Genomic DNA, 144,179 nt, shown 5'->3' on the forward strand with positions numbered 1-144,179 from the left:
CACGGCGGTGAAGACCCCTCGGGCGGCCACGGCGGTGAAGACCCCTCGGGCCGCCACGGCGGCGAAGACCCCTCGGGCGGCCAAGGCGGCGAAGACCCCTCGGGCGGCCACGACGGCGAAGACCCCTCGGGCGGCCACGACGGCGAAGACCCCTCGGGCGGCCACGGCGGCGAAGATCCCTCGGGCAGCCACGGCGGCGAAGACCCCTCGGGCGGCCAGGGCGGCGAAGACTCCGGCTCGGGAACAGCAGACACCGGCTCGGGAACAGCAGACACCGGCTCGGGAACAGCAGACACCGGCTCGGGAACAGCAGACACCGGCTCCGGAACAGACTACACATACCCTGGCTCGGGCTCAAGAACAGACAACACACACACTGGCTCGGGAACATACAACACACTCACTGGCTCGGGAACAGACAACACACTCACTGGCTCGGGAACAGACAACACACTTACTCGCTCGGGAACAGACAACACATACCCTGGCTCGGGCTCAAGAAAATACAACACACACACTGGCTCGGGAACAGACAACACACTCACTGGCTCGGGAACAGGGGGGAGGGATGGGGGGCCAGGTCCATTAAAGGAAACAGAGACAGGGGGTGATGGTTTAGCCGGCGGCCAGGGCGAAGCAGACAGTCCATCGGGCGGCCAGGACGAAGCAGACAGTCCATCGGGCGGCCAGGGCGAAGCAGACAATCCATCGGGCGGCCAGGGCGAAGCAGACAGTCCATCGGGCGGCCAGGGCGAAGCAGACGACCCATCGGGCAGCCAGGGCGAAGCAGACGACCCATCGGGCGGCCAGGGCGAAGCAGACGACCCATCGGGCGGCCAGGGCAGTGAAGACCCCTCGGGCTGCCAGGGTGGTGAAAACCCCTCGGGCAGTCAGGGCGGTGAAGACCCCTCGGGCGGCCAGGGCGGTGAAGACCCCTCGGGCGGCCAGGGCGGTGAAGACCCCTCGGGCGGCCAGGGCGGTGATGACCAGGGCGAAGACGACCACTCGGGCAGCCAGGGCGGTGCAGACCCCTCGGGTGGCCATGGCGGTGACGACCAGGGCGAAGACGACCACTCGGGCGGCCATGGCGGTGGTGACCAGGGCGAAGACGACCACTCGGGCGGCCATGGCGGTGACGACCAGGGCGAAGACGACCACTCGGGCGGCCATGGCGGTGACGACCAGGGCGAAGACGACCCCTCGGGCGGCCAGGGCGTTGAAGACCCCTCGGGCGGCCAGGGCGGTGAAGACCCCTCGGGCGGCCAGGGCGGTGACGACCAGGGCGGAGACGACCACTCGGGCGGCCATGGCGGTGACGACCAGGGCAAAGACGACCCCTCGGTCAGCCAGGGCGGTGCAGACCCCTCGGGTGGCCATGGCGGTGACGAGCAGGGCGAAGACGACCACTCGGGCGGCCAGGGTGGTGGTGACCAGTGCGAAGACGACCACTCGGGCGGCCATGGCGGTGACGACCAGGGCCAAGACGACCACTCGGGCGGCCATGGCGGTGACGACCAGGGCGAAGACGACCCCTCGGGCAGCCAGGGCGGTGCAGACCCCTCGGGTGTCCATGGCGGTGACGACCAGGAACAGCAGACACTGGCTCCGGCTCAGGAACAACAGGCATTGGTTCCGGCTCAGGAACAACAGAACCTGGGTCCGGCTCTGGAACAGGCACTGGCTCCGGCTCAGGAACAGCAGACACTGGCTCCGGCTCAGGAACAGCAGACACTGGCTCCGGCTCAGGAACAGCAGACACTGGCTCCGGCTCAGGAACAGCAGACACTGGCTCCGGCTCAGGAACAGCAGACACTGGCTCTGGCTCTGGAACAGCAGACACTGGCTCCGGCTCTGGAACAGGCACTGGCTCTGGTTCCGGATCTGGAACAGCAGACACTGGCTCCGGCTCTGGCTCTGGAACAGCAGACACTGGCTCCGGCTCTGGCTCTGGAACAGCAGACACGGGCATGTCCAGAATCCGAGCCAGATCCTCCAGATAGTCCAGATCCAAGAAGGCAGACGGCACTGGCTCTCCCTCCGACTCTGGAACGGGTACTGGCTCTGACTCCGGCTCTGGAACAGGCAATGGCTCTGCCTCCGGCTCTCGAACGGGCACTGGCTCTGGAACGGGCACTGGCTCTGCCTCCGGCTCTGGAACAGCAGACACTGGTTCCGGCTCTGGAACAGCAGACACAGGCATGTCCAGGATCCGAGCCAGACGCTCCAGATAGTCCAGGTCCAGGAAGGCAGACGGAACGTGAACAGTCTCTGACTGGGCAAACGGAACGGGAACAGTCTCTGACTGGGCAGACGGAACGTGAACAGTCTCTGACTGGGCAGACGGAGGTATCCTTCTCCTCCTCCTCCGTCCCTTCAGACGGATTTCTGTCGCCTTTGAACTGGACGAAACCCTCGACAAAGTCCCTGCGCTCGATGAGACCCGTGGTGAAGCTTCAGCTGTCCTGATCTCCTCATTGTGCACATCTAGAAAAATACTCTAGTAAAGAGATCCCATTCTCTCTCTCAGCAGGAGTTCAAAAAGAAGAAACAAAACATGAACAGACAAGAAACCAACCATAAAGTGTGAAGGACATCTAACAACGACTCCGTGACATGGACTGACACAGACAGGGTATTTATACACAGAACTTAACAATGTAATAAGAAACAGCTGCGTGCAATGATGAGTGATGAGAACAGACAAAGGATCGTGGGAAATGCAGTTCGAGAATGAATGGTGACAGTAAGGGAAAGAGACCTCTAGTGGACACCCGGGGAAACACAAACCAACACTGTGACAGAAACAAAGATGAAGTTCTCAAGGTGAATAAATACCTTCACTCTTGGGGACAAACAACTAAAAATCAAGTCAGGAATCTTGGTGTGACTCTACAGTCAGACCTTAGTGTCAGTAGTCATGTCAAAGCAATAACTAAATCAGCATACGATCATCTGAAAAATATTGCAAGAATTAGATGCTTTGTTTCCAGTCAAGACTTAGAAGAAACTTGTGCATGCTTTCATCAACAGCAGGGTGGATTATTGTAATGGACTCCTCACTAGCTTTTCCAAAAAGACCATAAGACAGTTGCAGCTCATACAGAACGCTGCTGCCAGGATTCTGAGCAGAACCAGAAAATATGAACATATCACACCAGTCCTCAGGTCTTTACACTGGCTGCCAGTTACATATGGGATTGATTTTAAAGTATTATTACTGGTATATAAATCATTCAATGGCCTAGGACCTCAATACATTACAGATATGCTCACTGAATATAAACCCAACAGATCACTCAGATCATTAGCATCACATCAGCCAGAAATACCAAGGGTTCACTCATAGCATGGCGAGTCCGCTTTTTGCTACTATGCCAGCCGCAGCTGGAACCAGCTTCCAGAAGAGATCAGATGTGCTCCTACAGTAGTCACATTGAAATCCAGACTCAAATCCAGTTTAGCTGTGCATTTACTGAATGAGCACTGTGCCACTGTTCCTCTGACTGTTTGTACTGTATTTTATTTAATTTTTTATTCTAAACTGTTTTAATTATTCTGATTTCTTTTGATTATTTTAATTTCTTCTATGTAAAGCACTTTGAATTACCATTGTGAATGAAATGTACAATATAAATAAACTTGCCTTGCCTTGCCTTTCTGAAGCGGGTTGTTTTACAACTCTGCGGCAAAAAGCGTGTCACTCGCTAAAGCGGAGAACCTTCAGCCTGCCACACATTCAGCTAGCCAAACTCTACTTATCTCATCTCAATGCTGTAACAGGTGCCTCCTCATATGGGCACAAAGCAACTTGCACTCGCTGAGAGCAGTGCATGTGCCGGGCAGACTGAACCAGGGAGTAGACATGTACCGGGGACAACGTGTCATGTCCCGACGCTGGTCATGTGGGTGATGCGTGTGACGTACAACAACAGATCATACACTGTTAAACTAGTAACCTGACTCGAGGCCAAGAGAGAAGGAAATGAATAGTTGAAATAAAGTTGTTATTTTTGTTTTGTTTTTGCGCACAAAAAGTGTTCTCGTCGTTTGATAAACTTAAGATTGAGCCACTGTAGTCACTTGGACTATTATAACGATGTCTTTAATAAGTTTTCGAGGCCGGCAAGTTCAATCCCTCAAGAAGCCTATGGACTAGTATGGAGGAGTGATCCAGCTCTCAGATTTCATCAAAAATATCTTAATTCGTGTTCCGAAGATGAACAAAGGTATTATGGGGTTGGAACAACATGAGGGTGAGTAAATACTGACAGAAGTTTCATTTTTGGGTGAACTATCCCTTTAACTGGGTCCAGAATATGCAACCATATCACTCCGGTTTTGGAATCCTTGCATTGGCTCCCAGTTAGGTTCCGAGTTGATTTTAAGATTATGATGCTCACATACAAATCTTTGCACAGTCTGGCTCCAAATTATTTAGCTGAACTGTTACACCCCTACACTCCGAATCGCAGATTGCGCTCCTCACAATCAAGCATGCTGGTTGTTCCTAAAACTCGCTTAAAGTCTATGGGTGAAATGGCTTTTTCCTTCTATGCACCTGTCCTTTGGAATTATCTGCCTCTTGAACTTAGGGAAGCCCAGACTTACTTTTTAAAGGTCAACTTAAGACATAAACTTGCATTTACCTATTGATGTGTTTTTTTTTTTAAATTTTTTTTTTGATGTGATGTGATGTATTCGCTTTTAACAATTGTCTATTGTGTGTACAGCGCTTTGAGAAGCTGCTTTTAAAGGCGCTTTATAAAATAAAGGTTATTATTATTATAAGGTTATTATTCCTTCAGGTGTTAATCCGAGTTGATTCAGCTGCTAGCAGCAGCCCCATTGCCAATTCTCCTGAGGAAAGACCTCCTTTCCCAGGAAAACAGGACAAGAATCCCTAGCCCGTGCTGTGGGCCCTCCACATATGGGCCCTCAATGGGAACTTACGGACCTCCCAGCGAGAGTCCTAAATACTCCATCCACAAGGTGTCTCTGTGCTCTTAGGTGGTCTGTTTTCTCTGACTGGTGCTCAGTCCGAAACCAAGAGCCTATTCCATGTGAAGTACCGCTGGTTCCTTTCTACAAGAGCTAATGGACTCAGGTCACACCCCCTCCACGCTCAAAGTCTATGTGGCTGCCATAGCAGCATACCATTCTCCTGTGACCGGCCAATCGCTGGGAAGAAGCAACCTGGTTGTTTGCTTCTTGAAAGGCAAGGCAAGGCAAGGCAAGGCAAGTTTATTTATATAGCACATTTCATACACAATGGTAATTCAAAGTGCTTTACATAGAAGAAATTAAAATAATCTAAAGAAATCAATCAATTTCTAGCCGATGTGATCCTAATGATCTGAGTGATCTGTTGGGTTTATATTCACTGAGCATATCTGCAATGTATTGAGGTCCTAGGCCATTGAATGATTTATATACCAGTAATAATACTTTAAAATCAATCCTAAATGTAACTGGCAGCCAGTGTAAAGACCTGAGGACTGGTGTGATGTGTTCATATTTTCTGGTTCTGCTCAGAATCCTAGCAGCAGCGTTCTGTATGAGCTGCAACTGTCTTATGGTCTTTTTGGGAAGGCCAGTGAGAAGTCCATTACAATAATCCACCCTACTGGTGATGAAAGCATGCACAAGTTTTTCTAAGTCTTGACTGGAAACAAAGCATCTAATTCTTGCAATATTTTTCAGGTGATAGTATGCTGATTTAGTTATTGCTTTGACATGACTACTGAAACTAAGGTCTGACTCCAGAGACACACCCAGATTCCTGACTTGATTTTTAGTTGTTTGACCCCTAGACTGAAGGTATGCGTTCACCTTGAGAACTTCATCTTTGTTTCCAAACGCAATGACTTCAGTTTTGTCTTTGTTTAACTGAAGAAAGTTTTGGCACATCCAATTGTTTACTTCATCAATGCATTGGCAAAGGGAGTCAATGGGGCTGTAATCGTTAGGCGATAGGGATAAGTAGAGCTGTGTGTCGTCTGCATAGCTACGGTAAGCGATTTGGTTCTTTCTCATTATTTGGCTCATTGGGAGCATGTACAGGTTGAATAGGAGTGGCGCAAGAATTGAGCCTCGAGGGACTCCGCATGTCATGGATGTCCACTCAGACTTATGGTCTCCTATACTCACATAATAACCTCTGCCTCCTAAGTATGACCTGAACCATTTTAGGACTATCCCAGAAAGCCCGACCCAGTTTTCCAGCCTGTCAAGAAGTATTTTGTGATCGACAGTGTCAAATGCAGCACTGAGGTCGAGTAGTACCAGCACTGATAATTTGCCTGTATCAGTATTTAAGTTAATATAATTTATTATCTTTATGAGCGCGGTCTCTGTACTGTGGTGCGGTCGGAAACCAGATTGAAAATGGTCAAAGTATCCATTCGAGCTTAAGAATTTGTTCAGCTGATTGAAGACAACTTTTTCAATGATCTTGCCTATGAAAGGAAGATTTGAGATCGGTCTATAGTTGTTTAATATGGTCTTATCCAGATTGCTCTTTTTCAGGAGGGGCTTGACAACAGCAGTTTTCAGGGAGGTCGGAAAACTCCCAGAGAGAAGTGAGGCATTTACCACTTCTAGGAGATCTGCTTCTAAGCTGTGTAACACATTTTTGAAAAAAGATGTGGGAAGTGCATCAAGGGCGCAGGTTGATGTTTTTAGTTGCTGTACGGTTTCTTCCAAAATTTTGCCATCAATTTCTTCGAAATCAGACATAGTGGCTACTTTCTCGTGCTGTTGTCTGATCTGCCTGACACCAGCGCAACTCAAGGATGAGCTGATCACCTTTCTGATATTATTGATTTTCTCAGAGAAGAAAGAAGCAAACTCACTGCACTTTCTCACTGAGAGCATTTCACTGGGAATCTGGCTTGGGGGGTTTGTCAGTCTCTCTACAGTAGCAAAAAGAGTGCGCGTGTTGTTTATATTGCTGTTTATAATATTCGAGAAAAAAGTCTGTCTAGCTTTGCTTAGTTCCTTATTGAAAGCATGGATGCTGTCTTTGTAGATGTTATAATGGACTACAAGTTTTGTCTTCCGCCACATGCGCTCTGCTTTTCTGCATTGTCTTTTCATATTTTGCACTGCTGTTGAGTTTCTCCAAGGTGCTTTTTGTCTGCCACTCTTCTTCCTGAATTTCACAGGAGCAATATCATCAATTACACTCTTAACTTTTGAGTTAAAAGAATCAAGGAGAAAATCAACAGAGTCAGCAGATATGCTTGGTGTTAAAGATATAGCCTTCATAAATAGTACACTAGTGTTCTCATTTAAGCATCTCTTCTTGACAGACACAGATCTAGCTTCAATGGCAGGAGAGATCAATATATCAAAGAAAATACAAAAATGATCAGACAGTGCTACATCCTTAATAACAATTGATGAAATGTTTAGACCCTTACTGATAAGTAAATCTAGAGTGTGTCCACGATTATGTGTGGCTCCATGTACATGCTGAGTCAGATCAAAAGTTTTTAAAACAGTTTTGATTTCTTTTGCCATATTGTTTTCTGCATTATCTATGTGAATGTTAAAATCTCCAGCAATGGCAAAGCAGTCAAACTCTGAGGAAATTGTTGATAACAGTTCTGTTAAGTTCTCAGCAAAAGCTGGAGAGTATTTTGGAGGCCTGTAAACAATGATAAGTAAAATGCGTGGAGCACCTTTTAACACAATACCCAGATATTCGAAAGACGGGTAATTCCCAAATGATATTTGCTTACATTGATAGACATCTTTATAAAGAGCAGCTAAACCTCCGCCTCTTCTGACAGCTCTGCAGACACTCATAAAAGTAAAGTTAGGAGGGGCTGTTTCATTGAGGACTGTTGCACTGCAACTTTCTTCTAGCCAAGTTTCATTTAGCAACATAAAATCCAGGTTGTATGTGGTTATTAAGTCGTTGACTAAAAGTGATTTATTTTTAAGTGAGCGGATGTTTAAAAGTGCTAACTTAACAGTCTTACTTTTTGTCCCCACAGCAATCTTGGTATGTCGTGTAATAGGCACCAGATTAGATGGGTTTGCTGTACGGCTTTTGAAGGCCTTAGACTTTCTATCATGTAATCGAACAGCAATAGAAAAAGATACAGGCACACTGGGTTCCCGCTTGTTCTGTAAACATTTGAGAAAGTTATTGTTATCATAGCGGGGACCCGACACATATCACTGAGAGCTGGTATCAGTTGTTTTTGGTTCACCTCGAGCCGCTGGAGGAGGGTGTGGGCCCTGGCACTGTGGCAGAGGCCGAAGAGCTCTCACAGGAGGAGGGGGAGGGCGAGCTGGGCCCGTAGGCTTTGGTGGTTGTGGGGCCTGGCGTTTTTTGGTTGGTATCTGGGGGCTCGCAGCAAAAGAGTGGGATAGTCTAGTTCCAGCATGCACCAGTTGTTCCATTTTCTCTGAGAAGCACAGAAGTGGAGATGCTGGAGAGAGTGATAATGTTTCCGGTGAGAGTGATTTTTGCTCTGGTGTTATTGGAGGCTGTAATATGCTGTCTTGGTTTCCCTGGCTGTTTTCCAGAAAGTCGTCCTTGGGTGCTGTATATTGGAGAATTGCTGGTATGTCACAGTCTGTCTGTGGTGAGCTCTGTGGGCAGGGCTCAGCTGAGATTGTGTCCGTGAGCAGAGGTTGTTGTGGCTGAGTGGTGTTATCACTGTCCTTGTGTGATGTGTCAACCGCATGTCCATTCAGGGGCTGAAGTGAAATCCTGTGGTCATTCATACTGTATCCAGGTGTGTGTGTGCCATTCAGGTTGAGTGGATTGGCACACATTGCAGAAGGATGACGGAGGGAGAAGTAGATATTGTCCTTTAGCACTCTTGAACCAAGTTTGTTTGGGTGGTGGCCATCCTGTTGAAACAGTTGCCTCTGACTCCAGAAAAGATTGAAGTTGTCAATAAAGTTCACTCCTTTTATATTGCAGGTTTTTTGCAGCCATGTATTAAGCCCAAGCAACCGTGAAAACCTGTTTGTTCCTCTTGCTGGGAGTGGTCCACTGATGAATGTTTGAACTTTCATTCGTTTAAGTGTTTCAAAAAGTTCATTGAAATCCTTTTTAAGAAGTTCCGACTGCTCTTTATGAATATCATTCTTCCCCACATGAATGATGAGTCGATTTGCAGTCTTATGTTTCATCAGAATGTTCTGAAGTTCCCTGTTTACATCAGATGTTGTTGCTTGTGGAAGGCAGCACGTTGTTGTATCCCTGCTATTAATGTTTCTGATTACGGAGTCGCCCACTATCAGAGTCCTGGGCTCGGCTGCACTGTGAGCTGAGTGCCGCTGTCTGCTCGACCTTGAGCCCCAGTTAGCATCAGTGTTAGCTACTGGCTGATTCTGTCTGTGTGTGATCACATTCATCAAATTTGGGGATTCCTCATTCATTAATACTTCAAATCTGTTCTCAAGATGTATAGGCGGTGGTAGGAGACCAGTGTTTGCAGTCCTTGTCAGAGCCGTATCTGGGGTAGAGGATGCTACTGCAGTAATATGTGATGCTCGTGACAATCTGATGTCTCGAGTGCCTTTGGGTCTCGCACCCTGTTTGTGCCATCGATTAGTAAAACGATCGGCTTGTTTCTCTACACTCAGTATGGCCTGTCGAGAAGCACTAGATTCATGGGACTCACCGGCTGTATGCTGAGGACGTCCATGACTAAGCTCTGTTGTGTATTCCGTCTGGTTTGGTGGTCCCGCAATTAACTTTGTTTCAAGAATTGCAATCCTTTGTAAAAGTCTGTGGCAGTTGGAGCAGCAAGTAGATTCCAGAGGAGGCATTTTCTTATCCTTATGAATGTAGGCAGTTTTGTTTTCTCTTCCCCGGAATGTAAGCTTTCAGTGGGAGGCTGGTTGAATAAAATAATTCTGCTGTTTTTTGTAGTACTCCAAACGTTTGAGCACTGTGCTAATTTGCTGAAGTTAAAATTAGGTGATAAAAGGAGATAAAATATAGAAATATAAAAGCGATAGAGCAAAGCGCGGAGCAGTAAGCGAGAGCGTCCGAGCAGTAGCTGAGCAGGAAGAGGAAGCAAAGGATGCCTTGCCAAGGGGCAAGGATGCTGAACCCGTATCCACTAACCATTCAGAAGTGTCTAGAAGTTGAACCTCTTCCTGAGTCTCTCCATAACTCTGGTTATTTCTGAGATTTTGGATGAGATTATTCACGTTTTGATATTGTATCTAAAGCTTGTGTAAAGGATCGGCCCTTTTCTGAACGAAGACGGAGCAGAAGCTCATTTGGATTTAAAGGGACACACTCAAAAAGGGGCAAATTTGACAAGCTATAATAAATGATCAGGGGGGTATTTTGAACTGAAATTTCACAGACACACTCTGGGGACACCATAGATTTATATTAATTCTTGTGAAAAGGGGCATAATATGTCACCTTTAAAGTAGACACTTTACTTGCATTTAACAGGGTTTTTATGTATATAAAATGACTTTTGTAAATTTAATTTGATGCGGACACAATGGTGACGTCTCGTCTTTGACCCATATACAGATTGGTCATATATATAGATTGGTCTTAAATAAGGCGCTATATAAATAAAGATGACTTGTCTTGACTTTTGAAACGAAGCAAATGTGTCTGTGATGACTTGATGACTTCTTTCCAGTCCTGCAGTCTCTCATGTTCTTGCTCAGAAGAGGACAGGCTCTGAGTTTCTGTCAGGTTGGTGTTGGACTTCAGGCTTCGGGTCAAGTCTCGAGCTCAGAGCTCTCAGCAAGTATGTTATTTCCTATCCAATACAAAGATTATATGAACAAGTCAACTCATGAATGATTTTTTAGAGCTAGAACAGAACTGAATTCTGTTTGCATCACTGATTCTTTTATTTTTCTGTTTACTACAGTGAAGCCGCTTTAAAACAATCTGTATAGTATCAAGCACTATATAAGTGAAGGTGACTTGACTATAACAAGAACATTACAATGAACACAAATTTGAAAATCTCACTACAAATAATGCCGAATTTAAGACAAAATATAATAATCCTACTCTGTTACACTTCCTCACACCTGAAACTGATCGAGTGAATCTCCTGAACTTCTCCAATCTACTGTAGATCATTACTAATCCATTTATGTTGTAACATCTGCTCTAACGTGGGGCGTTTAGTTGGATTCCGGGCTAGACACTGGCTAATCAGATCCCTGCATTCTGAAAACATTTTAATAAGGAGAGAGCTGGTTAGTCATGACCATGTGATAGCATCTAAGAAAACAGCATTTAAAACATGATTAATATACTGTAAAATGTTCCTTATCTTTAGTTTAAAAGTGAAGCATGTCGTTTCTGTGACACTAGTGGCAGCGAGTGAAATAAATGACTAAATAAAGCATATATTCAAAAAACCTTGCAAAGGCCCCTTACGTGCATCACGCACGTGCTTCCCCGACTTAAACACCTCAAACACAGCTCTTACTGGTTCTTGTGAAGGCATGTTTCAGGTCCAACATATTAGTAATACTTTTAGCTGTGTTGCATTTGTCTTTATGAAAATGTGCCTTTCTGCATCACAATGTTCTGTTCACTTTGACGTGTTCATGACCTGTTTAATCTTTGAAGGTATAAATGCAGTGAATTTTGGCTTTCACTTCTGTAACTAAAGCTGCATTTCTTTTCCCATGGCTCTCGCCGCGAGAGCCATGGGAAAAGAAATGCAGCTTAGTCTCGCCCCAAACTCTCGCTATACGTTGAGCTGTATATAAAACATCTTACATACTTCACCTTTAATTGTTCCTGTACAAAGCCATTGCTTTATGTGTGTGTTTATCAATGTTATCAATATTAGTCACTCACTTTTGGATAAGTTGGAGTTCTGAAATGTAACTTTGGCTAGTGTGATTTCTCTTCGGTTTTGAGAGCATGCGTTCACCATCTGATACAACAACACTCCTAGAGCCCAGACATTTGCTGGGACGGCGTGAAATCGAGGTTCTGTCAAGACTTCAGGTGAGCAATAATCCGCTACTCCTGTAAGAAAGACATTTGCACATTGTTGAGCTTTTTTTTAAAGCAACAAATAAGTCACTACATCCAGGTTTCTACACTCCCAGAATGCTCACCGATGTATATTTTGCTCTCGTAGCCTTCGCTACTAAACAGCTGACCGCAGCCAAAGTCTATCAGCTTGAGCTGTACCGGGGTCTTCATAGCCTTCCAGAGCCTGAAGAAACAACCAGGTCTTTTCCTCTTCCTACATTATGTAGGTTTTTCTGAAATGAAGAAAAAACTTTTGGGAAAAATCTCTGATGTCAAATTAAGTAATGATATTATGACATAACTTACATTTTACTGTTAAATTCTTATCTGTAATGTAACAAATCTAAAGTAATGGGAATTTGTCACGCTATCCACCGGACTTCTGCTTAATGCATGCATAAATATCCCAACATCTTATTTTACAATATTAATAGTCATTTTATTTCACTATTATCACGATTACGAGGGTGGAGCCTGGTGATTCCGTGTCAACGATAAAGTTACAGTATTTTTCTTATTTTATCTGCTCTTTTAATAAAAAGAAAACATACATTTCCAGGCTTCATTTGGCCAACTCTGGCACATGTGGCTTAGTTCTGGTAATGGCAAAGATCATAAGGCCATATCTTAAAATATATTTATATTATATTAAACATTGACTTTAATTAAATGCATAGCAATGTCTTATTTATGACATAACCGACTCTGTAAAACTCGGAACGACATCCATTTTGACAATTTGAATTGAATTATTTTCTGGATCGTATGCTGTCTGAGAAGCGGCTTTCTGTGCACGTGTTTCTGATGTGTGTCAGACAGCGCAAGTACCATCGAGTTCATGCCTTATTGAGAACGTTTTGCTAACAACATTCCCATTAAATTAAGAAAACAATATTTCTAAATGTTCCCTGAACGTTCAAAACGTCCAGTTTTTTCAACGTTTCAAAAATGTTTAATCTTGGTTAAAGGAACATTCTATTTTATAATTTTGCATTATGGGTATGTTACTTTTGAATGTTCTCGCAATTTTCTGAAAATGTTAGATGAACGTCCAATTAAAATATTTCTAAAAAAAATAGGGTTTACTTTATTTTGATGGTCTCTTTAACACATTATGTTGACTATAAGTAACGCTGCACATACATGTCTACTAACTCTCATTAGAGTATTAGTAGAGTATTAGTAGACTGCTAGGGTTAGAATAAGTTGACATGTTGTTGCAAAATTACTTATAGTCAGTAGAGTGTCTGTTGGAGGAGCATCAAGAGTTTGCAGATATTAATCAGACAGTCTACGATACTCTAAAAGGGACCATCAAAATAAAGTGTTACCAAAAAATAAAATACAAAATAAATCAGAAAGAAAATTTCAGCGAAATTTTGCTGAGCTACAGTAAACGTGACCGGACATTAACATGTTAAAAACTTGACTCAGTTATGCATGAAATAGCAAAATCTCTATCTGTAGACTTTACACTGCCCAGCCTTATTTCAGTCTCACCTGTTGAGCTCTTGTTCACTGGAGAAGCCTCCACGGCACCCTGAGCAGTTTGGCCAGTTGAAGTCTCTGTTGGCTCGACAGGAACTTGACCCGGCAGCGGAGGACTCAGAAACCCTTCGAGGCTGTCGGACTTGGACAAACCCTGTTGGTTTGGGCTCTCCAATCTATTGCCACTCCACCTCCACTCAACGCTGTACAAGCCTCGGCTGCTCAGACTCAGCGACTCTCTACACCTCCTCTCGACATGGACCTCAGAGAGGGACAAAGCTGAGGATGAGGTGATGCCCGGAAAAGAATCTGTGGATGCAGTTCTCCAGGATCTGGAGCAGCCTGAGGATGGAACATTTCAGACAACAAAAACTGTTTTTTTTTAACATATTTTTTATATTATTAATAATCAATGTCAGTGATCACATCAAATTGTTACTTTGGTTTCACTTTATTTTGGTCCCTTTAAGACATTCGGTTGACTACAAGTAACGCTGCACCTACATGTCTACTAAATCTCATAGAGTATTAGTAGACTGGTAGGGTTGGAATAAGTTGACATGTATAGTTGACAAGTTACTTATAGTCAGCAGAGTGTCTGTTGAAGGAGCATCACAATAAAGAGTTAACAGATATTAAGCAGAGAGTCTACTGATACTCTAAGGAGAGTTAGTCGACATGTAGTTGCAAAGTTACTTATAGTCAACAGAATGTTTTAAAGGGACCATCAAAATAAAGTGTTACTGTTACTTTAGTTGGTTCAGTTTTCTATTTTTAATGACAAATCAGCCATTGAAAATAGAAACTAAGCCATTACTTCTTTATTAAAAGCCTATTCTGACCTCTGCGAGAGTGTTTAGATGAAGGGGATGGACGTCCATCATCTGGGTTCTGCTTCGCCCTCTTCCCGTGAGCCTGACCTGTGGACACAGAAACAGAAAACTCAGAAGACAGAGATGTTAAATATCCGGGAAGATCCTGGCTCTGTGACTGGGTCGGGTCTGGCAGCGGATCCTGATTACGGTCATCAGAACCGGGTCTCCAAACTTCCTGAACAGCCGTCTGAGAGCGGAGCTTAGGTGGTTGCAGAACGATCCCTCTGGCCGCTTCCCTAACGTTAGTTTGCAAGTTTTGTTAGCTTGTTTTTTAACAATGACTGGAGAAAATCCGATTTTATCTTAATGTGCAAGGTCACTGACTGTCCAGGACCGCGATTGTTATTTGCAAAAGTTAATTTTAACAGACGGAACCAGATTGGCTGACCCGTACACGCTCAGGCAATGGATGGACGATCTGACAGGATTAATGTTAACGCTAGGCTCAGTCCTACACCTATCCGATGGAGAAACCGAGCGTAAAGACATACTGGGGTCATATAAATCTTTGGATGCCTATAACTATGTGATGAATGGTCATGTACAAGACTTGTGTGGTACGATCCGCAGTTCTGCCTAGCCAGCGCCAAGAAGACGTCAATGTAAAGAGTGACATTACGGTGCAATTTTAATGATGTGAATATTTTCTAGAAATAAAAATTCCAGATACAGCATATTAATTTTTCATTGATTCTTGCATCCAACAACACAACAAGATAACATTTAATAATAATAATAATAGTAATTTAAGCTCCTTATTATGTAGCCGAATCTGTGCTGGTTTGTATTGTCCGCCTGCAGTTTTCCCTTTGTTTTGCCTCCAGCTAGCGCCGTGACGTAATTGTGACGTCGGCTCGAAATTAACAACTTAAATTAGAATCACTCATATACGCGTGCATGCGCATATGAGCAGAGTGCGTGAGCACACACCGAATCTGACATTTTTTTAATATGAGATTTTTTCAGAACAGTTTTATTATTAAAATGCGTTCAAAATGCGTGCAAAAAGGCACAAGGGATACTAAATCGGACATCATCTTGTGAATTAAATTTGCCCTTTTCGCATATCTAACCATCCAGGCCAATCAGCTTTCAGTATCACTCATGCGTCATCAAACCGGTTAGTAGTAGTGTTGAAGAAATCCAATAATTTATTGTTGAATTCTCTATTAAAATTGTTCACAATTGCTACCCAGTTAACTAAAAAAATACTAAGTTTGATAATAGTTTCCCCCATGTGCTCCTTTTGTCATTAGTTTGAAGAGACAATCATGTGTTTTGGGACTGTGTGAATTGCAAAGTATTTTGGTTTGACTGTTCAAACTTTGTTAAAAGTAGATATATTCAAACATCTGTATAAGCCCAAAATACTCTCTGATATTAGACCCTTCTCATTTTAAATTTGTAATTAATTTTAATACTTTTTCTTGCCAAATGTTATATTCACAAATGTAAATTTTCATAGAAAAATCCTTCTTTTTATGTTTAAGAAAGAGTTTGAGGACATCTAAAATCTCTACTGTTGTAAGACTGTCATGGTGTAAAACATTCAATCTAATGTAATATTCTTTGTGGTTTTGTCTTATAACTCTCATTATTGCATGTATAGTAGGCCTATTGTTCATTACTGTTTTGTCTTTGTTTTTGTATTTGTTATTGTTGGATAATGATAAAAAATAAAAAATAAATCCAAATTAATAAAGGATCCCAAAACAAGACCAAATGAAAAAGCCCATTTATCATTTTTTTAAACGTTTATTAAAAATATGCAACATTTCAACAGATACAAATGTTTCACATATAATGCTCTAAAGAATTCCATAGCATCATAAAACATTAATAACATTTTTAACATCATATGATGAACGTTGAGGATAACATTCATATCAAAGAAAGGAAAAATACTTTTATTTAGCAAGGACGCATTACATTGATCAAAAGATTCTATTTCAAATAATTGCTGTTCTTCTGATCTTTCTATTCATCAAAGAATCCTGAAAAAAATGTATCACGGTTTCAAAAACAGGTTTCTTGTGTTGAAAGAGAGATAAAGGAGACAAAAACAGGAGAAATTAGACCCAGTAGTAGTATATAACACAGTTGTGGTATTTAGTATGATCCCCCATTTAGCCTATATGATTTATTTTTTAAAACTGCTTGCCTTTTTTAAACTTTTTTTTTATTTTTTATCTCACTTATAAACCTCCCTCTCCTTCACAGTGGCCAGAGGGATTTGAGCCGTTCCTCTTCCTGAACAGTGTTCAGGGGCCTCATTTATAACACTTTGCGTAGGATTTGCGTCAGAAGTGGCGTACGGATGAAACATAGGACGTGCGTACGCACAGAAATATTTAGATTTATAAAACCGTGCGCACGCACATCCTACGCATTTTTCCCTTAAAGGGTAACTAAAGACTAAAACAACTTTTTTTAGTTAATGATCTGTTAGAATGGAGCTTCATAAATGCTGTTAATTGATTCCAGTAAATGTTTTGACATTTGGGTTTAAAGTGTTTTAATTCTACAATATATGGTGTAAAAACGTCTGAGTGCTGCCCTCTTCAGGTTGAACGGTGGCTATTGCAGTTGTGTTTTCCTATTGGATGTTTGCGGTGGTTCATGACGCAGCGGTTGTTGGTTACGTAGGCAGGTTCCATACAAAGAGATGCATCTCGGGTGCACGCCCCCCTCCGCTGGGCTCTGCCCACATTTCCAGCATTTTTCAAATATTGCCAGTGGGTGGAGTCAGGCTCTGACCAGGGGTTTAGTTGCTCTTTAATAAATCACAATCAATTCTAAATGCAGCGCAGCTTTTGCGGCTTCATGTCACGCCCATAGTTGCCCATAAATAGTCCGTGAAACGCCCACAAGTTAATATTCATCGATTGCGAAATCATGGCAAACACAAAGAGGAAATCAAAAAAACGTAACTTCACTCAATGTGAAGTAGAAGTTATCGTTGGCGAGGTGGAAAAGAGGAGAAAATGTTGTTTGGAGGGCACAGTGTGGGCATTACTAATGCCAAAAAGGCACTTGAGTGGCAAAAGGTTGCAGACGCCGTAAATGCTGTAGCCTCACAACCTCGGACTGTGGCCGAAATAAAAAAGAAATGGTCGGACATTTGTCTTATTTGCCAGCAAGTCTTCTTGCTGTCTGAAGATGCGTTCACTCCGAATCCTTCCATTTTCCACATCTTCTAAGAGCGCAAGATCAGCCATTGTGCGTCATTACGCATTGTGATGGGGCATTTTATTTCCATCCATTTAATTGCATCTGACAAGCTACAGATGTCGGTTATAATCTACTTGGAAATGGGAAATAGTTCAGCGCACATGTAATTTCAAGCAGCTTTCTGAATGGTTGAGACATACGTCATATGTTATTTTATCTAAAATAAAACAAACTAAAGGCATATGCATGAATACCATGATTCCGTAGCTGATGAAGACATTTTACTATGAAAACAACTTTCCCCAGTGGACAAATAATACATCTATCTATCTATCTATCTATCTATCTATCTATCTATCTATCTATCTATCTATCTATCTATCTATCTATCTATCTATCTATCTCCCTAATTATCTATCTATCTGACTGACTATCTAATTGCATCTATATCTGCTCCGCCAGATCCCACATTGGCGAGAATATCAGTTTTGTACATTATTTCGTTCTGTTTACCATCTTATTTATGAGGATGAATTGTATAACATGCCAATATTATTGCAGAACATATTTCACTTTTCTTTATTCAAATTTGTTAATTTGCATTTCTGTTGCAGATCGATGAAACGGGTGTTCGTGTAGGCTGTTAATTGTAAGACTTGCTTTGTGAAGTCTTCGTGTTATTTATGAGAGGCAGTATTGCCATTTATTTTACACAACGGTCTACAGTTTCACACACTTTCACGTGTTTCTTCCATCTGCCGACGGTGTCGCCATTTCTCATTTCACCCGTTTTTGTGCGTACACCTGGGTCAGAGCTTGCGTGAAGGACCGCACATTTTACCGTCAAGTTTGCTTTTTATAAATACCAATAATTGCGTAGAGAGCGGCGTACGCCTTCTTTTGTGCGTACGCAACGTTTATAAATGAGGCCCCTGGTCACTATGTGATGCTGGTGGAGGAAAACACTTTCTGACTAAAATACTCCAAAGTGCCTCAATAACATCAGATCTGGTGACTGTGCAGTCCATTAGAAATGTTCAACTTCACTTTCATTTTCATCAAACCAATCTGCCACCAGTCTTGCTGTATGTATTGGTGCATTATCATGCTGATACATGGCGCCCCCTTCAGGGGGAATAAAGCTACACTAGAACACACCAAGAGAACTACAGCCGACTGTCAACTAGCACGTGAGTTCTGCGCCTGCGTGTAAATGAGACAACTGTCTATTTCTGCAGAAATTTATGCGTTGTGGCGCTCTTGTGAACTCACGTCAGAGGCCCACACAGCAGAAAATGAATAGTTGAATGAAGTAGTTTTTTTTTTTTTTTTTTTGTGCACAAAAAGTATTCTCATCGCTTGATAAACTTAAGGTTGAGCCACTGTAGTCACTTGGAATATATTAACAATGTCTTTACTAACATTTCTGGGCCGGCAGATTCAAATTAACAAGCAGCCTATGAAGGAGTGAGCCAGCTCTCAGATTTCATCAAAAATGTCTTACGGCATTGGAAAATAATAGGCGAAGGTAAAAGCCACGATGGCTGTCTTCCGGTGGCACAACCCGAATTGCTCTTTTGCTCAATAAAGAGGTTATTTCCTTGTCTAAAATCTGAACTGACTCCCCTTCTCCTATTGACATTAACACACTGTTGAAAAGCAGATGATAACCCTGTGATATTGTGGATAAAAGCCAAGGGTGTACTGCGCATGAGCAGTGAGCAACGAGCAGTCTGTTTCAGCTCTCGCTCACTGGTGGTGCGGCGTGCCACTGCCTGGATGCAACAATTTATATGTGTTTCACACACTGTTGACTATGCCAAACCTCCTCATCTCTCTTGCATAACCCCACGGATGGATAAGGGAGAAACAACATCGGGGGCACTGGGTGAACTGATGCTAAATCTCCAACCTGAGAACTGTTTTCCTCTGAACACTGAACTGTAGCTGTATTTGCTGGAGGGAGAGAACAAGACTTTTGTGTTATGAAGAGGGGTGCTACAGAGACTCTGTGAGTGCTGTAGCCTTTCCTTTGACTCATAAAAAGACCACTGGTGAGGACTTGCCTCCTTGACGGTTAGCTTGGCAATGTTTAGCACCATGCAGGGTTGGGGGGGCTGGGGTTTCAGGGCGTGTGGGCTGGGTGGGTCGAGCAGTGGGATTCCTGGGGAGGCAAGTTTCAAAAGCCTCTCCCTGTGGCCATGCTGCGGAACAGCCTCTCTGTCCTCTCCTTCTCCTGGCAGTGAAGGAGAGGCGGAGGATACGGCTTGAACTTGACGCACAATGTAATGACAAACGCGGTTTGAATCGCTTAACCGTTTGAACCATTACGTTGTGCGTCAAGTTCGAGTGTTACTCTTTTGGCTTAAATCGATGCGTACGGCCGTCTGACGGAATCTAGTTATTTTAGTCTACAAAGTTTTAAATATTGATATTTTTCTTACACAAACGCATTGCTTCACTTCAGAAGGCCTTTATTAACCCCCAGAGAGCCATGTCGAGCACTTTAATCATGAAAAGATGCACTTTAATGGACTTCCAAAGTCATCCAGCCATTCACTGCCATTATCAAGCTTGGAAGAGCCAGGATATTTTTTAATATAACTCCGATTGTATTCGTCTGAAAGAACAATGTTATATACACCTAGGATGACTTCAGGGTGAGTAAATCATAAACTAATTTTCATTTTTGGGTGAACTAATCCTTTAACACACATTCTGCGCTTGAGTCCTCTGTCATAGATCCGTGACAGTGACTCGCATTCTACGCTCTAATACCCTTAATGGGAAGAGAGAGCAGAGCGGGCAGAACTTTGGACTAACAAGCACGGCCTGCGCGTGTCTAACTCCTAGAGCAATGCAGAGGATGAGAGTCTTAGGAAGAAATCATTGACCCGCAAGCGCACGGGCAAGAGGGATCTTTACCCTTAGCTGGGCTGATGGCTGAGTTCAAGGTTGCCATAACAGAAATGCGAACAACGAGATATTAACTCCTTCACACCACTCATCGTGGGAAAAAAGGAAAACTGAGCTGTAACGGCTCGGGATAGGAAGAATGAGAACTCGCCTCGATGCGTTAGTTCCCACCAGAAAAGCCAGCAAGAGAAAAATATTCACTTTGACAGTAAATATTTCCTCTGAAGAATAAAAAATAGCCGCGTTCGGAGAACCTAAAAACACCGGTTCGTCAAGTGAACTATTAGCAGCCACTTCCTGCAAAGATTTGCTGAGGATAACTCCCCAATAAGGATCTTGATGGGGAAGAGGACGAGAATGAAGTGGGGACCGCTTACATCGATATTTATGAGGGAGGCTTGACTCCCGGCATCACTGTCGTGATTGGTCGGTCAACTGACAGACGTGGTGTAATTTGTGCTTCCACTATAAACTTTATCATATTGTTTATTACAATGCAATCATATTTTGTGTTGGCAATTAGCTTATATTGTTAAAATCCTAACAATGTTACTGCTTAATACCAATGAATATTGTGGTATTCCACCACGTTTCTCACTGACACACCCCCAACTCATATGATCAGGGCTTAAAGAAAATCCAGAGCGTCCCACTGGTATTAATGACTTTAAGATGCTGTTCATGTGTGTTTAACTCATAAATACAATCTTACAATCATTTGCTTGCTCCTTCATTGTCCAGCCCATGACATAGACACTGATAATCATGAAGAATCATTCTCTAAATGTCAAAATTGTGGGGATGGCCTCATAATGAGCAGTGTGAATGGTCACGTTTTTTTAAGCGTCAAGTAATTTGAGGAGTTTAAAGCTAACAAGATGAGATTTCCTAGGTTTTTACAAGGCCTTCAACACTGTAGAGCACAAGTTCCTTATAAGCTCTTTAGAGGTTTTGGGATTCCCATCCAATTTTATTAATGTTGTCCAAATGTTGTACAAAGATATTGATAGCTGTATAATTTTAAATGCACGAACGTCACCAAGGTTTCCTATTCTTCGCAGAATAAGACTGTAGAAACATTATCCATTGATATTTTGCGCAATGATAACTTTGTTGGTCTTAGTGTCTTTAACAGAGAGATTCAAGTCTCACAAATAGCAGATGATATTACTTTATTCGTAAAAGATAAAGAGCAGGTTTCTCCAGTCTTAAATACCATTAATGCTTTCTCTAATGCCTCTGGACTCAAACTTAATTTATCCAAGTGTGAAATTATTTGCTTATTTGACAATGTAGAAACTGAAATTGAAAATATACCAGTTAAAAATGAAGTGAAATATTTGGGGATTCATATAACGAAAAATGTAATTAGCAGACAGTTTCGGATTTTTTCTCCACGACTATCCAAAACAAAATATATTTTTAATAGCTGGCTACAAAGAGATCTGTCAATTTTAGGAGTATTTTTATCCAAAGCAGATGGAGTATCCAGATTTGTGTTCCCTTCCCTGTCTTTAGCTGTAGATAATCACACCTCCAAAAATAATGATTTTTCTTGATTTTATTTGGAATAATAAATCTCACAAGTTGAATAAACATATTATAGCAAACAAAAGAAGTGAGGGGGGTCTTGAAGTCCTGAATTTTGATGATACTAACAAGACATTCAAAATGGATTGGTTGAAGAGATGCTTGCTTGGGTCAGATTATGTGGTATCTCATCCCTAATAATATATTTAAAAGGGTAGGTGGCCTTTCGCTTTTGATGAAGTTTAATTACTCCACCGGTAAATTACTCATTAAATTGGATAGATTTCATCAACAAGCCTGGAAATTGGTTTACAACCACAACTTTTCCCCCCACAAAACCATCTTATTGAATAATTCAGATATCAAAATTAGAAATTGATCAATCTTTTTTAATAAATGGTTTAATAAAAACATAATTTTTATTGCTGATCTATTTAGGACGTCATATGTCTTTTTGAAAACCCAAAGGAATCTTTAGAATCTACTGTTAACGTCCTTATCCTTGTGGCAAAAGTTTTACTTAGGTTTCTTAAGAAAATTTTAAAGATTTCTTATGTGAAGTAAAATATTTAATCAAATTGCTAAGAATAATTGATAATAGAAAATTTACTTATTTTTTTGAAGAAATATGATGAGATCTTTCATGTACCATGATTAATATCTGTTTGCTGTTTATTTTGTTTTCTTTGCTTAGCTCTTTCCATTTTTGTCATATGATTGTGCACGAATGAGTTTCCTTGTTTAATATCTACATTGTTGGAAATGTTGTAGATTTCTAAAAGATGTGTTTGCACTATTGTAAATTTTTTCTTGAAAATTAAAAAAAAAATAACAATTTGTATTTACAATGTCTAAATGTTTATTTCTTCATTCAACAGAGTTATCATGGGTTTTAAATAGCAAAATTATCAAAACAAACAAGTAAATGAGCTATCGGCGGATGTAATGAGAACAGCTGTAAAAACCCAACCAATTCCAGCTTTCTGTCGAGACATTCCTTCATGCTAGACATAAGAAACGCAGGGATTTTCATCTGTGTCACTCATGATAAACTTTATATTTCATGTTCTTATAGTTTGTGAGTAGCACAAATTCATAATGCCCAATCAAGACAAGTGTTCAATGAAAATGACCCTTCTTTGGTTTTTAGGCCTACTGGTTTATGTCATGATCACTTATTTGACTTTTTTGGCATTAATATTTAAACAGAAATTTAAACTCACATTTTCCTTACAAAAATCAATTAATCTTTATTTACAAAAATCAAACTAGAGATGCATCGAAATTATTTTGTTCCAAAACACTGACACTGAAATTAAAGTTTTAAAACCAAAATTCAAATTTGTCTATTAGTCAATTAATTAATCAATCAAATGTACCAAACAATTAACACTCACATATAAACTGAGTTGTATATAAACATTTAAATTGCAGTTAGTCATGGCAGTTTTCAACTCTTTTATTGATATAATTAGTGTTTATAGCCTACTCCAATTCATTGTTAAAATATAAACATTTAAATGGTGGCTGTAATGAAAATATATCAGGTTAAGTAAAAATATAAAGAATATAAAATATAAAGAAGAATATGTAATATAGTAAATATATTTCTCAAAATGGTCCTAGAATTATTTTTAATTCTTTATCAATTAATTCATTGATTTATTCTTTATTTTTTTACTAAGTGACTATCGATTTTATGGTCATTGAATGGCTTTTCTGAGGTAAATGTGATGTTCCGTGACATAATGTTTACAAGCTGTTTTTTTGTTGTCTTTCTGCGGTTGAAACACTAATTGAGTGATTACATGAGACATGATTAAAGTTGGACTGTATCTTTCAACACTCCTTTATACACATTTATTTGGTGCTGCAACTAGTAGTAAAGAGGGAGAGATGATCGGTTCACGAGCCGCTTGAACTGATGCACTACAGAGATCTGTCACGTAACAGCACAAAGCTTACTGTGATTATTGGATGGGAGACGGGCAACAAATAATGTTTGGTGAAATTTTGTTCAAGGATCACCTGAAAACAGCAGTGTTCTCACATCTGACATGTTTAAAATTAATTTTCATCTAAATATTTTAGGTTGTCTAAATTTCGATGCATCACTACAATCTACACATTTAAAGTACATGAAAGGGTTTCCTATCAAAGTTGCATGTTATCAGTTATCTTCCAACTGCTAGTATATTCTAATTCACTATATAACACCAGAGACTGATATCTCTGTGTTTACAGTGTTAATAATCCTGAACATTCATTTTTTTCACAAAAATAGTTCATAGTTACACAATAAAACAAAAATATACTGTATATTACAAAGATAAATAAACTCTGATCTGAATGAGGCTGGAATACTGAATGCATCAGTTTGACTTAGTGAAGTTCAGTCTGACACTAGCTGCAGATCTGAGGTCAGTGTGTTGATCTGAGCCGGTGATGCTGATGTTAAATCATGAGGTGAGTCTGAATCGACCAATGAGGCTGCTGGATTCATTGCACATGACCTATCTGATTTGCCTAGGTCTGTATTTGTCCCTGGCATATGTGGCACAGCTGGAGCAGCAGAAACTGGAGTAATACTGGCTGGAGCACAGTCGCGCGTACACTATCAGCTTACAGTTCGCCAACTCAGGCTGATCCACACAGTCTGCTGCCAAGCCCTGACTCCCGTCCAAGTCTACAGAGAGAATGAGACACTAAATGTAACAAATTAAAATGCATTCACAAGTATAGGTGATCATTAAATGAGGATGTCCGCATAGCAACTGTGTATTATGGCTACTCTGCAAATGTGGAAAACTTGCAGAGAAGCTTTTCTTTAGCTGCGTTTCCATTACCCTTCAAATTGCTAAACTGAGAATTGAAAATACGCCCAATGGAAACACGTCAGTTACACAAAAATTCCCATGTATCGCAAACAAGTTTTTACGCTCGCATAAAGTGGTTTTTCAGGCAATTCGGATTTAGGAATATTTCGCAAAACTGCAATAGAAAAAAAGTTTGGGGGCATTTACAGGTAACCTGATGTACGTAAAAGTCAATCACTCTTCACAGAATGTGTGGCGTGTTTGGACAAAAGACGGGACAGAGTTCTTTATTAAACTCATAAGAGACAAAAGTATCATGGGAATACTGGATTCTAAGCAACAAAGAAATGCCATAATTTATCAAGACCTTGAAGCAGATATGAGGGAGAAACACCCAGAAACTCCTCATATGTGCCACTCACAAGTATAAGGGGCTTTCCTTGCCATTAAAGGGTTAGTTCTCCCAAAAATGAAAATTCTGTCACTATTTACTCACCCTCATGTTGTTCCAGCCCCGTAAGACCTTCATTCATCTTCGGAACATGAATTAAGATATTTTTGATGAAATCTGAGAGCTGGATCACTCCTCCATAGGCTTCTTCAGGGATTGAACTTGCCGGCCTCGAAAAGTTATTAAAGACATCATTAAAATAGTCCAAGTGACTACAGTGGCTCAATCTTAAGTTTATCAAGCGACGAGAATACTTTTTGTGCGCAAAAACAAACAAAAATAACGACTTTCTCTGTTGGCCCTTTAGTCAGTTAAACTAGTGTAATAGCGTTGAGCTACGTCACATGTAGGCTCACTATTCGCCGACGCTGGTCATGTGGGTGATGTGTGTGACGTACAACAACAGAAGCTCTACGCTTTTACACTAGTGAACTCACTCGAGGCCCACAGAGAAGGACATGAATAGTTGAAATTAAGTCGTTATTTTTGTTTTTTTGCGCACAAAAAGTATTCTAGTCATTTGATAAACTTAAGATTGAGCCACTGTAGTCACTTGGACTATTTTAACGATGTCTGTAATAACTTTTCGAGGCCGGCAAGTTCAATCCCTCAAGAAGCCTATGGAGGAGTGATCCAGCTCTCAGATTTCATCAAAAATATCTTAATTCGTGTTCCGAAGATGAACGAAGGTCTTACGGGGTTGGAACAACATGAGGGTGAGTAAATACTGACAGAATTTTTATTTTTGGGTGAACTAACCCTTTAATGCTGTGATAATACGCCTACGTCTCCTTCCGTTAAAAATAATGGCTTGTAGCATCTGGACCGATCAGACGCACACAAATTATTCATTGTATTAAATGAATTATCCAGCAAACTCACTCTCCCAACAAAGGTCTATGAAGCTTCCCCCAAAACTAGCATCACAAATGAAGCTAACACACTGGCAGAAGCCGGTGTCCTGTTACAGGACACATTAAGACTGATAAGACTTTTTACAACCCCAAAAAGGAATTTGCAGAGGGCTGTGACTCCCACTTAATTCTTGCTGAGAAGGATAAATAAACCCTTCTATTCTATATATAACCACGTCAGAATATGTATAAAGTGTATCTAATATTCGCATCTCATGATTTTCCTTTTATGTGGTCTGGCCTATGTACTCTTGTAAACTCTTATGGATTAATGTTTCAGACTAGCATACTATGGTTAACCAAAATCATATGTCTGGGATGTTTAGTCTCTATAAACTCCAATCTTCGTTCCCCATTTGTTAATTTACATTAAGCTAACTTTGTGACGCATGGGTATATAAAGAATCTTGAAGATTCCTTTTCTTAAACACCCAATCAAATTATATATTCAAATGCCTTGCTCGAACACAAAGGGTCGTAAAATCTCCCTCTAAAGGGACAACTTCTTATTGGCTCACTCACCCTTTACACTTTAAAAATCACTGATCACAAGATCAGCTCTCTTAGTCTTTTAGTCCCTTTCTGAAATCCTATTGAAGATTATGCTGAACTAGAAGTTTTCGAAGGACCCCCAAGCTTGTGCCAGGCTGTGGCCTTGTCTTTCCATTCACCAAAGACCCTCTGACTCCCACTGGTTCTCTCTCATCAAGACCACGTCAGCAAAGATCAAGTGGAGCCTCAACAAATTGCATCAGGACAGTTTAATTTAAATGGGCGAGACATGCAAGCATCAAACTTAGTCAGATACATTAAGTATCCTTACCCCTTTTTAAGAAGGGCGTGCTAGAACTAAACTGATGGTTTGCTCAAGGCTGTTGATCTGATGCATTTCAAACAATGCTATCATTTCTTGCTTTCCTGTATTCTGCTTCAGCTCTCTTTCCCTTGGAAAAATGTATGCATGTATTAGAGTAGTTTAAGTGTTTAGTCCAGTTAATAAAATCTTGTTCATGTCACACGTAATGTTGTCTGTGTCTCAAGCTCATATACTGGAGTCGCTAATCACAGATTTTGACTACTTTCTCTTAGTAGTACTGTAAAGTAAGAAAGACATCTCCCATGCCCCGGAAATGTACATTTCTTAAAATTAATAAACAATTAACACTGAGTGTTCACGGGACAAACAGGTTAATTGATTGTAATATTCATTTACAACATTAAGTTAATTCTATTAACTGATCCAAATATTCATAATCAATTATAACGACTTATTGATTATTAATATTTCTTAGAGCGAATTTGCTACAGGCTAGTGTGGTGGCTGAGATATACATAAACCCACCAACATCCGTTGCCATAATTTTTGGAATGACTTATCGTGAGAGGAAAAAATGACGTTTAGTCGCATAACATCGGTTAATAGAAATGCCATCATTTCGCAATAGTTTTTTATCGACATTTAGAAAATATCGCAAAAAGTATTGCGCAAATCTGTAATGGAAACACGGCTTATATCATCTCTCGTTCTCCTCACTTCACAGACCTTGTTGAGGTGATTTGGCCAGTCGTACTTCAGCCGCTGCACTGACAGAGTACGTCCCAGTGTAAGCATTGCAGGTATATGTACCCTCATCTATTGACTGGACATTATTTAGTATGAGCGCCCCGTCTGCCGACACATGCACACGAAGCCCGTCGGGTCGCACTGGCACACCATTCCTGTCCAGAGAGATGAGGCACTGTCATGTTAGATGTACAATGTAGGCTTTATTCACACTTAAATACAAACCATGTTCTCTGAACTGACCTTGACCAGCCAACATTCACATTTTCTCCTGTTACTACACAGGGCAGTTGAGCAGTGGTGCCCTGCGGCACATCGATGTCTGTGGGGGCTTTAGTGATCCTGAGGTCCCCTAAAGAAACAGGAAAACATTAAAAGCATACTGCAAAGACCAGAAATTGAGAGTATGTTGAAGGGCTGCGTCATTAATCAAAATAGTATCAAACTCTTGATATGTTTTAGTGCATTTATTAAATCGTAGAGGTTGTGATCTAATTGAATAAATATATGCACTGCATGTTTCAGAGTGAAGTGCAGCACACACATTTACACACAAGCAGCTCATGATCCTATGTTTTCTTTTGAGTCACAGTTTGAGTCGGTTTAATGTGCATTTGGGAACAAACATTACATACTTGTAATGAGAAGCGCTTATCAACAAAAGAGAAGCTTTAAGGGCTCCTGCGGTTAAGTTTAATGGTTTAATGTTTGAAAACGTAGAAATTAAGACTTGTAATTTTACATTTGTAAAGTAAAATAAAATTATTTATATTAGTTTTCTTAAATATTAAAAGTAATAATAATAATAACAACAAAATAATAACATAAATAATAACAATAACAATATAATAACAAAAAAAATGTTTTAATGATAATAATTATTATTACATTATAGCCAGGTTGACATAACACCATACAATTTTGGCCCAGCAAACAATCACAACAAACTTAAAAAAAAAAATTTTTTAATCATATTTTAAATCAAAATTGCAATTAGATTTTCCTCCAAATCATGCAGCCCTAATATGGTGCTTATTATTCAAATACACACCAAAAACCTTGAGCTGGATTTGACGTTCTTCAAACTGTTGGGTGTCCGTGACTGTGCAGGTATAAACCCCTGAATCATCTGACGTCAGCTGGTTAATCATTAACGTGCCATCAGAGTGTTGAGAATGCCTGTGTTAGGAGACAACATTCAACGTCTCATTAGATGTCACAGAAAAATAAGAGACCACAGAGAAGGAAATTCCAGAATGCACTACAGTGAAAAAGTTGATAATGCATTTCCTTGAATTCCACAAATTATCAGGGTTATTATCTTTAACTAAAACTAAACCCTTAACAAACATTTTTATTAACATTACCTGAAATAAAATCCAAAATAAAAATGTAAAATTACTTTATTTTAGTAAGATGCTAAGGCAACATTTCTCATTTTCGTTTAAAGTTGATAATTAAATAATTAAAACTAAGCTAACTAAAACTAAATAAAACTATAGTTTGAATAAAAAAATACTAAAAATGACAAGACAACAAAATTACTAAAAAAAGTTACTAAATTGAAAAGAGAACAGAAAATATAAATTCAATTCATTAATTAAATTAATCAATTAACTAATTAAAGGTATTAACAAAAACTCTAAGAGTATATTAATGGCACTAATTAAAATGCAAATTATTAAAGTGTTGTTTTATTTTTTGTATTAAAAAATTATCTTTGTAGTTTTTAGGCTAATTAATATTAATATAAATTTTAGCGTTCTAAATCATTCACTTGTAAGGTTCCAAGGAGGGTAGGATGCTGCTTTAGAAGTGTTATGGTATGTGGGGAGATGAACCCAATCGCAGACAGTATGCAATTAACACGGTTTTATTCAGACAAAACAGGGAAAACAAAACCCACGATGGGGCAAAACAAGGCTGGTGGGCAAAAACAAAAACTAACAACACTAGACTAAGACTTGACAGATAACTAGACAAATAACTAACAACAGCAACAAGATCAGGATTTTACAAGACAGAGTTCTTCACAAGGTACTCACGGGAAGGTCTACACACAGGTATTGTATCACAGGATACACACACTGAGAATCACAATGAACCGGCACAAGACAGCAAACACAAGGGGATTAAATAGGGGAACACTAATGACGAGGACAGGTGAAGCCAACTAGACTAATGACAAGACACGCATAACAAGGGGGCGGGGTAACGTAACGAGACAACAAGCACACGGCCCAAACAATTGGCCATGCGCTTGTACACAAAACATGATTCTGTAATGATCCTGCCTCACGACTAGGGAAAATCAAGGACACTGAGGCTATGTTTACACGGAAACGATCTGAGGAGAAAACGCAAAAGTGGCGTTGCGTTATCACTTTTTATTTTGCGTTTAGACGAGCGTTATCGGGGAGAAATCCGCGTGCACATGATGACGCAAAAGTGTGTGAAATTCGATGTAGTATGCACTCCAGGTGGCTCGGTGGCAATGTGAAGCACTGCGACACAACAACACCAATATCTGAGAATATTTTGTACAACTGCTGAAAAGACTCTTGTACGTTTATCAGAGCTGCTATGGCAACTTGAAGGTCCGACGTATGGAAATAATCCGACATATTGGGGTTATTTTCCTGTAATGGCGCATGCCTGTGACGTAAACATGTACGCGACGAGAGCCACAGTGAGCAGATTTGCGTTTTTACTGTTTAGATGGGAACGCGACGGTGGATCGTTTTTAAGATTTCCACTCTGGAGGGTGGTTTCACTTTTTTGCGTTTTTAAGCCTCAAAAACGCCGTCGCCGTGTAAAAGAAAGGCACATCCGATAAAATATATGACAAGAAGGGTTTGAACTGAAATGAAGATACCTGAGTGAGTTGAGTGGCTGTCCAGCTCTCCTCCAGTGAATGGTGACCGCATGCATGGCAGAGACCGGCAGTACTTTGCACTGCAGTTTGGCTGTCTGACCTGCTCGAGCCTCAACCAGTGACGAATGCTCAATGTTGAACCTGAAAAAAAAAACAAGGGCCATGATGAGTAATGCAAGTATGATTGAGAATATGTGCTGCATAATTAAAAAACCAACAGTGTGTCATTTAATGATTGATGTCTTGTACCCGGAAGATGAATGTGATGTGAATGATTGTGAAGAATCCACCTCTGATATTCCTGCACCATTCTGGGATGTTCCTGTATTTGGTAGTGAAAGAAAATATTTCCTTGTGTAAGAAAAAAAAAATGTTGTTGTATTGTGGGTGGTTGCTAGGTGGGTCTCATTGGCCCAAGTCAAAAGATATTATATTATCTATTATATTATCAGACACCAGGTAAAATGTTTTCCAGTAAGAAAAAAGCTAAGAAAAAGTAATAGCACTCTCACTATTAATGTTTAATAGTTCAAGGGTTTGTTTAAATCATTAACCCTGCAATTAATAGTTATAGTGACGGTTGCGAGCATCAACTGAAGTATAAATGATTAGTAAGTAAATAAACAGATAGGATAGAGCTAACCTGAGGCAGACAGGTAAATGTAGCGGTGATCTCTCTCACGGTCTTTTGTGGCCACACACAGAAACCATCCAGAGTCCTGCAATGTGATGGGACCCACCAACAGAGAGCCATCTGACTGCTGCTGATGCCTAAATTATCAATGCACAGTTTTAACCAAGGTTTGTGTGTAGTTAAGCTACAGTCTTCAATCCAAATTAATCCAATCTAATTGCAGATTCTGAAAGTTTTGTTTATATAAACATTGTCATCCTATGCTCATATTCGATTACATGTGCATTACATGTTCCCTTTCAAGGGAACTCATGCTGCGTCTGAATTTTCAAAACTATGGGAATGCCTCTACATGATTGCTACTTGGAGCACATGTCCAATGGCATGGGAAGGTGACCAGGAAGCTATAAAGCCCACCCAGACCAAACAAAGTCAGTTTCTGTGCCTTCAGCAAGTGCTCTGTGTGAAATTGTGTGTCATATTTAGTATTGTCTGTCCAAAGAGAACTATATATATATATTAAAAATGGTGCGCAAACAGTTATTTAAATCATATGTTCCTATGGCAACCAGAGCTTCAGCAGTGACACAATGATTTTACCAATTGACAATTGGCTCTTTTACTTCAAAGGCGGGACTTATTCCGCCAAGCCGTGATTTACACTTTCTCTCATTTTTATAATAATATGAATGAACCGTCTGTGACAATTAGACCCTTTCTTATTATTTTGGTTTAGTCCTATTTCTTAATTTTCCCGCTCCTCGTTAGTCTTCAGTTATAGCACCTGTGTCCTGTTATCATCATGTCTCTCACCTGTGTCTACTGATTATGTTCCTTTGTTTCCCCAAGCATTTAAGCCCTCTGTATCTCCCTATTCCTGGTCCGTTCTTGTTTGTATTATAACACGTGTTGTGGAGTTTTTGTTTGAATAAATTCCTGTTTCCAGTTCCTCATCATCTTCCTTATGATTCCTGGTAAACCACGTTACCATAACAGAAGAATGGAACCACCCTATGGACGACGGGGTCAAAATAATCGTCTTAGCTGAGAAATGCCAAACACTTCCTCTCGTTCGTCAAGGGGTTTGTCAGCATTGCCGTCCACAGCAACATTGACGATGAGAGGTTCTGTACTTTGTTCCAGATCGGGGCCACTTATCACCACCAGATCGACCTCTCAGACACCACTGGACTGAATTGGAGGGAAACTGTCATCCGGTGTCTGGAGAGTGTCGATCCCTGATCTGGAACACAATCTACCAGCCCAGAGCCCTCCCCGCTGGTCCCGTCCAGCCCAGAGCCTTCACCGCTGGTCCCGTCCAGCCCAGAGCCTTCACCGCTGGACCCGTCCAGCCCAGAGCCTTCACCGCTGGACCCGTCCAGCCCAGAGCCTTCACCGCTGGACCCGTCCAGCCCAGAGCCTTCACCGCTGGACCCGTCCAGCCCAGAGCCTTCACCGCTGGACCCGTCCAGCCCAGAGCCTTCACCGCTGGTCCCGTCCAGCCCCGAGCCTTCAACGCTCCGCGTCATACCCACCGAGCCTGAGACTGTTCACGTCCCGACTGCTCAGCCTGAGACTCCCCAGCCAGAGATTGTCCCAGAGCCTGTCACTCTCCCCAAGAAAATTTTGGGGTGGCTACCTGTCTCCGCCGTGGCCGCCCGAATTGTCTTCTCCGCCATGGCAACCCAAAGGATCTTCTCCGCCGTGGCCACCCGAAGGGTCCTCTCCGCCATGGCCACCTGAAGGGTCTTCTCTGCAATGGCCGCCCAAAGGGTCCTCTCCACCATGGCCACCCGAAGGGTCCTCTCCGCCCTGTCAACCTACTCCTTCCTGGTCCACTGAACTGCCAGCTCCGCCCTAGCCTCCTGCACAGCCTGCTCCGCCCTGGCCTCCTGCACAGCCTGCTCCGCCCTGGAGGCTTCCTGCACCAGACCACGCCCTCCTCAGCCTCCAGGGCACCAGCCACCCCCCCACCCCATTGATGTTATACGGAGCGAGGACGCACCTTTTTGGGAGGGGGCGTACTGTGAGAGTTAGACTCTGTGTTTCCCCCTTTCTTAGTATTTTGGTTTAGTCCTATTTCTTAATTTTCCCGCTCCTCATTAGTCTTCAGTTATAGCACCTGTGTCCTGTTATCATCATGTCTCTCACCTGTGTCTCCTGATTATGTTCCTTTGTTTCCCTAAGCATTTAAACCCTCTGTTTCTCCCTATTCCTGGTCCATTCTTGTTTGTATTATAACGCGTGTTGTGGCTCCTGAGTTTTTGTTTGAATAAATTCCTATTTCCAGTTCCTCATCGTCTTCCCGTGATTCCTGGTAAACCACGTTACCATAACACCGTCTTGTTTAATCTTAAAGTTTTTGGGTTCAGATTTGGTGCAGAGAGCACAGAGATGATAGCAAATAAATAATGCTGGTAACATCAGCGCCCATGGCACTGAACAAGCAATCATTATTATAGTTCAAAAGGGCAAACAGCTTGGAATAACATGGATAGAACTTTCTTGATGGAGGATTGTAATGCATCACAGTCAGGTACAAGGAAGGGAGACAACGGCTACTAAAATTAGGTAAGACAAAGTTTTATTTTTCGCAACTGGTTTATTGACTTGTATTTAGGTTGGAATATGTGACAGTCGGGTCTGTGTCTTCCCGCCGGATCATGGAGGAAACCATTCTCATCCCATGTCTTCAACAAAGGCGTCGACAAACACTCCGGCGCATTTTGCTGGATTTTTTTCAGATAACAGCAAAATAGACTTAAAATACTCCATTTATGGTCATACAGACTTAAGAAATATAAAAAAAATAACTGTTAAATGTCTTTTTTTATGTGCCCACTTACAATCGAAACAAAACATTGTGCTTTTGTAAAATAAAGAAAATAAACAGGGTGTGCTTTCTGCCTCTCCGTCTCGGTAAACTTTTTTTCTGGAGCACGTCTCTAAACTTAAACAAAACTCAGCGAATACTAGTCACACAGGCAAGAGCAATATATCTTTATAATCATTTAAGTGTCTACTTTTAAATGAACTAATTCAAAACGAAAACAAATATTCTCTGTTTATGTAATCTGTTTGAAAAGAGAGAGATGTCAGTCGTTCTCATGGCAACTCATTATCTGCTAATGTGAACACATCCACGGAGAGCATGCGCTATTGAAATGCAAATGATCTGAGGAAATCCATGTAAACCTGTGAACACCCACAAAACTCGATAAAACACATCAAGTTTGATCAGATTCATGTACTTTACGTCATCCTGCTGAGGAATATAATAATAGCGTGATAGTAATATAATGGAAAATTTATCTCAGAAGTGCTGGTTTCAGTTTCACTTCGAGGAGCAACGGATCCAGCTGAGGATTGTGAATAGTAAATGCTTTATTATTAAGTCCTTTATTCTAATCGCAAACTAGTGCATAAAAACTATGTTACAGACGAAATATGAATGTTTAGAAAAGATTTCGTTGACTAGTTTTGGATAGATTATAATGTTTTTTACAGTAAAATAGACTACTGTCACATCAAATAAGCTTTTGTTCGCCAATTTCTGCTCATATGTTAAATATATAGTATGGGATGTTTTGTCAAATATAAAGTAGGCACATTGAATTATCAACTAAGATGTTATTATAGTGTTTGTTCCAATTCAAACTAATGAATCCTTAACTTTGAAATACGTATGATAAAAGGTATGCTTTTTACAAAGAAAGATTGCACTTGAAATATTGTTGATTTACATGTGAAAACTGTTAAATAAAATAGCAAAAAATATATTTACAAGGTAGATTTAAACAAAATCTTAATAGGTCAATATAAAGGCTGATTTATACTTCTGCGTCGGACCTACACCAGAGCCTCTACGCCGTAGACTACACTTTGGTTTTAATTTATACTTCTGCGTCGTTGTCCACGTTGATGCACGCAGAGGGAGCATGTGAAACCCGAGGGAGCGGTTTGAGCAGACCAATCACAGCGCTTGTGTCCGTGTAGAATTGACGCGTTGTTACATTGTTGGAGAGGTGCACGTCAGGGTACGCCGAAGGGTACGCGCGGTACGCACAGCTTACGAAGTAGCTACGGCGTAAGTTCGACGCAGAAGTATAACTTGGGCTTAAGCCTACTCATTAAATTTTTTATTATTGTGTTTTATTAGTGACACATTTGAGGAGAGGATACATATTCCAAAACGTTTTGAAAATGCAGTATGAGAAATAACTACACAATTACTAGAAAATTTACCTTGGATATTATACAATTTGCATGCATTCGAAATTTGTGGAAAAAGACGATGTTTTTTCAAGATGTTTCCAACTTTGAACCAATTCTCTAGAATGGCCCATTTAGCCTATTTGAACTGTTTGTTTCAGGTATGACTGTGTACTCAAAAATTTTATTATATATTATATATTAGTGGTGGGCATAGATTATTTTTTTTATCTAGATTAATCTCAATGTAATCTTGGAATTAATCTAGATTAATCTAGATTAAAATGGCTCATTTAAATTCTGTTTAAGGCATTCAGAATATGTGTGCTACCCAAATAATGACTAAAAGTAGGCCTAAGTCTTTGAGAATGGGTTTCTCAAGCCAGGTGGCGCATTAGACCAGTGGCTCATCTCCTGTATCCAAAATGCATCACAAACTGCTTGAGAAAGCTGTTCTACTATGATAATTGGTGATGAAAATAATTCAAGTTCAATCAGATGTACTTGTGTTTACTATTGGATAGGGGTAGACTGGGTAAAGTTGAGACATAGGTACAGTTGAGACACCTTATATAACTTGCGTGCGCAGGAAGCACAAGTTGTGATTTTTGCTGTGCACATGCGTATTAGTGTCCTCTTTGATCGTGGGAAATTTGAACAATGGACGCATCTCCGATCCGAAGATATCGGCAAAAGTTTTATTTCTAAGGTAAGACTGTCATGATCCAGGTTCCTCCCTTCTCTGTCTCCCTCTTGTGGTCACATTACACCTCTTTCTCTACACTATCACTTTAGTCTCATCAGGTTCAGCTGTTCCCGTTTACCTTAATCTCCGCTCACCTGTTCCTCCTTTCCCCTAATGCCTCTTACTATTTCTAACCCTCTCTTTGTCTGTCTCTTTGTCAGTTTATTGAAAGCTATTCATGCAGAGTACATTCCTCTTACCTCTCTGTTCGAGTCGGGTCTTGTCTAGTCCTGTCCTGTGAGATTCGTGTGGAAGCCTCTCCTCGAGCCGGTATATTTATCTGTTCTCTTACACGCTCACTGCACTCTGCCCTGCCAATTCAGACGCTGAGTTCCTGACCAGACGTGGTATCCAGTCGACGGTACCCTCGCTCTCGGCGGGTCTATTCTCCCTCTGCAGTCTCCTCTGGGACCTCAACTTCGCCTAACGCGTTGCTGCGCATCCGGAGATCCTGTGACAATCTACTCGCAGTTTATGTTCTATTTTCTACCAGCCAAGTTTTCTGTTTTGACTGTTTTCTGAGAATCCTAAGAAGATTTATGTTCCTTTTTGATTCAGTGATTCTCTCCTCATTTTCATTAAAGACTGTATCATTGTGAATCTCGCCTTTTGGTCCTCCATCTCTCTGCTCATAACAAAGACGTTCACTTCACCATGCACACTCCACAATGAATAGCTTATTATCCTTATGTGACTGTTAAACGTAACTGGTATAATCACAAACGTTATTCTGTGCCCTAAAAACGGGCATATTTCATGGTATTGTGTCATGCATGGTCATTGCAAAATCTAGAGAAATGCGCGAGGTGGCCAACAGGGTACAGTTGAGACACACTGTGTGACACAATTGTGTGTGTGTGTGTGTGTGTTATGCTGTTTATGTTGTGTACATAGCCTGTATGAGGACTTTTTGTTTATGTTTATGTTACACCTGTTGCAGGATGCCCCACAACAGAGCTAGGAATAGGGGAGTGCCAGGATCCCTATTAGAGAGGGCCTCAAAAGAGGCATAGGAGGGCAGATCAAATAGGAAGGTAGCTGAGAATTTACAGATTCCTGTTGCTTCACTGGCCAGATGTGTGAAGAAAAGGCGAGAGCTTGCTGATGAGGGCCCAGGCCTGTTGCCCTCAGTAGGGTACAAGAGATGCAATGCAGTTCTAACTTATGACCAGGAGCTCAGCCTGGTGTCTTATATCAGGACAGCCGCAGCCTTATATTATGGGCTCCCCCCTAAAGAGGTAGGAATGCACTAAAAAACAACGATAGGGAGAGACCAGGTTAGGCACAATGACAAAGAAGCCAGTATTACAAATCCATAACAATTGTTTTGCTGCACATACATTTTCTGTAGGCTGAATGTGCTTAACAGCCTTTAACTTTAAATAATTAAATGATACATGGGATATCTTATAAAAGTACAACTGCATTATCAGCTAATTTTGTTTTTGTTTATTGTTAGATTAGCAAATTGGCTTTTGAATTGGCCGATTTTTACAGATTGCCTTTTCCACAGCAGTGGACTAAAAATGGCAAGGCACGTGCAAGTTGGTTTACCAACTTTATGCGGAGGCACCCCATTCTCTCCATCAGAAGGCCTCAGGCTACAAGTTTGTACAGGTCAACAAACTTTAATGAAGTGAATGTGGGGACAACTATCTACAGCAGACATGGATTTCAGGCTAAAGATATCTGGAATGTAGATGAGACTGGGCTTGTGACGGTCCAGAAACCTGGCTTTCTTGTTGCGACGAAGGGGGAAAGACGAGTGGGTAGCATAACATCAGCTGAGAGGGGGGTTCTTGTTACCATGGCACTGGCAGGGAATGCTCTTGGTAACATTATTCCCCCCCATTTCGTCTTTCCCCGGAAGAAATACCTTCCTCATTTCATTTGTGGTAGCCCAGAGGGGTCTATCGGCACAGCCAATGGCAGTGGCTGGATGATGGAGAAGGACTTTGTTGTCTTCTTGCAGCATTTTGTACATTACAACCGGGCAACAGAGGAGAGCAAAGTCTTGCTGCTGTTGGATAATCACAGCTCCCATATCTCAATAGAAGCTATAAACTTCTGTAGGGCCAATGGTGTGGTTATGCTTTCATTTCCACCACACTGCACTCACCATCTGCAGCTCCTTGACAAGTCTGTCTACGGTCCGTTAAAGAGGTTCTTCAATGAGGAGATGGACAAGTGGCACCGTGAGAATCCTAGACAAACTATCACCATCTATGACCTGCCACAGTTGCTAAACAACATCTTACTGCTGGCAGCGTCACCTCTGAATGTAAAGAAGGGGTTTAAGAGTACTGGGATCTGGCCGCTCAATACACTGATCTTCAAGCTAGAGGATTTTCTCCCAGCTTCAGTGACCGACAGGCCCACTCCAGATGAATCTCACCCTGGGCCGTCCGACGACGCCCTCACACCACCTGGGGGGTCCGACGCCGCCCTCACACCACCAGGGCCGTCCGACGTCGCCCTCACACCACCTAGGCCGTCCGACGCCGCCCTCACACCACCTGGGCCATCTGCCGATGATGCTCTTGTTGCTCTTACAGGGCCAACAATGACTATAAATTCTGAGGGTCTTCATGAAATAACCCTTTATTTCCTCTTTCATTACAAGAGGAGGAAATCATCACGGAAGTAAGAGAAATTGATTTAATTTCAAGCAATGTATTATTCATACAATTCTGAAAATGAAATAGTCATACCTGTGTGTGTGTGTGTGTGTGTGTGTGTGTGTGTGTGTGTGTGTGTGTGTGTGTGTGTGTGTGTGTGTGTGTGTGTGTGTGTGTGTGTGTGTGTTTATGTTCACCAGGTCCAGCATGTTCCAAAGTTTAGTCCTGAACTAATCAGGCCTCATCCAAAAGCTGGCCCCAGAAAGGCCAATGGTCAACGTCGGAGGAAAAGGACCACTGAAATTCTTACTGATACCCCTGTAAAGGAGACCCTTGAAGAGGAGAAAAGAAGATCCTCAATGAAGGTGAAGAGGAAGATCATGACAGAGAAAAAGGAAGGAGGAAAAAGAAGAAAGAAAAGCACAGAAGACACAAAATGCATGGTGTGTGACAAATGGTTCTCAAGTTCAAGGTCGGGAGAGAAATGGTTGTCCTGCTCTAGGTGTAGCATGTGGTCACACGTAGAGTGTACCCTTGGCGGAAAAAGCTACACATGCCATCATTGTGAAAGTGACACCTGAATCAATTTTTTCCTTTGTTGGTTGTTTACTGTTACTTTTGACATTGTTATTGTTAGTGTTGTCATTGGAATGTTTCCATGTGTACTGTTGCAATATCTGTTCATGAAATATCTTGTTCCTGTTTTATACATTTTAACCAGTGCTAATTTAAATAAAATTAATTAATTTAAATGGATGAATAAACAAACATGTTGCCCAAATGTTATTTTCTTTATTTATTATATTTGCAATGAATGGTTAGTTACCTTTACTTCATTAAAAATGGGTGTCTCAACTGTACCATGGTACTGTCTCAACTGTACCACATATGGGTACAGTTGAGACAAAGTTGAGACAAAAAGCACCTTATTTTTATGAGCTAATTGTGGAAAATATAAACTAATTATGGGTAATGTTGATTGATAATATCTTAGTCTACAAGCTAATGAAAAGTCATGTGGCATGTCATGTGGAAATTCAATTCTTTTCACTATCTATTTTTGTGTGAAAAATCAAAACGCAAAAAAGTGTCTCAACTGTACCCAGTCTACCCCTACATCTTTACATCTAACTGATAGAGCTGTGCTGATGGGCTTGCCCCGGTTGCACTCAAACATAGTAGTTTAACATTACATCAGTGCTTGGCCCGGCATCTACCGCATTAGCTAAGGGATGCTTTGCATTTAGGTGGTACTTGAGACTGTCAGCTTAATGTGTGGAACGCTTTTCAGAGAAGATAAGGTAACTTATTTTAGCACAATTCACACCTGGCGGTAATTCAGGAAAACAAAATCTCTGAATGCTCCACATGAAACTTTGGTCTTCCGACCTTTTTAACATCGTGTAGATTTATTTTGGTTAATATGTGTGAGGGAGAGAGCGCAAGACAGCGTTTAGTGTGGAGATGGTGAAGTCTTGTACACTTTCGCCTGGCTCCGAAGTGAGAGAGTGCGCGCGCGCGACCGGGTCTCTCTCTCTCTCTCTCTCTCGTTCTTTCAGTTAAACATATTGTGTCCTGTCACAAGCGCAGCAGTTCATCTACATTACTCACCGAACTTAATGCAGGAAAACCCCTGTTTATGCAAACAGGAAACAGCATAATTTGTCTCGTTTAGTAAAATAAACCCAAGCTTTAGATCGTCTTTTCCACTCCATGTTTACCTCCTCTGCTCAAATCGCTGTGACATCACGAATGACGCACAGAAGCGTATAGAACCCGAGCTATGGTTGGGCAGGGCTATGGTGCCCGATAAAGTACAAAAGTAAAGTTGAGTTCGCGGTCTGTATATTATGGCTGGGACTCGGAGCAGGAGCATCGATAAGAGGAATCGTTAACGTCGAGGGCATACAATATCGATGGTTCGTAAAACTTAGAACCTGTTTTCGAGTGGAACCGGTTTTCAATTCCCATCCCTACCCCCTACAGTGCAATTCGGCTAGGTATAAGTTACATCAGCGCTAAAATATCAAGGTGAAAGTCATCATAGCTTGCGTAGTATAGACCCAGCTCAGCTCCCAACCCAACTTTGAGAATAGATTAACGGCGATATTTTTTTTATCGCCCGATAAGAGTCTCACGTTAACGCAGCACGTTAACGCCGATAACGGCCCACCACTAATATATATATATATACATACACAATATATATTTCTTTTGTCCTCGTATTCTTTCTTGTGGTTCCCTCTCAGAGACATACATGACTGAAAGGCTCATTAAGTATAAGGTTTATTATGCGGGTCATTGTCTTCTCAGGTGTGAATCACAGCATCATTCATGGTCATTCACGCCCCCACACATATTGCCTTTCTAAACAAGAAGTGTCTTACAAAATTTAAATCAATGTATTGTTTTATGTGAATGAGTAGGCAGGATGATTTTCACATCTCTTTGAAGCAAAAACTCTAGGTGAAAACATAAATAAGTCAAGTCTTGTGGACACATATTTAGTATGTGTTTGGTGGCATTATTTCAGAAACTTTAATTTTTTCTTTTTCAATAACCATGCATAAACATTATTCTCTCAAAAATACAATCATGCACATATACAGGTCCTTCTCAAAAAATTTGCATATTGTGATAAAGTTCATTATTTTCCATAATGTAATGATAAAAATTAAACTTTCATATATTTTAGATTCATTGCACACCAACTGAAATATTTCAGGTCTTTTATTGTTTTAATACTTGTGATTTTGGCATACAGCTCATAATAACCCAAAATTCCTGTCTCAAAAAATTAGCATATTTCATCCGACCAATAAAAGAAGTGTTTTTAATACAAAAAAAAGTCAACCTTCAAATAATTATGTTCAGTTATGCACTCAATAGTCAATACTTGGTCGGGAATCCTTTTGCAGAAATGACTGCTTCAATGTGGCGTGGCATGGAGGCAATCAGCCTGTGGCACTGCTGAGGTGTTATGGAGGCCCAGGATGCTTCGATAGCGGCCTTAAGCTCATCCTGAGTTTTGGGTCTTGCGTCTCTCAACTTTCTCTTCTCAATATCCCACAGATTCTCTATGGGGTTCAGGTCAGGAGAGTTGGCAGGCCAATTGAGCACAGTAATACCATGGTCAGTAAACCATTTACCAGTGGTTTTGGCACTGTGAGCAGGTGCTGAAAAATGAAATCTTCATCTCCATAAAGCTTTTCAGCAGATGGAAGCATGAAGTGCTCCAAAATCTCCTGATAGCTAGCTGCATTGACCCTGCCCTTGATAAAACACAGTGGACCAACACCAGCTGCTGACATGGCACCCCAGACCATCACTGACTGTGGGTACTTGACACTGGACTTCAGGCATTTTGGCATTTCCTTCTCCCCAGTCTTCCTCCAGACTCTGGCACCTTGATTTCCGGATGACATGCAAAACTGAGCAACAGTCCAGTGCTGCTTCTCTGTAGCCCAGGTCAGGCTCTTCTGCCGCTGTTTCTGGTTCAAAAGTGGCTTGACCTGGGGAATGCGGCACCTGTAGCCCATTTCCTGCACACGCCTGTGCACGGTGGCTCTGGATGTTTCTACTCCAGACTCAGTCCACTGCTTCCGCAGGTCCCCCAAGGTCTGGAATCGGTCCTTCTCCACAATCTTCCTCAGGGTCCGGTCACCTCTTCTCGTTGTGCAGCGTTTTTTGCCACACTTTTTCCTTCCCACAGACTTCCCACTGAGGTGCCTTGATACAGCACTCTGGGAACAGCCTATTTGTTCAGAAATTTCTTTCTGTGTCTTACCCTCTTGCTTGAGGGTGTCAATGATGGCCTTCTGGACAGCAGTCAGGTCGGCAGTCTTACCCATGATTGCGGTTTTGAGTAATGAAACAGGCTGGGAGTTTTTAAAAGCCTCAGGAATCTTTTGCAGGTGTTTAGAGTTAATTAGTTGATTCAGATGATTAGGTTAATAGCTCGTTTAGAGACCCTTTTCATGATATGCTAATTTTTTGAGACAGGAATTTTGGGTTTTCATGAGCTGTATGCCAAAATCATCAGTATTAAAACAATAAAAGACCTGAAATATTTCAGTTGGTGTGCAATGAATCTAAAATATATGAAAGTTTCATTTTTATCATTACATTATGGAAAATAATGAACATTATCACAATATGCAAATTTTTTGAGAAGGACCTGTATGTTGCTCACATATTATGGTAGCCGTGTTTGTTCTGAATAGAGTGTAATTACACCTTTGCCATTAATATGTTTTTAAGCAACTGAAAAAAGCACAAATATCAGGGCATGTCAGAACATCTCAAGGAGCCCAAAAACACCTTAGTTTAAAAGAACGATAGGGGGTTGTGTCCGATTCTAGATCAGGCCAGCTAAATCACTCAGTCAAGAAGATAAAGTTCAAGAGAGTTGACTTTGAAGCAAATCGTGACTCAAATCAGGTCTGAGGACTGGTTTGTCACGATAGATCTCAAGGGTGCATACTTCCATGTATCATCCCTCCACAACACAGGAAGGAACTTACGGGGGTGAAGCATACCAGTTTTAGATTCTTCCTTTTGACCAAGCATGGTCACCCCATACTTTCACGAAATGTGGGGATGCTGCACTGGCTTATGTGCGACTCCTGGGCTTTCGTGTGCAAAACTATATTGATGATTGGTTGATATTAGCTCACAGAGCACATGGTGGCTCGGCATCATTCTCGGCTACTTGGAAGAGTTGGGGTTAAGGCTGAACGCCAAGAAGAGTGTTCTATCTCCAGCACAGAGAACCACCTTTCTAGGCGTACTATGGGATTCGATGACGATGCAGGCACATCTGTCCCCTGCTCGTATCGATTCAATCCTGGGAGCCATGACCGAGTTAAAGCTAGGTGAGTCACGCAATGTCAAGCAGTTCCAAAGACTGTTGGGTTTGAAGGCAGCAGTGTCCAACGTGATACCTTTTGGCCTGCTGTACTTGAGACCCTTACAGTGGTGGCTCAAGAAGGAGGGTTTTGCCCAGAGGGGCAACCTGTTCTGCACAATTAATGTTATGCCTTCGTACCTTGATTATATGGAAGAAGCTCTGGTTCTTGTCCCAGCATAATGCTTACGACAGATGCTTCTCTCACATGCTGGGGGGTAATCCTAGAGGGTCGCTCGATTCTAGGTCTGTGGAGGGGTCATCATCTCTCCTGGCACAAAAACTGCCTGGAGATGATGGCTGTTTTTCTGGAACTGAAAAACTTCCTTTCAAATGTCAGGGGCCACCATGTTCTTGTCCAGACAGACAATACATCGGTGGTTGCCAACATGAATCAGCAGGGGTCTACGGTCGTTTCCACTTTGCAAACTGGCACACCAGATCCTCCTGTGAGAGGATCTCCTAGCACATATCCATGGGCACCGAAATCAGGGAGCAGACATCCTGTCGAGGCAGGGGCTGTGGCTCAAGGAGTGGAGACTCCACCCCAAAGTGATGGACCTCATAAAATATTTGGCCAAGCGGAAGTGGATTTATTTGCATCGAAAGAAACAACACACTGTCCGCTATGGTTCTCTCTAATGCATGCAGCTTCGCTGGGGCTGGATGCCATGGTGCAGATGTGGCCAAGGATGTGTCTGTATGCATTTCCCCCGATTGCTCTGCTCCCCGGAGTTCTAGAGAGAGTTTGCCAGGAGGGGGCCGTCTCTTGCTAATAGACCCATTTTGGCCGACCCGAGTGTGGTTTCTCTGGATCTTCTATCTCAGGCAAGAGGCTCAATCCTTCATCTTCACCCAAAATTATGGAAGCTCATATCTCTTAACCAAGATTTTTGAGATCATTCTTCAACCCAGAGCTCCTTCCACGAGGAAACTGTATGCCCTGAAGTGTAAAAAAGTATTAACTTCATGGTGCGGGAATCGTCAGCTGCACCTCGTTCACTGGACCTAATTAACTCCATCACTGTTGGTACAGTGATGGAGTTTCTGCAGGAGCAGTTCTCTGCAGGGTCATCCCCCTCGCCTTTAAAGGTGTGTGTGCAGGTCATAGATGCTTACCACATTGCTTTGGGTGGTGTGTCTTTGGTGAGAGACTGGTTGGTATCTCGTTTCATCTGTGGTACTTTGAGGCTGAGGCCTGCAACTTACAAGAGGGTTCCAGCCTGGGATTTTGCCATGGTCTTGAAAGGCCTACCAGCGGCTCACTATGAGCCTATTGAAGAGGGTCCAAAAAAATTCTGACTCTGAAAGCTTAGTTTCCTCTTGCTATCAGGTCTCTTAAGAAAATAGAAGACTTGCAAGCCTTGTCGGTATCCCCTCTGTGTTTGGAGTTTGCAACAGGCATGGTGAAGGCCCTACTTCACCCTAGACAAGGTTATGTTCCCAATGTCCCCACCAATGTGGCAAGACCTACTGTGTTGCACGCATTCTGCAGGCTTGCCTTTCGGACGTCAGACTTGGAGAAGTTGGATCTACTTTACCCAGTCAGGACATTAGATGTGTATGTCCACAGGGTTCCCAGGTCCCAGATGTTTCTGTCTTAGTTGTGCTTGCTTGATTTCACACAAGACAGGCACTTGTCAGTACAACGGAGTGGGTATAAATGTTCCCATAGCGTCGTAAAACTTCCATGAAAGGGAACGTTGTAACACTAACGTTAAGGGTCACATAAATAAATGAGGAGGGATCAATCACCATTTACCAACAGTTATATTTCCCTTAAGTAAAGTATACATTTTACTACCATTTAACATGTCTTGACACAATTACATTAGGCAGAGCATTTGGAAGCAAAACCTTATAAATGTGCACCCAATATCAAAGTCCAGAGTTACCACAATTGTCCTTGGTCCATCACACCATTGTAGATGTTTAAGATGTTAGAGGAACATTATCCACGTTTGTTCAACAATGGTTAATCAAAGGAAAAAGTGTCTTTTCGTTCAGGAGTTCGGATATACTTCCACGTTGAAGATAATAACACAAATAACTTGAATCAGTTGAGAAGCCCTCAAAATCAAGCAGATACCAAAAACCCTCTGGTCAAAATAAAACAAACAATACAACATGAGGTTCAGCAAGCAAAATACTTTCACATAAATGGTGAAGAAACCGAAAAAAAGAAAAAAAAAGAAAAGAAAAAAAATAAACAAAAAGAAATCAACTCACATTGAGATGTTGAACACAAATGTTCCTCAACAGGGTTTTCCAAATGAAAGCATGGACACAGCATGTGCTCTCAGCTAAAGCCTTGTTCACACTACATGATTTTAAAACGTCAGGCTGAACTGTGCGGTTCACACTACATGACTTGCTTTCTGAGAAATCAGGAGTGTTCAAGTTGTTGAGCTGTTCACACCACACGACACAGCGTGATTGATCCGCAACAGGAGGTAATGCACTACATGAGTTGACAACAACTCTGTCACCCAACGATTCTATCTTGTCTACAAATCTATTTGTCTAATGTCTATCTTGACGCGAAACAGCACGCTCGCCAATACACAGCGAAGAACAACACAACACGCGAATATGGACGTCAGACAGAAACTAGTGCTGTAAACTTTGCGCGATGATTTGCTCTGAGAAAAAAACGCAAAAAAAGAAAAAATAAGAGAGTATGGTCGAAAGAGTGGATCTGCATACGCGAAGAGCAGGTCTGTGCTACAGAGAGAGTTGGAGGTGAGTAGCCTACAGCATGTTTATATCGGAGATGTAGCTACATGTTTATGTTTAGCTGACAGCAAAAATCACGTATTTACCCGGTGACCTCAACTCATGCCTTGCTGTGATTGGCTGTTGCTCATGACATCAGTGAGATTGAGTCGTGCGACAGCTCTGGATATCTAGCATGCAAGATATTTTTCTAGGCTCGGCGACGCGTCTGTGAGGCGTCTGCGAGGCGTCTGCGAGGGTGTTTGATGCATTGTTGGCTCTTTCATACTAACATATTGGCGAGCGTTCATCGCCCGCTAATCCCCCGCGATTTGCACGCGATAACACCCTGACCTGTCGGCGAGCTCAACGATTTGCAAATCGGGCTTAAATCGGGCTTAAAATTATGTAGTGTGAACTAGGCTTAACAGGTATATCTAACTCACACTTCCCTCTTCCTTTTACCCTCTGCCCTGAAGAGATCTCCCGGATAATGGCTCCCTAGTGCCCTCTACTGGCCGCGAGTGAAATTACAACTTGCATTTAACATAGGAGAGACAGGTAACAGTTTACTACAACTGTAACAACGTCTCAGGTTATGACTGTAACCATGGTTTCCTGAAGAGGGTATGAGATGCTGTGTCACCCTGCTATACTCCCGACATGCCTGTGATTGTCTTGTTTCGGCCTATCAGAAGCTTTCACTGTTTGGTCTAGGTACACATGTGATTTCACATGTGCCTCAAGACACAATCACGCAGAGCCGTTCTCATAACACCGTAAACTTCCAACACAGCGTCTCGTTCTCTTTTCAGGGAACCATGATTACAAGTTTTAACCTAAAATATTTTCCAAACAAAACCTCAGCGCATTCGCAGGGGTCATTTTGCTCTGAAAGTCACTTCGATAATATTAGTATCTTAGTGGTACTTAAAGTAAATATCTTAGATCAAACGGGTTCGGCTGACAAAAAAAATGGGGAATCCAAGTTTGGGAAGCAATGGCACTACATAGCCAAGGTTTTAAAATATTTTTTTGTCCAGATTTTCAGAAACAATAGTGAAGGTCACTGGATACTGGTCACTGGAACACATAGTATTTCACAGCTATATATATATATATATATATATATATGTAATCAATAAAAAAGTAACTGTAATCTGATTGAGCATTTTCAAATTTATATATAATATGGTTACAATTACTTAATTTTTGGGACCTGATTATGTAATCCAGATTACATGTAATTAATTACTACCCAGCACTGTATATGACATGCAAAAAGGTTCTATTTAAGCAAAAATGATCATAAATGATTGCGCAATACTTTCATGTTTAACAGATTATTAAAATTTTTTATAGTGATTATGAAGTGTTTATGAGCTGCTTAAATATCAAATGATGCAGGTACTCACCTGGCGAGGTCAACAAGGACACCGTCGCGTCTCCACTCGACAACCACAGTGGAGGAGGGCCGTGGGGTCACCCTGCAGGGCAAAACTACCTGCTGACCAACCAGCCCCTCCACCGTGGAAGGATCCGTCTTGTCTATACTCACACCTACAGCTGTCCAACTGAAGCAAATGAGTACAGAGAGCAAGAGGAAATAGACACAGGTACAGAAACAGAGAATGGAGGGAACAGAGACAGGGATGGGGGTAGAGACAGACAGACATGCATAAAGAAAGAAAGAAAGAAAGAAAGAAAGAAAGAAAGAAAGAAAGAAAGAAAGAAAGAAAGAAAGAAAGAAAGAAAGAAAGAAAGAAAGAAAGAAAAAAAGAAAGAGAACATATGACTTTATGCTGTACTATTGGGAACTGCAAAGCAATTGTTGCAGTCACCACAGCAAGCATAAAGATCAGCCTTGACCGGGCTACAGCTGGAATACAAGATCCCAAAAGAACAACACCAGCCCAACATGCTAACAATTCAATCAAACGAGACCACAGGAATAGGCTGGAGCACTCAAACAGTTTCCAACCTATACAAACGGAAAGGATCAAACCTAAAAGTTAACCATTCACCCCCTTCACACAGATCTGCGAAAACTATTAAAAACGCTGTATTCTGCTGCCAGGCCAGTAGTTGTCAATTTCCCTTTGTAAAGAAACACTAAGCGCCTATAGACTGAACACATATCCTTGAATTTACTGTTTTCAATAATTCACGTTTTTGTAGTTTACATGGAGACGATGTTGGTATACTTTTCAAAAACTTTGAAACCCGTTTCAAAAGTTTGCATTTTCAGGCCCCCCAAACACAATTGTTATGTAAATGAACAGTCAAAATTCATAAAAAGTTTTCAGTTTTTAGTTGAAAACAGTGTTGTGTAAATGGCCTTCTTAAATAGAAATCTTCTGTCCTTATTCTCAGTTAGGCGTAAAAAAAAAAACATTTCAATTATGCAGAGAGAGCGACAGCAAAATTATTTTTTTGTGGCAAAACAGTTCAGTATTGCATTTTTGTGCCTTGTTTCATTTATACTGCTTAGTGTTGTATGTTTAAAAAAATGCATACAAATACAAGCAGACGAGAAAATTAGGGTTTTCAAAGTTTTAGACTCTCAGGATAAGATGGTCAGAAACAACAAAATAACTTCCTCCCAGTCATTGTTTGAACCATTTGACTACTTCACCAACAGCCTTTGTGAAATCAATGGTGTTGCCTTGCAGAAGTGCTCTTCAGGGACAAAAACATGATGACTAGAATTACTTGCAACATGGAAGAAATTTACTTTATTACTTGATGCTTTATTATATTTAGGACTTGGTGTTAGCATTAGGATGGGGAAATAAATAAACAGTCAACAGTTCCCTGGAACATTCGGAGGAAATTATTTGGTTGATGAGCAAGTTGATCAGGCCCCAACGTCACCCCTAAATCTGATTGATTGATTGGAATTTTGTTCCAGGACCAACAAGGATGTTGATCCATGAAAACTTGGCGAAATCACAGAAAGCATAAAGGCCCCGATATACTTCAATCTAAATCAAAGAACTTGCAAGAACTTGCCTCATTTAGAACAAAATCAGGCCAAAACAAAGTTCGTTTTGAGTTTGTTTCAGGAGTTCAAAACAGCTTGTCTATGGGAACTTTCTGGAAAAGTTAGCTCTGGCTGGTAAACACATAATAGGTGGGTGTGGCTCTGAGACTCCACCTTCTTTGAGGTGTAAATCTTCTCCAGTTAATTTCTTCTGTCCAGTTCGTCAAGGTCAGATACAAGTAAAAACATGAACACACTGGAGAGCTGTTTTATAGTAGAAACGTAACTTGTAATACTAATTTAAAACAACAATGATTTTTCATTTTTAATACTGTAAAGCTGCTGCTTTAAAGCAGTCTATTGTATACATTTCCCTGTAATAAATGTGATGTAACTTTACTGTAGAGCTGAATTGATCGGCTATGATCAAATGCTTTCTTAACTGCTGTTTTCTTAATGTCATTTTTGTTTTTTTTAATTTTTTTATTTTGAGAGATAAGTGCGCAGCAGGTATTTCAAGCTTCTTTTTACCCCTAAGCAAAGAACCAAAAAGAACTCCACCATGAGTATATCAGGGCCTTAAAGGTGAGGTGTTCTACTCTACAACATTCTGTTTCTCACATTTACAGTCTACTTGTATCATACAGCTAATTTGTAAGGGCAGGATTTGGGAGAGACACAGAGAGATGGTCAAGGATGACTGGGACCCCACAGCAGATTTTATTAGTCACACTGTAATGAAATCATGAAGCACACACAGACCTGGGGATGGGAAAGGGAGGTAAACTAAAAATAACTAAACAAATCTTAAAGCAACAGGGAAAGGAGGTTAACAGTCTGCGTCAGGGCAAATAAACCAGTCCCAAAAGCACAGCATTGCCCAACACATCACAGTGAGGGCTGTCAACTTCTATAGGGAGAGTGTATGTTGATGCAGTAGATTAGTATGATTAAGAAGCATGAGGCAAGTCATAATACATCAAATGGCATTACACTGCATTAGAATTGCCAGACAAATGTGTTTTTAGATAATGTTATGAGTGTGTACATAGGGTCCAAAATTAACTCTGGTAAAAACTTTCTATATGGCCAGTTACTTTTTAGGAACTTAACATCACACCTGGTTAAAGTAGAACTTTATGAATTATAGTATAATACTCAGTGATTGCGAGTGATTTCCAATCAAAGACATACAAATATTGAAGTTTATTTGTCATACATTCATAGGATTCTTCGAGTTTTTCTTTATCTCCACTACTCCAAATGATGCCACAATATTCCTGACATTAAGCCATCAAATAAAAATATGCCTTTTTACTGAAGAACCAATCTAGCTTGTATATGATGGTGCGTGTGATACAATTAGGACAAAAGTCTATTTTTTATTAAAAATACAGTTTCATGACCAAAAAGATTTTTTACGATATTCTTACTCACCATTGAAATATTTAAGTTAATTTTGGATCCTGTGTGTACATATGCTGAACTGCTGTTGGTGAAGCAATGCTCACTAATCACTACCTTTGTGCGTGTAAAAAGCATATGCATTTAACACGCCTATGTAAGTCTCTGTGCATGTTCTGCGGGCTCCTCTCTTGGCTCTTCAGCAGGGGGTAAAGGGCAGACAGCAAAAGAGAACTTGCAGGGGCTTGGGAGAGGAGTAGGGCAATCCAGGGCAAGTTGGATAATCTTACCTGGCAGCGGGGCTGCTCTGCTGCATGGCACTGGGGGCCAGTCGGTGAGCCCTGTGCCCATTTGTCGCACCGCTAGAACTGAGATTGATACGTGCAGGGAAGCGACGTCCACTGTGCTTCAAGACATGCGCCTGGTCCCGCTGGCTTAGCTCTGATCTCAGGCACATCTTCTGGCATTCCTCCTCCGATGCGAAGTTGTTGTTGTTGCCATGGCAGCCACCATACCAGAAGTGCATGCATTGTGAGGCAGAGCGGTCATAGTAGTAACGGGACGTCCACTGTTCGCATGGCCCAACCATATGGGGTAGGTCACAAGACAGAGAACGCTGTGCTGAGGGGCAGAGGGGTAAAAGACATATGCAACATGACAATAATCTGTCCTTAAAAGTTTGAGTACTTGGCTTTGAGTATTTCAATGTCTTGGATCATGCTCATATTTTCATGGTGTTGGTCTTGGTCCTTTCGGACCTTCCCTTCTTCTGGTCTTGATCTTGCCTCAGACTCAACTGAGCTGGTCTTGACTTTAACCATTGGCGTAACTTTGTTTTAAAAAGTGGGTGGGACAGGAGTGTGTGTGTGGGTATCAAAAGTACATCGAGTTTAATTTATCGACATAGAACTCATGTTTAATGTGATAGTTTCATCCTTACATCTATTGTAACTCAATATATTGTTAGTCCCGAGAGCCTTTGAAAATTGAAAAATACATAGATCCTCATTTAATGTTCGTGTGTCCTAAAAGTCTGGTGGTAGAATTTTTGTTCTAAGGTTCTTAGTTCTATTCCGCCCTACTATAGGTTTTTTAATTAATTAAAACTTAAAAATGAAAGAGAGATGATCAATTTGTCTATATTGTTACTTACTATTGGTGGGAGTGTTCAAGCACCCTTCCCCATGAGTACCACCAGCTGCCGTCACACCATCATAGCAGCAACCGTAGGTGGATGTATGGCAGTCTGTGGTTGCAGATGGTATGGTATCTGACTTTATAGATAAAATACAAGAAACAAAAGAAACAGACAGGCAAAGACAGGGCAAGACATTAGGGAAAATCTTTCAGAGGGAATGTGTCCAAATTCAAATTCAAATGTAAACAGCATATCATAAAGTCTGAATAATAAACTTAACCAGCTAACAAAAGTAACTCACAGTTCCACAAAAATGGTTTCCAAACAATAGATCCATAAAAACTCTACACTACGCAATATAAGAGCAAGACTGTCCAATCAACATGACATATTGCTACGCCTGTCAAGCTTTCTCGCCTGGCACGTCTATTACAGTGTGTATGCGCGGTGTCAGACATTACTAATGAGATAATTAGTCATTTTTGGCGAGCATGTGAAATATCTGAGAGAGCAAGACAAAGGGACTACAGTATGTATTCGAGGGATATATCCACGACATAATATGCAACCGATTAGAGAATAATTCCATAAAAATTGAAGCTAATGCCTATAGTCCCAGCACAAGCTGCAGCCGCCTCATATGCTGACCATTCAAATGGGAAACACACAAATTGAGGAACAGCTATGCTCATGCACAGCAGGGTAAGTGAAATGTGAAAATAATCGAATAATTATAAATCAAACAGTTTATCCATAAATCTTGTGGAATAACACTAACACCGAGAGCCGTGATAGGATTGGGTTAAAGTTACTCAGTCAGGGGTAACGTTAGTAGGCCCTCGATTAACAAAATGCTGAAAGTATGTCAGTGAGCCTCCGTCTTGTCTTTAATCGTCTTATTTAAAGTTAAAATATATGCAGTCTTATATGGTATTATTTGTAAAATAAAATATTATATATAAAATATAATACCGCCATTATTTCCAAGCAATAGGTTTTGTTAATCCTGTTGACATTTGTTGTGAATGGGGTCTCCCACACTGCTTGATTTACACCCATCATTTCTCCCCTTGGCTTTTAGATTTTCGGGAAGGAAAAAAATTCCACTCCCCCGTCCAAACTTTTAGGATACCGGGTATCAAATTTGCACAATCCATTGGCACAACGCATCTGTCATGAACAACCAGATAAGGTTAGATCCAAATGCAGCGTGAGTTTATTCACAGGGTAGTCAGACAGGCAATGGTCACAGACAGCAAACACAGTATAGGAGACAAGGCAATACTCAGAGTCCGATAACCAGGCGGGAAGTCAGAGGCAGGCGGAAGACGAGACGGAATCCGGGAAACAGGCGATGGGTCAGATACACAGAAAAAGAAACGCTCGGAGATGTTCACAACAGTGAAACAAGACTTAGCCCTGAGTGATAGTTAGAGTGGGGTATAAATGAGTGTGGAGCTGCGTGAGGAACTCGATGCAGGTGTGAGAGTGATCAGTGGAAACAGGTGTGTGTGTGAAATTAGTTCAGGGTGTGTGCATGATCAGTCCCAGGGAAGGCAGTGCAGGGGTGGAGCACCCTCTAGTGACACTCGAGGGCAATCCAGCCGAACATCGTCACAGCTTCGGCATGTTTCCCTCACTCGAAAGCTTGCCAGACCTCCCGCGCCTAGTTACTGTTGCTAAGACATGTTTGGCCAGTGGCGGTTTTTGGGCGTGTCTTAGCGAAGGCCCAATTACCATAAAGGACTATACATGTTTGGTATCATTTGAAGTGTCTCAGTGTAACTGGTACAATAGTCTTATCCCCATATTAGTAACCCAAATGGTACTCAAGGTTTTAAAAGTTTAGAGCTACTTTGCTTACTGAGAACGATGAGCCCTTATCCAAGGTCTCTCATGCAAATTACCTTCTGTACCCAGTAAAGTGTAATCTACCCAGACCTGGGACCTTGATAAATGTTAATTAGTTCAGTCCCCCATTTAGAGGACGTTTTGTTTTGTCTTGGTCTGAGTATTTAAAGAAATTTTGCAAAAGGCTCAGCGCGATTCTGTAGCCAGATCAGCCCGTATTTATGCATCTTTCTGATGTCATGTATGCATCTTTTACTCTTTATTTCTGAGCATTTGATGTTTTATATAGATTTTTTTAATTGATAATGTAATTTTCATGATACATTTACCTGACCAAATTGTAACATTTGAATTTATTGTGACTTACTCTGAAATTATTAACCTTAGTAGATTACGTTAAGTAAAGAGTTAAATAGAATAATCAAATGTCTAAATAAATGATTATATACTGTAAGTAAGGGATAATGTACATACAGCCGTTTGTTATCTCAAAATAAACCCCGACAGGGTGATCAGGACTGTCTTGTCTGGGAATAACATACCGCTAGATGGCACGATTAACTACTCAGAATCAAACATTCCACATAACCGTGTAATAAATGGTCAACAATCAATTAGCATTCCAACCTAAATTTTAGGTTGTGATCAGATCAAAGTTTAATTGGAATAAAATTACTTTGAAATTTCTTTGAAAAGACAGAACGCACAGACAACTTTTAGCCACACCATTGGAGACTGTCGTTGGCCCAGCAATTGAACCTACAATTGACCCTTCGCTAAGCCCCGCCCTCCCTAGTTACTGTTGCTACGCCTGACAATCTTTCGCGCCTGGCACGTCTGGCAGTGTGTATGCACCGATGTCAGACATTCCCAATGGGATGATTAGTAATTTTTGGCGAACATGTGAAATATATGAGAGAGCAAGACAAAAGGGACTGCAGTGTGCATTCGAGGGATATATCCACAACATAATATGCAACCGATTAGAGAATAATTCAATAAAAATTGAAGCTAAAGCCTATAGTCCCAGCACAAGCAGCAGCCGCCTCATACGCTGACCATTCAAATGGGAAACACAAATTGAGGAACAGCTATGTTCATGCACAGCAGGGTAAGTGAAATGTGAAAATAATCTAATAATTATAAATCAAACAGCTTATCCATAAATCTTGTGGAATAACACTAACACCGGGAGAGCCGCAGTGATCGACTTGGGCTAAAGTTACTCAGTCAGGGGTAGTAGGCCGTCGATTAACAAAATGCTGAAATATATTTTAAAGTATGTCAGTGAGCCTCCATCTTGTCTTTAATCGTCATATTTTACCTTAAAATATATGCATTATCAACAAAGAACCGTCATTATTTCCAAGCAATAGGTGTTTTTGTTAATCCTGTCGACATTTAGTTGTGAATGGGGTCTCCCACACTGCTTGATCCACGCCCATCATTTCTCCCCTTGGCTTTTCGGCAAGGAAAAAAAATCCACTCCCCCGTTCAAACTTTTAGGATACCGAACAACAGATTTGAACAATCCATACATGCAACGCTTCGGCATGTTTCCCTCACTCGAAAGCTTGCCAGACCTCCCGCGGCTAGTTACGGTTGCTAAGACACGATTGGCCAGTGGCGGTTTTCGGGCGTGGCTTAGCGAAGGGTCAATTGAATCTGCTGACTCAATTGATGTTTTTAGCAGTCTTAAGACATTTATTTTCATTAACATTTAAATAAGTTTATATTGGGTATGCTGATTTGGCAGGTTGTTTTTAGTTTGGTCTTTTATGTAATGTTTTGTGTAATTGTTTCCTTTGCTATATACAGCACTTTGGTTTACCTTGTGGTTTTGAAAGTGCTTTATAAATGGTTATATTATAGACTCAATGGTTATATCCTCACTCAATGTGCTGGCTGTCTAGGTGGTGTCCGCAAAATAATATAGAATTCATAGACAATTGGAAAAGTTTTTGGGGCAGACCTGACCTGTTGAAAAGATATGGTATTTCATCCCTCCTGGGATGATGCTGCTCTTCTCTCTAGTAATATGGCACATAGTCTTAGACCTCAAACATGAATAGGGGCTCAGGTCAGGAAGCAGACAAACTGGCTAAACCGACCGTCTGCTGGCTGTCTCACGTCACTGAGGTCAGATAAATCCCATCACACAGAGACTCTGTCACCTAGATATATCATCATATAGAGACTGTGTCTGTTCCCCGAATTAGGAAATACAAAAAACGTCCAAACCCATATAAGGGTAAAAATGCTAATAAAAAATAGGTATAATACAAATTAACAAATGATAAAGCTCGGGTTGCTGAATATTCAATCTCTTACTTCAAAAGCACTTATTGATAATGATATGATTACAGACTATAACCTAGATGTGCTGTGTTTGACAGAAACTTGGCTAAAACCAAACAATTACATTACTTTAAATGAGTCCACCCCCCAAGATTACTGTTATAAACATGAACCTCGTCTGAAATGCAATCGGGGTGGTGTTGCTGTAATTTATAGTAATATTTTCAGAATTACTAAGAAGTCTAGTTTAAAATATAATTCTTTTGAAGTGTTGGTGCTTAATGTAACACAATCTAATATTAGTACTGGCTGAAGATAAAGCCCTGATTGTTGGTGATTTTAATATACATGTAGATAACGAAAAAAATGCATTGGGATTGGCATTTAATTGGAGTTAGACAACATGTGTCAGGACCTACTCATTGTCGTAATCATACTCTAGATCTAATATTATCACATGGAATCAATGTTGATGACGTTGAAATTCGGCAGCAGAGCAATGACATCTCAGATCATTATCTAGTCTTGTGTAAACTTCATTTAGCCAAGGCTGCAAAGCCGACTCCATGTAACAAATATGTTAGACCAATTTTTTTCTGGCACTAAAGATTGCTTTATTAATAATCTTCCTGATCAGTTTAATCATCTCAGCATCCCAGATAGCTTAGAAGAACTCGAAAGAAACTTTTAACTCTTTCTTGTCCAGCACTTTAGACAAAGTTGCTCTTTCGCGCTTATAGAAGATTAAAGAAAATAGTCCAACCCCATGGTACAACGAGCACACTGAGGCCCTTAAGAGAGCGGCCAGAAAAATGGAGCCCAACTGGAAGAAAACAAAATTAAAGGCATTTCCCATTTCATGGAAAGAGAGCACGATTGCGTACAGAGAGGCCTTAAAAGCTGGTAGATCTGCTTATTTTTCAACCTTATTAGAAGAAAATAAACAAAACCAAAGGTATTTATTTGAAAGTGGCTAAACTAACGAAAAATAAAGCTTCAAACCAAGACGTTTCCAAGCAGCACAGCAGTAATGACCTTATGAACTTCTTTAATTACAAGATTGATGAATATCAGGCAGAAAATTATAACTATGCAACCGTCTACAACAGTATTGCATCAGGCAGTGCTTTGTAGTCTCCCTAACGAAAAATCCGATTCATTCATTGCTATAGGAGAGGAAGAATTTTCTTAACTCGTTAAATCTTCTAAATCGACAACATGTATGTTAGACCCTATACTAAGCTATTGAAAGAGATGCTTCCAGAGGTCATAGATCCTCTTCTTAATATCATTAATTAATCTTTGTCATTAGGACACGTACCAAAAACTTTTAAACTGGCTATAATTAAACCGCTTGTTAAAAAAACGCAACTTGGTCCTACAGAATTAGTCAATTACAGGCCGATCTCGAATCTACCTTTTATGTCAAAGATACTAGAAAAGGCAGTAACTTCACAACTATGTTCCTTTTTAGAAAGAAATGATATCTGCGAGGATTTTCAATCAGGATTTAGATTGTACCATAGTACTGAGACTGCTCTCATTAGAGTCACAAATGATTTGCTCTTATCATCCGATCGTGGTTGTATCTTTCTATTAGTGTTACTCGATCTTAGTGCTGCATTTGACACTATCGACCACAACATTCTTTTAAATAGACTCGAAAATTATGCTGGCACTAGTGAAATTGCACTAGCATGGTTTAAATCATACTCATCTGAGTATGGTTTTACGTTTGTAGCAGTAAATTAACCCTTTCACACGTAAGTTTAAAATATTCTAACTGACCCCCCAGCGTGAGTTTTTCAAGGCGACCGTTATTTAGAACTTGTCACTTTAATGTTTCCATGGTGACGCGTCATTGCTTGTCACGTGACACAGCGCAACCACAACACAGCGCTGAATGAATGATGATCTGCTTTTATGTCATTTTCCCTTTTTTATTAAAAATATTCACAAATGTATTAGCTATAGCATGAAACACTGATATTCCGATTGTCAAATATGTGCAAAAGGAAGTTTTTTGATATTTAAACACCTTTATAACGATCGCGTTAGTTTGTTTCACAGTTCAAAAAATCGGATCTGTTGGATTTACACGTCAATTCCTCCACTTCTCACGAAATGCATGAAAGTAAGTGGCCGGTGAAATGGGAGAAGAATAGGGTCAAATTTAAAGCTACTTACACAATGTGTATCTGATATGAATAAAACGTGTCGTCTTATTATAATGTAAAGGATTATTATTGCCGCTTCCATAGACATCGGTGTGTATTTTACAAACTCAAAATCATTGTTTTGCTAGTACTTGTGTGTATTTAAATGTCTGAAACCTAAAATAAAAATTATGTGGTTGAAAACACTCAATAGTTGTGATATATGACAGCACTGAGTGGGTCCTTCTCTGGCTCAGCGCCAGCAAACGCGCGAAAGCACGTTTGAATTTAGCAGTTGATCACGTGATGCACTGACCATTCTAATCACACCGGTGTGATTGTACGCTCCAGGGACCAGCCAAGACTGATCACACCCGTGTGATCGTACGTGTGAAAGGGTTAAGAGATGTCTTATCGATCAAAAGTTCAGTATGGTGTACCACAAGGCTCAGTACTAAGACCGTTGCTGTTCACTCTGTACATGCTACCCTTAGGAGATATAATTAGGAAGCATGGCATTAGTTTTCACTGTTATGCTGATGATACTCAGCTCTATATTTCTTCACTCCCTGATGAAACTTACGAATTCACAAAATTAACGGAATGTATAGCAGATATAAAAAAAACTGGATGACTAGCAATTTCCTACTATTCAATTCTGAAAAAAACAGAGATTCTAATTATTGGACAAAAAACTTCCTCACATAATAACCCAGAACACTTGATGGCTGCTCGTGTCTAGTATCTGTAAAACTGAATTTTTTCATCTTAAAAATATATCTTAATTACGTCATATGCTCTCAATGAAAAATACAGAACAATTAGTTCATGCGTTCATGACATCAAGGCTTAATTATTGTAATGCTATTATGGGTGGTTGCCCTGCACGCTAAATAAACAAACTACAGCTGGTCCAAAACGCAGCAGCTAGAGTTCTTACCAGAACCAGGAAGTATGACCATATTAGCCTGGTTCTGTCAACACTACGTTGGCTCCCTATTAAACACCGTATACATTTTAAAATATTGCTGATTACTTACAAAGCACTAAATGGTTTAGCTCCGCAGTACTTGAGCAAGCTCTTAACGCATTATAGTCCTTCACGTCTATTGCAATCTCAAAATTCTGGCCAGTTGATAATACCTAGAATATCAAAATCGACTGCTGGCGGTAGATCCTTTTCCTATTTAGCACCAACATTTTGGAATTATCTTCCTAACATTGTCCGGGAAGCAGACACACTCTATCAGTTCAAATCTAGACTAAAACACATCTCTTTGGCTTAGCATACACATTACACATTATAGACTTCTATAATTCAATGTTAGGCTGCATAGCTTAGATCAGCCGGGACCGGGAACACTTCCCATAAATCCTGATGTACTTGGTACATCATAAGAAGGATGGCATCTACGCTAATATTAGTCTCTCTGTTTATCCCGAGGTTTACTGCAATCCGCTGGATCCAGACCGTATCCAGATCTGAGGAAGGACCAGCGCCTGGACACGACGACAACGCAGTCCTGAAGCATCAACTAGTCTCTCCCCTGTGAAGGCCTCCTTCCCTTTAACTCTGTACAGATAAAACGTTGTCGGGATAATTCCGATTTGCGTGGCTACGCAGACGCGACAAAAATTTATGTATTATACATTTTTTTAGGCCAGACAAGTAGTTTGTTGAGGGTTGATTTGTGAAGAAGGACTACACGCCAGCGCACATATATATTCAAACGCGCATACTGTACCTATCGACTGAACACGTGATGCGCATGTGTGCGCTGTCTGCGTTTTCGTGGGTTTGTGTTTTTGAGGTTTGCGCAGAAAAAACGGTTAATCGTTTTCATCGTCTAACCTATTTCAGGGAGTGCATTCTCGAGACACCAGGCACTGTTTTGTGCGGATGGGCGGCCGGAGCGTGTTAGGGTTTTTTTCTGTTAGAACGGTGTCGTGTTAGCGACCCCTAAGTTAATAACTAATGATTTTCGCAAAGGAAGTGAATCAATCAAGACTATCTTTAGCTGGATAATAACTTTGTCCTAGAGCTGTGGTAAAGACTAAACAATGTTTCTGTAATTTCTATTATCACTGTAAAACTGCTTTGAAACAATTCATACTGTTAAAAGCGCTTTATAAATGAAGGTGACTTGACTTGACTATAAATAAAGTTTGAGTTTGAGTTGATCTCACAAAGAGCAGGCAAGTGAGTTAGGACTGCACTCTGTGAGAGCCAAATGTTTTACATCTACCATCATCCACCACTGACTATTGAGGACACATAATGCTTACTGTATTGAAAACTAAAGGAGCATCTTAGTACACTTGCTAAATGGAAACAAAATGGAACAGGCAAAAACTGGACAGGAGCATAGCTATTGGACACAGTTCGAGTGGGAGAAGTTAGACGACAAGCAGTGGAAGGGTTGAAGAGCATAAACAGCTGTGCTCTACCAGGCAAACTGAAACTCTGGTGCTTTCAGTTTGGTCTACTGCCAAGGTTGCTGTGGCCACTGACTGTGTATGAGGTTTCTTTGACAACAGTGGATAAGCTGGAAGCGTTAATAAGTTCATACATCAGGAAATGGTTGGGAGTTCCACGCTGCCTCAGCAGAGTGGGACTTTATAGTAAAGGAGTATTGCAGCTGCCAGTCTCTGCTTTAACCGAGGAGTTTAAGTGTGCCAAGGTCAGACTGGAAATGACTTTAGCAGAGTCACGTGACAAATGTGTAAGGGAGACAGCCCCTGTGGTAAAAACTGGTAGAAAGTGGTCAGCAAAGAAATCTGTAGTAGAGGCAAAGGCTGACCTTCAAATTGGGGATATCTTGGGACAGGTACAGCATGGAAGAGGGGGTTTTGGGCTCAGTTTAGCTCCTCCTAAATGGCACAAGGCAGGCCCAGCCCAAAGGAGGAAGCTGGTAGTCAACGAGGTGCGAAAGCAGGAGGAGAGGATGAGATGTATAAAGGCCATTTCCCAGGCCAAGCAGGGAGAGTGGATGAGATGGGAGAGTGTGGAACAACGCAAAATGGGCTGGCAAGACCTTTGGTCAATGGAAGAGAGTAGGATCAGTTTCCTTATTAGGTCAACATATGATGTTCTCCCATCACCGCAGAACCTAAACCTCTGGGTAGGAGAGGATCCATCTTGTCCTTTGTGTTCATCACCTGCCACATTAAGGCACATTTTGACAGGATGTAAGGTGGCTCTTAGCCAGGGTCGGTTTACTTGGCGCCATGACCAAGTATTGCGATGTTTGGCTTTAGCATTGGAAGGCAAGCGTAGTATGACCAATAAATTGCCGCCTGTTCTAGCAAAACATTACACGCAGAAGACAATATTCCTCCGCCCAGGCGAGCAACCACCAAGAAAAGGTGCTAACACCAATTCTCGCCCAGGACAACTGGAAGCTGCTAGGGACTGGAAGATGCTGGTTGATCTTGATCAACGGCTTATTTTTCCACCTGAGATTGCCACCACTAACCTACGGCCAGATATTGTTTTGTGGTCTGGATCAGCACGCATTTTTCAACTGATAGAGTTAACAGTGCCATGGGAGGATGCGGTAGATGAGGCATATGAGAGGAAGAAACTGCGGTATGCTCATCTGGCCACTGAAGCAGAACAGCGAGGATGGAGAGTCCAGGTTTATCCAGTGGAAGTGGGTTGTCGTGGTTTTGTAGCACACTCTACAACCCGGTTCCTCAGAGACGTCGGATTCAGTGGCCAAGAGTTGCGTCGTACAGTAAAGAACTTATCTGAAGCAGCAGAAAGGAGCAGCAACTGGCTGTGGTTGAGACGGAAAGATTCTAGCTGGCTGTGTACAGGCCGCCATGCTACGGTTTCGTAGAATTCTTGAAAACTTGAAAGGTCTGTTGGTTTATTTGTATAGGTTGTATAGTATTTACAGTCATTACGTTCCTGTGTATATTGCGTGAATGACGGGTGGTTGGGCAGATATTGTGTTTTGCGGTAGGTGGTATGCCATACGGAACCGTTGCCACTGAAACTGCATATTAACGCACCAGTGGGGCTCGACAGCCTTAGTCAAACGGGTTGGCGCGTATGATTGGGTTGCGGAGAGATTGTGAGATTGTGGTTAGGTCTCAGCAGCAACTGTTGGTTTATTTGTATAGGTTGTATAGTATTTACAGTCATTACGTTCCTGTATATATTGCGTGAATGACGGGTGGTTGGGCAGATATTGTGTTTTGTGGTAGGTGGTATGCCATACGGAACCGTTGCCACTGAAACTGCATATTAACGCACCAGTGGGGCTCGACAGCCTTAGTCAAACAGGTTGGCGCGTATGGTTGGGTTGCGGTGAGATTGTGGTTAGGTCTCAGAATCAACTGTTGGTTTATTTGTATAGGTTGTATAGTATTTACAGTCATTACGTTCCTGTGTATATCGCGTGAATGACGGGTGGTTGGGCAGATATTGTGTTTTGTGGTAGGTGGTATGCCATACGGAACCGTTGCCACTGAAACTGCATATTAACGCACCAGTGGGGCTCGACAGCCTTAGTCAAACGGGTTGGCGCGTATGGTTGGGTTGCGGAAAGATTGTGAGATTGTGGTTAGGTCTCAAGAGCAAGAGGGAAGTAGAGGTCAGTAAGCTGGGCTGAGTTGAGTGGGGGACGGAGGGGGGTGACTCTGGGACGCCAGAGTCACTGTCGAGCCCTCTTGAGGTGTCGTGGGCTAGTCGACGAAACACTGAGGATGGAAGGTGCCCACTTGAAGACCCTAGAGATGTTCCCTACTCCGCTCAATCCAGAGGGTTGTTATGGGGGACCGCACTGTGGTTGCAGCCGTTGTGTGTGCTGACGCGCAATACACTGTATTAACACCAGACAGAAGATTCACGTCACTAGATGGAAAGAAGCGTAAATGGATGGAGAAGCATAGGTTACTGTAAAGCTACGTCTTAGTTGGTGATTATCTTGGCGAAAGCCGAGTACAAATCAGCATGAAGTTTTAACATCTACTCTCGTGTAATGGAAATCATGGAACACTGTTCTGGATCATTCCAGCCAAATCTGTTATCAGCAAATGGAATACTCACTGCTGGAGACCAGTGTGGCCAGGAATCTGGACAGCCCCCCTTGTTGGGGCCTTGGGCAATGGTCACACCATCATGACAACAGCCGTACCTGAAAGAAGTGTTGATATGCATTTGCATTATATTTCTGGTAAAACACATAGTTCTAATACACTAAAGTCACATTATTTCATGTAGGACAATAAGCATTGTGCCACAAATATTGTATTGTATAGGATTGGGATTATATTGAGAAACCAGTAGATTGTTTTGTTTCAGACATATAAATGTCTCTCAATTAGTGTCTGTAATAAACCCATTCAAGTCCATGTGTACCTGCTCCATGTGCAGGATGCTAGGCCTTGGTCCCGGGGACAGCCTTGGCGCTGAGGTCCACTGGCTGGGGTACTTCCATCAGGACAGCAGCCATAGTGAGTCTGGCTACACTGAAGGGTGAGAGTTGTGCCATGAGGATTGTGGACTGGATTGTTTTGATGAGTTTCTGTTGTGTTAGATAATAAAAAAATAACAAGGACCTTATTAAATGTTTCCTTGTAGACAAAGAGCTTCTTCATAAAAACAAAGTGTCTGATAAAATGTATGGGTCACTTGAATGTCATCTTTTAAACACCTTATTACAGGATCCTAAACAAATTTGATGAGATTTGTCAAATGGACAGAAGAAAAGTTTATACTTTGTAGTGGGAAAACTTAATGTCTTGCACCATTATATGTACTTTTGTGGGAGGGTTCTGGTTCTGTCACTTTGGTCTGGTTTGTTCTTGTATGGTGACAGAGCCCTGACACTCCTACTGTTTTGCCATTGTGAGAGTGTGGTTCCAAGTTCGCTCGGGCCTTATGCACATTTGTCTGCATGATAAGTTGTATGTGCAGAATATGGTGTTCATATCCCGACACTTCTGTCTAGTTCGGTTTCAGTTCAGTGTCAAGGTTTGGACATTCCTGCTCCATGTTTTGTCTCTTGATGACAGTGCACATGTTGTGTGTTTATCCACTCATCATCTTGTCTTGTGTTTTGTAGAGTTCCTGGTTTATGTTTTCATTGGCCAGGCGTTCTTGTGTTGTAGTGTTTTATGTTTGTGTTTATCATCAGCTGTGTGCTTTCTTGTCTTGTTCTGTGTAGCAAACGATTCGTGTTTATATTTGGCTGCGTGCTTTCTTGTTTTGTTCTATGTAACATGCTGCTGTAACATGCTTGTGTTTTTCATTGGCCACATTCTTTTATGTTGTCATGTTTTGTGTAGACACGCAGTCGGTGAGAGCTGTGTGTTCGTGTCATGTTTGGTGTGGGCACATGGCTTGTCATGTTTGTTTCTATTTGCCATGTGATCAATCCTGTCTATTGTCTTAATCACGTCCTTCTTGTTACGTGAATATACTTATTTGCCCCACCTTGTTACCCTCCTCAATTCATTCCCTATTTACTCTCCCTGTGTGCTCAGTCCTGTGCCAAAATCCCCGGATCGTGGCCAAACCGGTGCTCGTTGCAGTCACTTATGCTCGTTAAGCATGAGCGGGTCAGAGAAGTGATCGGAGCGTGTCTCAAGCAGTCAAAAAATGCTGTGATATTTTCAAACCTGTTTGATATTATCATCATGTGATCTCATAGGGTGTTCAATGGAACGACAAGGTGGAATTAATTCAGCAAATAACTGGTCAGATGGTATGAACGGAAAGATCTTGTAATCACTTGGATGAGTTTTTTCACTATTGGTCAGGACTGCCTCTTGAACAAATCTCGCTTGTAGTTTGTGCACCTCGTCAGCATTGTATTGTATGCACACTGCTATGACAAGACGATGATAGATGTCAAGAAACCGAGCGGTAGTTTTTGCTTGTTTTTGTTTTATTTTTGATTAAATAAAAGCCCATCCACTCCGCATTGAGTCTTCACTCCTCCTTTAACCCCAAACACTGACACTTTTGAATTATTAACAATAGCAGTGTCACAGATTTTGAAACCAATTGCTGATCCTGATGCCTCTATTAAGTTGATATTTTGACCAGGATAAAATGTATAATAATGACCAATAATGGACAATATATTCAATAATATATTAGATATTTAAATATTCATAATTTTTACATTTGTATATAGGCATAAACTGTTAATGTTTAACAGCTATAAAGTTAGCAGCATTTATGAAAAACTGTTTGCCAAAAAAATGGACGTTGTTTTAATTCTGTTAATTATTTTAAACATAATTATGTCTAGACATTAATGTTTCATTTTTCCCAGTCCTAAAAATGATAAAGCAAAATTCTCCCTCACAAACTTAAGGAGGCTCACAAAAGTTTTCAATCTTTCAGATTATTCTATTGGCTCTGCCAATCAGGGATGCATTTCTGAAAGCCAACTATGATCACAAGTTCCGTTGTTACCAACAGAGTTCAATGGAACTTGCGGCCACAGTTGGCTAACAGAATTTTGGGAAACCCCAGGAGCTGTATGTTTAAAACTTCTCAAAAATGCTCTTGAAAATAGACTTAAGCTATGACTTAAGTGACAAAAAACTTAAAAAGTAAAAGGCAGGACTTGTGTAACAGTAGGAGTTATTTATATAAAAAAAAGCTAAAAGCAACTTTCATCAAAGTCTAAGACTGACTCTTAGGTGTTAACTGAGGTGGCACTTAAGTGTTGGAAACTAAGAACTACAATGATGTCAGTCCAAAAATAGCAGCCCTCAACCTCTGAATCAGTCAATAGTGAGCCTGGAAGGGTAGTCATGGCAACATGACAGTGGGCGTTTCTCAATACCAAGTACGCAAAGTTCGGACGCAAGTCTGATAATTCTGCAAATGGAAAACAGCGTTCTTGATAGCGTCACTCAGCTTGCTCTGGCTAATCCAGTGAACTCTATATGTATATGTGGAAACTCTATATTGGAGTGGTGTGGGATTTGACGACAATGCAGGCACATCTGTTTCCTGCTTACATTGAATCAACAATAGACAAGATAAAGCTAGGGCAGTGACTCACTGTCAGAGACTGTTATGTCTGATGGCAGCTTCATCCAACGTGATGCCATTTGGCCTGCTGTACATGAAATCTTTGCAGTAGTGGCTCAAGACCACTAGAAATAGTTTTCCCTCAGGGGTAATCTGTTCTGCATGAACAAGGTTACGCTCAAGTGCCTTAATACCTTGATGATGTGGAAGAAACATTGGTGTCTAAGGTTCCAACCAATGTTGCATGATCTATTAACTTGCAAGCCCTTTGTCCTCCTCCTTTCCAGACATTAGACCAGGAGAAGCTAAACTCGTTGGGTCCAGTAAAAGCACTGGATACTTATGTCCACAGAGCAGCCCTGTGGAGAAAATCTGATCAGTTGTTCATCTGTTTATTGAGGACTTTTTAGACCTGTGTCACCAAGTGAGTTGGAATGAGAGCACATTGAAAATTCTGGAGTGGGCTTGACAACAAACTCCTTCAGATAATGCTAATGGAGAACAGCAGATGTTTGTAACTCCACTACATCAAGTATGTGCTGTGGGTGACTGGCTCACCCCTAACTGTGGAGGAGGAAGCCCACGCCAGACCAAATGTGCCCATTTCAGCAATCCCTGCCTCAAATCATCCAGTTGACATCATAGAGTCCAGCCAGTTATCAGCCACACCCCCACGGACTTCAAGCCAGAACCAACCGCATCCCAAGTCATGCTTGAGCTGGCACCAACATCCGTCGTGTAATAACTTCTCCCAAAAATCAATGCCCAACAAATCAATGCTTTTACTGCAGAAATGAGAGTAACAATGACATTTTTGGTGACTGGAAAAATGCAGCAGTGCAATGGTGATGACTTAGGCACAGTAAGAAGGGATATTTCTTTTTAATAATAACGTTTGCTTAAACCAAAGGTGTCAGAAATCAGTCCTGGAGGACCACTGTCCTGCAGAGTTTAGCTCCACCTTCCCCAGCTTCAACACACCTGCCTGGAAATTTCTAGTATGCCTAGTAAGACCTTGATTAGCTGGTTTAGGTGTTTAATTAGGCTTGGAGCTAAACTCCGCAGGACAGTGGCCCTCCAGGACCAGGATTTGACACCCCTTGCTTAAACCCTTAAAATATGAGGAAAATATTTAATATTTTTTAAAATAGGTTAAATATGAGGGAATAATAAAACACTAAACTTGATTAAGGCATGTATCTATTAAAATTATTTGGCAAAAAAGACATTGCTACTATGCAAAAAAAGCATACATTGACTACAACATAATTAGTTATTAACATTTAATTGTTTTTTTTGCAAGTGTTCATTTCTTTGCATGACATCCTAGCAAAATATTATGTCTGCACAATCTGCTTACAAAATCTTTAACACATTTTTATAAAATATTTTATAAAGAGTGAACATCAATTTTCCAAGGCTGGTCAACACTTTTGACCACTACTGTATGGCAGTTCATTGACTTTGCAACTGATCTTCAAACCGTGCAGCAAAGACAAGCCTCTTTTATGAGGATTGCAAACTTCGATGGAGTTGTTCCCTGGAGTCTAAGACCTAAGAGTCAGTCTTAGACTTTGGTGAAAGTTGTTTTTAGCTTCTTTATTAATAGCTCCTACTCTTAAACAAGTCATACTTTTAACTAAGAATTTTTTGACACTTAGGTCAAAGCTTAAGCCTATTCTCAAGAGCATTTTTGAGAAGTTTTACACGGCCCCAGATCAAGATAAGCCTTACAATGAAAAAAAGCATGTCGTGTATGGATGGAAAGATGCCAACTATTTCAAAAACAAACCTTGTGAGGGATCCTCAAGGACATAAGGCAGGAAGCCCTGAATGGTGTTATCATGACCTGTAGGGTCCTGCATGCTGGGCACCTCTGTTCATACCAATATATGAGTGAGTGAGTGAGTGAGTGAGAGAGAGAGAGAGAGAGAGACAGAGAGAGAGAGAGAGAGAGAGAGAGAGAGAGAGAGAGAGAGAGAGAGAGAGAGAGAAAGGTACTTTCAGCACCATTAACTCCAGTGTCACATGATCTTTCAGAAATAATTCTGTGACAAACATAAAACTCTAAATAAGTCAGTAAACATTGTCATCATCATGCATCATGTGTTAGATGGTTATGCAGCAATTTACCTACTTCTGTACCCAGAAGTGAGTTAAACCTGACAAAATCTTCAAAAACATCCTTTTGGGAATGTCCTCATTTGTAAAAATCAGGTTTGTTTGTTTGTTTTAACTTTTATTTTCTTAAATTGTAAACATGCAGAAAATTTTCTGTTAGGGTTAGGTTATAGTATTTATAACTACCTGTATACATAAAACAATAGAAGTCTATGCAATGTTCCCATTTAGATAGCTAAATACATAAATATGTGTCTGTTACCATGAGTATAAATCTCGGGAGCATATAAAATGCCTAAAATGAATGTGCAGAGGCGCATATGGGATAGGGAGAGGTGTTGTGTACCCTGAGGCCTGTAACAAGGCTGAGTGTTGCAGCTTTCAACGGTGGGAGGTTTGGGTTTGGCCTGGCACTCCTCTACCCTGTACAGGTTTCTCTGTCTGTCTGAACAGATCACCTGCCGTTCCCGCAGCCCTGAGCCACAGCTCTTAGAGCACTTAAGAGAGAGAGAGAGAGAGAGAGAGAGAGAGAGAGAGAGAGCAGGTAAGGTTATGTCATATATAATTAAAAGGGAGGGTGCATGCATTTCCAAAGATCTGTCTGTATTTAAAAACATAATATGTCGTTTTTCCCCGCTAAAGGTCACCTATTCAAAACAAAGCCATTGTTTGATGACGCCGAGATTGAGCACAGAATAATAAGAGTTGTTGTCTTCACCTCACAGCTGGTGGAAAAGAATCTCATGGGACTCAGGCAGAAATAATATTCATGGATGAAATTATTAACGTTACTTTGGTATGAAGCAGAGCAGGGCCGAGTGCTGAGGAACAAGTGGAACGAGGCCGCAGGAGCGATTGCTAATGAGAGACGAGCGCGACACACGGCTCGAGAGCTTTTATTATGTCGCAGACGCCTCTTCAGATTCTTCCGGTCAAGCGTATGTGGGGAACACAGCGCTGTTTTATCATTTACATTTGTGTGTTGAAAATGAGGTTCCCTATCAGTCGGTCTCTATGACGTATGTCGTGAACGATTAATAGGAATCTCGCTAGAGAGGCCAATCTACTTCGAGTGAAACTAAACAAGCCAATGGACATAGGCGTGCAATCATTTGCATCAGCTGTACAGCCTCGCAGTGCGGGTATTTAACGAGCAGTTGGTGTGATTGCACTCTAGCTTTATGGTTCGGAGCCAAGCACTTCATATGCTGACTACACAGAGTGAATCTGCAAGCCTCTTCTGGTCCTCTCCATTTTGGTGCGGGCGTGACAGCACAGCAGAGCGGGCGATCTTCTCTTCTCTCTTTTTTGTTTAAAAAACTGAGCAAAACAAAAAAGCTGTTTTCATAGCTGGTAATGTCCGTGGTGAGATCGCTCAACAGTCGTTTTCATGGCTGGTAAGACCAGCGAGAGAGAACAGCGCACAGATAGGTGCACATTCCTGTCTGTGTTTGCGGTGACCGTTCCCGTGCCTGCTTCAGCACCAAGGAGAGCAGTCCCTAAAAGAGCTTACACAGGTAGGTTGCGTCTTTTTCAAGATGACGTTCTATTTGTGTGTTTCTGGATGTGGTCGTTACCTGGGGTCACGGGATGGTCACAATCGCTGCCTCGTGTGCCTGGGCCTCGAACACGCTGAGGCAGCGTTCGTGGATGAGTCATGTACCCATTGTGGGAAGATGACCATCTCGGAGCTGGGGTCGAGACTCTCGTTCCTGCAAAGGGGCGGAGTACCTGTGCCTCTGGCTCGATCCAATCCTCCTCAGAGTGTTGCTTCAGGCAGTGACGAGGGAGACCTGAGGGTTACGGTGAGGGCGCTTCTTTCGGGGCACCAACCCCCTAGGAACCCTCACCCCTCTCACCCCTCTCACCCCCTCAGCCAGTTGAGCCTCCAAAGGAACGTGCTGGACCATCCTCGAGGTGTGTACCACCCGTTTTTTTCTTTGGTGCTCCCTGCGACGATCAGATGTCGATCGCTGCATCGGAGGATGGGTCAGACCTCTCCGCGGACGACGACTCGGCGCCGCTGCCTCCTTCGGGTGTGCCAGTGGTACCCGAGTCGGACCCGGAGATGATGGCCATGCTTTCCTAGGCCGCCGACAGGATCGGGCTCATGTGGATCCCTCCACCGTGTCCCGAGCCCTCGAGGTTGGATGATTGGTATCTCAGGGTGGCGCGCGCTGGATCTCAGCAACCCACCCCAGTGCCTTTCTTCCTGGAGGTGCATGAAGAGCTCACAGGGACGTGGACGGCACCTTTTACTGCCAGAAACCGTCTCGGTGGCTCCTTCTCCCACACCAACCTTGATGGCAGGGCAGCTAAGGGATACACGCGTATCCCGCCAGTAGAGCGGGGCATTACAATGCAACTGTGACCTAACTCCACTTTTCGTAGAGAACCGTGTCTTCCTTCCCGGGCCTGTAGGTACTCGTCGGACCTATCCCGCAAGGGTTACAAGGCCTGTAGGGAAGCTGCCTCTGCCATGCACGCTATGGCATTGCTTCAGGTCTATCAGGCCAAGGCACTGAAGGACCTGCACAAGGGTGGTCATGATCCACAAGTTCTCCAGGAACTTCGTACCGCAACGGACTTCACGCTTCGCGCGACGAAGGTCACTGCGCGGCCAGTGGGTTGTGCGATGTTCACATTGGTGGTGCAGGAGCGGCATCTCTGGCTGTGTCTGGCCCACATGAGAGAGACCGACAAGCTCCGGTTCCTCAACTCCACCGTGTCCCAGACTGGCCTCTTCGGTGACGCAGTCGAGAACTTCACCCAGCAGTTCTCGGCTGTACAGAAGCAGACTGAAGGAGTCCCTTTGGAACAGGTATCCAGGCATGCTATGGTATTCACAGATGCCTCTGCCATTGGCTGGGGTGCCACGTACAACGGGCATGCAGTGTCAGGGGTGTGGACGGACCCCCAACTGTACATCAATTGTCTCGAGTTGCTAGCAGTACATCTCGCTCTGAGCCGCTTGAAAAGGCCGCTACAGGGCAGGGACGTGCTGGTCCGTAAGGACAACACTGCAACCGTTGCGTACATCAACCGACAAGGTGGTCTACGCTCCCGTCGCATGTCGCAACTCGCCCACCATCTCCTCCTCTGGAATCAGAAGCATCTGAGGTCGCTTTGAGCCATGTATGTCCCCGGTGTGCTCAACTGTGTGGCCAAAGAGTTATCATGAGCTGTGCTCCCGGGAGAATGGTGAGTCCATCCCCAGGCGGTTCAGCTGATCTGGAGAGAGTTTGGGGAGTCTCAGGTAGACCTGTTTGCCTCCTCAGAGACCTCCCACTGTCAGCTGTTTTACTCCCTGACCGAGGGAACAATCAGCACGGACGCACTAGGACACAGCTGGCCCCGGGGCCTTCGCAAATATGCGTTTCCCCCAGTGAGCCTACTTGCGCACACATTGTGCAAAGCCCACCCGGACTTTGTTCCCAAAACTCATGCTCCTCACGACAGTCCCCCCCGACTTACCCCCAGAGGTACTTAACAGCATCACTTCAGCACGGGCGCCGTCCACGAGACGTGTTTACGCCCTGAAGTGGAACCTGTTCGTCGAGTGGTGGTGTTCTTGCCGAGAGGATCCCCGAAGATGTCCGATAGGGTTTTTTGCTTTCCTTCTTGTAGCAAGGGTTGGAGCAAAGGCCGTCTCCCTCCACCATCAAAGTACACGCTGCAGCTATTTCAGCATATCATGACAACATAGATGGCAAAACAGTAGGAAAGCACGACCTGGTCGTCAGGTTTCTTAGGGGGGCAAGACGATTAAATCCTCCTCGACCCCCCTCCATACCCTCTTGGGACCTTTCCCTGGTGCTTCGAGCACTTCAGGATGCTCCCTTTGAGCTTTTGCAATCAGTAGACTTAAAGCTTCTTTCCATGAAGACTTTGCTGCACTGGCCTCTGTCAAGAGGGTAGGGGACCTGCAGGCATTTTTGGTCGACGAACCGTGCCTAGAGGGCCGGGTGACAACCACGTATTACTAAGACCCCAGCCTGGCTATGTGCCCAAGGTTCCTACCACTCCCTTCAGGGACCAGGTAGTGAACCTGCAAGCACTGCCCCTGGAGGAGGCAGACCAAGCCCTGGCTTTGCTCTGTCCCATTCGCGCTCTGCGTATGTACGTTGACAGAACTCAAAGCGTCAGGACCCCAGACCAGCTCTTGTCTGTTACGGAGGCCAGAAGAAGGGAAAGGCTGTCTCCAAGCAGAGGATGGCCCACTGGATAGTGGATGCCATCACCTTGGCTTACCAAGCACAAGGCTAGCCCTGCCCACTCAGGTTGCATGCACACTCCACGAGAGGCGTTGCATGCTCCTGGCTCCTCGCTAGCAGACATCTGTAGAGCTGTGGGCTGGGCGACACATTCGCTAGATATTATAGCCTACGTGTAGAGCCGGTCTCCTTCCGTGTTCTCACCCTAAATGGGTAGAAGCACTGAGAGGTCCGGCTCTGTCGGCTTGCTGCACCCTACTGTGCATCCTTATTGCTCCAGAGTAAAAACCTGTTGAGTCCTCCAATACCCCTTGGCCCGGACATAGCGAAGCGTCCAGGCCAGGCCTTTATCCGCTGAATCCTTGCGAACCGGATCTGGGCTGGGTTCCATATGTGTGACCCTACGGGGATCCCATATGTGCATATTTCCACTGCTGCTCCTAACGGAAGCCTGTGTCTTGCCCTTGGGCTAAGTCACCCACTATTTTGTAGTAGCACACTATGTAGTACAGCCTTCGGGCTAGTCCATATGTATTTCCCACATAACTCCTTGAAGAAAGTGGCTTCCGGCAGCATCCTCCTTCCTAACTGAAGGACACGCTTTCCTAGTGTTATCTAATAATCTCACTGTATGGGTTATCACGTAACAACAGTGACAGGTACACTCTGTGTAAGCCTTCTTCCAGGCAAGAAGGTGTAGAGGCTTGCACAGGGCGCTGGATGGGGTGCAGCAGCTGTGGCGCTTTAGTTGGGATTCCTATCCTGATAGGGAACGTCTCGGTTACATATGGTAACCCCCTCGTTCCCTGAAGGAGGGAACGGAGACGTATGTCCCGTCGCCACATCTGCTGCCGCCCGCCGGGGCAGCCAGCTTTTTCAGGCTTGGCTCCTCAGCAAAAAACTAGAGTGCAATCACACCAGCAGCTTGTTAAATACCCACGCTGCGAGGCTGCACAGCTGTTGCAAATGATTGCACGCCAAAGTGCATTGGCTTGTTTAGTTTCACTACAAGTAGATTGGCATCTCTAGCGAGATTCCTATTGGTCGGTCACGACATATGTCTCCGTTCCCTCCTTCAGGGAACAAGGGTCACCATGTGTAACCGAGACGTTATAACGTTGCTCTGTGCGTTCGCTCGGCGGCTGCTATGAGACACTTGTTGCACACTGTAGTAAAGCTAGATCGATATTACAATATCATATTAATAAATGCTGGATGATTTGTGTTGCTAAATGGCATGCAATTCATTTGAAAACATATTGTATGACAGAGATAATGCTGCATTACTGTTACTAAAAATAAAGCTGTGTCTGATTATGTTATGTTAGCCACTTGACAAAATAGTGTTTTTCTCTGAGGTATGGTAAACACATGGTACTTTCGGAAAATCAAGAAAGCAAGCGATTCAAACAATAAGACAAAACCTGTGTTGAGCTGTATAACAATTCGTTTTCTGTCGATGAATGTATCCAAACAGTTGTTCCCTTGTCTAATACAACATATAATATATTAAAGTGTCTTTTTTCCCCCCATGGTTTCTGCAAGATATAAACGATATAAATCAAGGGTAACGCGGGTATAATGTCATTGATAGGCGACGCAATGACATGGCCCGTGTACTGGTTAAAATTGCATATTTCTCTGGAAGTAAACATTATTGAAAACATCTGGCATAATGCAAGTACAGAAGTCAACAACATAAATAACACTGTTCGAGTGGTTTTTGGAGTGGATTATTTCTCACCAGGCCCCAGTCTCCTATATGCCAGCCAATGGGGCTCCTGCAGACGGGCATCTCACAGTCCTGTGTCTTGGGTGGCTTTGCTTGAGTCCCGCATGCATAGTCTTCCAGAGAAGCTCCGTCTGAACCCACACACACCACATCTCGCATCTGTTTCCCAGAGCCGCATGTCACAGAACACTACAAAAAACATCAACATGTTTGAATTTGAAGCAATGGCATACTAGCAAAGTTTTTTGAAAATTAAACCAACTTCAGACCCATTAAGATGTTTTCACATTGTGACATTCATTTTAATGACAACTAAGCACATTTTCTTTCAATTGTTATGGTATACCTTTACAATAACGTCCCATTAGTTAATACATTACCTAATATTACAAAAAGTACTACATTTGTTACTGTATTTAGTAATCTTTGTTAATGATAGTCAATAAAAATGCAACTGTTCATTGTTCATGTCAGCTAAGGTCCATTAAATAATATTAACAGATACAACTTTTGATTTTAATATTGTATTAGTAAATGCTGAAATTAACATTAACTGAGATTAATAATCTATTTGCTCCCACTTGGTTCCATACTTAGGAAGCACGGCATTTCTTTCCACTGTTATGCAGACGACAGTCAGATTTATGTGCCTCTTAAAAAGACAAATTAATATTCTGTTAGACTGCTACTTAAGTGTCTTGACGACAAAGGCCTGGATGGCTCTGAACTTTTTAAATATTAATGATAAAAATACGGAAGTGATGGTTTTTAGAGGTACCACATTTCCCCAATTTTAGCTTCACTACACTGGCGGCCTATTCAATTTAGGATCCATTTTAAAATTATGTTATTTGTTTTTAAATCCCTGAATGGTCTTCCCCCGCCATACCTCTTATATACCTCTACACTCTTATAAATCCGTCCGCTCTCTCAGGTCAGATGATCAGCTGCTTCTGAGTGTGCTAAAACTGCTAAAACTAAGCGGAAGCTCAGAGGGGACCGTGCCTTTGCTGTGTCTGCTCCTAGTTTATGGAATGATCTGCCTCAGCACGTTAAGCAGGCCTCTTCTTTATCTGTTTTTAAAACCTGACTTAAAACCCATCTTTTCTCTGTGGCCTTTGACACCTAGAAAGATGTCAATGTTATTTTGTTTTTATTTCTTATTTTGATTGCCTTTATTGCGTGGATATTATTATTTGTTATCATGTTTATGTGTATGTTTGTTGATTCATTGTTCATTGTTGTATTTATATGTAATTTTGTGCCACATGTGATTATTTTTCTGTACAGCACTTTGGTCAACTTTGGTTGTTTTAAAGTGCTTAGCAAATAAAGTTGGATTGGATTGGATTGGATAATAAATGTTGTAGATATTTTTTCATTGTTAGTGTTCACGTTAACTAATGTAGTTATTTAATGTTTTACTTTCAACTTATTGGAAATTCTGGCAACACTTTATTTTTCAGTGTCCCTTGTTACATATGTTACATGGGATGTTATTCAAGTTCAAGTAAAGGCAGACATCCCAAAACCTTTGGCAATATAGTGTATATATGCACATGTTTATATACTGTGTTTAAATGGTCTAACAACATTAAACAGGATGCCAGATTTTTCCATAACTATTCTAAAATATTTTAAAGCTGCTTGGATTCAACCCACTTTATTGATTAGTTTAAAATAAAATTATATTACGTAATTTGTTTGGGATTTTAATTCATCATGTAGGATAGGCTGTGCCTTCTAGCCATGCTCTTCCATTAAAAAGAGCTGCGATACTCCAGATTTCCAAAAAAAACTAAACTTTAATCCATTTGATATAAGTAAAAGCTTGGGATGCTGTTTGAGAAAAGTGCTGTGTGTGTGTGTGTGTGTGTGTGTGTGTGTGTGTGTGTGTGTGTGTGTGTGTGTGTGTGTGTGTGTGTGTGTGTGTGTGTGTGTGTGTGTGTGTGTGTGTGTGTGTGTGTGTGTGTGTGTGTGTGTGTGTGTGTGTGTGAGTGTGTGTGTGTGTGTGGTTTCCTACAAAGAAATGTAGCCTAGAAAATACAGGTTACATTGTATAACATCAATGAATAAAATTATACACATCTTTATATAGGGCTAAATCATCTTTTTTATCAATTTACATTGAGTGACACAGTTAGGAAAACTAATGATGCAGTTACTAAAACTGCGCTGATTAAAATGGTTTCCTAAATATGCCCAAATAAAGGTGCAAACAGAATACAGTGTACATACAGCATACGGAATACAGACAGTGACATTAGTTTTAATATGCAAGTTGAGCCACACACCGAATGCTATTGTAGTAGTGAAACCCTGATTAGTAATGCATATTGCAGAACGTAACGATAACATACACTTTCAAGCAAAATAATCATATTGATTCAAGCATTTCATATTTATAAGTAAATAACTTGTCAGTAACGCAGTAAGTGTAACAGTAACTTAGAATTAATAAATTATAATGTAATGAATAATTACATGAAACTAACCCTCAACCAAACCCTAATCCTAACCCTAATTATATACAGAGTACATGCTGGTAATTATGGAAGCTTGTTTCCACCACAGAATAAAAAACAAAAAAGGTAATTGCGACTTTTTACCTCCAATTTTTAGTAATATTTTTTATTTTTTTGGTGTGAACTAAGACTAAGGCAGGTTTTGTGAGATTCAGTCAGACAGCATTACATGTAGTTTTACATACCTGACTCCAGCCGGAAATACTGTATTGAGCGCATTTCTGCATGTTACAGTTGTTTTGGCTGAGGGGTCTGGGAGTGTAAGCAGCACACTGAGAATCCTCAACCACTCGTGATCCTGCAGAGTCGTGAGACATACACTCCACTCTCCTCACCTGAAGACCCCCGCCACACGTCACCGGACACGCGCTCCACTCGCCAACCGTCCAGCTGGCACACGGACACACACATCACCAAACAGCAAGGACAATCAGAGCGAGTTAGCATTTACTATGCCGGTTTAACCCAAAGAAGCTGCACACTTCAGCTTTGGTCATAAACATTCATGGACTATTTGAATATTCTAGGTTGAATACAATTTAAGATCTATTGGCACAGAAATATTTTGACTCGTCTCTCAGTTGTTAAATGCAATTTACAGTAATGCACTTTCAGAGGCAAGTGAGCCAAAGCATAATCCTTCCTTTTGAGCAGGGAATGCTTTTCTAGCAGATGAACTTTTGATTATGTATTACAGAAGTAATTGCAGGATAGTTTGCTCCATGTAAACAGCACTTTAACATTCCTCACATGTGCCATTCTGGTAAACACAGACACTGAGCGAAGGTAACTGAGTAATACGGTTTGTTATTGATTCAATCAAATTAGATTTTAATGCTAATACATGTAATATTCAAGTGTTAAGAAACTGTGTGATAGTATAAATATTGTCAGGGTTCTGTCACTTCTGTCTAGTCTATTTCTTGGTTCTGTGACAGAGCCCTAACACTCCTGTTTTGTCTTGTCTGTGTGCCTTGTTTCATGTGCTTTTATGTCATGTTCTGTCTTGTGTTGTGTTACATGCAGCTTGTGTTTATCACTAGCTGCGTGTTAATGTCTTGTTTTGTGGGAGCACATGGCTTGTGATTTGTTTTACTGGCCATGTGCTTGTGTTCAAGTCATGTTTGGTGTGAGCACATGGATTGTCATGTATGTTTCCTTGTGCCATGTGCTCTCCTGTCGATTGTCTAACTCTGCCCATCTTGTTCCCTGATTATTGGTTCATTTGCCCCACCTGTCCACCCTCGTTACCCTCTTTTTTTTTGCTTCCCTATTTATTCTCCTTAGGTTTTGAGTCCTGTGCTGGTTCGTTGTCGTATGTACACTGTGTTTCTCTGCTGTCAAGTCAAGTCAGTCTTGTTTTCCTCCTTAGTTTATGTTTGTATTTTGTTTTATTTTTATTATTAAAAAAGCCCATCAACTCTGCACCTGAGTCCTCGCTCCTTTCACCACCCCCACACCTGACATACATACATATATATATATATATATACACATACATACATATATATATATATATTACATATTAATAGCAATATACTCTCTAATAATACCATATTTTAAACATTTATTCGCAAGGCTGTTGGATTCTGTTTTAAGTGCACAGATGTATGCACTCTGGAAAATTTGATAAGCCAATTGTTACCTAAACGACCTGTTTGTTCTCGATTTAACGCATACAAATTTATTTTGTTGGTATAAATTTATGTATTTAGGTGCATTCAGCAATACTAAATAATATTTTTGACATGTCTGGCCTGTTTTGAGGTTTTGTTTATGTTTTCATGTATTTTATTTGATATAATTCTCAGTCATGGCTCCTGTTTGTCATGTGATTCCTTGCCCCTCATGTGATCATGTCATGTGTCTCCCTAGTCTCATGTGTCATTTTCTGATTGGTTCTCTTGTTTCTTGTTTCACGTTCTCATTGGTTCATTGTCAGTGTCTTGTTAAGTCATTAGTATCTGTGTATATATAGGCCTCATGTTACCATTGTCTTTTGACTAGCTTTGTTTCATGTCATCCTAATATTGGTAAGTCTTATGAAGTCAAGCCATTGATTTGTTCACTTTGGATTATTTTCAATAAACTGCACGTGTTCATTTCAACTTGCCTTCAATGGAAGTTTGTGACAAAACCACTTAATTTAATGTTATCATATTTAGTTTTTTTTCTTGTTTTTTTTCAGTACATATTTTAGTAATACTTAAACTAATAAGTTCTCATTAGTTAATATTACTTAATAATATTGTAAGCTACGATGGACAATACATTTGTTTTTTATTACTAAAAAGTATTTTTTGTCTAGTATTATAAACTTTTTTGAAATTGGTTATTAAAAATACAACTCTTCTTTGTTCATATCAGCTCAGGTCCATTAAATATTAACAGATACAACTTTTTAATAATGCACAATTAAGTAATTGTTGAAATTAACATGGAACCTTATTGTAAATTGTTACACATATTTTAGTTTTTTTACAACAAGACAAGTCAAAATTATTTACTGTGGTAATCGATGGCATGCCACAAAAATTACATTTAACCTAGAATATTTAAGTGAAAGGACAAAAGCTGTTTTAATAGTTTACAAATAGGCCTTCACACCACTACACATACATTAAACAAACTTATAAAGATGTGTGTATTCTGGGAAATTAGAAGGACAAAGCAAGTGCTCCCAGAAACCAGAAGATGAGAGAACAAATATAAAGATATGAATCACAGGGGGACAAAAGAATTTCCACAAAAAAAAGCAAAAGCACATGTTCTCTGGCAGGTCGATCTGCATAGGGACCACAACAGTTTCAGGTTTCTGTACATAAACATCACAGGAAAATCCCAGAGGACACCACCACGACAAGTCAAAGGATCTTTTTGTTTTTAAAGACCAAATGCTGCATTCTGCTTCACACGCAAATATTCAGATAAACAAGGCAAACTAAATCAAAAGAACACAGAAGACCGCCAGATAGGGGACTCATTAACAAAACATCTACAGTATATAATACATGCAGGCCATGATTTACTAGGGTTGCATAAAAAAATAACGTCTGAGCTGATCTACTAGGGGGACTGTGTTATTCATTGTTAATCATTTTTATGTGCCAGCTTTTATCTCGCAACACAATGGAGAATACATCGACATTCATCCAATACATTTGCATTTATGTGACACATTTTTCTATTGTTTGATGCACACAAAATCCTAATCAAATTTAATACGTTACTTTCATATTACAACAAAATACAGGATAAACCAGAATCAGTAAAGCATGAATACATGAACGTTTTCCATTTAGCACATATTTCTTTCCTGAAAATGCTAACTTTTCAACATTAACTGGTCATTTTACTTTTCAGTATAAATCTGTGGACGGCAATGGCTTGACCATGTACAAAATATCACAGTTTCTTTGTGAATTATGAATACATCTGATATTGTCCCCCCACTCCGCAATCATTCTGAAATTGTTTGAAGAGTGTCATATGCAGATCAACTGCTGAGAACATGGGCTCTCATTAAATAAGCTGATAATATCATTTCAAAAGATATGTAAGGCTACTATACTGTAAAGGACAGTTATGTAAATAAATTGTATAATACATATAAATAGTGCATTTAACATATGTACATTTATAAATATTTTTAATATACACTACCATTCAAAATTTGGGGTAGATTTTTTAATGTTTTGAAAGAAGTCTCTTGAGCTCACCAATGCAATTACTTCATTAAAATACAGTAAAAACAATAATATTGTGAAATATTATGACAATTTAAAATATTTGTTTTCTATTTTAATATATTTTTAAATGTAATTTATTCCTATTGTCATATTGTAGCAGGCAAAGAGCAGGCACAGCATCAGATTTATTTAATCCAAACAAAGAAGATATTCCAAGAAGAAAAGAGTAAAATCCAATAACAACGAAACAGAAAGGACATTGACATAGACAATGACCGACAACTAAAGACTAACTCAAGAGGGCTTAAATACAAAAGGGTGATAAGATAATCGGTAACTCAACGAGACAAAGGTGGATGTTAATTAGTAACTATGGCCTCATTTACACTGTCAGTAAAATGTAACCCAATTCCGTTTTTTTGCTCATATGTGACACAGATCGGATGTGTTCTATGTAAACAGGAAAAAAAACACATGCATTCGGATATTTCGAGATTGGTTTCATGCCTCGTTCATATGTGGAAATAATAATAGTATAACTTTGTGCCAATGCGACTGTCATGTAAACAGGCAGATCGGATTTTCTGAGGCATTAGGCTACGTCACCGCGGTTTAATGGCGAGAGCAACCCCGACGCGCATCTGCGAAACGAGAGATCTCTCTCGCACACAATAACTTAAGCACATGCGCAGGCTGCAATGATGTCCCTTTTCGTCCTCCTCCGCCTCAAAATCATGGTGATGTTTAGCGAACTTCGCATATATCGCAAAAGCTTGCATCAAGCATATTTCGTGCTCGTCCATCTGAGCAAGAAACCCCTTTAGCATGCGCAATGTTTAAGATAATATGTCAGGTGTAAACACATGAATCGGAAATGGGTCACAATTGAAAAAACGTGTAAACGGCAAAAAAATCAGATATAGGCAACAAATCAAAATTGGGCATCAAGACCTGCAGTGTAAACGCGGCCTATGTAAGCAAACTAGTGACTTTGAACAACAGGAAACAGGAACTACGACAAAGGAAAACAGGAACACACAAACTATGTCTATAAACACATAACTGAAACTCAGGCTAAAACCGCCTTCACACTGGCAGTTGAAATCAGCCCTGATACGGCTCCGAAACGACCGGAAGTCATTCATTTCCTATGGATATTCGGCATGCGAATGGGTCCAAAACGGGTCCGAACGAGTGCGGTACGAAGAAAATCGTGTCAGTTGGTTATCCAGATGCGTTCAAAAAATTTAACTCTTGCGAAAGGCTACGAACGGTTCCAATCCGACAATTCCAGCGGAATTGTCATCATCCAGGTGGTGCTGCACATTGGTGGTGTTTGAGGAGATTCCTCCTTCCATATGTAAAGCACTTTGAGTACCTAGAAAAGCGCAATATAAATTTAACAAATTACCATTATTATTATCCTTTAAACAGCTGATGACGCTTTGAAGTGAAGCTAGAGTGATCAAGTTAATTTCAATATACAAAAAAGATTTCCCTTGATTCCACCGTCCTCATTTTCTTTCCTTGCAGCCTTCCCTCACATCCTACAGGGGCTGGAGGAAAGGAAGCCAGTAAAGGAAATAAGGATGCACAAATAAGAAATGAGAAGCACCCAGGGAGTACACGATAAAGGGAGGAACCAGGGAATGACCCGAGGAGACAATGGAGGGAGAAGCCAGGGAGTAGATGATGAAGGGAGGAATCGGGAGTGACCCAGATCAGAGCTATTAGGACGAAGACCCATGAACCAATGGAGGGAGGAGCCAAGGTGGAGCCAGGAGCCTAACTGACTGAGTTGGAGCTGGAAGGGGTGGAGACCCAGGGGGTGAAGAGAAGACAAAGACCCAGGGTGACACGTAGGCCTGTAAGGAGTGACGACAATAGCAGAACCGGAGGGCAGGAGATTCAAGGCAAAGCCAGAGCGACGATAGACCAAGATGGAGTCCAAAGGGATGATGGACCACAGTGGAGCAAAGGGAGTATAGAGCCAAGGTGCAGCCGATGGGACGGAGGGCCGAGGTGGAGTCCAGGGGATCGACAGGGCAGAGATGGAGACATGGAAGCCCAATGTGGATCTGAGCAGCTGGGCGGGGCCAGTGAAGGAGGAGCCGAAGGGCTGAAGGGAGCCAGCAGAGGTAGAGCTGAGGAACTGAATGGCGTTCTCAGAGAAGCAGAGAGTTTGAGGTTGGAAGGGACCAGTGGTCGATGGATGGAGACTTGAAGATGGGCGGGACCAGAAGTGACAAAGGAGACTTGATGGTGGGGGGGACCAGTGGCGGTGAAGGAGAATTGAGGTTGGGTGGGTTCAGTGGAGGAGGGAGGGCTTGGGATATGTCAGGGACTAGCGTGTCATCTAATCCTGATGGGACCAGCATCCGTCCATCGTTCGCACCAATCCGATAAATAGATTTTAATAAGATTTGCTAACAGAAATGGTTTGAACATTCCAATAAGCGGATGGCCTTCTTGACCAGTTCTTATGAATGCTGCTGCTAGATCCATGTTTGTGGTCAGTTATTCTGTCACGTTGTGGCAGGTAAAGAACAGATGAGGCAGAATCTAGACGCAGCAGCAGGTTTATCTAATCCAAATGAAGAAGATAATCCAAGAAGAGGGTATCCAAAAGGTAAAAAAACAACGAAACAGAAAGCACATTGGATAGACAATAACCGACTACAGAAGACTAACTCAAGAGGGCTTAAATAGGCCTACACAAGGGTGATAAGATAATTGGCAACAAAATGAGATACAGGTGGATGTTAATTAGCGCTGAAACAACCAATCGATTATTAAATAGATTAGTATCGATAATGAAAATAATCAACAATGAATTTGATTATCGATTAGTTGCGTCTTTGTGCTGTGCCTGGGAAACCATAAGCCAGTTATGTTGCTTTACAGTAGTGAATAAACCAATTCTATGGACAAAACGCATATGGAAAAAAACAGAGGACACAGAGTGAGCTGCTGTGGGAAAGGTACATGATTCAAGTTGTCTGAAACATGCTTTATATTTAAAAGTGCTTCAAACATAAGTGTTATTGCGTCTTGCCCTGTAGTGCTTTGACGTGTGTGCTGTTTAATGCCTCTGACGTGTTTTTCTCAGTGCATAACTTACATTTTATTGTAATACCCCTATCTGTAAATGTTAGGAAGTCCCGCCGGTATTTCAAGCATCTTGTTAAACGTCATATATTTTAGTTAATGAGCACCGATGGGTGCATACACGCCAAACAGAGCGCAGTAGAATAAGAGCACAATAATTCTGATTAAAATACACATTTTGCTAAAACATTTTTTGTTAGAAATTAAGTGTAGGTTTAAAATTCTACACAAGTAATCATTTTATGGGAGCAGTAACATTAATGGCACTATTGTTGGAATATCAATGTAATAAAATCCCTATGGGTCCCACTTTATATTAAGTGGCTTTAAGTACTATATACTTACATTGAAATTAATAATTTGATACAATGGACTTATTGTGTACATACATGTTTTTATATTGTACTTATATTTTGAAAATACTTAAATAAGTAATTAATTTATGTAATTACATTTGTAATTACACAGTTGACTCTTCCCTTACACCTTAACCTACACATGACCCTAACCTTACCTGTATCACATCTCAATAGCAGCAAAAGTGTACAATTACAACCTGAACACAATAAGTACATTGTACTTATTTTTCGATGTAAGTACATAGTACTTAAAGCCACTTAATATAAAGTGGGACCTTAGTAGTTTTAATTTCTGCTTTAAAATAGTAAGAAATCATTTGTTTTTAGATTGAGAATGTAATGTTTTAACCCTTTTTTGCTTATAATGTAGGCCTACAGCATAGCATACTTTCACTATATTTGTTTTCATAGGCTTTGTATTACACTTTGTTTGGAGGACATTTTTAATGTATAATCATTTTTCGATTTCTCATCCGATTAATTGATTAATCAAAAAAATAATCGTCAGATTTATTGATTATCAAAATAATCCTTAGTTGCAGCCCTAATGTTAATTAGTAACTATGGAAGCAAACTAGTGACTGTAACAAAGGTAAACACACAAACTAAAAGTCCATGAACACAAAACTGAAACTCAGACTGAACATTACATCTGTGATGCAAACCTGAATTTTCAGCATCATTACTCCAGTCTTCAGTGTCACATGATCCTTCAGAAATCATTCTTTTGTGATGATTTGTTGCTCAAAAAAACATTTCTAATCAATGTTAAAAACAGTTGTGTAGCTTTATATTTTTGTGGAAACAGTGATACGTATTTATTTTTCAGGAGTCTTTGATGAATAGAAAAGAGCAGAATTTTTTTAAATATAAATCTTTTGTGCCAATGTAAAAGTCACTTTTGATCAATTTAATGCATCCTTGCTGAATAAAATAAATAAAATATATATTTAAAATATAAATAATAATAAAAAAAACATATTGACCCCAATCTTTTGAATGTTACTGTAAGCCTAAAAATAAATAAATAAAATATGCCATTTAGTGATAGTCGTGGCTGGTATTTGGTACATATAGCCTCATTTTAACGGATACATCCAACCTATTTGCATAAATCATTATTTGTGCAATTATTCTTCAACTAAGTGCACTAATTATTACTCTCTGATCTTAGTAAATCAGGGCCATCATGTATATACAATTTATATATAGAAAAAAGATCTGTATTGCCCAAAAAATCGACACTGAAACAGACAATACCCTACCTAGAACACAGACAGCAGCTCAGATCAGAGCTCCACAGTTCATGTGAACATCAGGAATCAGCGGTATATTACATGATGTGAAACTACTGCAGTGTCTACAAAGTAACAGAGAAAACCTCCTCTGACATACGAGGGAGGATCAGAGACGTGAAGCTCTGATCTGAACAGTTGCCCAAGGCCTTGGTTCATCTTCACATGAGAAGGAACAAAAGCTCACAAGACATGACAAATAGGAATCGCACTAAACATGTAAAAAAAAAAAAAAAACTGGTGCAAACTGAACTCAAACACATATTAATGATGTGTACAATCTCTTAGATGTGTCAGCCAGGGTTATTATAGTTATCTAAAAAAAAAATTATAAAAAAAATCCCCCAAAAACACTTTAGTTACTTGAAATAAAGTAAAGGTTAATTGAAGTAAAATACAATATAAAAGACATTTCTCATTTTCATTTAGTTTAACTTGACGTACTAAAATACTAATGACCAAAAATTTATAAAAACTATATAAATATTTTAAAAAAGTAATAACTAATAAAACTAATAACTAATAACTAATAAAAATGACAAAATCACAACAAAATTACTAAAACTTAAAATACAAAAATAAAAACTAACTGAAAAAAAAAAACTCTAATATAGTGTAAAAAGTGGTATCCTGCAATTGATAGCTTGAGAGCTGTGTTTTGCTTGATTTTACCCTTAAAAAAATATTTTGCTAGTATAAATGAATGCATTTAGGTTGATTCAGGAATATTAAATTATATTTTTTACTTTAATAAAAACAGTTAATTTAGATGTTATCATTTTTTTCATTGTAGTGTCTCAATGATACTAAAATAACACTGCTGCCAGCAATCCGTTTTACTTTCCAGCTGTCATTTTCAAAAACCTTAGAGGTCTTAAAAGACATACATCAGTGTTATACTGGGGAACGGGTTTTGATATACGTACAAGGGGAGGATGGGAAAAAAGTTCCACACTTAAAATTCTTTAGAAAATCTCATAATGTAGCCCAGAGTTTGTGACCCGGGCACATGAAACACTAGGATTCCTGAGAGATTGTATAGACTGGACACAAATGTGTGTTTGAGATCAAGCGCTGCAGTATATCAGCCTCTAAAGGCTGTTACCTGAACACTTGTACATAGACTCGTGGTGGTTCCATGGGCCTCCACAAACGCGGCTTGTACATATACGCCATCCTTACAGAACAGGAACAGTACAGCCAAAGCTGTGAGACCCAATGGTTCTCCACAAGTCAGACAGCAACCGCACGATTTTAACACATTTGTGGGAAGGAATCAGTTTCTGATATTCAATGAAAACTGTACAGTGTGTTAAATTACAAAACACATCTACATTACAGTTGGCTTTTAGCTGAATGTGACGTGTTGATGTACCTGCGGGTTTGCGGGCACTGCTGTTCATTACATGTGCGGTTACTGAGGGGTCGAGGGAGGGAGGCACACAGGTAATCGGAGTAGGCTTCATTGTCAATGGTACAGAAGACCAGACGGGACTGGTAACCTAAAATATATGGAAGAAAATGTCAAATTGCAAAAGTGTTGAAATCCTCTCTAATACACATACACCAACCATGAATAAATGCATTACAAATATGGAAAGAACACTTCATGACAACTTCATGAGAGACATATTATTAGTAGCCTTTCTCAACCAGGGGGCTTTAGCCAGAAAAACAAGCATTAAAGTAAGATTAAAGATGTATTGGTTTTTTGTAAATTATTTCCCTCAATGACTCGTTTTTGTTAGTGAACAAGGATTCTTACAGTCTTGGATATACGAGGAACTTTTAAAAATGTGATTTTTACACCTGGAAAAGTCATGGAAAGTAATAAAATCTTAAAATATTATGGACATTTTTTATAATATTTTTTTTCTAGTTATGTAAATCTCTAAAATATTGAATTGTGTAGAAGTTGCTGATACATTGTGAGTATAATTTTTTTAAACGTGCCGATTTATTGGTAATAGAAAGTGTAAGAACATTTAGTTATGGAATTATGAAATTTAAATTATTTATAATTATTTTATTGAATTATTTTAATATATTACAACTTCTAGTCTCTGTAAATAAATAAAAAAGTTGTAAATGAGCAGCTTTGTCATTACAGCAGAAGTACAAGAAAATAGCAGTTCTCTTACGAGAGTATCTCTCGTACTGCGTAATATCTTACGCTATGGGGAAAACCTCTTTTCCACGAGATATTGAAGCCAAAAATTATCCTTTAATTTTGATTAATGTAAAACGCTGTGCGGCAGCGTGCAGACATAGGCAAGACGGCTCGCGCGCCTATTGGCTGCCCTGCGGCAACAGCAGCAAGCCTATCGAGAGAGGCCCTGCGTGACGTGACATCCAATGGGGGTGCTTCGCGCCCATTTCGTCACATCCCGCCAGAATAGGCGTGGCCTTGGCCTATAAATACGCTCGACAGGCTGATACAAATTGATTTTCAACTCTTCAGCGAAGCACTACTGCATCGCTGGATCCGGAGTGAGAAGCCGCGCCGTCTGATTGTAAGCCTTCTGCGGGACGAGCCTTCGAGCCTGAAGTCGCTGGCCTGCACCTCGCCGCCTTCAGCCGCCGTACCTGCTACGCTTTCCGGCGTTCATATCCTTTTCACTGCTGAGTGTGTGTTCGCCGCTGCGACTCACACTCTATCTCTGTTTCTATCTGTTCTAAAAGAGCAAGCGTCTTTTTAAAGATGCAAAGATCCTGCGGCTCGTGCCGAGCCACACTCAGCGACGGGGACCGTCATGTCATCTGCGTTTCCTGCCTGGGTGAGGATCATGCGGCTCTCGCTCTCGTCGAGGGCGGATGCCCTCATTGCGAGCTAATGCCTATGGTGACTCTGAGGACTCGCCTGGCATCCTTCTTAGAGCCTGCACTTCAACCTGCTGCGACGCCGCGCCGTAAAAAGCTCAGCGCGTTCCCGAGCCCTCTCCTGCCTGCCTAAGCTCGCCGGTTCGCCCGCTAGCTTCGCCGGCATCGCTCGAGTCACTCACCGATGGACAGCGGCCGCCGTCTGCCACCGCTTCCGCCATTGAGATCGACGAAACAGCCGAGGCTTGTTCTATCCTGGCGTCGGACAGCGAAGATTGGGCGAGCTCTGTGGACCTCCCCTCCGCTGTTCGCGAGCCTTCCGGGAAAAGAGCGGGCATTGAGTCTGAGTTGATGCGTCTGCTCTCTCAAGCCGTCGACAACCTCGGCCTCGACTGGGAGGCGCCCGCGCAACCCCCGCGCAACCGACTGGATGGATGTTTCCTCAAGAAGGACCACGCCCCATCACAGTCCAGACCCGCGCCTTTTCTTCCTGAGCTTCACGAAGAAGTCGCGAGGTCTTGGAACGCCCCCTTCTCGGCCAGAATGCGTACATCTGTCTCTGATGCATTCTCCACTGTGGACGGTGCGAAAGACAGAGGCTACCTTTCTCTTCCTCCTGTGGAAGCAGCGGTAGCATCACATCTCTGCCCGCCCTCTGCTGGACGGCGAGCACAGACGGTGTTGCCATCTAAAGCCTGCCGAGTGACGTCAGCCATGCACGGTCGCGCTTACACCGCCGCCGGGCAAGCTGTGTCGGCGCTACACACAATGGCCATCCTGCAGATCTTCCAGGCCGACCTTCTCCGAAAAATGGACGAGGAAGGCGTGGGATCGATCACCGTTGCGGATTTAAGGAGCGCTACAGACCTGGCTCTTCGCGCCGCTAAATCTGCTGCACAGGCCGTTGGGCGGAACATGGCCTCTCTCACCGTGGCTGAGAGACACCTATGGCTAACGCTGTCTGAAATGACGGATTCGGAGCGCTCTGTGTTTCTCGACGCGCCCATTTCGCCAGTGGGCCTCTTCGGATCTGCCGTCAAAGATTTCGCGGACAGATTCGAGGAGGTTCAGAAGACATCGCAGGCTATGAAGCACTTCCTCCCGAAGCGCTCTAGCTCCGCAGCAGGTCGCTCGAAACAGCCGTCTGCCCGTAGCTCACAGCCACAGCCTGCACCACCCGCCGCCGCTTCTCAGCGCCGCCAGGCCCGAGAACAGAGACCACGCTCTCGCTCTGCTGGACGCCGCCCCCCTCAGCGTGGGCCCCGGCCGAGGATTGAGATCAAGCCCGAGGTCTCAAAGCCTTCCTAGCCATCCTAGGAAAGCGACGGTGTTCAAATCTCGCTGCGGCCGGATTTTCACCGAAACATTTCGCTCGTCCAGTTCCATGCGATGTGACTGTTCCAGTGTATTTAGCAGTCAACAAGTCGGTTCATTTGCCCGCTTGCCTGCACACAACAGCCGTTTTTACGGCTACCCAGATAAATCCAATAAAGAGTGTGTTTTCTGGTGTCCCGGCCAGAACCGATGGTGTTATGAGTGTTGTAAGAATGCCCACGTCACAGTGCCCATTCCTACACACAGACACAGCCCGCCACAGTTCAGGGCTAGCACAAATAAAATCGACTCATGTCGATTGTGCAAATGTAGTGAATGTGCCCACGACACAGTGCCCACAAACACTACACAGTGCGTGTCCCACGGTTTCTGTAAAAACGAAACCAACACATATTCAGTCAGCGCAAGCCGATGGTGTTTTCAGTGCAGTAAATGTGCCCGCTGTCCCGCGCCCACATTCACTCACAGACACGCTGAACCCTACGGGGTTTGTCCCGCTCGTTCTCTATCCACAATTTGTCATAGAGAAAGCGAGTGCGAACAGGCTGCCTGCCGTGACCGGCGCGCCCCCCGCCTCGCACACTTTAAACAGAGTGTTCATGTCTCAGCACACCGAAGCTCTGCAGCCGCCGCTGTGTCATAGAGAAAGCGAGTGCGAACAGGCTGCCTGCCGTGACCGGCGCGCCCCCCGCCTCGCACACTTTAAACACAGTGTTCATGTCTCAGCACACCGAAGCTCTGCAGCCGCCGCTGTGCCGCGGCCAGAGCCCGGATATCATTCTGCCTCTAGCTATCCACGCGAATGCATGGGCAATGCTTCCCGGGGTATCAGAATGGGTGTTGAACACTATAAAGAGAGGCTATTCGCTACAGTTCGCTCGACGTCCCCGCCGTTGCACGGCGCGTGTCGAAACCACGGTGGACAACGAAGTATCTCATCTACTTGGAACCGAAATAGCGAAACTACTGAGCAAAGGGGCCATAGAACCTTTATCTCAGGCTCAGAGCGAAGGGGGTGTATACAGCAGATATTTTCTGGTACCGAAAAAAGACGGGGGTCTCAGACCCATTCTAGATCTGCGACAATTGAACAAAGCGCTTCTGAAACGCAAGTTCAAAATGCTGACAACCAGCAAAATCCTCGCGCACGTGCGCCAGGGAGACTGGTTCATGTCAATAGATCTGAAAGACGCCTATTTCCAAATACAGATTGCGTCACGTCACGAAGTGCATGGACGCGGCTCTCGCACCCCTGAGACTTCAGGGCATGCGAATTTTGAACTACTTGGAGCATCTCGAGAATTTGGGTCTCGCAGTCAATTGGGCGAAGAGTTCGCTGTCTCCCAGCCAGAAAATCTCCTTTCTGGGAACAGTGATGGACTCGCTGTCTATGACAGCACGTCTGTCGCCGGAGCGAGGACTGAACATTCAGCGCGCCGTGAAATCCTTCCGCCGCGGCTCCATAGTCCCGCTCAAACGGTTTCAGAAAATGCTGGGCCTCATGGCCTCAGCATCAGTACTTCAGCTGGGCCTGCTTCGCATGTGCCCACTGCAGTTATAGCTGAAAGCACGAGTTCCGCCCAGGGCTTGGGCCGCTGGTCTGTTTCGCCTCAGGGTCGACAGGAAATGCGTCTCGGCTCTGAAACCTTGGAAAAAAGCCGACTGGTACCAGTCAGGCGTGAGTCTGGGGACTCCCTCGAGTGTGATGGTGGTGTCCACGGACGCCTCCACCTCGGGATGGGGAGCGCTGCTCGAGGGCAGACTGTTCTTTGGCCAGTGGTCAGAACAGGAGAAGCTCCTACACATAAACTGTCTAGAAATGCTGGCAGTAGACAACGCGCTAAGGCGCTTTTGTCCCCAGATAAAAGGCCGCCACGTCTTAGTCCGGTCGGACAACATGTCAGTGGTGGCGTACATAAATCACCAGGGCGGCGTCAGGTCCCGAAGCCTTTACAGGCAGACGAAACGCCTCCTGGACTGGGCTCAGCACAACCTGCTTTCACTGAAAGCAGCGCATGTGCCTGGTCACCTGAATCTGGGACCAGACAGACTGTCCAGAAACAATGTCCCAGCAGGTGAATGGTCGCTGCACCCGCAGACGATCCAACTGCTGTGGGAGATATTCGGCAGAGCGCAGGTGGACCTGTTCGCGTCCCAGGAAAACGCTCACTGTCCGAACTTTTTCTCCAAGAGCAGGGACGCGCTGGCCCACGTATGGCCCCGACGCCCCCTCTATGCTTTTCCCCCCGTCTCGCTCCTGCCTCAAGTGCTGGAACGAATCAGGGAAAATGGATGGCCAGTGCTGCTCGTGGCTCCGCTATGGACGAACCAAACCTGGTTCCCAGTCCTGATGCAGCTGACCAGCACTGCCCCGTGGCCGATATCGGTGAGGAGAGACCTCCTCTCTCAGGCAAAGGGCTCGATTTGGCATCCTCGCCCGGAGTGATGGTACCTACATGTGTGGGCCATCAACGGGTACCCGCTAACCTCCCGGAGGGAGTGTTAAACACGATCACGCAGGCTAGGGCCCCGTCTACTAGACGGCTCTACTCCTCGAAATGGTCAGTGTTCTCTACCTGGTGTCAAGCTCAGGGCTTTTCACCCGTAGACTGCGGGGTTACGGAAGTGCTCTCCTTCCTTCAGGAGCTGCTGGATAAGGGTAGAACCCCGTCCACGCTCAAAGTATACGTGGCGGCCATAACGGCATTTGCAAAACCGACGTCTGGCCAGTCACTGGGGAAGAACGACCTCGTTGTGCGATTCCTCAGGGGAGCACGGAGGCTGAATCCTTCCAGACCTCCCTCAGTCCCTATGTGGGACCTTTCTACGGTTCTGGAAGCCCTGAAAGGTGCCCCATTCGAGCCAATCCATTTGTCAGACATGAAGCACCTGTCTTTCAAAACGGTATTTCTTGTGGCTCTTGCTTCAATGAAGCGCGTGGGGGACTTACAAGCGCTTTCAGTAAGCGCGTCCTGTATTGAGTTTGGGCCTAATGACTCAAAAGTCATACTCAAACCAAGGCACGGGTACGTGCCAAAATCCCTCAACACACCGTTCAGGGCCCAGGTTATTTCCCTGTGCGCCCTCCCGGTGAACAATGAGGAAGCGGATGCTAATCTCCTTTGCCCCGTCAGGGCGCTGAGAGCTTATGTGTCCCGCTCGTCTGTCTTCAGGCAGACCGAGCAGCTCTTTGTTTTGTTTGGCGGACGCTCCAAGGGACTGGCCGCATCAAAACAGAGCCTATCCAGATGGATAGTCGATGCCATAGCGCTGGCTTACACTTCTAAGGGCCTGCAGTGTCCTTTGGGTGTCAGAGCGCACTCCACGAGAGGCGTGGCCTCTTCATGGGCGTGGTCTAGTGGGATTTCCTTGCATGACATCTGTATGGCGGCGGGCTGGGCCTCGCCGTCTACATTTATAAGGTTCTATAACATAGAAGTTCCCGCCTTACAGGCCAAGCTGCTGTCGGTCTAGAATTCAGTACTATCTGTCCCGCTGCGCCGGCGCAGAATGCTGAGTTTTGATTGAGTATCGCTCGCTGATCGATGGAACAGCTCCATGGGTGTTGGATAGCCCGTATTTTTGCCCAGTTCAGGCTGAACGCGTTCACCCTGTCTGCGGGATATGCTGTTGACATAACTAGCTCCTATGGGATGCTATTTCGTGGGGAATGATGCTGGTAGCCTCTCTTCTCCGACTCTCTGTGAGTCTACGGTGATTATGCACTATATGAGCCCCGGGCTATATAAGTGCACCTGGGACTTTGGTGTCGGATCCCAGTACGCACGGCGTCTTACATTGTGTTCCCCATAGCGTAAGATATTACGCAGTACGAGAGGTACTCTCGTAAGAGAACGTACTCAGTTACTAACGTAACCTCGGTTCTCTGTAGAGAGGGAACGAGTACTGCGTATCTTGCCGTGCATACAACAGCGCTGGTTCGCTTCAGCGTTGAAAACCAGTTTGTATCAGCCTGTCGAGCGTATTTATAGGCCAAGGCCACGCCTATTCTGGCGGGACGCGACGAAATGGGCGCGAAGCACCCCCATTGGATGTCAGGTCACGCAGGGCCTCTCTCGATAAGCTTGCTGCTGTTGCCGCAGGGCAGCCAATAGGCGCGCAAGCCGTTTTGCCTATGTCTGCACGCTGCCGCACAGCGTTTTACATTAATCAAAATTAAAGGATAATTTTGGGCTTCAATATCTCGTGGAAAAGAGGTTTTCCCCATAGCGTAAGATATTACGCAGAACTCGTTCCCTCTCTAGAGAGAACCGAGGTTACGTCAGTAACCGAGTACGTTTTGTCATTTGACACTTTAAATGTTCGAGCTCTTTAAAGTCGGATGGATTCTGTTTGGCTGTCAATGTTTTTAATAATAATGAGCTGGATAAAAATTGTTCTGAAAGTGATTCCAATGTTTTGATTCCTTTGTGTCGTTATCGTTATAGCTGTGGTGTGGACTTTCCCTGTCCTCATAGAATTAAAACAATTACTAAAATATTATAGTTATCATCCTTTATGTGAATCTTAGGGCCCAGTCTTTTTCTGCTCTCTTTCTTACTAGATATTCATAAAGACTGTTATTATATGTCATTTGATTATAATGTGCATCTTATTTGAAGCCACAAAGAGTAGTCCTTCCAAGCAGTGATGATACGCTTCTCAACGGCAATTTCTCCTGGTGCCCGTTAGTGAAAACAACCTGCACATTGCCTAGACACTCCTGGCGCGGCTGGCCTTTCATCAGAGATGAAATATACCAGATATTAAGCATCCCCTTCAAGCTCTTCAAACAGTGCCACATTTGAGCTTAAATGGCTCAGGATGTAGCGCTTGGTTCTGCTGTAACTGTTTGCCTTGATACACACCCTACCTGTCCTGTTCATTTTTTAACAGAATTCACAAAAAAAATTAAACTAAGATCAAAATAACAGAATGTTTGTGACATTAAGGTTAGTTAATGTATTAATTAACGTAACTAATAGACCTAATTCCCCATTTATTTGATCAAAATCAAATCAATCAATGCCACAAATCCAAGATGGCGCCGCAGACGGCTGCCTCGGTGTGGGGCTCTCCAGCTATTGTGTTGTTTTTGTTCATTTGTTCTGCGTTTAGTCATTCTTTTCCTATCAGTTTCACCAAGGACAAACTACTGGACATTAGGAAACACACACCAGATAACTTTTCTACAGTTTTTGATTATTCGGACGTCTTGCAGGACATTCTCGTCATAGGGGCAGCGTTGTTGTTCAAACGCGCGGTCAGACGCAAACGCGGGAAGCGAGCCAGCGCGCTGGTTAAACTCTGCGAGCGTGGCCTGCGCACTGCACTCCCCAGTATTCATCTCGCGAATATCCGATCCCTTCCTAACAAAACGGACAAACTTCTTCTCCTCACCCGCACTAACAAGGATTTTTTAAACTCTGCTGCTCTGTGCTTCACTGAAACCTGGCTGAGTGAAGCCATACCGGACAACGCAATACATCTGCCGGGCTTCCAGCTGTTCCGAGCGGATCGCATCGCGGAGCTAACGGGGAAAACAAGAGGTGGTGGATTGTGTTTCTACATTAACGAAAGTTGGTGTTCAGATGTAACAACACTGAAGAAGATTTGCTCTCCTAATTTAGAGGCACATTTCATAAACTGTAAACCTCTCTACTCGCCTCGGGAGTTTTCCTCTTTCATTCTCGTCAATGTATACATCCCTACAGACGCGTGTGTGAGCGCGGCGCTACAACAGCTGGCTGAACAAATAGCTGAAACAGAACAAAGGTATCCTGACTCTCTTTTAATCATTCTTGGCGATTTTAACAAAGCAAATCTTTCCCGTGAACTACCAAAATACACACAGCACATTACATGTCCCACCAGAGACAGTAATATACTGGACCACTGTTACACCACAATAAAAAATGCGTATCACTCCGTCTCACGAGCAGCTTTGGGGCTCTCTGATCACTGTTTGGTTCATCTCATACCGACCTACAGGCAGAAACTGAAATCAGCTAAACCTGTAATAATGACTGTAAAAGATGGACTAATGAAGCAGAGCAGAATCTACAGGCCTGCTTTGATTGCACTGATTGGACTGTTTTTGAAGCTGCTACCAACGATCTGGATGAGCTCACAGATACTGTAACATCATATATAAGTTTCTGTGAGGATACATGCATTCCTACCAGGACATTCTTATCATTTACTAACGATAAACCATGGTTTACTGGGAAACTCAAACGCCTTCGTCATGCCAAAGAGGATGCCTACAGAAGTGGGGATAAAATCTTGTATAACCAGGCCAGAAACAGACTGACAAAGGAGATCAGAGTTGCTAAAAGAAGCTACTCTGAAAAACTGAAAAAACTGTTTTCATCCAACGACCCATCATCAGTCTGGAATGGCCTGAGGAACATCACCAACTACAAGTCACCATCCCCCCGATCTGTGGACAATCAAAACCTGGCTGATGATTTAAACTCATTTTATTGCAGGTTTGAAAAGCCCTCATTCACACCACACACCGGCTCTGACCTGCACTTCACACATTCACCATCACCACCTGCACTCCCATTACTCCCCCCTCCTGCCATCCAACCTGAGCTCAAGGTCTGTGTGGAGGACGTGAGCAGAGTCTTCAAAAAACAGAAGACTAGGAAAGCCTCAGGCCCAGACGGCATCTCATCTGCTTGTTTAAAAGCCTGCACTGACCAACTGGCCCCGGTCTTCACGCAGATCTTCAATAGATCATTGGAGCAGTGTGAAGTTCCCTGCTGCTTCAAACGCTCCACTATCATTCCTGTCCCCAAAAAAACCCAAATCACTGGACTTAATGACTACAACCTGTCGCTCTCACGTCTGTGGTCATGAAGTCGTTTGAAAGACTGGTGTTGGGCCACCTGAAGGACATCACTGGACCCCTGCTGGATCCCTTTCAGTTTGCTTACAGAGCAAACAGGTCTGTGGATGATGCAGTCAACATGGGACTGCATTATATCCTGCAACATCTCGACAGACCAAGGACTTATGCAAGGATCTTCTTTGTGGACTTCAGTTCGGCCTTCAATACCATCATGCCTGGTCTTCTCACAGCCAAACTGACCCAGCTCTCCATACCATCCTCGATCTGTCAGTGGATCACCAGCTTCCTGACGGACCGGCAGCAGCGAGTGAGACTGGGGAAACTCACATCCAGGACTCTCACCACCAGCACTGGCGCCCCCCAAGGATGCATTCTCTCCCCAGTGCTCTTCTCGCTGTACATTAAGGACTGCATTTCTAAAGACCCCACTGTCAAGCTCCTGAAATTTGCCGACGACACCACTGTCATCGGTCTCATCCGAAACGGTAACGAGTCTGCTTACAGACTGGAGGTTGAACATCTGGCTGTCTGGTGCAGTTATAACAACCTTGAGCTGAACACGCTCAAAACAGTGGAGATGATCGTGGACTTCAGGAGGAACAGCCCAGCACTCCCCCCACTCACCATCATGAACAGCACTGTGGAAGCAGTGCTGTCATTCAGGTTCCTGGGCACTTCCTTCTCTCAGGACCTGAAGTGGGACAATCACATTGACTCCATTGTGAAAAAAGCCCAGCAGAGACTGTACTTCCTTCGCCAGCTGAGGAAGTTCAACTTGCCACAGGAGCTGCTGATCAGTTCTACTCAGCCGTCATTGAGTCTGTCTTATGCACTTCCATCACTGTCTGGTTTGGTTCAGCTACCAAATCAGACATCAGGAGACTACAACGGACAGTCCGGACTGCGGAGAGGATTATTGGTGCCCCCCTGCCAAACCTCCAGGACCTGTACTCTTCCAGAGTGAGGAAGAGAGGAGGTAAAATCATCACAGACTCCACGCACCCTGGACACCTCCTGTTTGAACTGTTACCGTCAAGACGGAGACTCAGATCACTGGCCACAAGAACATCTCGGCACAGGAACAGTTTCTTCCCACAGGCCATTTCCCTCCTGAACAGTTAACACACCTCCCAAGGCATATGCCTTTAAGTGCAATACTCCCACTGTTTAGTGCAATACCCTACAACTCAGGTGATACTTATATGTAGATTTATTTATTTATAATATTCAAAACTATAAATATGTTCACAATCTGTAAATCTGAAAATGTCTATTCTGACTAAACCCAACTGTGATACTTTTATTCTCATATATTTATATTTTTATTTTTTATTCTTATAATTTCTAGTATAATGTTTCTTGTATTTGTATATGTCCACTAGAAGCCTCAGTACCAAAAAAAATTCCTTGTGTGTGCAAGCACACTTGGCAATAAAGCTCTTTCTGATTCTGATTCTGAAAAATGCTCTTAAAACATTGTCACGGCTGTGCACGGAGATGAACTCAAACGCAGACGGTGTACAATGAACTCAGGGTTTATTGGGACAAAACAGGAAAACAAAACCCACGAGGGGGCAAAACAGACGAAACAAGGGATATAAAACTGACAAGACTAGATAATGACTGAACAAGAAACAAACAACACTTTGTATAATACTAACAATGACTACTAACAACGACTTTCAATGACAAGACTTTCCACAGAATACTCACAGGTAACATTTGGCAATGAACCGACACAAGACAGCAAACACAAGGGGATTAAATAAGGAGACTAATCAAGACATAACAGGTGACACGGGTAAAGCAATAATGACTGAATCAGGATAACAAGGGGGCGGGTTTAAGAGACGAGACAACACAAGCACATGACCAAAACACAAGGCCATGTGCTTGCACACAGAACATGGGTCTGTCATGATCCTGCCGCAATACTAAGAGAATCACGGACATGATGGCAGAATCATGACAGAACCCCCTCCTTAAGGAGCGGCTTCCAGACGCTCCCCAAGGAGACATCAAACACGGGACAAGACTGACTGAGACATAGACACGACCCAACAAAACATGACAAATAATAACAAGGGCATACAAGAGTAAACAATTACAGGATTGGGGTGGAACATCAAAAATAATAAACAAGGAAGGGGAGGCGGAGGGACAACAAAGTCTTTGAGCGAGGGTCCAGGGTGGGTAGGCGGGACAGTGATCTTGGGACTACGGGGTGTGGGCTTAGGACGGGGGGTCCGAACGGACTTGGGTGGAGTGGTGTGGGTAGAGGGAGAAACGGTCCTGGGTTGAGCCATGACGGGGGAAACAAACGGGAGTCCGGGGGCAGTGGAGACAGCAGCAGCGGGAGACGAAACGGAGACACGGGAACTGACAGGGGAAGAGGAAGCAGGAACGGGAACAGTATTACTTGAAGAGTCAAGGCTTCCCCAAGAAGAGGTGAGACTCATCACCTCCGACTCTGGAGAGGCGTCGACTGTAGCGCTCTCGGCGACTGGCGTGGGTGCTGCGCTCTCGGCGACAGGCGTGGGTGCTGCGCTCTCGGCGACAGGCGTGGGTGCTGCGCTCTCGGCGACAGGCTCGGGTGCAGCGCTCTCGGCGACAGGCTCGGGTGCAGCGCTCTCGACGACAGGCTCGGGTGCAGCGCTCTCGGCGACAGGCTCGGGTGCAGCGCTCTCGGCGACAGGCTCGGGTGCAGCGCTCTCGGCGGCGGGTTCGGGTGCCGCGCTCTCGGCGGCGGATACTGGGACTGAGGGCGAGACAGGACGGACAGGGACATCAAGGATCTTGATGAGACATGACAAGTATTCTGACAGGGTCTTTGCAGCAAGGAAGATGGGCATCTCCTGACGAGCCGAAACTGCTCGCAGAACCTCCTTAGCGGCTAGATCGGCCGCAACTCTCTCAGCGGGCTCCAGGACGGCGCTAGCTGAGGCGGGGTCATGGACGGCGCTTGCAGTAGCGGGCTCTGGAACAGTGCTTGCATTAGCGGGCTCTGGAACAGCGCTTGCAGTAGCGGGCTCTGGAACAGCGCTTGCAGTAGCGGGCTCTGGAACAGCGCTTGCAGTAGCGGGCTCTGGAACAGCGCTTGCAGACACTGGGGACGAAAACAGACCAGAGGCTCCCCTCCTCCTCTTCTTCTTCTTCGGTCGGGGAGCAGACGCAATAGCTGGACTCATGGCTGGTTGGGGAAGCTCCACAGGGACCACAACTAGCCCAGGAAGGGCAGCCTCAGACTGCGCTGCCTCTGTAGCGGATGACTCCGAAGCGGACTCCCACGAGGCGTGTCTTCCCCGTTTGCTGCAGAGACTGGTGGGCGGAGATGATGCCTCAGGGACTGAAGCGGCATGGGCCTGGTCCCCAAGGGTGACCACAGCCAAAACACGACCCTCCGAGATCACGGGCAGCTGGGCGGATGGTGAGCTTGTGGGTGTCTGTGACTCTCTCCGAGATAAACGATCCACCATCTCCATGAACGGACGGGTCACCAACTCCTCCCGTTCGGCCAGGGGTGGAGGGGAGTTGAGACCAGCGACGAGGTAGCGGTTTAGGAGGATCTCCGGCAGGAAGAACCTCCTCTCGTTCGCGACCCGGGCATACTCCCTTACCGATAGCTGTCCCTGAGCGGGAATCGGGAGTTTGCCCCTCTTAGCGTCAGCGATGGCCTGGTACCACCAACCTTTATGGTCCGTCTGGCACTTGACGGGCGAGGACATACTGTCCGCTGGGTTCGATGTGGGTCGGTTCATTCTGTCACGGCTGTGCACGGAGATGAACCCAAACGCAGACGGTGTACAATGAACTCAGGGTTTATTGGGACAAAACAGGAAAACAAAACCCACGAGGGGGCAAAACAGACGAAACAAGGGATATAAAACTGACAAGACTAGATAATGACTGAACAAGAAACAAATAACACTTTGTATAATACTAACAATGACTACTAACAACAACTTTCAATGACAAGACTTTCCACAGAATACTCACAGGTAACATTTGGCAATGAACCGACACAAGACAGCAAACACAAGGGGATTAAATAAGGAGACTAATCAAGACATAACAGGTGACACGGGTAAAGCAATAATGACTGAATCAGGATAACAAGGGGGCGGGTTTAAGAGACGAGACAACACAAGCACATGACCAAAACACAAGGCCATGTGCTTGCACACAGAACATGGGTCTGTCATGATCCTGCCGCAATACTAAGAGAATCACGGACATGATGGCAGAATCATGACAAACATAGCCTGGGTTTCCCCATGCTGCCTTGCGCACAACGCAATTTTATTCACGCTGCTAGGCAGTCTGGGTTCCTTGACCAGATTTTTGCCTCAGCGAGGGGACCAATCACAGAACGGGGAGGGAGCAGCAAGACGATGACGACGTCTTTGCGACACACCGAATCAGTTTGTTTATACCTATGGATCCAACATGGCAGCAGACGCGAAGTTACCTTTCCATGCAGCACAAGCGGCAATATTCACTGAACGCCATCGTGTAAGTTACACACAAATCTCTGACCCATCATCTTCTTCCTCGTCTAATTTCTGTCACTCTACATACGTCATCTGGTATAATTGAAACAATTGGCTATGAGCTACGTACAGGCACATTTGATAGACATTCGTAGCACCCAATAAACGGCTCTTGGCATTCGTAAACCACGCCTCAAATACGAGGAAAAGAACATGTGGTTTCCAGACCCACGTCTCAATGAGACTAGGTCTGACGTTAGCCAGGCTACTTAAAACAGTAATATTGAGAAATATTATTACAGTTTAAAAGAACAGTTTTCTATTGTAATACACTGTAAAATGAAACTTATTCCTGTGATGCAAAGCTGAATTTTCAGCATCAAAATCTCAAAAAATGCCAAAAACATAATAATGCCTGTAGTATCTTGTATGAAATGAAACACAGACACACTTTGACACTGACCTGAGCCACACTCCTTGCTGCAGGCCGACCAGGAGCCATAGCTCCAGTAGTAGCCCTCAGTCAAGCGTCCGTTAGGCAGATAATACTCATACTCCACGCCCTCATTAGCCTCTTGAGTGATTAGCTGTAGATTAACAAAGAGACTGATGGTCATAGTATTCAGAAAATACCTAAAAAGGAATAGGTGCATGCAATATGTTTAAGTTAATTTCACTGGGTTTTCTTTATTACAGTGGTCTTGGACTTAACACAGATGCTAATTCATACATCACTCTGGATTGAAAATATTACAATACTAATATTTATGGCTGTCTTGATTTCTTCATATGTCAGACCACTTTTTCTTAAAAGCTTATCTTCTGTTTTATGTGTTTCTCATTACAAGTTTGTGAAGATGGTTGGCGCATGTTTCATTCCTAAATGCACGTTAAAGCGACTCAAACTCAGAGCAGATGGAATTCATGTTGAGCAGCATTTACTGTGAACCGACACAGTCCGAGAAGCTGAAAATACCGGCAGAACATGAACTGCTAACGTATGAATGAACATAGTGCCATGCTTCACTCTGAAGCACGCAGGGTATATATATTTATTTAATTAAATAACAGTCTTACGAAACTGCATCGCGATTACGGTTTTCTTTCGATTAATTGTGCAGCCCTACAACACACATAAATCAAACAAGGAAAGCTCTGGTGCTCTTTGGTCATCTTTTTTTTTTTACTTCATTGGACTGGTACAAAACTTGTATAAAGGTTTTAGCACTTACTATGAGAACACAAAAAATCATGGACATGATTCGAAAAAGTTAAATGAAAAAAATAGTCACACTTGTGCTCCTCGCGGTTAAAAATGAGCGCATTGGAAATTAATAGGAAATTTTATCTAGTGAAAACTTTTGGTACTGCGGCCAACTAAAATGGTACTGAAAGCTCATTTGTTGAGATATCAAGCTCAAATTCGAAACACAACTTGTTTACATGTATGGCTTTAATTTTCTTGCAGTTTTAGAGTAAACTTTTTTCACTTCAGCAATAATCTTTCAAATCTTTGAAAAGAGATCAAACTTAAGTCTGTGCTCTAAAGCATTCAAGATTTACGACAGTTTAAGATGTTTTAAGAAATGTAATTTTCAGGTCTATGATCAAAAAGTAATATAAATGAAAATAAATGAAATATATAAATATAGTGTAACTATAATTTAGTATAAATAAAATCCTCCAAAAATACAACTTATTAAATAAAAAACATTATCCAACTAAAATATAGTACATTCATTTCATTGACAAAAAAAAAAAAATTCTGTCATTTTGGACCGATGTGTGAAGAGCACCAGAGGGTTAAACTGGCTCTCACCTCTATCACTAGAGGCTCAGTTGTAGGGCCACGGCCAGTGATTTTCTCGGGGGTCTTTTCCCCTTCTGTTCCCCTCTGGTAATACAGCATGGTGCCAGCAATCGGTGCCGCTCGAGAGAAATCGATTACCCAGTGTCCATTAAGGTAGTACTCACCACGTAGGTTCTTGATTGCTATTAGAGGCAAAATACAATGATTAAAAGTTTGATGCTAATGATGAAAAGTTTAGGATTAGGATAGTATTCACAAACACTCACCAAGGTAATTGCGTGTTGGTACAGTTTCCTTAATGCTGATAGTGGTAGCCCCAACAGGGACGATGAACATTTGATTGTAACCTGTAAGTAGGGGTTAAAACTACACTGAACAAAACTATAAACTCAACACTTTTGTTTTTGTCCCCCATTTTTCATGAGCTGAACTCATTTATATATGTTTATATTCTATGTACACAAAAGGCCTATTTCTCTCAAATATTGTTCACAAATTAGTCTAAATCTGTGTTAGTGAGCATTTCTCCTTTGCGGAGATAATCCATCCACCTCACAGGTGTGGCATATCAAGATGCTGATTAGACAGCATGATTATTGCACAGGTGTGCGTTAGGCTGGCCACAATAAAAGGCCACTCTAAAATGTGCAGTTTTATCGCACAGCACAATGCCACAGATGTCGCAAGTTTTTAGGGAGCGTGCAATTGGCATGCTGACTGCAGAAATGTCCACCAGAGCTGTTGCCTGTGAATTGAATGTTCATTTCTCTACCATAAGCCGTCTCCAAAGGCGTTTCAGACAATTTGGCAGTACATCCAACCGACTTCACAACCGCAGACCACGTGTAACCACATCAGCCCAGGACCTCCATATCCAGCATCTTCACCTCCAAGATCTTCTGATACCAGCCACCCAGACAGCTTCTGCAACAATCGGTTTGCATAACTAAAGAATTTCTGCACAAACTGTCAGATACCGTCTTAGGGAAGCTCATCTGCATGCTCGTTGTCCTCATCGGGGTCTCGACCCGACTGTCGTCGTAAACGACTTGAGAAGGCAAATGCTCACATTCTGTGGTGTCTGGCACTTTGCAGAGGTGTTCTCTTCACGAATGAATCCCGGTTTTCACTGTACAGGGCAGATGGCAGAGAGCGTGTATGGCGTCGTGTGGGTGAGCGGTTTGCTGATGTCAACATTGTGGATCGAGTGCCCCATGGTGGCGGTGGGGTTATGTTATGCGCAGGTGTATGTTATGGACAATGAACACAGGTGCATTTTATTGATGGCATTTTGAATGCACAGAGATACCGTGTTGAGATCCTGAGGCCCATTGTTGTGCCATTCATCCATGACCATCACCTCATGTTGCAGCATGATAATGCATGGCCCCATGTTGCAAGGATTTGCACACAATTCATGGAAGCTGAAAACATCCCAGTTATTGCATGGCCAGCATACTCACCGGACTTGTCACCCATTGAGAATGTTTGGGATGCCCTGGATCGGCGTATACGACAGCGTGTTCCAGGTCCTGCCAATATCCAGCAACTTCACACAGCCCAACATTCCACAGGCCACAATCTACAACCTAATTAACTCTATGCGAAGGAGATGTGTTGCACTGCGTGAGGCAAATGGTGGTCACACCCGATACTGACTGGTTTTCGGACCCCCCCCCCCAATACAGTAAAACTGCACATTTTAGAGTGGATAACACAGATTTAGACAGATTTGTTAACAATATTTGAGAGAAATAGGCCTTTTGTGTACACAGAAAAAGTCTTAGATCTTTGAGTTCACCTCATGAAAAATGGGGGCAAAAACAAAAGTTTTGCGTTTATAATTTTGTTCAGTATACTTTTTTAGGCATAATTGTGCATATAGTTCCAAATGCATTGGGTCTTGGGTACCTTTGGGCAGGTTGCGCATTGAGAAACTGTTTTTGACTATATTGCATGACTGTCCATTCCCTCCACACTGTAAACAGGGGTCCTCCTCCTGGGGCGACTCCAGCATGTTATCACAGCCGAGACGCTGTGAGCAGACAAAGGAGAAAGACAGAGCAATAGTTCTCAGAACACACCCTTCACAGTCCAAGCAAAATACAGGGACAGTGTTTGAGACTGCTCTTTTTAACAAATATTCTATTGTTAAACTTCACGCCCATATATAGTTCACAAAGGAACCTCAAACAAGCAATTAAAGGCTCTGACGTTGCTGAGGCAATAAAGAAAGTTCACGTTTTCACTGTTCACTGTCTTCAATGTAACTGCAAGGTTTTTAAAATCTAATTTTTAACTATTTAAGAACTGCACAAATAAAATTTATACTGTGTGTCCATACAGAACAAATACAATCTCAAACAATCTCATTAACCTCGCGCACAAGCAGATCCGTTTGCTCTCTGGCTCTCCGCTTGTAAATTCCATCATGTAAATAGCGAATCCGCCATGGTGCGAGCACAACTGGCTTTTAAAGGGAATGGGAGATGAGCCTCTGATTGCACGTAAAGCCCAAAACACACCCATAACTCATTAAGAGGATAGAGACAACCATTTTAGACCATGAGTCGTGCGCGCCAACCTTTTTTCCCGTCGTTAACCCTCTGGGGTCTAAGGGGTTTTTGGGGTCCTTGAGGTGTTCTGACTTGCTCTGACATTTGTGCTTTTTTCACTTATTTATAAACATGTTAATGGCAAAGGTGTAAATTCACTCTATAGGCCTATAGCACAAACGGGGCTACAGTAATATGTGAGCAACATGTATGTACATGTTTGTATTTTTTAGAGAATAATATTTATGCGTGGTTATTGAAAAAACTAAAACTTAAAGTGTCTGAAATAAGGCCACAAAACACATACTAAATATGTGTCCACAAGACTTTTGACTAATGAGTGTTGTTGCCTAGAATTTTTGCTTCAAAATGATCTGAAAATCATCCTGCCTAATCATTTACACAAAACAATACATTGATTTAAATTTTATAAGACACCTTTTGTTTGGAAAGGCAATATGCGTGGAGGCGTGTTCACACCTGAGAAGACAAAGGCCGGATAATGTGCCACATACATAATGAGCTGCATATTAATTAGCCTTTCACACAGTTGTGTCACAGGGTCCTAAAGAATGCAAGGACAAAAGAAATTATCTATATATACATATTTTACAATTAGAAATTGTAACCAATTACAAATACACTGTGTACACAGCTGTAGTAAGATCAGTGTTGCCAACTAATTTTCAGGGGAAGTTGCTAAAGGCAGATAGATTTGTTGCTAAAAGTTGCTAAATGGCATTGTGACGTCATTACGCTATGACGTCATTACGTAATCGCAACGCAAAACTACGCCATTATGTGATACATAGATATTATTTGAAATGCAAAGTTAGATTTGTTTGTAATATATATATTTTTTCTTTATATATACACAGCATTTGTAAATGTAATACAAACAACACTTTTTCATGATCAGATTTTATTTTTAAATACAGCATTGATACTGAACAGGAACTTTTGAACAATTATATTTTATGTAGGCTATTTTCTTAACCAGTGAAACTACACATGAAATGTTTAAATTAAAGCCAAAGTCCCTCCCCTTCCGGTGGATCATGGGACCTTATTTCAGAAAAATATTGTATGGTAGTCAATGGCGAGAGACAACAAATATTTGGATCCCGTTTGAATTGTGCCCTGAATTACACATGTGATGTTTGTCAATTCAAAAGATACATTTTAAAGTCAAGCAAGTCGCAGTTTGATGTAAAACTGTTGAGGTATAAGACTGTGAAAATGCGTAATTACAAAGACTACAAACCCAAAAGGCGCGCAGGTGATGTCATACCTTTTCTCTCAATGAATGAAGCTGACTTTACTGAAGCTAACGTCTGTCATTGTTTCTACAGTCTAACGTTATAATCGTAACATTACGCCGTCATGCCTGTGTGTTTTGTATCAGACTGCACACAAACGAGCTTGGTGACGTAGGCTACATAGTGCGAGGCGGGAGATGTAGTTCATTGAGCGATTTTCACATAAAACTAAATGTTACTCTTCTGTTTTATGACAAACTGTGACTTTCTTGACTTTCATAATTATCTTTTAAATTGACAAACATCACATGTGTAATTCAGGGCACAGTTCAGACGGAATAAAAAGATAAGTTGTCTCTCGTCATTGAATGAGCTAGCACAAATCAAATATAGATGACACCGGACTACTCAAAAGTGAAAACACAGTGAAAAAATTTATTTGGTCAGCACTCAGGTAAGTTGCCATTGTTATTACACTTATTATTGGCTCTTTGATTAATTGATATTTTTCTCTTGTGTAAGTCGCTTTAAATAAAAGTGTCTGTTAAATGCATGAATGTAAAAGTAAGCTGGTTAAAATAAGTGATCATGCTAAGTGTCCTGGAGGATTGCTGTGCTAACCTTACAGAGCCCGTCCACACAGATGTGCTTTGCTCCAGGGTGGCAGGGTGTGCCGTCCACCACAGCCGACTTCTGGCGATAGAAGAAATTCTCTCCTCTGGGAATGCAGTTCAACTCACAAGGATTCTCTCCTGAACAGACCAAAGAAGATACAGCTTAACATGAGCACTGTCACCTGTACAGAATACAGAATCGCAATAAGCTTTATACTTTGTTACTTTTGATATGAAACAAAGACTCATCTATTAAATTCTGTCAAATTTATCATGAAATTCAAACAATAAATGTTTAGTGGCTCTTTAATGTGTGGTGACAGATCGCTGTAGCGCCTCAGTTCAAGCGGCTTGTGAACTGATCATCTCTTCCTCTTTATTACTAGTTACAGAAGCAAATAAACATGAAGGAACATCAGAAGAAATGTTGAAAGATACAGGACAAATTACTAAAATGTATCATGTTTCATGTAATCGCACAGTTTCAACCACAGAAAGATGTCAATAAAACAACTTGTAAACATTATGTCACGCAATGTTACATATTCATCATATTTTTACTTAACCTGTTGTCTTCATAATTTAATGTATGTATAATAAATCTTTAAAAAGTTTATATATATATATATATATATATATATATATATATATATATATATATATATATTTAAGTGCTGATTATTAAATAAATTTAATTAATTAATTATTAAATAAACCTTATTTTCGAATTTGGTTTCTGGGTAAATGAAAATCACTTCGGTGCATCACTATTTTATATGGTGCGTTTGCTGATTTACAGTCCCTGGTCACTGTATAATGTTATTATATAGAAAAAGTAAAAAGCAGGATTAACATTCTGCTAAACCTCCAGTTGTACAACATTCCATAATTTAACTTTCTTTTATAGGTGAACTATCAGCCCTGACACACAAAATCACTTCCTGTTTGTACATACCACCATAATATGGCAGCCATTTGTAGCGCTTTCCTTGAAAATCAGTGCCATCGAACTGAGAGCACTGTTCTTCTCTGAAATCCCTGGAACCCTCGGGACAGTCCTGATAATTCAGATAATTCAGATCACATACACTACCATTCAGAAAGATTTTTTTTAAAGAAATTAATACTTTTAATCAGCAAGAATGCATTATATAATTCTATTTCTATTTCAAATAAATGCAGTTTTTTAATCTTTCTAATGATCATAGAATCCTTAAAAATGAAGAGTATCACAGCTTCCAGAAAAATATGCAGCAGCACAACCGTTTTCAACATTGATAATAATCAGAAATGCTTCTTGAATAGCAAATCCTCATATTAGAATGATTTCTGAAGGATCATATGACACTGAAGACTGCAGTAATGATGCTGAAAATTCAGCTTTGATCACAGGAATAAATTACACTTTACTATATATTCACATAGAATATTTTAAATAGTAAATATGAATATTACAATATTACAGTTTTTATGAAATAATTACAGCCTTGGTAATAAGCCTTTTAAAAAACAATCTTACAGACCCCAAACTTTTGAACCATATAGTGTAAATATTAATGATGTCAAAAACAAATTGCCATTAATTGATCAGGAATAAGCTTTGATTTCCTTCAGGCACAAGGGTCATTGAGCAGAAGAGCTTTCAGTGTATACCTGGATATTACATGAGCGATAGGACCTATCTGGACCCACACAGCGGTGACCACCATCAGTCCTGTAGAGAGACACAGATGAAATACAGACACCGGGGGAAAACTGTATTAAACCTTCATTTTCATTTTTGCATGTTTTTTTAAATATGCTTTTTATTTTAAATCTGGATAAATGCTGTCAGCTCATTTGCCTTGTTTTTTTACATTACTGTAGCTTAGCATGATAACCAGCAACTACCAAAAATATTTGGCATTATGCAAATTCTGAACTATGCCGATCCTGTTGCGTTGTGTATTCATGATTAGTGGTTGACTTATAAAGACTTTTTGATGGCTAACGCTGATTTATTTAGAGAGCAGGGTGGTTACACAATATATATGATTTCACACAATTTAATTTAAAGATAATAAATATCTGTAACAAGCGGGCAGGCAGAAGCTGGCTCAAAGTGCAAAATGAAAAGAGCAAAACAAAAAGCCAGGAAACAGGTAATGTAAATTAAAACAAAAACATGAAATATAAACAAAAAAGGACTGACCAAGCACAAAATAAATGGGTATAAATAAATACACAAGGGCTAATATGGAAACTAGAGACACCTGGGGACGATAACAGGCTGATTAACAGTGAACACTACAAAGGACTACAGAAATGGCACAGCATTGTCAAAATAAGAGTTTATTGGCCAAGCAAAAGACATATTGGGTGATGCTGATAACTAAAAATTGCTAAATATCAGTTGATAATATTGACCTTGACTATATATCACAACATGATGCACATCGTAAGTGAACCACACTGCAGACTTAAAGTCCCCCTGTAGTCAATAATTTTATCCCTTAAAACTCATCTTTAATCACCAAAATTACATATTTAAACTTTTTTCCTTGAAAACAAAATTCTTCATGACTTAAAATAGCTTGAATGTAACTCTACACTCTTGACTCATTTAGTATACGCGATTCTATGAATATGCAAATGAACCCCGCCTCCACTCACTCACACAGCTCAGAGATCCACTCGTTGACGATCACACGCTGATCTGATTGGTTACAAGGTAGTTCGTGACGTCAGAAACACCAGCGATTTCAAACAGTGTTTTTGAGACTGTATTTGGTTCACTGCAGTTTTAAGGAGAAAATACTCAGCAATGGTGTTGACTTATGAATTTACACATGGTTTGCACATAGACATAAAAAAACATTAAAATCTTGATTTTCACCACAGGGGAACTTTAAGTGAACCGTACTCAAAATGCCTCATTTGGACTCAAATGCCTTTAAGACCCTTTAAGAAGCGTGAAAACATCCTAAAATATCATAACATGTCTAAGGATGCATAAAAACACACACCCTTACAAAAGAAGCACACACCCACACAAGACAAGCAAATGCATGGAGATCATAACAAGTGCTAATGGGTGTGTTGAGGGCTGATGCCTCAATCTCTTCCGAGACACAACAAGGTCTGCTTCACTACATCTCAACCTGTCTGTTTCAGAGAGGAGTCATCCTGTTCTTCCATACTCATACATAAAAAGCATTATTAATGAGCGGATACAGCTGCATGGAGTTTCCACTATGTCTAGATGTTAAGTCAGCACATGACAGACAGTAATACTGAAAGAAAAAGGCAGGGTGTGGTGCCTGATTCATTCACCCGGCGAGACACTTGCACCAAGCTGGAAGAGAGATGTCTGAAAGTCCCAGAAAGATCGCCTGAGGGGCGTTTTAGTCTTGGGCGAGAAGTGCATTTATGAGCTTGAATTTCTCGCAAGTTACTGAGTTCAATGTCAAAACTGTTTCTGGGAAACTCTGAAACTCTGACTCTGAGATAGTTAGATTTCTCAATACATCATGCATGCATAACAACTTCATTCAAATAAATGCAAGGGTTTGTATTAGACCACAAAAGTATAATTTAACTAAATTTGGGCTGGGAAAATCATTTAAAGAGGAGTGGTAAGTTGATAGACAATCTGCCATGTTTTCATGAGCGCCATTCACAGAGTAAAATGCAAGACAGAACAAGCAGACCAGATTCCAACACTCAGATTTATGGCCAAAGCTCTCAATGTCCTGTTGAAGACTTTCCCCAGCCAAATCCCTATCGCTCAAACACATAATTATACAATGTAACACGTTCCACTTAAAGACGGTGCATACTTGACCTTGCATACTTGACTTAACAATTGTGTATGTTTCAAAGGAGACATAGCATGTTACTTTTGCAAGATGAACTGAGGATGCACTCTTCAAAATCATGCAGTGATGCCATAGAAGAAGCGTTTTGAGTTCCCAAAATAATCTTGCAGTCAATAGTTCTTAAAAGAAACAATTTCCTTTAGAATATTTTAATAATCTATTATTAAATCTATGTCTTTGGTTCACTGCAGTTTTAAGGGGAAAATACTCAGTCAATGGTGTTGATGACTTATAAATTTGTACATGTTTTTTCTTAAAGCATATTAAAACACAACATAGATATATAAACAACATTAAAAACTTTAAACTATTCAATAACCATTGGGTGACACAAATCACGAGTTATTAGAAGTACAGTAAAGAAGAGTCTCAATGACACAAAGTGTTTTATGAAAATGAAGACTCACCGCTGGGTTACACATGTCCTGTTCCTCGCGGTAACTCCCCCGCCACAGCTGCGACTGCATTCACCGTATGGACTCCACTCATCCCAGAAATCACCAGTGGGTTGCTATAATCAGTGGGGAAATCATTTGTTTCTATTAAATAACATAAGAAGGTAAAGTTGCAATGAAATCGAAGTAGCAAGAGATATTTTCTACCTCATTGTGATGTACTACACTCAAGTATAATAGATTGTATAATGAATGGCAAATGTTGAGATTTGGGATTTCTAATGTCCGATACCGATACAGAGTATATGCTGATATTTACAGTGGCGACAGTGGCTCAGTGGTTCATGTAGGTTGTCTACAAACCGAAAGGTTGGTGGTTCTATCCCCGGTTCCACCTGACCAAGTGTCGAGGTGTCCATGAGCAAGACGCCTAACCCCAGCTGCTCCCGACGAGCTGAGTGGCGCCTTGCATGGCTGACACCGCTGTCGGTGTATGAATGAGTGAGTGAATGGGTGAATGAGAGGCAAATATGTAAAGTGCTTTGGTGGCCATTGGGTCTGTGAAAGCGCAATATAAATGCAGTCCATTTATGCATATTCGATACTAGATTTTTTTTTCTTGATCAGTTTAGAGTATCTATACCACATTAAGTACATACTACTTCATTATAAATGGAAAAAAAATGTTGTGTGTGTGTGTACCTACTTAACTAAATAGCCTACTTAACACAATTTTGGGGACAAATTTGTAACCAGAAGTGACCAAAACCTGACAAAATCTCCAAAAACCTCCCTTAAGGGACGTCCTCATTTGAAAAGCTGGTATAAAAATAATCTGGTGTGTGTGTGTGTGTGTGCGCGCGTATGTGTGTTTAATGACTTGGGTATTACACTGGTACTACAACGTGAACGCAATTTATGAGGACATTTCCTGAGTCCTAGTATTTAAAATGGCTTTAAAATCATACTAAGCAGTGTTTTATTAAAAATGTAAAAATGCATAAAGTTTTCTGCGATTGGGTAGGTTTAGGGGTAGGGTTACACACAGCAACTTCTGTGACGCCCCACCCTCAAATCTGGAACAATGTATTTTCAGACACTGCTTCTAGTTTATGTGGATTCAAAAAGAGTATGTAGGCTGGTTGTTAACACATGTAAAAGTGAATTTTGCATAATAAGTCCCCTTTAAAGTAGATAAGGTTTGTTCTCTTACACCATGTACTGGGAGTTATCCTTAACATTTACATTTTTCTGTTTCAGGGTTCATAGCTGTAATCTACTTTACAAGGTGAAGCACGTGTGATTTATTGGCTGAATCACCATTGGTTATAGTGTACTGCAGTATTTCACTCACCGTAAAAACAGAGACCAGTAACAGCTGCAGACAGACCACAACCGACAGCATCCTGATCGCTCAAAATCAGTCCTCACTGATGGGTACAGCACACAGCAGATATGCTGAAAACACAACGGTGACATACAATATTATGGCCACAAGTGAAAAAACATACCTGTTTGTGGCCAATTCAATGCTCATACACACCCAATGTCCTGCAACAGACAATGGTGTGTGTTTTTTGTTGATTTAAAAAAAGCCCCTGAAGCTGTGCATGCTCAAACAGACAAGACACATCCCCTCCTCTGAAAACATGAATTATGAAAAAAAAAAAATACATTATTAGGAACGCCTGCCAAAAACCCCCTTTAAAGTGTTATTTGAAATTGAACATTTGCACTCATCACCATGCAAATAAAAACTTTCATTTTGTTTATAGGTACCCTAGAAAAAATCTGGGCATCAAACACCAAACGACACACTTTCAAGTCATTCCAAACACAGGAATTCGCACAGAAACAAATAAAAACGTGCTGTAAAATTGGCTCAAAATATCAAACATGTTTCATATCCCCCACCTGGATTAATTCAGTCTGAAGTAAAACAAGTCTGCCTATCAAACACACAATTCCTGTGTAATTGGACAACTCCGATTTCCTAAAATCTGTAGACTGGCACTGAAATTTTTCAACTAGAGTTGACTTTAACAGACTGAACTCTCTTAAAAATAAAGGTTCTTTATTGCCGTTGATGGTTCCATTAAGAACCTTTAATATCCATGGAATCTTTCCATTGCACAAAAGGTTCTTTAAAGTGGAGAAAGGTTCTTCAGATTATAAAGATGTTCTTCACACTAAGAAAAAATGGTTCTTTTAAAGGGGAAATGAAGCAGTCAGTCAAGTTTACATGATTTACAAGATGGATTTCCACTATAATCAAAAATTATATAAGAAACATGACAAATGTTAACATATAAAAGAAACACCGTTATATCTTTCACAGCAAGGGGACCGCCATTGTACAGTATTATAACCGGTGACGTCACGGGGTTGGTTTGCTCTGTGCTGAGTTCAGTAAAATACAGTGAAAGATGTATGTAAGCTGGTCGACCGAGCGACAAAACTAACGTTAGGTACAGTCATTGTTAGCTAACAGCTGGAAGCATGAACTAGCTAACGCTAGCTTAGTGTTTAGCTAATGAACTTTATTAGTACCAGACAAAAAGATGACGTCTAACGTTAACAAACTGCACATGGAAACATTGTTTGTGAAGTCTGCCATCATATTCCTGTCTCTTGTCAACACCATGGTTGCAATACATGGTCAAAATCAGCGTCTTGACAGCAGATGGATTGTGCTATCGTGGCGTAATAATCTGTTTGGTTGTCATGTATTACTTACCTGAATGAAATTAAATCGAATGTATCGTCCCGTGGAATCATTCATTCACAGACAGCATACGAAGATGTTCAACTAATAAAGATCTTCATCGTTGGCAAACAATATAGATTTGCAGATTTGCTTTCACTAGACTGTACTGTAGGTAGGTCCACGGCCACTTCATCCAACACTCTTGATGTTCTTAAATCTTCCTGTTACGACTCCGAGTCGAGTGTGAATTGAAAGCGCTTCAGTGATTCAGTGCGTGTTGATCATTCAAACTGATTCGCGAACCGATTTAGACAGATCCCCCAAATCTCGTTATATAAAAATTATGGTGTTATGGTGTATTAGGTGTAGCTCATACCTGAAAACACCGTTTTCCCCGGGAGTCTCCCGTATTTCACATCCATCTCCCGCCCCCTTTCCGTTTCGGTATTCCTCCCCTAAAACTCCCGTAATTTGTATGGCCCAAATCTCGTTATATGCAGGGATGCAAACGGCACACTTCATTTTAATGCAAACATGTTGTTAAATGCATAGTTTTCCAAGCGCGCTGTATTTTTTTTATGGGCATGATGAGCGGTGCTCAATTTACAAATGAATCACTATTTTTTGTAGTCGATTCTGTTCAAAGACTTCATCAAACTTGTAGGCAGATCTGTCTAAATCGGTTCGCGAATCAGTTTGAATGATCTGTTCAGTTTCCTGCACGCACTGAATCACTAAAGCGCTTTCAATTCACACTCGACTCGGAGTTGTAACAGGAAGATTCGTATGCTGTCTGTGAATGAATGATTCCACAGGACGATACATTCGATTTCATTTCATTCAGATAACACATTTTACAACCAAAAAGATTATTACGCCACGATAGAACAATCCATCTGCTGTCAAGACGCTGATTTTGACCATGTATTGCAACCATGGTGTTGACAAGAGACAGGAATATGATGGCAGACATCGCGAACAATGTTTCCATGTGCAGTTTGTTAATGGTAGACGTCATCTTTTTGTCTGGTAGGCTACTAATAAAGTTCACAAGCTAAACACTAAGCTAGCGTTAGCTAGTTCATGCTTACAGCTGTTAGCTAACAATGACTGTACCTAACGTTAGTTGTTCGCTGGTTCGACCAGCTTACATGCATCTTTCACTGTATTTTACTGAACTCAGCACAGAGCAAACCAACCCCGTGACGTCACCGGTTATAATACTGTACAATGGCGGCGCCCTTGCTGTGAAAGATATAACGGTGTTTCTTTTATATGTTAACATTTGTCATGTTTCTTATATAATTTTTGATTATAGTGGAAATCCATCTTGTAAATCATGTAAACTTGACTGATCGCTTCATTTCTGAATTCTGATTCGCAGCATTTTTCAATGTGGTGATGTATAACTTCCACTGAAACAGGAAGACAGGGCAAGACATATCGAACAGCCCCTCCCCTTTTTAAAAATGGCCAATAGAATTTTGCTGATATCACCGCTCGGCAAAGCCGCTTCATGGGGGTGTAACAATATATCCTGTCACAATATATTGCAATACAAAAATGCAACAATATGTATCGTGGATATTGACAATATGTATTGAGTATAATTCACACAAAATAAAAATTAATGTGTGAGAAAAAAATTCAAGTTTACAGAGTTTTAGTGTCAGTACTAGATTAAACTGATATATAATGTTGAATATAATGTATAATAATGCAATGGGGGAAAATTTGTGGGTCCTAATGATGCCAAATGTCTTATGTTACCAGTAAAAAGTGGCCTACATTATTTTAAATATATCTAGTCAGTGACGGAGTGCATATTCATCTACAAACATTATTTTTTCAGCTTTAGAATCATGAATATTTTTATTCTGGTGTCTCTATTGTCCTGTGCTTTGAGTTTCCAGCATCAAGTCCAAGCCTATTCATTTACACACACAATATAATATCAAATTTATAATTTTAATCAACAGTAGATTTTTTGTTAACCTTTTACCAAATGTCTTGGACTATCGCAATAATATCGTACCTTGAGTTCAGTATCGTGATATATCGAATCGTGACAAGAGGGCATCGTTGCACCCATACAGCTTCATGAAAATGCCACATACAAATACAGCCACAGTGTAATAGATTGCCCTTTTAGATTTAAAGGGGCATTCGGCAACTATTTCAACTTAATAAAACCGTTTAGAAATCATTTGGATGGTTTAATAAACCTGTTCTGGTTAGAATGGTGACTTTCCCCACTCCCCCCAGCGTTCCCAGGCAGAAAACCAACCTTGCAACATGGGGACTAACGTCCCGGTAAGTTGGAAATAGGAAGTCTCGTCAGAAGCGAGAACGAGCGAGAAACACAAACTGCTTCACGGCAATTCGACATAAACACACACCCCGCCCTCAATGTGTATGATGTATTACCCACCTCGGTAGACATAGCTCCACACGATAAAGTTGGCTGGCTCTGATAATAACAAATGCACATGAGCCGCGGTATAAAGGGGGAGGAGGGTGCCGCAACTGAGTTTTTTTACGACATTGTTGTGAAATATACGCCCCACAGCTGTAGGGGAGCTCGTTGAGAAAACATGTGACAACAAAAGTGAAAATCAGCGAAGAAATAGCTAGAGTTGCCGAATGCCCCTTTAATATGAAGCGGTTACTAAAGCAAAACAGGGAACATAATATTGCCGAAAATGAGTAGTTTGAAAAGTGTGTAATTGATGTTAGTGCATGGCACCGTTGTTTATTCTTTTAGTTATCAATGCTGTTTCTAATGCGGAGTCTGTCTAACCGGTTCTCCTCCTGAACGGGTCCGATATGTTTTCTGGTCTGCGGCGACTCGATCATATGATCCGCTCGGTGCTGTTGTGTCATGTCTTTGGAACGGAGCTGCGGCGGTTTGCTCTGTATATCTCTATGGCATTGCTGTCCAGGAGTAATTAGCTGGTGGAGTTGATTTACTTATTGTAGAGTTAACGAAAGTTATCATGAGCATTGTAATGTTTATCATAAGCATTGTAAAGCATATGTCTTAACAAATGGGCCTTTGAAATTATTTAAACCAGCCGTTCATTCATAACTACGCAAGATCGCTGTGAAAATACAGACCGGAAGTCAAAAGACAACGAGCTCAGCGCTGAAAAGGGGCGTGGCTACATAAGGTCTATATTTACACTGTCCAAATCGTTCCCTATGCCCTATATAGTTCACCAGGTGCCATTCACCATGTAGAAAATACTAAACAGGGCTCCAGACTAACTTTTCCACTGGTTGCACTGGTGCTACCAACTTTCAACTTTCTTTTTTTTTTTTTTTTTTTTAAATGCCATGGGATTAATCACTGCATGCTGATGAATAGTGGTTTTAATGGACCAAGGCTAGCAAAGGCTTTCTGGGTTGCAGCAGAAATACCTGTAATATATTAATTATCATTGACAAATTTCAGGATTTTCATGGATTTTGGACAGTAATTTTAATCTGTAATTTTAAGCATTTTACATTTGAATTATATACAATCTATCTATTTACATTTGAATCATAATCTATCTATCTATCTATCTATCTATCTATCTATCTATCTATCTATCTGTCTATTATCATCTTTCTATCTTTTAAAAATCATTAAACATTCAAATGTATGCAATACATTTTAAAAGATTAGAGTATTATAATAAACTGATACAGATTTTTCGTTATCAAAGTTTATAGTTGTAACAAAAAGCAGAAATCTCACACTCATTACCTTCTGCATTTTATAATAATTTCCTTTTCCTCTGTCGAGCGATCATGAGAGTAATCGCTCGACAGAGGAAAATATAACCGCTGAAAAGACGTAGGAGGAAGGGGCTCTGTGTTTCGTGAGACATGCCTTAATTCGTGAATTCGTAATTGGCGCGTTTCACCATCAGTGTGCAATATGCGCGTGACGTCTACGTTCGTCAATAAATAAACTGCACGTGTCTTGCGGAAGAACATTGTAGACGGAACTTCTCTCCGTTAATGTCTATGGCGAGTCACGCAGGCACTGGGCTACTCCGCAGCCGAGACTACCCCGGGATAAAATAGTCCGAATATAAACACTTATTATAGGCGTACCGTAGTGATTCAGAATAAGTCAAAAACACTGTTGGATTCCAAAAAAATGGATTCATGATGTAGCCTACTCGTTCATTTTGAACATAAGTTACGGACTGCAGCAGCTGATACAACGGCGTTCTGTTGCTCAAGCGTCTACTCGCACAAATGCGACCACATAACATTTTAACTCGCACATTCTCAAAAAATGGTCGCATATGCAACCAATTTGGTCGCAGTCTGGAACCCTGCTAAATGTGTGAACAAGTGGCCAATTTCAGTTTCAGCGCGTATTTATAATGTAGGGGGCGGAGCTTCAGATTCTAGAGAGCATTTGATTGGACAGAAAATCTGATGAGAAGCTGAAGTGCAGAGTGATGTCATCAAAAGCGTTGATTCATATCTGCGGAAGTCAGAGACTGTAAGTTTTTAATGCTTATATCTTCTAAATGTGAATTTTGTCATTGTTTTGCAGCACACTGGCTTATATATAAACTTAAGGCTAACATATTCATACTAAAAGACAAAAAACTTAAATTTTGATTTCATGGGGACTTTAAGAACTGCTCACAGAAAAGTTCTTTTGGGGAACCAAAAATGGTTCTTCTATTGGCTGTGATGGTCGGCCATTGGCCAATGTTGGGCTATGGGAGGGCGCCTGTCTGGCTTTTTGATTTGCAGTGTGTTCCACACGTCAGCTCTATTCAGGCCCCGTCGGTGACAGTTTGGCCGATTCAGCATGTCGAACCCACGTCTGGGCTGCTGGTGAGAGACATCACTCTGATTAACTGTTCAGAGTAACCAATGAGAATAAAGGAGAACGTGATGAAAGCAAGCAAAGAGGTCAAGAGGACAGACAGAAGGCTGTTCTGTTTTTATCTTTTCTTACCTGAACATTCCAATATACAAATATTTGACAACATAAGCCACCTGGAATTGGTATTTTGGTATTGATTTTTTTGGAATTTGGAATTGCGCCTGGAATTATGTGTCAATATGGCATTGCTGTGAAATCCCATTTTCGGAACCTTTATTTTTGTAAAATAAAAGTGTAAAGTCGCATAGTGTCTTTAGAATTACTGTAAAAATTCTTATTCAAACACGGATTAGAACTAAAGTAGCAAACAGAATGCAGTTTTGACAGGTGTTTTGATTATTTAAATGGTATTGAGCGCATTGCATATCAGATTGTATGATGCACATTGTAACCTAGCCTTAAGCACCAATAACCTTGTTGCACATAGAAGAGCTTGAATGACAGTCATGCAAAATTTATAACACTGCCAGACTTTCAAAGACTAAGATTTATTGTGATCGCAATTAATCAGTTAACATAACACCAAGTGCAAAAACACAAAATCTGTCTCAGATGGCGAATCATAGTTTAGGCTCAACTTTATTTTATAAAAAAATATGTCCAATCAGTTGAGAAAAATATACTTTGCATATCAAAAATACATTCAATTCAATTCAGTACCTAAATTCCTCTCCCAATCAATAAAATTCAAATTCATCATCCTGTGTTTACTTCAAACCCAAATGTCAATTCATAATTTCTGGATTTGTGTGATATTGTCTGATCTGAGTTCACCGAGGTTTGTTTGCAGGATTAGTGCTGAATGTGTGGCGCTTTTGTTTGGAGAAAATGACCGTAACTGTCAGCAAACAGTGAAAGCTTTTTAATATCCACCAACTCAGTGATGCCAATATATGTTCAACTTCTGAGTAATCAAGAAAGCCTCTCATAAAGCAAGTTCTAACAGCCTGAAACAAGCTACAAATGTTCTTTAGTATGAGAAATTACCAGAGCATGCGGCCACCTGCCAACAATGCTTCAACATGGGATTTTCTGAACTGAAGAAGCCATAGGTGGTATTGAGCCCACAGATGTAAACTACTTGTAGCCAATGTAATATGTCCCATTAACAAACCATACAGTCGCCATATACTGTCAAAATTGTAGACTACAGCCAACATATACCGCAACAAATATAAAACAAAAAATAGACATGACAGGACGATACACTGCATCTAAAACTAAACAGCATATAGTTAATTAAATCATTTAAATCAAATAAACCCACATGACTATTGAAGGTAACTGCAAATGGTGGTTGAAATAATGTGACATAACAAAAAGATTAATATATGACGTATTTTGATTTAGTTTCGTTTAATGTCATCCTCTTCTAATCACTTTCATTACAGTGTTTGTGCGTTTTTGTTCTTTTTCTGTAAAAATGACCTCCAAATGACCGAATCCATTCAGAAGAAAACTGATAAAACTCGTTTTAATCAATAATCCAGCCACAGTTAAACAGGATCCCACATTAATCTCCATTAGAGATCGTAGAAACTATCACTTGATGAACTGCCCATGTTTCAGCGAGAACAACAAGAACTTTTTGTCTCACACAGAAAACACATCGAAAGAAATTAAGTCATACATATAACTCACTTGTTCCAGCTGTCGAAAGAAAACAGAGTTGATGTTCGCAAATCACGAAGATGAATCTGCTCTCTGAACTCTCTCTCTCTCTCTCTCTGCCTCCCTCTCTCGCCCCTTCTGAAGCGCGTGAGAAGACTGGAGTTAAATGTCTACAGTGAGTCACACACACACACACACACACACACACACACACACACACACACACACACACACACTAAGAGAGAAAACAAAAATACCATGATAACTAAATGCCATATAGACCTGTATTGTGTTGGTTTGAGAAGACACCACACTGTTATTCTATAAACGTAGGCTATTATATAACTAATTGTTGACAGAGCTACAAACACCAACCTCAGCTCAGACCTTATGTGCTTCTAATTTAATTAAAAAAGTAGCTGCAAACGTTTTACAAAAGACATATTGATCTTTGATTCAATGAAATGTGCAAAACATCACGTTTTACTACCAAATTATATGTAGCCTAATATCTAATTAATTGAACTTAACTGCCCCATTATGTTTTTTCGAATATTCCCTTTCGTGCAGTGTGTAATACTGTTTGTGAATGGAAACCTTCTGCAAAGTAAATATTATGCACGATAAATAAAGTTATTGTCTCCCAAAACAACACTGATCTGCCAAGAGAGTCGTTTTGTTTTTTTTATTTTTTTTTAATAACAAGTAATACAAAAACCGGAACAAACACCAGAGGAGGAAAAAAAAGGAAAGAGAAACATACCAAAATACAAAATGTACAGTATTAATAATAATAATACAAGAGAAAAGAAAAAAGAAAAAAAGGAGACACAATCAATTAGAGCATGTTAGGATAAAAAAATGCAACAATTTTAACGGGGGATTTTGAAGAGAGCACAACAAGACAATGTTTTCCTTGCTCTGGCCTTCTCTGAAACACAAAGCGTTTGAAGGTATTGGTGAAATTCGTTATGAAAGTGTTTGAATAATCGCTTATGACTGGAAAATTTACATTTATGAATATGAAAAATTGCTAGGAGAAGAAATAGATTTATAAAGTAAAATTCTTTCTCAAAGTTTTTCTTCATATTAGTAAAACCAAATAAAACATGTTCCCAAAATAAAGAAAAAATGAGGGTACACAAAATCAGTAATATACCTGCAAAAGCTCTTCCAAAAAAAATTGGTATAGTTACAGTCCCAAAATAAGTGTACAGTAGTTTAATTTTATTCATTACAGAAATCACATTTTATGTAAAATGTCAATGTCAGGTTAAACCTTTTAAGGTAACATTTCACTGGATATAATGAATTAATTTAAATGAGACTTATCTGACTTTATTTACAATAAGGTATTTATGCGGCAATAACCAAACTTTTCTCCAGTCCACAATGTTCACAAAATTGCTCCAAATGGTAATTACAGAAGATTTAGTCACAATATCTTTCTGAAATAGAGCACGAATGGACCTATTACTAGAATATGGAACTAGACAAATCTTGCCCACCATTGTTTGAGTGGGATCAAGAATAGGTGGTGTAGTAAACAAAGTCCTGTTGAAGCCTCTAAATAATGCAATAACACCTGTGGGAATAGCATCAAAAACGATGGCAAATTCTCTAGGCGTGACAGGAAAATTAAATTTTTCCAGGAATTCACCATATGTATATAGACACCCATTTTCCTTAAAAAGATCACATACTAATGTAATATTGTTATCATGCCAGTTTTGAAAGAATAAGGATTTGTTTTTATAGAGAATATAATGATTGTTCCATATGAATGTGGGGAAAAGTTGTGTTTATAAATAAGAGACCAAGCCAGAAGCATTTGTTTATGGAATGAAGAGAGCTTTCCAGGTAATTTCTCAATGTTATAATTGCATAACGAAAGAAACTGTAAGCCACCCAGCTGGGAGAATATATAATTTGGGATAAAGTTCGAAATTGAAGAGGGGCATTTTAAGAAGTGTTTCATACAATTCATTTTAAAAGTGAAATTTAATGTTTTAAAATCTAGAAAATGCAGATTTTCACATTTTCATATGTGTTCATTACAACAGTTTTTTTAATATAGTGGGTACGATTCTTCCAAACAAAATTGAATAAAAGATTATCTATCTTTTTACACGTTTTATTGTCCAAATGTAGAGCTAAAGCTGCATATGTTAATCTAGATAACCCTTCAGCTTTAGTAAGCAGGACCCGGCCTTTTAATGAAATATTTCTTTGGAGCCACTGGTTGAGTTTTTTACGGGTTTTGTCAATAGCAGGAATAAGATTTTCAGAACATCGTGTAGCTTGATTTTTAGTTATTACAACTCCTAAATATGTGACTTTTTCCCTGACAGGAATATTACGAATAAATGAAATATCACACTCTGTAATAGGTAACAACTCACACTTAGATATATTAAGGTATAAACCAGAAGCCTTAGAGAGAGAGCCGTTTTTCATTTGAATCCTGCTTTACAGTTTTACATCAGCAGAAGATAAATTTGCATAATGCCCGCCTATGTTGTACGTTGTCCACCCACGAACAATTTGACACACTAACTAGTTCTTCCAATGTCTCATCATCAGTCTCGGGTTCGGATTGATATGGTAAAATAGATGTCATTGTTACTGTCTTTACAGTGCAATCTCTGAGGACTATGGAAGCCTCCAGGTGGAGCTGAAGTTCAGTTATGGTAATGACCTCCGAAACGGTAGACTCATCACCAAAGACTTGGCCATCTGGCCAATCAGAGCAGAGTAGTTCCTGGAAAGGAGGGATTTAGAGAGACTGATTCATTAGATGAGTCGTTTGAGAATCATTCAACAATGTGGTGATGTTCAATATATATTATGAGAAAATGAAAGTGTTTTTTGACCTTTGATGTATGTAAACCTGTTGTAGGAGACCTCTAAAACAAAATCAAGAGCCTTTAAAATAGCATAATAGGGGCACTTTAATTGCGGATGTCACTCCATCAGCGTGTAGGGTCTCTTGGTCCCCGAACCCATTCATACAGACAGTATTCGAACCAGTACTGTTAGGGTGTACTCACACTGGGGATGGTTGGCTTGTACCGAGGCACACTCCCCCGCGGGCCCGAACTGTTAGGGTGTACTCACACTGGGGATGGTTGGCTTGTACCCAGGCACACTCCCCCGCGGGCCCGAACTGTTAGGGTGTACTCACACTGGGGATGGTTGGCTTGTACCGAGGCACACTCCCCCGCTGGCCTGAACTCACATTGCACTTAACGTTCGGTGCCGGAGCACGCTTCCGTCATTTACGATGCGACTTTTTGTTTGGAAGAAAACAGGAAGAAAAGCGATTTCGCTAATAGACTGTCTAAAAGATTTATAATTTATGCAACGCAGCAATTTTCGCATGTGCTGGATTTATGGTGATGGCACAGTGGATAAGACACATGCCTTTGGTGTGAGAGACCCGGGTTCGAATCCACTGTGAGAACCCAATGTGTCCCTGAGCAAGACACTTAACCCCTAGTTGCTCCAGAGGCGTGCGACCTCTGACAATATAGCAATTGTAAGTCGCTTTGGATAAAAGCGTCAGCTAAATGAATAAATGTAATGTAAATGTAAATGTATGAGAAGATTATTACGGAGGCAGCTGACGTTGATGGAGGAATTTGCAGCTTTACTCGCAAACTACAATTCCTAATCATCAATAAGGTGAGAACCAGACCCATTATAAACCTGAATACACTCGAATTAATTGAAAACTGTAATATCCAAGTAGTAATAGAATATGTTTACTGTGGTAATGATGACAGTTGTGCACACAAAAGTAGTAGCTGTTCTGTGCTCCGGCGCGGTTAGCATTCACATTACATGTATGCGTACCACGCCCAGGCCAAACTGAACCGTGCTCTGGTAGACCTCTTCCAAGCGGAAGTGGCCGACTATTGGCTGTAGCTGGTCATGTGTGTGATGCGTGTGGCGTATAACATCAGAAGCTTACGCTATTACACTCGTGAACTAACTCGAGGCCCACAGAGAACGAAATGAATAGTTGAAATAAAGTCGTTATTTTTGGGGTTTTTTGCGCACAAAAAGTATTCTCGTCGTTTGATAAACTTAGGATTGAGCCACTGTAGTCACCTGGACTATTTTAACAATGTCTTTAATACCTTTTTGGGGAACAAGTGTCAATCCCTTAAGAAGCCAATGGAGGAGTGATCCAGCTCTCAGATTTAATCAAAACTATCTTAATTTGTGTTCCGAAGATAAACGAAGGTCTTAAGAGGTTGGAACAAAAAAAACAGAAACGAAAGCCGAGGAGACTTAAGTAAGTTAATGAGTTTATTTATCCTTGTTTTCATATGCTCTCGTTCATAGAGATTTTAAGATGGATATCAAGGCTTTTTAGGTTGTGTGGAATCGGCAATCTCTGATCCAGTTTGTTTGCTTGTTTCCATGGCTACGATACGCTGTGTTTCCTGGCAACTGGCATCCCGGGGTGTAGAAATACTATTGGGTGAACTGAGAGTGGGCGGAGTCTCACAGACCAAAACAAAAACCGACTGACAATACGGAACCTGTAATATAATAAGTAAAATATCTGGCTGTAGAAGTGCAAACATATTATAGTATTTTTATGCTTTAGTAGATTAAAAGTTACATATAGCATTCAGTTTTGTTGAAATGACAATCATACATTAACACACTAAACTTTAAACAGTGTTGAACATTTGAAATGTAAACAGGCTACATGTTTTACATAGCATTAGAAATAACATACTGTGCATCATAACACTGGTCATAACGTGGCAATTTTTCTGTTCAACTGCTTATTCAATGACATTCAGGGTGGTATGCAAGTGTTTTCCCACAATGCTCTGCACATGTCAACACTTAAGTGTAATTACTTTATCGGGATGGTACAAAGAGATTGGTGGTTTAAAAAGAATTGGTGTATGGACATATTAAGGTATGGATCTTGAAAAATAATAATCCAAAAGTGATATGATGAAATGATACACAGTTATATCTACATTTTAATCTTTTTAATATTTTACAAATTGCTGAATCAAATTAAAAGGGTATTTTTTTATGTGAAACCACAGTGCCACAGTAATTCAAGATAAAGTCATTCAAAGCCATTTTGAAAATCCATGCCTATGGAAAGCTTGATTTAGTCTTTTTTTTTTCAATCCGATTACCTGGAATGGGATATTGTTTGGATAATCTTTGCAACTATACAGGGCAACAATACTCATGTTGGATCAATCTTTGAGGTCCAAAAGAGAGCATTTCCATGATTGTTTCAAAAGCACTGACCTCTCATGCACAGTCTCCAGCAAGATTCAGCGAGTTCACATTTGGTTCCATAATCCTTTGTAGTTGGACCATGTGTTCAGGTGTTAATCAACCACAGTGGGATTTTGCTTTGCTAAATTTCAGAGGTTCTGCTAAGTAATCTAATACCAAGGCTTTGTTCTGACCCATGTCTCTTTTTCAACCCTCTTTCATTGCATTAAAACCAAACATTTACAGGGTGAACTCAAGTACATTCAAATCAACATCAGTATTGCATATTTGACATCGGTTCACTCCTCGGCCTAAAACACCCCAGCAGAAGCGCACAGTGTGTAATCATTACAAATACGTTTCTGCATCCAAGTAGTTTTCTTCACTTTTTTTTGTAACAGATCTCTGTAATTAACAATATTCCCAATAACATGCCATATGCAACTAGTGAACGGGTCACCAGTTCGATTTTCGTCTATCAGAGTTGTCGGCTGAGCTTCTGGGCTTGCCTCTCCTTCGCGTCAAAAGCATACTTGGTGTCCTGCAACTGCTCAATGACTTCTTTGGCCTCCTTCATGTCCTGGGCCAGCTGGTTGTATTTGTCGGCGAGCTCCTGGTTCTCCCGGCGTAGCTCCACAACTAGCTGGCTCAGCTCCTCGCTCTGCCGCCCACAGTGCAGCTTCAGTTGCTCCATCTCCACGAGCGTAACCTCCATGCGCTTCACCAGGGCTTCCAGTTTTTCCTTCGACATGGTTGTGAGTATAAGTTATAGAGTGGCAAATAAAGAGTGGCTTTGTCCTTGGTGCCCGCGGTGTGACTGTCCCAACTAATCACTTATGGCCTAATCCCTCAGCGCTGGCTTGGTTTGTGTGCCATAGGACACTCCCTCACACTTCTGGTAATCCCCTTAGAGGAGCTATCCTTAGCCACATCTCCTGTAGTCTCGGTAGTGTAGGTGCTCAAGACTCACCTCCAGAGATTAGAGTGCCTTACAGCCTTGCATGGCCTCACGTAAGCCATCTTAATACCTTACTAGGAAGTGAATGGACATACTGTCAAAAAAAGGAGTGATTAAAGTTTTTTAAAGACCAAACTGAATTGAACCAACTAAAAGTTTGACATAAGGTATTCTAGGTGGTTGCTTATCAGCTCAACTCAAAAGAGTCCATCCCCCAATCTCTGCGATGTTCTGAAATCTCATTTTATATTTTCAGATGCTTGCAGTGATTTACATTTCATTCAAACTGTACCGTACATCTTATCAGGTTCAAGCATTCCCTGGGAATCAAGCCCACAATCTTAGGGTACGTTTACACGAAAACGATATGCTTAAAATGGAGAAGTTTTTCCTTTGAGTTTTCCGTGTACAGGCGACAACATAGTCAAAATGATACCCATTCACACGGATCAGCGAAAACGGCTAAAAACGCTGTATTCTTCTGCCAGGTCAGTAGATGGTGATGAAACACTATAGACTGAACATGTAATAGAGATTCACGATTTTGTAATTTACACCAAGACCGTGTTTTTCATAAACTTGCACTTTAAAACCCGTTTTAGCTCAGCAGATTTTAGCTCAAGGCTCCATTTACAGGTACATGGTTATTTTGAAAAACTGAGACATTGGCCTTCGTTTGTGCCCTTTGTTTACACGCAAGCGGAAAATTCACCTCTGAAAACAATTCTTTCTAAAAAATCCAGCCAGAGTGGAGATTTTGTAAAACTTCGTTTGCATGCAATCTGAGAAAAATTGAGTTTTAGGCAGCCGACGTCAAAGTATGCGACAGAACTTGGACCTGCGTCAAAAGTACGACCTATGTTTACATTTTCATTTGGCTATGGTGATCATAAATGCATTCAGAGTAGCAGTCGCATTTATGTTGGTGCAAACCCTTTTCGTCTGTTTGCATTTGCAAATACAGCTGCTCTATTATGTCGAGGAGCTGTTGTTGCTATTTTGGGGATTCTGATTGGCAAATGTGGGCTTGAGCTTCTTGTTACACTGCCACCTACATGTTTGGCATGCTCTTGATGACATATATACATGGGTACGTATAAACAAACACTTTTCTGAAAACTGACAGGTGTGCACAATGTTATTTTTGAAAACGGAGAGGGTGAAATCTCCGTTTATGAAAATAGCCGGCCACGTGTAAACGTAGCCCTAGTTCCAATTAAACCAACATGAACCAGCTAATCAAGCGGTGCCAATTCACATACTATCCATCCTTAATAGCTTTAGAATAGAATAGAAATAGAATTAGTACATCCCAAATCGTAGTATGTTCAAATGAGTGTTACAGAGATACCCGGATGGTTACTATTTCCAGTCAGAATCCGAAGTGCAGATCCGTGCACACTATACGGTTACTACGGCTAATATTACCCACAACCCATCGCGCTGTGGACGAGGATTCTAAAAACTATAAACACGAGTAAAAAGTGTTAAAAAACTACATACATTGAGGATGTGCGAGTCCGGCGGTTAGAGAGGTTTAGATAAAGGGGTTTGAGTGATTAATTATCAGTATCTAACCTGAGGAATATTAATTTATTCAATGTTGTCCACATTATATTTCATCTGCAGAAGCATTGTGAACTTTTGTAAAGATACGTTTAGCCATTAACGTTTAAATACATCATTATATTCAAATTGCAAACACATGAGGAGAGTCTCCACATGAAAGACCCACGACTGGCAGATCAACGTGCTTAAACATTTCTCTCCGAAACGGTAAGAACTTAAATCATATTGAATGGAGGATTTTAACTGTGACTAGATGATTGCCAGGGCAGTTTATGGTGACAGGATGACTTAACTAAGCGACAGAGCTGTCTGTTAAAGATGGCGAAGTAGTGTCCCAAAGCTTGCCTACTCTTCTGCTACACACTCAAAAGCATGCAATTTTTCTTCACAAAAAGAGTACATACTTTTAGGGCATAGTATACGTAAGCGAATTGGGATGCAGCAAAGGTCTTCAGGATCACTAGAAACTTCAAGGGAGATGTGTTGGAGCTAAACTCTGCAGGAAAGTGGCCCTTCAGGAGCAGGATTAGGATAGGATAGGAATATGTTTGGTTCAGGTCAGGGCCCTTCAACTCTAGCCCTGGAGGGGCAGTGTCCTTCTGAGTTTATTTCTAACCACAACCAAACACACCCAAGCAAGCTAATCAAGAGCCCGGTTTACTCCTGGAATTAAGATGCGTTTTGGTTGATCGGATCACAATTGGACGGCGCTAAATACAGGTGTAAACGGGGTTTAAAAACGTTTTAAGCTTGTCCACTTTCAAGAACGCTTTAGACCAGATTGCTTTTGTAGTGTAAACGCTCGTGTTCGAACAGCCACAAAATACCGCCTGCTCTCCGCCTATTAACCTAACGTGTAAACATTATGAGATTTACACACATTATCTAGCCAGACAAGATTTAAACTTTGTTAGCAGGAGATCCAAGTTTGGTTTAAAGACAAAAATCTACCAAGCACAATGAGTCTTATTCACTAAGCATGCGTGAAATGTGCATATGAATGATTTTAAGAACAAATCACAACTCAAAAAAAATTGCAATACATTTATTCTAAATTTCCAAAAAAAATTTAGGAACAACTGAAACCATATGTATGCAAGAAGCAGTTAGCCTACTCTGTATGGCCTTATAATCGCATTAAGAAGTAAAATTTCATCCTAATACAACTATGATTATACTGAAGTATGTTGCATTATTGCATAAAATTATATAATAAAATTATTAAATACAATTTCATTTCATTTTCAATACATTCCATCATATAATAAATACAGTTAAAGAGTAAGAAAAGCTGCGTTATAGCTTCAGCTGTGAGATTTTCTTACTCTTTAACTTAATTCCAGGAGTAAACCGGGCTCTTGATTAGCTTGCTTGGGTGTGTTTGGTTGTGGTTAGAAATAAACTCAGAAGGACACTGCCCCTCCAGGGTTAGAGTTGAAGGGCCCTGACCTAAACCAAACATATTCCTATCCTATCCTAATCCTGCTCCTGGAGGGCCACTTTCGTGCAGAGTTTAGCTCCAACACATCTCCCTTGAGGTTTCTAGTGATCCTGAAGACCTTTGCTGCATCCCAATTCGCCTACTTATACTATGCCCTTAGTACTCTTTTTGTGAAGAAAAATTGCATGCTTTTGAGTATGTAGCAGAAGAGTAGGCAAGCTTTGGGACATACTTCTTCGCCATCTTTAACAGACAGCTCTGTCGCTTAGTTAAGTCATCCTGTCACCATAAACTGCCCTGGCAATCATCTAGTCACAGTTAAAATCCTCCATTCAATATGACTTAAGTTCTTACCGTTTCGGAGAGAAATGTTTAAGCACGTTGATGTGCCAGTCGTAGGTCTTTCATGTGGAGACTCTCCTCATGTGTTTGCAATTTGAATTTGATTAAATTTCCGAAAAAAATATAGGAACAACTGAAACCATATGTATGCAAGAAGCAGTTAGCCTACTCTGTATGGCCTTATAATCGCATTAAGAAGTAAAATTTCATCCTAATACAACTATAATTATACTGAAGTATGTTGCATTATTGCATGAAATTATATAATAAAATTATTAAATAATACAATTTCATTTCATTTTCAATACATTCCATCATATAATAAATACAGTTTAAGAGTAAGAAAAGCTACGTTATAGCTTCGGCTTTGAGGTATCTCTGAATAACGCAGATTAATGCGTATGTACAGCTGGCTAATGAGAGATCTGTAATCTGGGTCTGTATAAAAGGTGTTTATTGTGAGAACTGGTGAGAATTGCACACTTGGCATTTATCGAGAATAGAAAAGACTGAATAAAAAGATTTGACTAGAAATCTGAGGTATATATTTACGGACTGCCGAAAGCAAATTGGTCGCTGCAATTCATAGAAACAACTGGACTGCAGGCAGCGAAAGGTGGATTTGCAGCCTTTCAATATGCTAAATTTAGGGGTAAAACCATACCCTATATATTGTATCGCTATGTATTTTTTTAATGCAACTCATCAATAAAATATTTATAATATGTATATTCTCCATAATTGATGTTTTTAAATAAACACAGACAAAAAACTATATAAGTTTTAGGGCCGGACGATATGATGATGACGTTGATATATATATAACATTGATACGAGTGATCACCCGGATTTAGACCTACCTATATTTTATTTATATAAAGTGTTCTCAGGCAAATTTGCGTTATGCATGTAAATTAGAAGTGGTTGAAAGTGGACAAAAGACACGGATTATAAACACCAGGTGTAAACGGGAATGCGTCTGCCTCGTCTACTTGTGATCTGATTGACCAAAACGCATCTTAATACCAGGAGTAATCAGGGCCAAGATGTTGAGAACTAGCTAATTTCAGACAGGTGGGTTAAATTGAGATTGGTACACAAGTCTGACAGGCATTATCCCTCCAGGACTGGATTTGAAGAGTTTAGTACCTGCATTCCATGCAAATCAGACATTTTATTGTCCACCAGGGAACACTCGCATTTGAGGCATCAAGTTTTAAAGTAAAAACACATGCCGAGTTTTGAAACCCATCATGTTTTTGCAAAATAATCTCTGTTGATTAGATGGACAAAAGAATTGTAGACTTCAGGTGGAACGTGAAGGCTCAGCTTGACGCTAATCGCCAAGGTCCAGTCACAAAGGAGAGTGGCCATCCCAGCATGCCAAGCGGTTCCCATGGAAACTACTGCTACCTCCAGGGTTTCAGGTAACATGCCAGTTCCAGAGGGTCAGGGAGCCGGTAAAGGTGGAGCCGGTCCCACAATATTCAGGAATTTCTGAAATGTTCCCACCATTTCAGGCCCTTCTGCATCAGGGAGACTGAACAATAGGTCAAAAACAATGAGCCCCCACAGTGATCTACAATCACATGAGATTAGGGGATAGTCAGTCACACACAATGTCCTCAATATTGGAGAGTTCAGATGAACCTTACAAGAGAAGGCTACAGAATTACTACAGGTAAACAAATCTGTTGGGTAATATTGAAGGTTAAATATTCTTTCATATACCGTTGTACTGACTTGATGGCAACAAATTATTACAAGTATGGTTTTAAAAAGGGCTCACAAATATGTTAAATAGAGAAAACATCTTCTAAAAGCAGTACGTACACAACTGAACGCTCATTGGTCAACAAACGGCTATGTCTGAGTGCATTGCAGAAATACTACATTTTCTTTTTTTGGCCTTGCGATTCAAATTTGTCACGTTTTTGACTGCCTCCAAACGTGATGCCAGTAATTGGATCACAAAATAGTTTGGACCACCCCAATTTACATGATATTTACTGTATACTCGATGTGTAATCAGGGCTGAAAATAAAAAAAAAATACCTCAATTCAAAAACTCTTTTAACAGAATATAATACAGAAAACTGAAATTTGCTCAAATGAGCAACCCCTTTATTTGTGAATCTTTCAATTTAGTTACAAAATGTATTTCTTAAAATGACACTGTGTGGGTAGTATGAAATTTAAAGTAACTCATAAATCATTTTGCAGGTAAATAAAAAAAAAAGATGAGAAACAAAACAAACAAAAAAATTGAACAAACAGCTCCTGACATCTTGTCCAAACATGAAGGAAATTTAAAAGAGAAAGTTTATACATTCCAAAATTATGCTCCCATACTTTGCAGGAGAGCAAAACAGTAGCTTGGATCAGCACTTGATTTAATGCTAGAGTAAACCAGAACACGTGATATTGTCTCAAATGGTCAAATGGACTCTGTTCGTGATAAGAAAACTCAATGCATCAATCTAAAACTCAAAGTACCTACCTGTGTGTGAACAGACATATCATTCAGAGGGCTTTGGGTTAATGTTCGCTAAATCAGAGCAGAATTTAACACAATGCCTAGAGAGTGAATCCAAGATCTGGTGGACAAAGCAAGCTCTGGTCCCATTCCATACAACAGAGTTGATCCAACTCCAAATTAAGTCATAACCACAGTCATCCACTAACGGTAATGCATTCATACATGTAAGGTGACTTTAGATGGTCTCTGTGTTTTCTCCAAACAAACAAAGACGTAACCAAAGCAAAGATCAGTCACTGGAGAGCAGAGGCACTGTAATTAATAAAGAGTCATTCAATGCCAAAAACAGCGAATCCAGTCGTGTCCAGAGGAAGAGGAAAGGTGTGCTAGTCTACAGGGTTCACGTTCCCTGAAAGAGGGTTCTGGGAATACGCTGTAGAGTGGAGTGTGTGAGAAGTGACCTCTCTAGATGTAGAACTGATGAACAGCCAGCTGATCCATGAAGGGCCGCACGAGGTTATCGGTGGCAAAGTAAAACACCAGGCCGAAGGTTATGGAGATGGGGAGAGCTGGAAGGGCTTTTTTGAAGATCGCCAGGAGGAGAAGAGTTAGGCATAAACCCTGAGGGGGGAGAAGAAGAAAAAAAAAACAGACTATTGTAAACATTTTGCACATTTTTGTTGCAAAAGCGATTAGGTTATTTGTATTCTTGATTAAATAATACTCTAACATAATTAGTTTGGAGATGCATCAAAGCTTTATTAGTGACTCTGGTTCTCTTTATCCAACTGAGAGATGTAGTTTGCTATTCATGAGGCGGTTGGGTGTTTTGAGCCGCTGTTCAGTCTGTATTTCACACACACGATGAGGAATGGCTTGGGCTGCTCCAAAACAATCATAGAATAAGATTTTCTATCCATTTAAATTTATCTTTTTTAATTTGACGTATTCATTATAAAAATCAATGAATTATATTAGTATATTTAAATTTATTTTAAGGGATCTCCTGCCCCCCCTGGAGGATCACATTTCCAGTCACTTCCTTTGCTGTCTACCTCTCTTATTTTAATTGCTTGTTCTATGTGTCATGTGTTTGACTATGTACAGTTGTACAGTATGTTTCTATTTATTTCTGTAGCCTCTTGGCCAGGTCATGTTTGTAAATGAGAAGTGGTTCTCAACCAGTTTACCTGGATAAATAAAAATAAATAAAATCAGCATTAAAGACTTTTAATGTATAATTTTTTATTGTAAACTTGTCAATGAATAATTTTTTATTGTAAACCTGTGGTAAAACATCAATGCTTGGGTTTTAAATATTCAAGTAAACAACAAAAATGCCAGCAAATGGTCGCTTTATGTTTGTTTTGCGATCACGCGGTTTCCAGTGATTTCTGATAAAACTTCCATTTGTTGGTGAAATGATGGGTTAGTGTGATGTTGTTCCAGAGAGACGTGTTACGAGCGTGTTTTAGTGAAGCGGTGGAGCTTCTGGCCCGACAGTGGAAACACCGTGTGTTTTAGCCCGACACGGCCCATTTAAAGCCCTGACTCGCACTGGCCCGACAGTGGAAACGCGGCTACCACAGGTTGAAAACCACTGCTCTAGACAGTGCTGGAAGATCCAGAGAGAGCATGTTTGAATTTGCTGCAGTATTAATATTGCGTACATCAGAGTTAATAAACAAACTACAGCTGGTCCAAAAAGCAGCCGCTAGAGTTCTTACCAGAACCAGGAAGTATGACCATATTAGCCTGGTTCTTTTAACACTGCATTGGCTCCCTATTAAACATCGTATACATTTTAAAATATTGCTGATTACTTACAAAGCACTAAATGGTTTAGCTCCCCAGTACTTGAGCGTGCTCTTAACCCATTATAGTCCTTCACGTCTATTGCGATCTCAAAATTCTGGCCAGTTGATAATACCTAGAATATCTAAATCGACTGCTGGCGGAAGACCCTTTTCCTATTTAGCACCAAAACTTTGGAACAATCTTCCTAACATTGTCCGGGAAGCAGACACACTCTGTCAATTCAAATCTAGAACAAAAACACATCTCTTTGGCTTAGCATACACATAACACATTATAGACTTCTATAATTCAATGTTAAGCTGCATAGTTTAGATCAGCCGGAACCGGGAACACTTCCCATAAATCCTGATGTACTTGGTTCATCATAAGAAGGATGGCGTCTACGCTAATATTAGTTTTTCTGTTTATCCCGAGGTTTACCGCAGTCCGCCGGATCCAGGCCGTATCCGGATCTGATGAAGGACCTGCGCCTGGACACGATGACAACGCAGTCCTGAAGTGTCAACTAGTCTCTCCTTCCCTTCCCTTCCAGATAAAACGTTGTCAGGATAATCCCGGTTCACGTGGCTACGCGGGAGCGATAACAAATTCTGTTTTATACATTTTCCAAAACTTGCACCTTGGAACCTATTTCAAGGTTTGAGTTCTTGAGCCACCAGTCATGGTTTTGTAACAAATTAAGCCCCTCTTTATACAGAACAAAACAAACGCCCTTATATGCCTAAACAAACTCAACAAAGGGGAAAATGAGCCAGGTTACAAAACAAATGCTCCAAACAACCCAGGTGTGAAAACGTGGCTAAGGTGCGCTAATACGTTTTAGGAGAATAGTGCCTGAAAAACGCCTTATTTAGCGAGTTTTCTGTTGGATACTTACGATGAGAATTGCCACAAAGCAGGCTAGAGTCGTGTTCCAGTCTCCGCTGGCTGTAGCTGACGCTTTACCCACCAGCATACTGTAAAATATGAAATCTCCCAACCCCAGCTTCACACCCCCTAACAAACACAGGAAAACATACACAGTGAGGGTTTTGTTTACAGTTAACAATATTAAGCAACTTTAAAAAACACATTTTTCAAAAAACATCCAAAATAATAGCCAACATAATTATTTTTTTATTTTTCACATCACATACAGGCACAGAAATATAGTAAACATATACTTCAGAGGGCAATACCTTGATTCTCTAATCCTATTTTGCACCGTTTCCCATTAAATACCTAGATTCTGTTGGACTTCCACCGTTTTATCTGTCCCTAAACAGTTTCATATTGAACTGAAAATATTATTAATTTCTCATAATAACATAAAAGATCACTAACATTGTATTTTGAGCCATCACTTTGGCACTGAGTCTGTCAATCAAACTAAAATCGAAAGCAAATATGGCCTAGTGCGCTTATCAAATCAAAAGGCTGTGATTTCATTAAATAAGTATATAGTCTGTTGCGTTGAGTTTCAAAGCAAAGTGCAAAGTTTACTTTTGTGATCCAGCGTTTTTAGCGTCATGTAAAGGCCAAGTGTGGGTCTCTGCTCATAGAATTGGTGGCTCTCAGCGCTGTTAAAATAAAAGTCCCGCTTATGACTAAATGTAATCGGCTGATGCGGATAATTAAAACACAGAAATATCGACTGACCATTATTTTAAAAAAGTGTTCACTAGATCAATTGTGCTACAAAACATAGAAATGTACATAAAAGCTGTGGCCCAATTCACACTAGGTATTAACATGCATCTCAGATGTTGTTCCTCTGAATTTATGACTATATCCATCACTTGCTAATATTTAAGCGTGTCACTGCATGTTGAATCAGAACTATAATTGAATGTCATCTCAGGACTAGGGGTGTGTGATACTGACAAAAATGATATCTCGATATTTGCAATTTTGCTGAGTGTGTTTTGGTGCTGGTGTTTTGGCTGGTTTAGGTCCGTTGTTGACAGCTGACTCTTGAAACTTTTAATTTTCAACATATTTTGTAGAGTGAGGGATTAGTTTACAGTAGGGACAGAAATAAACTTTTTAATTTCAGGGGCATTTTAGGGCATTTTTTTTCTAACATTATTAGATGTATGCAATATCTTTGATGTCAAATTCTTACATTTAATAAATAAATTCCACTGGAATAAGACACCATAGAATGTTACAAATAAAATCAAATGATTATCAACAAAAAGTATTTTTGCACTGCAGAAGTTGCATCTAAAACAGCCTTTAGATGTATTTACACTGCAAGTACAAATGCATAAATAATTCTATTATTTTAATGTGTTAAAAATCATTTAAAATATTGAAATTAAAAATGAAATGATACTTTAAATATGAATCTAAAAACGCCAATAGGTCTATGAGTCAATCAGAGTCATTCACTCAACCGAAATCAAGTCAGTCATCTTTATGAATGAATCCTTAAATGACTGATTCATTCAAAAACAGACAATACCGTGTCTAATATGTAACAATATTAACTTCTTCTTTATTGAACTGCTGTATTGCAATATTGTAGTACCGCGCTACTGACAGGCTAACCGCAGAGGAATGCAAGTAACCGCAGCAACCGCGATATTCACGTTTTCCTTTTTCATAAGGCTACCCTTCTTGTTTTGAACTTTGTGCATGTGTATTGAATGTTAAATAAGTTAATAATGATAACAAGACTGTTTATCATGGTGAATTGTACAGAGGATTCGTGGATTTGCGCTTAAGGCTAAACAGACAGTGAATGAGAGATCGACTGAGCGCGTGCGATTACCTATGTCTGTCTTTGCGGTCAAGTCATATATTCGTGAAAAGGTTGCCGTGCCCAAGGAACGCAAAATATTTGTCGTATCACCCTTTTGATGATTAAGCGTATTTACCATGGCGTTAGCGGCAGCACTGGTCAGCATCAACAGCGCGAGGAAGCTGCGGGAAAAAAAGTCAGCGAGTCAGGCATTGAATCAGTGCCATTGGTCTCTATTAAGTGAAGCATCAGCTTCAGCGTTACCCATGAGACGCATGCTGGTCAGCTGAGCCTTGAAAAGTGGAGCTCAAAGTTAAAAATAATTTACACCTTGTTTCACTTTTAACGAATCAGCGTTTTTGAACGTGTTCGTTGAATGAACGGTTTAATGACTCACTCAAAGACAGTCCGTTGCCGTAACGATGCGCTGAGTGACAGCCTTTCAATCCGCAGAGGCGCTGTTTAGTTTCGGTAATATTGGTTACTTAAAATGTCCTCGTTTTTGTGCATGCTGACCACGGAGTAACACTTTATATAGCAACAAATAAATCAAAATAAATAAATGGCGATAATACCGCATATCGTGCTATTGAGCCACTCAAAATTACCACAAGGGAAATTCCTTCACCGCGAGAGCCCTACGTGTGATATTGGTTGACTATATCATATAGAAATATGGCACACCCGTACTTCTCCAGGGATGTTTTGAGCAGAAGCTGATTGTGATGTGAGCGTAGGCCAGCTGATACTCACTCTCTTCGTCGTCTTCGGCAGGAGGTCGTGCGGAGGGCATCTCCTGGATCTCTCGCCTGCTCTCGTCGGTGGACTCCATCGGGCCGAGCTGGTGCTGCTGATGATCCACCCACGCTGGCGTGAAACCCCCATCATCCTCCGGTTGAGCTGTGGGCGCCACTGCAACTGCTGGAGACAGACACACGCCAGCTCATACTGACAGCGGTTTACAGCAGTCTGGAAAAGCTGAGTTTAGAAGTTTCACTTTTTGCAAACAACGCAAACCAATGAGAATGCAGTCAGAAATGCTCACGTGAGCAGGCTTTAAACCATATCAGGAAGTAGGATTAGTAATGATCAACAATATCAACAGCTAGAATGATTTCTGAAGGATCATGTGACACCGAAGCCTGGAGTTATGATGCTGAAAATTCAGCTTTACATCACAGGAATAAATTACACTTTTAATTATATCATAATAGAAAAAGGTTATTTTAAATAGTAATTTTTCACAATATTACTGTTTTTACTGTATTTTTGATTGGTTAGCAGAATACTTTTTTCTTTAAAACATAAAAAAAATCTTACAGACCCCATACTTTTAAACAGTAGTCAATTTGTAAAGAAAGACTACACGCCTATGCGCATATATATGTATATAACGTGCATACCTATAGACTAAACACCTAATACGCATGTGCACACCGTCAGCGTTTTCATAGGTTTGCGTAGAGATAACTTTTTTCATAATTTTTCAATACTTGCACCAAGGAACTTATTTTAAGGTTTGCGTTCTCGAGCCGCCAGGCACTGTTCTTGTGCGAATGAGCGGCCAGAGCGCGTTAACGGTTTTCTGTTAGAACGGTGTCGTGTTAATAACTAGTTATCTTTGCAACGAAAGTTAATCAATCAAAACTAACTTTAGCTGGACAATAACTTTACTCTAGAGCTGCTGTAAAGCCAAAACTATCTCTGTTACTTTAATCTCCTATTATCATTTGAAACAATCTATATTGTTAAAAGCGCTATATACCTGCAAATGAAGGTGACTTGACTAGTGTATATATTATTGGTCAAATAGTTATGGCTTCATGTACATTATTACCTGCAGTATGAATATAAGAGCATGTGCGATTCTACAGCAAACACTCACCCTGGTTCTCCTGTTGAGGAACTGGATGGCTGGAATTATTCCTGGTCTCCGCAACGTCTGCCATATTAAACAGCCACACCATGGTTGCTGACACATCAAAGGACACACATGTAAATGCGACAGATACAACTAAATACTAAACGACAGGAACAACTAAACAACTAACACCGAAAAGGCTGAGAAGACAGAAGTGCTGGGAGGTTTTTTACTTACAGGAGTAGATGAGTGCTGGGAAAATGGGTTCATTCCTCTCTTGAGCCGTTTCTACAAGGATACGCAGAGGTCCTTTAGGGCACAACACTGCCAACAGATCTACAGAAGACATACATCACAGCATTAATTCACACAAAGGATAAAATATAATTTTTATTTATGATTAAAATAATATAAAAATTTGGCATTAATAACGGCACACACTCAAGCTCTTAGGATCTCGAAGTTCAATTTGAGTTAGACATGAACAGTTCAGAGAACTGGAGACCGGATCATTGAGTCAGTGAGTTGTTGACTGGAGAACAGCTGCAATCAGATCTGTCCAGTTTGCAAATTAGTCGTTAAGTGCGATTTGCGAACCAAATCAACTGGTTCATTGAAAATAATTAGCTTGTTCACGAATCACCGTACGGGTGTCAATTTCTTCGGTTTGAAATTTTTAATGAAATGCAAAAAGTATGATATTATGCTTTGGAATGCATAGAAGCAAGTTTACCAAAATAAAAATAATCCAATAAAGTACAGACACAGACACAAAAGTACGAAATACTGTATATTAGAGATGCACCGATATGAAAATTGTGTCCAATACCGATAACTCTTTATATTTGAAAGCCGGTGACCAATATATTGGGCGATAAATCTAAATCCAATTTTTTATATAATTTTAGAGAGCAAAATATGTAACAACTTTATATCATTTTTGAGAGCTGGTTACAGAAACAAAAGTCTCACCATTAAAATCCATGTCCCAAGCACACAATTTTAATGTTCTCATTATAATTTTTATGTAGCCTATTATGACAGATTTGTGCTGAACATGTTGCACTTTACTTATTTTCCTTAAAAAAAAAAAAAGATCGGCCTTAATACATTAACCAATTGGGCCGATAACGATAACATAGGGCTGGACAATAATTCAATATCAATATATATCACAATATTTTTTTTCCGATAACGGTGATATGATTTTTAAACACATTTTCGATATACATAACATCATTTGTCACTGACTGACGTTAGGCGCGCAGCCGCGGGACAATTGGCTACTTTCGTGATGATGTACACCACAGACACGCAGCCAGTGCTCAGCACTAGTAGGCTGATCTCCAATGCGGCAAGTTTTAGCTATGAGCGCCCCTTACCGCAATACAAATGTGACTCAACGAGCTTCCACAAGTGAGGAGAAAGCAGACGAAATAGTTGATAAGAGAGGAAAGAGAATTTCAGTGGTGTTTCAGCTATCTGAGATCTCAAAACTTTCAGCGCACTGCAAAATGTGCCGGAGAGTGGTGCCGACTAGCAGCAGGAACACATCAAATCTGTTCCACCATCTGAAGCAGTTCCACCCGATAGAAGCAGCACAAACAAAACTTAAACTGGCACAAACGAAGCACAAACAAATGAGACTTTTTTGCGTGAATTTGAAAATGTGGGGATGCTGAGTGACCTCAGAATGACCAATACATATGATTTTAATATCTAAGAAACCGAAACTTCACGCAGTGATTGACAGGGTGGGAGGGGGCGTGATTGGCTTGGAATGCATTTTCAATTTGCACATTGAATTTTGCTACATTCATTGCGGGACATTTAATGAAAATGCAATCGCAAGTGTCTTAAAGGTATTGTAGGTAGAAATCCCCAAAAATACTTTTTTCCAAATTTGTTTAAACTATCTTTATATATCAATGCACAGTGCTCGAAGTGGGGCGGTACTCACCGGTACGCAGTACCGGCACTTCTACATTTTACTCTTAAGCGTACCTGCACTTTTTCTTGCGTACCGCTACTTCTCGCATGTAGCCGGTACTCGACCACTGACAGAAAAGGCACCAGTGTCACGCCCGTTGATATACTTCGTTTGCAGTGCGTATGCAGTGCGTATTTTTTCACCACCCATGTTAACAGGTTCGAGCTTTCACACAGCACGCGCATGCGGTCCGTCAATGCACTCCTGGTGCTGTGCGTATACAGCAGTGCGGAGATCGTTCCGAGTCTATTTTTGCTATGCTGCACGCGGTGAATTAAAGTGACAGCTCATGGTTCATGGTCAAAACACAGATTGACATGAAAATATAATAATCTCACCATAAATGCATTTAATTAAATAAAATGTAGTAATCTAAATGTATTTTTGGACTTGCAGGCTTGGAGGAGTTCCGTTTTCGCACGCCCGTACACACGCATGACTTGTTTTAATACATTTATGTTGTTAATAAATAACAGTTTTGTTTTGTTATAAGTTTTGTTTTTCACTGTAGAAATCTCAAATGTCATGATTTGCCAATGCAAGAGAGTACCGGCACCTTTCTTTTCCCACTTCAAGCACTGTCAATGCATAATTAAAATGTAAGTACTCTGGAAAAGAAATTATAAAAATCGAGTTTCTGTAGTTCTCTCAGGACTGTAATAAACACAGCTCATTATTCCATTAGGGACGAAAGAAATGATTGGCTGGGGCGACTGTCACTCTCCCTCGCTAACATGGATACCACCTCTGCTGATACAGGAGCAGCCCAAATGCGCGCACCCGTTTGAAGAGGCACGGAAGCTAGTAATAATAATTATGGCAGAGAAAGAACAGTCAAAATTCACAGTAACGTTACCTGCATATAGAGGCAACGAAGTCAAACAACTTAAAAAAAGGAAGACAATATTTGAAAAGGCTATGAACAAAAAGTCTTTGGATAATTAAAGCAATCATACGAGAGTCAATATCGGCGTGGCTTTCCAGCGGTGGCGACAACTGAGTGATCTCAAGGGGATGAAAAGTGACTCCATGATGGCTTTATTTCTGCTGGACAGGTAATCTTGCTGTTTTCATTTTGATGGCATTTATTTTTTCATGAAGCATGCATCACTAGCACACGTAGCTACCTAATATAGCTACCTAACGTTACGTAGCATAACAAACGGTACTGGCTTAGCTATGACAGTGTAACTTTGGTGTCGACTGGTATAACGTTACTGTTAGTGAGCCAGGGTTGAGACGATAAATAAGCAATAGGCCTATCTGCAGTTGAAAGCTGTTTTGTTTAATTTCACCAAATCTAACTTTAGGTTAAAAAGTTTAGGGGATCTATTTTTATACCTAGCTTTACCCTCTGCCTAAACTTTGTTCCTATTTTCAACGTGAACTCTACCTGCTCCGTTTTTTCACGTTTGGTTTGTTGTTATATGCTATACATATGTTTACCTATAATGTCTTTATGTTGTATCTGTATGTGCTATACAATGTTGTGTGTGTGTGTGTTATATTATCTTGAGCCTGCAATGCAGTTGTGAGAAGGTGTTTGAGTGTATGTTACTCAGTTTATCTGTAAACAATCTTATATAATGAATCTTACAAATTCACCTTCATCACAGTGTAACTGATAGTAATGGCAAACGTGTATCAATTAAGCTATAGTACTAACAGCTGAGTACTAACAGCCATATTAATTGTTTATATTCATAGTGATAAAGTTAGTTATTTTATTACTTGTGATTCTGACATGATGTCACTACATCTGGTAAAGCTGGTAAACGCGTCCGACTCTTCCAGCTGAGCGAACGGCCGGGATCGCGCGTTCATTTGTTTTGGGGGCGTGGCTTTGGAAGGAGCCGAGAAGGGAGGGGCTGGGAGTTAATGAAATAATGAGCTGTGTTTATTGCAGTCCTGAGAGGACTACAGACACTCGATTTTTATAATTTATTTTCCAGAGTACTTACATTTTAATTATGCATTGATATATAAAGACAGTTTAAACAAATTTGGACAAAAAGTTTTTTTGTGGATTTCTACCTACAATACCTTTAACTGTGAGTGTAAATGCAATTAAGAAAAATAACATTTAAATGATCATTTTTCTATAGTTTTTGCTTGAACATGTTAAACATATCTAATCATATCTGTAATACATTTAAATTTTTAACTTAAAGCGTTAAAACAAATGTATTCAATTTACATATTAAAACTAGTGTATGAAATGGCAAATGTAAAATATATAATTGAATTTTAATTTTGCACCAAACGTTGCACAAATGTAATGGCAAATGTAAATTAAAAAACAGAAATGCACTGCCATTTTACATATTGCATTGTCATTTTGCATATTACATTTCAAATTGAATATTGCTACCCATATGCTGTCATAGTCTTGTAGCAGGTATTGAGAAGAGAATATTATTGTTATGATGGGTTATTTCATTGGTTCATGTAGTTTGTTATGGTGCAGTACCGAAAGACTCCAGCAGGTTTCATAGACTTGGCAAATTCATTTTTCAGAAGATTGTAGGTAGACATCTGTTGTGGGGATTCTTTGCAGTTATTCTTAGGCTTCTATATTGTTCATATCGATATCGGAATTATATTGTATCGACCGAAATTAAGAAATATATCGTAATATAAAATTTGCCCATATCGTCCAGCCCTATGATAACATCAAAAATTAACATATATCGGCCGATACCGATATGATGGCCGATATATTGTGCATCTCTACTTTATATGCCTGTAAATATGAACCAGATGAGCTTTCACTGACCGTAGACGGATATAGCAGCGAGGATGAGCCAGGCGGTCCACTCGGGGAGGTACTTGATGAAGACCAGGGCCATGAGAGCACTGATCATGATCAGATACGCTTGCTGGAGCCGCAGAGGACCCTTCCAGTGGATGCAGATCATTCCCACCACACCGAAGTTCCAGATGATCAATGCTACCGTGAAGTAGTCCATGGCCACATTGTACGTCTTGAACACTTCCCTGGTGTGAAGAACCAGTGCATCTGTCATCAGAACCATTGCTCTCATACCATAAGATGAGCATCAGACACGGTCATTGGTAACTACATTTGTATTGTATTTTACAAAAAAATGTGCTGGATTTAAATAGGCAAATGCATGGAAGCTTGTTTCCGCCACAGAATATAACATTTTAAAATAAAATTGCGACTTTTTATCTCACAACTGCGAGTTT

The 144,179-nt window shown here is 41.1% G+C and overlaps 2 protein-coding genes and 1 long non-coding RNA gene across 7 annotated transcripts in view; all 3 read right to left on the minus strand.

The window, feature by feature from the left end:
• Positions 1 to 22,822: 22,822 nt before the first annotated feature.
• On the minus strand, positions 22,823 to 120,760 carry paplna (papilin a, proteoglycan-like sulfated glycoprotein). 2 transcript variants are annotated; one of them, XM_077238570.1, is made up of 28 exons: positions 120,555 to 120,760; positions 112,661 to 112,764; positions 111,319 to 111,422; positions 108,708 to 108,768; positions 108,010 to 108,112; positions 107,062 to 107,192; positions 104,538 to 104,661; positions 102,893 to 102,973; positions 102,636 to 102,808; positions 101,280 to 101,403; positions 86,688 to 86,814; positions 86,418 to 86,489; positions 77,047 to 77,251; positions 74,349 to 74,525; positions 68,737 to 68,887; positions 68,062 to 68,145; positions 63,636 to 63,801; positions 63,324 to 63,411; positions 51,978 to 52,098; positions 51,115 to 51,445; positions 47,853 to 48,011; positions 31,251 to 31,378; positions 30,857 to 30,929; positions 30,608 to 30,748; positions 28,784 to 28,911; positions 27,976 to 28,084; positions 27,712 to 27,887; positions 22,823 to 24,673 (listed from the first exon to the last, which is right to left on the minus strand). In XM_077238570.1, the coding sequence occupies exons 2-28, from the start codon at positions 112,709 to 112,711 to the stop codon at positions 24,501 to 24,503; spliced, it is 3,561 nt and encodes a 1,186-aa protein (XP_077094685.1). In that variant the 5' UTR covers positions 112,712 to 112,764; positions 120,555 to 120,760; the 3' UTR covers positions 22,823 to 24,500. The 2 variants fall into 2 exon arrangements, with proteins under 2 accessions (XP_077094685.1, XP_077094686.1); XM_077238571.1 differs by lacking the exon at positions 86,418 to 86,489 and having other exon boundaries at positions 120,555 to 120,672.
• LOC143746643 (uncharacterized) lies at positions 45,476 to 46,029 on the minus strand. The gene is made up of 2 exons (XR_013206593.1): positions 45,952 to 46,029; positions 45,476 to 45,821 (listed from the first exon to the last, which is right to left on the minus strand). It is a non-coding gene; the product is annotated as an uncharacterized LOC143746643 (long non-coding RNA).
• An 11,433-nt stretch (positions 120,761 to 132,193) lies between the features above and the next one.
• Positions 132,194 to 144,179, minus strand: part of psen1 (presenilin 1) — a 23,472-nt gene continuing 11,486 nt past the window's right edge. For 3 of the 4 annotated variants that reach the window (XM_077238553.1, XM_077238556.1, XM_077238555.1), the window contains exons 6-11: positions 143,746 to 143,966; positions 139,217 to 139,315; positions 139,004 to 139,090; positions 137,872 to 138,039; positions 135,271 to 135,389; positions 132,194 to 133,196 (exon numbers count right to left, since the gene is read on the minus strand). In XM_077238553.1, coding sequence (XP_077094668.1) covers positions 133,041 to 133,196; positions 135,271 to 135,389; positions 137,872 to 138,039; positions 139,004 to 139,090; positions 139,217 to 139,315; positions 143,746 to 143,966 — 850 coding nt within the window. In that variant the 3' untranslated portion in view covers positions 132,194 to 133,040. The remainder of the gene's footprint in view (positions 133,197 to 135,270; positions 135,390 to 137,871; positions 138,040 to 139,003; positions 139,091 to 139,216; positions 139,316 to 143,745; positions 143,967 to 144,179) is intronic. The other variant, XM_077238557.1, reaches the window with a different exon arrangement.

The sequence above is a fragment of the Siphateles boraxobius genome, unplaced genomic scaffold (genome assembly GCF_051911475.1).
Source record: "Siphateles boraxobius isolate OS27281-9 unplaced genomic scaffold, OSU_SipBor_1 22, whole genome shotgun sequence".
Taxonomy (NCBI): domain Eukaryota; kingdom Metazoa; phylum Chordata; class Actinopteri; order Cypriniformes; family Leuciscidae; genus Siphateles; species Siphateles boraxobius.

What these genes read in the sequence shown, in the direction of transcription:
- paplna (XM_077238570.1), bottom strand. Translation starts at nt 112,711, where the DNA reads ATGCTGTCGGTTGTGGTCTGTCTGCAGCTGTTACTGGTCTCTGTTTTT. An exon ending in ACCAACACGCAATTACCTTG is followed by an intron (nt 102,809 to 102,892) that starts GTGAGTGTTTGT and finishes TGCCTCTAATAG; the next exon opens with CAATCAAGAACCTACGTGGT. An exon ending in CCTTGAGGATCCCTCACAAG is followed by an intron (nt 63,802 to 68,061) that starts GTTTGTTTTTGA and finishes CTAACACAACAG; the next exon opens with AAACTCATCAAAACAATCCA.